General features: G+C 42.0%; 1 long non-coding RNA gene across 1 annotated transcript; it reads right to left on the reverse strand.

Moving 5' to 3' along the window:
• Positions 1-61448: 61448 nt before the first annotated feature.
• Positions 61449-108981, reverse strand: LOC309337104. Its single transcript, XR_014154110.1, has 3 exons — positions 108944-108981; positions 80092-80330; positions 61449-61617 (listed from the first exon to the last, which is right to left on the reverse strand). It is a non-coding gene; the product is annotated as an uncharacterized lncRNA (long non-coding RNA).
• Positions 108982-144179: the final 35198 nt, after the last annotated feature.

Consider the following 144179-nt stretch of genomic DNA (forward strand, 5'->3'; position numbering starts at 1 on the left):
TTTCTTTAAGCAGCCCCAGAGAAGGCATAGGAGGGGTATTTGGTTTTTCAAAGTGCATAACTTGTGCTGAATCAAAATGGGCACAAACTCATTCGCCCCCTTGTAATATGCCCACTTTCATTGTCTTGTAATTCCCACATTCCCGTTGTGAAAGTATGTGGGAGAGTTTACAAAGCAGTGGGTGCCAAGGGAAATTGGTCCTCATTGCTAAGGCAACCAGGCCAAGGCTGTCTCAGCCTGTAAACCACATGTAGTTGACAGAATGGGGATGGGGTTGCACAAATGGATTTGCACTCGAACTTGCATCCCTTTCAATATGATGCCCTGGAGATGGACAGGATCCACATCCAGGTGTGGAGCATGGAAAGACAGGAGATACTGACTTTAACACTCGAAGAGGTGACTCATATCTGCAAACATGCAGCAAAGATGCTCCAGAGAGCCATGAACAAATTATTTAGTGTATCTACAGATATTTGTCTTCCCCTCAAGCCCACTACAGAACACGAAGGCATCTGATGGGCACATTATGAATCTCACTTTTCTGTACCATATGAAGCACTTGATAAAATTATCCCCCCCCCCCAGTGCTATGACAAAAGAAGAGTGCTTGCTAAATTTTTGAAATTTCTAATTGACAACACAAGTGTGTATGTTGTGGTTTTTTAAAAAAAAGAAAAATTCAGCAGAGGAGGCATCCTATTTTTATTTCCTTTTAATGACTTGTTTTGCATAGAACAAGTCCAGAAGTACAAAAAAACATTTTATGCTATTTTGAATAATTCTACTTTTGCATTCTGTTTCTTTTGAGTTTAAAGTTTGGGGAAAATAACTTCTTTCTAAGATGTGTGCTGAATGGAGAAATCAGTGGCTCACTAACATCCATACCTATTTAGACAAACATGCTTAAGTACTTCTCAATAATCAGATGTTCAGATAATCAGATGCCATTTGTATAGAATGGGTATGATGGGAGTCTTTCTCAATCACTTAATGGCAAAAGATTAATAGTTTGAAAATTCCAACATTTCAGAAAGTGGGATTCGATTGTTTACTGTATAAGTACAGTAAATTGTTCTTGTTGTGTGTGTATGTGAATCTCTCTGTATACACCCACAGATATGTACAAACATAATCTATATAGGTTAGTCTATAAATATGTGCTTGAAATTACCATTTTGTTGCCAGTGAATTTTAATTTAGGTCCTGTTTTTCACTCCCTCATCTCATTTTCTTATCCACACAGTGTAAAACATAGAATAGTAACTCCAAGCTTGCAGGCTAGATCTAGCACTTGAGGCAATTTTATCTGGCCCCTAGGGGCCCTGTCAAATTTTCCACTCACAATAAAGTTATTCACAATTTCCATCAAGGTATAGCAAAAGGTCTGCCTAAAGTTCTTCTCATAAGAAAGAGAAAAAAGTGTTCAAGTTGTGCCTATATGCAAAGCTACACATGAGTATTTATGTTTCCTACCCAAGAAGCTCTTGGTGCAAGATGGCTTTGGTTTTCCTGTGGAGCCCATTCTTCTGCAAGAGGGTCAGGTGTGCAGTGAAAGAGACAGAAGGGCCCATAAGAATAAAGGGCTTGTACCCAAAATGACATGGAACTTTGTGCAGGGCACCAATTTATAGAAAGTTTGCACCCTTAAATTAAATGTATGGATGCAAATTTAGAAATATATACTACACACCTTACTACAGTGGGGAAAACAAAAGCCATACAAGTCACCTGCCCAGCTGCTCATGAGCAACTTCAAGGCTCCCATTCTTCTTACCTTTAAATCTTACTTGGACTGAACAACCCTCAAAATAGAGGACTGAATTTGGACTGCCTTCCGGTAAAGGTAAGTAAAGGTAAAGGACCCCTGGATGGTTGAATTCGACTATGGGGTGTGGCGCTCATCTCCAGAGCTGGCGTTTGTCTGCAGACAGCTTTTCCAGGTCATGGGACCAGCATGACTAAACCGCTTCTGACTCCTGGAGCACCGTGACGGAAACCAGAGCGCACGGAAATGCCATTTACCTTCCCACCACAGCGGTACCTATTTATCTGCTCACACTGGTATGCTTTCAAACTGCTAGGTTGGCAGGAGCTGGGACAGAGCAGTGGGAGTTCACCCTGTCATGCAGATTCAAACTGCTGACCTTATGATCAGCAAGCCCAAGAGGCTTGGTGGGTTAGAGACCACAGCACCCCCCGTGTCACTGTTTTCAGCTGATTCTTTTGTAGCTGAGCAAAAAGAGTGTCCCCACGTTCCTCACCCAATTTGCAGGGTACTGTCAGGGACTGACTGGACAAGGAGGAGTGCTGGGAGGCACCAGCTGCGGAACCCCTCATCGAAGGAAGACTCAGAGCCCAAGGATTGGTGGTGGGACATCAAAGAGTGGTCAGAGGGAGAAGATTGGGAGGAGGTGCCTGATGCTGAAGGGGTAGCAGAGTTTAGTGAGCAGGAAGAGCTTGTGACATGGAGTGGTTCAGACTCTGAGGCTGAAGCAGAGGAGCGGGGTCAGGGGACTGCTGCAGAATTTCAGGAGTCTCCCTCTCCTACTTTGACAAGCTCCCCTCCCCTCTAGTTTCCAAGAACTCAGAGAGTAATGCAAAGAGTTGAACAGAAGCGAGAGGTGCGCAGACACCGTTTTGGCTGCTTGGGAAACATCTGGAAGAGAAGGAGCCTTAGAGAGGGTGGAAGGCAGGGATCTTCAGTCTTGGCAACTGTTTGATAGGGGGGCAAGACCTACTGGGAAGTGTTGCTGAGACCACTAGGCTGAGTTGTATGCTTGTTTACTTGAATAAAGAGTTAACTTTACTGACAATGAAGTTCCTTTTTTGCTGACCTGTATTTGACTCCAGTCCTAACAGGGCCACAATTTCACTGAATATTCTCAGGGGGCAGGAGGGTGGGCTTTGGGGGTGGGGAGTAAGAGCACAAAATATTTTTTTAAAAAATCTCAAAAATTCTTTTCTGGGTCATTTTCGTTCAGTTAATACTGAGGTGACCTATATATCATGAGTTGGGTGATATATAATGATGGATGAAAGATGAAATGAGTTATGAGAGAAGACATGAAAAAAAAAAAGGGTCAAACCCATTCCTTCCTTCAACAATATTAATGTTCAGAAAGACTTGAAATTCCCTGCCTTATTTGCAGGTTGAGAAGCTGGGGAGCCATTTTGCCCAGTATACTCAATGAGGGACAAAGTTCTTGAATAGTTTTGGGGAAGCCTATAAATATTATCTGATAATTCTTTCCTGAGTTTCCACCCCCCACCCCACCCTGCAGCTCTAGATTCTTTGTCATTCACACCAGGAGAACACTTCATTTTTACAGCATTATATGTTGCTTTTTTATCCAGCTTTCCTTCAGACAACTCAGGGTAGCATATGTGAGTTCTCCTCATTTTATCTTTTTATCTTTATAACAAATCTGTTAGGCTAACAGTGCATGACTGTCTCAAAGTCACCCAGTGAGATGATGATGATGAAGAAGAAGAAGAATTGATTTCTAACCACTCTTGAAAATAATACAATATTAAAATAGTTAAAACAGATTACAATCAAAAGAAAACAATGGGTTCTCTCTCGTATTTATATTTATATTTATTTATACACATACACACACTGGGTGTTGAAGTCCAGAATATGGCTGCACATCTCCAGCATCTTACAAAAGGTACATATTGAAGGTGCCATGTGCTCCTCTGTAGGGATGGAATTCCACAGCTTAGCAGCTGCCACAGGTAATACCTTCATCCAGGTTGCTAGTATCATACAAGGTGTGACCGGAAAGTTTGGTGAACGGTCACAGAAATTGGACAGCGAGAAATATTTTAACATACAATGGGCATTGGAAACCCACAAAATACTCACAATGGAGATGAAGCTGTAACTCAAAATACAGTGTATTAGTGGTTTAAGCATTTCCATGAAGGGCAGCAAACCATTGAAGATGATCCTCAGTCTGGCAGACTGTTGAGCAGAACGGTGGCAAATGTTGACAGAGTTTGTGAGTTATTGATGCGGGATAGGCGTTTGTGCGTTCAAACGATGTTGGAAGAATTGCATATTCCACATGCAATCGTTACTTAGGTTACTGAGCTGTCCCACCCTCCATATTCTCCCAGTCTCGCCCCACCAGATTTCTTTCTTTTTCGAAAACTGAAATGTGCACTGAAAGGGCATAGATTTTCCAACATTTCACACGTCCAAGCTGCTGTGACGAGGGAACTGAAAGCAGTATGAAAAGAGGACTTCTCCAGAAGTTTCCAACAGTTCTACAAACGTCAACGGTGCATTGTATCTGAGGGGGCCTACTTTGAAGGCCTGCAAGGTATGTATGTTTGAATATTTCTCGCTGTCCGATTTCTGTGACCATTCACTGAACTTTCCAGTCACACCTTGTATAATACGGAGTGAACATGATTAAGATATATATTGTACATTGCATCCTGTTTGTTCATTTGAGAAAGGCGGGAGTCTTCATTTGGGATCCGCCCCCCAAGGGTTGCACATGAACCGAATACAGTCTGCCATGCCTACCATCACCCCATTTTCTAATGTATTCAGATGTTGCTAGAGATGCTTATACTGTTTGCACAGAGACAGAGAGGGAACCATTTATGTCCTATATCAAAATGACACAAGATGGAGAATGAACTCTGGTTCTGCAAATAAACAGCTGCTGAATTAAGCTGATTTGAGAATGTAGCTCCACTGTGCAATGATAAAATAAGCACCTAAGATGTGCTAACCCTTTGCTGCTGAGGATTTGCATTCTGTTAATGTGCAAGTCAGCTGCCTTCGATGGAGCATGGGCCAGTGACCAAGTGACATGTAGCAAAAGTGCTCTGGATGAAGACATACAATTACATTGTTGGTCTCACCTGGCTAACTTGTTTCCCAGCTCCTGAAGTACAAACCTGCTGTAATCACTGGGGCACAGTTAATGAAAGCAGCTCATTATGGCGGGTGCTGTCCTCTAATGATGCCCCTTGGACTGAAATGTATGCAAATGGCTGTTATTTAATTTAGAGGCCTTTCTGTGTGGACCTTGTAAATTTAAAATTTTAATTACAAAATGCAGTATTTATCGCTAGGTGAGTCACCCGCCAGATCATCAGCAAAAAGAAAGAGGAAAAGCCACTGGCGTGGTAGTTTTTCACCTGAATGGCTTCTTGTACTGCAGTGCCCATGCGGTCTTGTAAAAGTGCAAAAACCTGAATTGGTAGGGCTCCTACAGTTGACCTATTTATTGAACATTCATCCTGGTTCGTTTGTGCAAAGCTTACCAGGAGGTTAGATTATATCTGGTCTTTATTGAGCATTTCTTCTGAAGACTCCAAGTAGGCCCGGGACACTGCTGCTGCCGCTTTGCCGGTGAGTCTTGGGGAGGACCGCTCCCCCTGCAAGCCCATTCTCCACCTTGGGCCTGGGGGCGGGCCCCAGACTCCATCTCAGCATAAAAGACTCCAAGTAGGCCCGGGACACTGCTGCTGCCGCTTTGCCGGTGAGTCTTGGGGAGGACCGCTCCCCCTGCAAGCCCATTCTCCATCTTGGGCTTGGGGACGGGCCCCAGACTCCACCTCAGCATATAAGGCTTCAAGGAGGCCTCGGAACACCACTGCTGCCGCTTTGCCGTGCGTGTGGGGAGGGCTTCCCCCTGCAGGCCCACTCTCCATCAGGCCTTGGGGCGGGGCCTACGCTCATCACTGCCGCACCTTTGGGGACATTGGTGCTGCGGCAGCGGTTGTTTGAAGTGTTTTTATATGTTTTAAACTGTGTGGGTTTTTTGTTTTGTTTTGCTTTGTTGTACCACCATAAGCGGTGATTTTTATCCATGTATTTTTATTTTGTTTTGGTCTATTTTGGGTTGGGGTGGGGTGGTTGTGGAGTGGGGTGGGGATTGGCTTTATTTTCGTATAATTGTTTTTGTTTGTTTGCTTTTATATTCTGTAAATGGAGGTGAGCCTGAGGCTTGGGATTCCTACTGTGGAGGGGCAAGGGAGGTATGGCGGTGGGGGCAGATGTCATAGGCGAAGGGGATCGAGATACGGATATGCTCGTACCCCTTCCAATCTGTGCCCCATCCCGAGAGACGAGGGTAGGGTGAGCAAGGATTACTCACCTCCGTCACTGGTGTTGTGCAATGCCAGGTCTATAGGCAACAAAACCGCCACCCTGCGAGATTTCTTCACCTCGCAGGGGGTTGACCTGGCATGTGTGACTGAGACCTGGGTGCGCGAAGGGGATACTGTTACCTTACGAGAGATGGCGCCCCCGGGTTTCTCCGTCCTCCACCAGTCGCGGACTGTGGGCCGGGGGGGAGGGGTGGCGTTATTAATCCGGGAAGATTGTCCTTTCAGGGCTCTACCATCGCCATCGATCCCCGGCATTGAATGTGTTGGCCTAGTGTGGGGCTCCGAGGTGAGCTTGGCTGTCTGGCTGGTGTACCGGCCACCCAGCGCACCAGCAGCCACCCTGTCAGGCCTGCTGGAGGCGGTGGCCGGCTGGGCCTTGGAGTTCCCTAACCTATTGGTATTGGGGGACTTCAACATCCATGCTGATGCCACTCCCTCCTCGCAGGCTCTGGACCTGGTGTCTTCCATGGCGACACTAGGGCTCTCCCAGTTTGTTTCGGGCCCCACACATCAAGCAGGCCACACGCTGGATCTGATCTTTGGCATCGGTATAGATGTGATCATGTTTCCTTCGATGAAGGTGCCATGGTCTGATCACTATGCCCTGAAAGCCAGGATTGACGTTCCACCCCCACCCTGCTTGGGTGGCGAGCCAATTTGGGCTCGCCCGCAAAGGCTGATGGACCCTGATAGATTCCGTCAAGCCTTGCGGGACCTTTCTCCCCCGGCGACTCATTGACTGAGCTTGTTGAGGCCTGGAATACCCAGCTCCTGGCAGCCATCAATGAGATCGCACCTAAGCGCCCTCTGCGACCCCGCAGAAACCGGGCTCCCTGGTTTACCGAGGAGCTCCGGAAAATGAAGCGGGACCTCAGACGGCTAGAGCGAGTATGGCGGGGTGCCCGTGACGGAGCCTCAAGAACATCTTATAGGGTTTTTATGAAAACCTATGAGATGGCAGTGAAGGCCGCTAAGAAGTCTTACTTCTCGGCCTCCATTGCATCCGCTAGCTCTCGCCCGGCGCAATTATTTAGTATAATTCGGTCTTTAACGTCCCTCGAAGGACAGCCAAATTTAAATAACAATTTGACACACAGCTGTGAGGCATTTGCGAGCTTTTTTGCGGAGAAGGTCTTGTTGCTCCGCCATGACCTCCCTGCCAATTTGGATACAACAAAGGAACTGGAGGCCCCTCGACTGCCCTCGGGTTCAGTATTGGACCACTTTGACCGGATATCCCCAGCCGATGTGGACAGACTCCTCCGAGCTGGAAAGCCCACCACATGTCCTCTCGACCCGTGCCCGTCCTGGCTGATTAGAGCGTGTCCAGACGAGGTGCGGGCCCCCCTGGGGGATATCATCAATCTGTCCCTTGGCACCGGGACATTCCCAGGGGAACTGAAGGAGGCAGTGGTGCGCCCGCTCTTAAAGAAAACATCATTAGATCCCTTAGATCTATCCAATTACCGCCCGGTTTCGAATCTTCCATTCCTGGGTAAGGTGATTGAGAGAGCGGTTGCTGAACAGCTTGGTAGGTTTCTGGATGAAACATCAGCTCTGGATCCATTCCAGTCCGGCTTCCGCGCTGGTCATGGGACTGAGACGGCTCTGGTCGCCCTAACAGATGATCTCCGCAGGCAGCTGGATCGAGGCGGGTCGGGGCTGCTGATTCTTCTAGACCTGTCAGCAGCCTTCGACATGGTCGATCACGAACTCCTGGACCACCGCCTTGCCGACGTGGGGATCCAGGGCACAGTCCTTCAATGGCTGCGCTCGTTTCTCTCCGGTCGGGGACAGAGGGTGGCGCTTGGGGGGGAATTGTCATCCCGCCACTCCTTGGTGTGTGGTGTGCCCCAGGGTGCAATACTCTCCCCAATGCTTTTTAACATCTTTATGCGCCCCCTCGCCCAGCTTGTCCGGAGTTTTGGGCTGGGCTGCCATCAGTATGCTGATGACACCCAACTCTATCTGTTGATGGACGGCCACCCGGACTCTGCCCCAGACACACTGATCAGATGCTTGGAGGCTGTGGCTGGATGGTTACGTGGGAGCCGGCTGAAGTTAAATCCTTCGAAGACAGAGGTCCTCTGGCTGGGACGGGACGACAGGGGGCTGAGGGGGCAACTCCCATCTCTTGCGGGGGTGCAATTAGTGCCAGCACCGTCCGTTAAGAGTTTGGGTGTAATCTTCGATACCTCCCTCTCCATGGAGGCGCAGATTGCAGCTATAACAAAGGCGGCATTCTTTCATCTCCGCCAAGCTAAGCAGTTGGCTCCTTACCTCTCACGCCCTGACCTAGCCACTGTGATCCACGCGACGGTCACCTCCAGACTGGATTATTGTAACTCGCTCTACGTGGGGCTGCCCTTGAGACTGACCCAGAAACTCCAGCGGGTGCAAAATGCTGCAGCGAGACTCCTTACGGGGTCTTCGCTTAGAGATCACATTCATCCGGTGCTATACCAGCTGCACTGGCTCCCGGTGGAGTACAGGATCAGGTTTAAGGTGCTGGTTTTAACCTTCAAAGCCCTATACGGCCTAGGGCCCTCGTACCTACGGGACCGCCTCTCCTGGTATGCCCCACAGAGGAACTTACGATCTTCAAATAAAAACATCTTGAAGGTCCCAAGCCACAGAGAGGTTAGGCTGGCCTCAACTAGAGCCAGGGCTTTTTCGGCTGCGGCTCCAACCTGGTGGAACGCTCTCTCACAAGAGACAAGGGCCCTGCAGGACTTGACATCTTTCCGCAGGGCCTGCAAGACAGAGCTGTTCCACCTGGCCTTTGGTCAGGGCGCAGCCTGACTCCCTCCTCTGGCAATCTTTACAAAACTTTAGTTTATGGTTGCCATCAATTTTGATTTTAATTCATTTTAATCCATTTTTATAATGTTTTATAATGTTGTACTGTTTTAGTGTTGTTAGCCGCCCTGAGCCCGGCTTCGGCTGGGGAGGGCGGGATATAAATAAAATTTATTATTATTATTATTATTATTGTTTGTGGGGAGGTTATACAAGAGCGAGCATTCTGTCCTGATTCATTCATCCTGATTTGCTTGTTGTATAACTCCTTGCAGAGGTGCCAAGTTGCCCCCAAGATTGGTGGCCCCTGTCACATGTCACACGTGACACATGCATGACGGAGGCCAAGGACTCTGGAGGAGCCGGCCATTGGTCCTGAGATGCACATGTGATGCCACATACACTCGATATGTGCAGGGCCACCTCAAGATTGAGGGAGCCTGGTCCCCTTAAAACAAATATTGAGGGGGGTCAAGGTGCCTTCGCCCCCTAGAGTTGGTGTACCTGTCTCCCTGTTAATCATTTGTTCAACCCACACTTTACAATGCACTTCCCTGTACCATGCCTAACTTCAGAAAGTCAGTTTCTTTTTAAAAAGTATAATTGACTGCAATATAATTGACACTCTGGAGCCACCTTTAAGAATTCCTATCCTAGACCTGCTGGGTGTTATTGAAGTGCTTGTTATAATTAATTTTTAAGGGCTGAGTTCAGGGGTAGCCAAAGTTGTGTCCTCCATATGTTGCTGGATTGCAGTTCCTATTTTCCTTGAACACTGGCCATGCTGGCTGGAGCTGGAGTCTAACAAAAAATTAGTCAGTCCCAGAAAGGCAAAAATAGGAATAAAATACCTCCTTACTAAGGATACAGATTGCCCCTAACGAATAAATGCAATAGAGGCAATTGGAGCTTTTCCCAAGCAACATAATTCAGCAACCAAAATGGCTGCTAGCAAAGCTTTAACAAGCCTTTCATTTCTGCTTCCTGCCTGCGTTGGGCAAAAACGGGAGTTTTATTGAAGATTTTACCAGGCCTCCATACATGGCTGGTGATCTGTGGTGGCCAGGTCACAAATTGTGCAGACCTAATCCCTCAAAAGCAGTTCTCATGTGGCAAAACAAAACTCAAAAGCTGGCACTGAAGTGAATGTGCAGTTTAAATTGTTTAAGAGAGTAAGAAGGGCAGTGACGGCATCTCTCTGTAGATCCGACATTCCCACTCCTTTGCATCGTATACTTTTTCCACTGGGAGGGTTAAGCCCTGCAAAAATAAACTCAAAGAATATACAATGTGAGCATCTCATTTTAATGACTCACATTTATCTTATATCTTTAATCCTCAGATGCCCTTTCAGAAAAGTCACAAATGCACAATTCTGTGCTCTGGATTGTCCTTCACTTTGGATTAGAAATGTCAGAAATGATCCTGGTCTTAATCAATCTAATTTACTGCAGTGCTTAATTATTCTTTTGCATCCAACCTCATCACTCATTAATGCCCTGGAAATTTTAAGGGAGGAGAAGTCTGCTGATTCTAGCTGCTCTGGGCTTCTTTTTTTCTTTTTTCTCATTAACCGTGTGCAACCCATATAGAATGAAATACTAAAAAAGTTGGCAGCTGTGCCCAGTTGTCAGTGGTACTGCCAAGTCATCAGCAGACACAGTTTGATTCGCATCTTCTCCCAGTGGGGAAATTCCCTCTGCGACTCCTTGGTCCTTGTCCTAAAAATCAGTTTTAACAATGCCTTTTTAAAAAAGTTTATTTTTTAATGTGCCCTAACACACATGGGATTTAAAGGAGCAGTTGTTTCCATCCTTTGTTCATCGCAATCAGTGCTCTTTCTGTTCTGCTACAGTTCAGCTTCCGCTAAAACCTACATTGTTTGTCTCACCATGTTCTGGGGCCGAAATGAATGTAATTAATATCAGTTGAAGGGGAATGTCAAAAACATTGCAATTATTGACATACAGTTGTACCTCGGGTTACATATCTTTCAGGTTACATACGCTTCAGGTTACAGACTCCGCTAACCCAGAAATAGTGCTTCGGGTTAAGAGCTTTGCTTCAGGATGAGAACAGAAATCGTGCTCCGGCGGTGCGGCAGCAGCAGGAGGCTCCATTAGCTAAAGTGGTGCTTCAGGTTAAGAACAGTTTCAGGTTAAGTACGGACCTCCGGAACGAATTAAGTACTTAACCCGAGGTACCACTGTATTGTCATGTCGAAATATGCCAGTACTTCCTCCTCCTAGCTTCTACTGGTTTAATCACAAGGTACACCAATTTCTTTATCTTTCCATTGTCCTTAACACTTATAGCAACGGCTCCTACATGCACTTTCAGTCCTTCTCTCATAGTTTTCTAGCAAATACAGCCTTCACATTCCAAACTTTGCTTGTTCAACCCTTTTAACACCCATTTCAACTTTATTTAATTCTGTAATTCCTTTATAACTTAATTCCTGTTCTACACAGGCACACAGGTCACCTGGTCACAGCGGGTCATATGTAATCAAGTCCTCCCATTAGTGCCAGGACTTCTGTCGGTGCAACAGGACTTCCTCTCCCTCTCTTCTCCCCATGCATCCCATTTTCTGCTTTGGAGGTTTTGGGTAACTCACAGAACAGATTCAGTCTTTGTCTTGCGAAGCATCCCTATTAGCGGCTTAGCAGATTAGCGCTATTAGCGGCTTAGCAGCTTAGCGGCTATTAGCAGCTTAGCCGCTAAGCGGCTATTAGCGGCTTAGCGGCTTAGAAAAAGGGGGGGAAAGGGAAAAAACTTGCAAGACTCGCAAGACGTTTTCGTCTTGTGAAGCAAGCCCATAGGGAAATTCGTCTTGCGAAGCGCCTCAAAAAACGGAAAACCCTTTCGTCTAGCGGGTTTTTCGTCTTGCAAGGCATTCGTCTTGCGGGACACCACTGTATGTTGCATAGCCTTTGATATGCATTTTGCACGTCTTTTCATGTTGTGTACAGAGTGGGTGTGCTTATTGCCCTGCCTACGTGGGTGGCGCTGTGGGTTAAACCACAGAGCCTAGGACTTGCCGATCAGAAGGTTGGCGGTTCGAATCCCTGTGACGGGGTGAGCTCCCATTGCTCGGTCCCTGCTCCTGCCAACCTAGCAGTTCAAAAGCACGTCAAAGTACAAGTAGATAAATAGGTACCACTCCAGCGGGAAGGTAAACAGCGTTTCCATGCACTGCTCTGGTTCGCCAGAAGCGGCTTAGTCATGCTGGCCACATGACCCGGAAGCTGTACGCCGGCTCCCTCAGCCAATAAAGTGAGATGAGCGCTGCAACCCCAGAGTTGGCCACGACTGGACCTAATGTTCAGGGGTCCCTTTACCTTTACTGCCCATGACAGCTCTGAAAAATACCCCGAATTGTCCTCCCTTGAAGTCTGAGAAAGCCCAGCTGCAGTCTTTTATCAAGCCTCTCTCAAAAATCCTCAGCTACCATCCCATACACCTACTGTGACCAGGCATAGTATCATAGAATTGTAGAGTTGAAAGGGACCCCGCTGGTCATCTAGTTCAACTCCCTGCAATCCCAGCTAAAGCATCCATGACAGATGGCCATCCAACCTCAGTCCTGAAGAAGCTTGTTTCCTAGTTCCCTTGAAATGGCAAATAGTTCCCATATTCAGTGAGTGGCAGAATGTGGCTGGATCTGAAGACTGGAAGAATGTGCCTGTTAATTCAATCAATATACAAAATCCATACACTATCACTTTTTGGGCCCACACTCTTTCAACCTCCAAAAGCACCTTTATTGCTTATGTATAATTTTCCAGTCCCTCTTTTGCTTCATTCTCTCTTTTCCCTTTCCCTCATGTTTCTACCTTCACATTTTTCTTATATTTCTACTTCCTGAGGTGAAAGACCACTGTCTGGGACTCTGGAGAGAGCTGCTGTCAGTCAGAGTAGACAGCAGTGGGCTAGGTAGACTAATGATCTGACTTGATATTAGGCAGCTGCCTATGCTCACATTTTGTTTTGTATTCAATTTGGCATTCAATTTGCGGGTGGCGCTGTGGTCTAAACCACTGAGCCTAGGGCTCACCGATCAGAAGGTCAGTGGTTCAAATCCCCGCGATGGGGTGATCTCCCGTTGTTTGGTCCCAGCTCCTGCCAACCTAGCAGTGTGCAAGCACGTCAAAGTGCAAGCAGATAAATAGGTAGGAAGGTAAATGGCATTTCCGTGCGCTACTCTGGTTTTGCCAGAAGCGGTTTAGTCATGCTGGCCACATGACCTGAAAAAACTGTCTGCAGACAAACATTGGCTCCCTTGGCCAGTAAAGTGAGATGAGCGCCACAAGCCGAGAGTCATTTGCGACTGGACTTAACTGTCAGGGGTCCTTTACCTTTACCTTTTGCTTTCTTTCTTATTGTGTTTGACCTATATTTTGTACATTGTTTTGAAATTCCTTTATACTGTACTGGATTTTTCTATATTGTATATATTTTTTTGTGTTTTTGTTTGTTTCATATCTCATCTCTGTTTTGTACATGGTTATGATAGTCTTTTATATGGTGCTGGACCTCTGCTGTGCACAATGTTACGGAACTTTGTTGTTTTGTATTTAGATTTTCTGTACTGTACATCAACCTGAGATTCTTTTGAATATAAAACAATTAAGGAATTTTCCAAAGGAATATTTATTTATTGCTTTCATCCAAGGAACGCAAGGTGGTGTACACAGTTCCTGTCCTCCAAGGAACTCAAGTGATGTATATTGTTTTCCTCTTCCCCATTTTATCCTCACAAAAACCCTGTGAGGTAGGTTAAGCTGAGAGGCAGTGACTGACCCAAGGCCACCTAGTGGCAGGAATGCTAGCAGGCAAGAGAGTTTCCCCCTCCCTTCAGTAGCTTCCGATAAGAAGCAACGAGCCTTTGGCAGGTTTATAGTCCATTTTATTTACTACTACAACATACTGAGAGCAGCACCAAGCAGCCTTCCCCACGGATGGCAGTTGCTCACTCTGAGTCCCCTCCCCTTCCTCAGCAAGAAGCATGCTACCCCTCTGATTTTGTTGTTCCTGGACCCTTTCAGTCCTCCAAGTTCTAGGGGAGGGAGGGACTTCCCCGCCACTCTCGACTGAAGAATCTCCTAAAGGCTCCCTCCCTCCTGGTTGCCTAGCTACTATGTCAAAACTGTCCAGCTCTTCCCCTGACTGAGCAGCCTCTAAATCTGCTGGTCTCTCTGCTTCTGGAAACGTGTAAGGCAGTGGCGGGGGAAATCCTCCCTCTCCTCCTCTGTCAGAGGCTGCTCTGTCTGTGCCTGCTTCCTTCACCTTCAGAGTCAGACTAGTCTCTGGCATCCAATTCATACCAGCCCCTGACACCCAGTGAGCTTCATGGCTGTCAGGGACAGGCCCAGCAGAGAGGAATCTCAAGAGGAATTGGCTGCACCTGAGTCGCCAAGAAGTAGGAGGTGGAGCAAGCGATTAGGACAGAGACAAGCCAGCAGGAGGAAGGGGAGGACGTGGCGTATATCTGGCCTTGGGAGGGGTCAGAAGCCAGTTGAGTCAACTGACTCTGATGGAGAAGGATGAGTTGTGTAAGCCTGTTGTTGAGAAATAATCCTCAGCTACTTAAACTGCCAACGTTCCATGTCTTGTGTGGGAGAAGCACTAAACCTGACAAATGGCTGACTGGGAATTTGAACCCTGGTCTGACAGTTTCTAGTCTCACACTAGACTACACCAAACTGGCTCCACTATGCATGAGATGCAGAAACTGTGAACTAAAAATAAGTACTGCTATGAGGGCTGCATCTTGAACATATGAAACTGCCTTATATCTATAGAAAACATTGGTCCATTGACTACTATCAGCTCTCTCCAGAGTCCCAGGCTGAGGTCTTTAACCTCTCCTGCTCCCTGATCCTATTAACCAGAGAAATCAGGGATTGACCTGACATCTTCTGCATGGATAGCATGGACTCTCTTGTTGAGTTATGGCCATTTCTTCTGTCTAAGGTTGAACTATTAATATTCCCTTGTGTCATCACAAGTTATTGTGAGGCTGTTCTGCATCATTCCTGGCAAGCAGATGAGCAACTAAGGCTGTGAGAAGGTATTTCACAGAGTGCTTCTTCTGCTGAATCTTTAAATTCAAGTCTCAATTTAGCAATCTGTTTAATAGACCAAACCAGCTCTAGGGCTATGGCAAACAATCACCATGTACATTGTTCACTTTCATCAAACTGATGATGATTTTGCATATGTCTGTTATATCCCCTCCCCGTAGATCAGAGTGTGTGTTTTTCCTAATGGCTAATAAGGTTGGACGCGTCTCTGTTTATCACTTTCTCATGCCTAGTTACTCTTAGTTTTGCTCTTTCCTTCTGCCACGTTTAATTTGTTCCATGCAGGCTCCAGGTGAGACTGATGATGCTGAAAGTCAAGAGGACACTCCTAAAAAAATGTGACTCTGGCAGCCTGTTGTGTATATGACCTTTCTTTTCCAAATCACCTGTATCAATCTAGTTGAGTCAATGAACCTAGATAGATGGCTGTGTTCCCAGGCCTATGAAATTAGGTGAGCAAATTCCAGTTGAAGAGAAAATTGACATGATCGTTTGGCTGAAACAGGTCATTTCTTGCAATTTGTCCGTGCAGACTCACAGACATAACATACTGATGTATCTAGGGTTATCAGACATATCTCCAGATGGGGCTCAAGTACCATAAAGAACTTTCTGTTGCAGACTAACTTATAACCAGTATAATACCTGTCCTTGCTTTCTTCAGTTAACTGTTCGTTTTCCATCTGCTTTACACTAGGCCTCTTCCATCAGCTACATTAAGTTTCAACTGCTAGTCTGGTTGGTCCATTGGTATGCCTCTGACATACACAGATTTCACCATTCTGTCCTTAATTATAAGTAACAGGTCATTAATTGTCAAGACAGCCAGACAGAGAGAACTGATATATTGCAGGATATTGGGGACCCACTAATGAGACTGGGATCTGTGGAGATCAGGGCCTCAGTGCAATGAAACCTTTAAGTGAAATCTTTCTCTTTTTTCTCATAAACTGATTTTTCATGTTAATTTAAATGGGATATTGTAAACAGTTGTAAAGGACAGGATCCAGCTGAACTCTAAACCTACTCTTGGGGTAGCTGGCAGGTTGCAACACAAACAAACACACAGTATTAAAATGTCACCTACTTATTTTGCTCCATTGATTTTGATGGGCCAACAGGAAATCAAGCTTTTCTCAACTGCGCCATCTTCTTATCCCTTTTGCCTCACCACAAATGTTCTTAGTACCTTAACAGCAAGTTTTCTAATTGACACCAACCTCTGCACAGCACCTTTCATGCAGAGTGCAAGAGATGATGTTAGAATTCCAGACCCTCCAAGTGTCCCACTTTTTCAGTCCCGGAGCTACAGAAGTTGCCCCGCTTTCTCATTTGATCCTTGACTGTACCACTTTCCTTTTAGATGTCCCTATTTTCTGCAGAGAAATGTTGGAGGAGATGGAATGGGACGTCCCATTTTTCATCAGAGAAATGTTGCAGGGAGTGGAATCCATTCTAAGCAGATTATATACAGAATTTGGCATCTGAGACCCAATCAGGATTTGCTCATATCAGCCTGCTTATGTCTTGTATGCTGTCAGGTTTCTTGTGAGAATTGTTTATAGTTTTAGATGAAATCTGGAGGCGGGGACTCACTTTTTATTGCAATTCCAACTAAACAGGGGAAAGAACTATGTGACAGTGAGAGCTGTTCAACAGTTGAACAGACTATCTCAGATAGTCCTTCTGGAGGTTTGTAAACAGAGGTTGGATGGCCAGCTGTCAGAAGAAGAAGAAGAAGAAGAAGAAGAAGAAGAAGAAGAAGAAGAAGAAGAATTTGGATTTGATATCCCGCTTTATCACTGCCCTAAGGAGTTTCAAAGTGGCTAACAATCTACTTTCCCTTCCTCCCCCACAACAAACACTCTGTGAGGTGAGTGAGGCTGAGAGACTTCAAAGAAGTGTGACTAGCCCAGCAGCTGCATGTGGAGGAGCGGAGACACGAACCTGGTTCACCAGATTACGAGTCTACCGCTCTTAACCACTACACCACACTGGCTAAGGGATTCCTTAGCTGTGGTTCCTGCATTTCAGGGGGTTTGACTACAGGATCCTTTGGGTCCGCCCCAGCTCTACATTCCTATGAGAGTCTGATCGTCTGCTATTTAAGCTTTTCCTTAATTGTGCTACACCAAACAAAGAAAGAGTCCACATTTTTGTTTCATAAGCATTTCTCTCTGGAACAGCTTGCTTTTTTATTTGAGCCTGTGAAGAAGCTTCATACGGTGTTCCACATTTTGTGCTCTTAGCATTTTTTCTTCAAACACAGTTGAAGTTAAGAGCATCACCGAGTGCCTCAAAGTGTGTGCAGTGTGTAGCAGTACAATCTTGTCAGAGGCATTTGGCTGAAAAGAAGCAAAAGAGCATGGAAGGGAATTAAGCTTTAATTATGCTAGGTTAAACAAAAGAGCTATGTTGTGGATAATGGAAGCCTTAGAAATGCTGATGTATTTGAATACATGGCTCTCTTTCTGTCTCTCTCTCTCTCCACCCTCCCCCCCCCCACTTTCATCCTCATCCTCTGAGATTTGCTGAAAAAATGTGCTCTCCTTCTGTAAGAAGAAAAAGCAAGTTAGAAATGCTGGTCGTGGCTACTTCTCTAAGGATGACACTGGAAGTTTTACAGAGAGGAACAATTACCGTGCCAACAAAATATGAAGAAATAAACAGATACACCAATAGAGCAAATTAGAAGGGGGGGGATTCTTTAAAAAGGCATAGGGGGGGGGATGGATTTTATTTAAATTCACTGAATAACAAAAACAAGCAGTTTTTCCATCTCAATGAGGCTATAAATTTGATCTTCTTAAATTCCACCTCAAGAATGAATTATTAGCCATAGAATTGCCATTCTAGTTAGTCTCCATTCAACCCCAAACTTTAATAGAAATAACCTGTCGCATTTGATTGAGTGTGATATCGCAGGAGGAACCTTGAATTTAAACTCTGGGGTGGGGGGAGGTGGAGGTGGGGGTTGGTAAGGAAAGTGGTGTTGTTTGTGAAGTCGGGTTTTGACTAAAATGGAATTTTCATCGCAGCTCCCATTGCTGCTGTCAAAAAGCAACTCCATAAAGCAATTTGCCTTGAAAGCAAGAGAAAATGCAAAATAAAATGCAGCCACCCAAACAGCTTCTCTTTCCTCCTCCTCCTCCTTCCCCCAGCAGCATTCTGGAAATGCTCTCTTTTTAAACGTTGCTTCTCAAATGACTTAAAAACGATAAAAAAATGAAGGAAATTTGTTTTGATCAGCCATAAAACTGAAGCAACATTATTAAATACATTTGTTTTAGTTACATGGTTAATCTTCAAGAGGGAGGAAAACACCAAAACAAAGGAGTTAATCATAAATTAATGATAAGGCTTAGTAAACGAAAATGAATTCCGCTTTGGGACTGCGAGAAAAAAACTTACAGTGGGAATGAGAAAGCTCTGTTTCATGTATATAGCTATGTAGAATGAGACAGCTCTAGGCGATATTGGAGATACGATCTGAAATAGATAAAAATCTATCCAATATCCCAATTGCGAGGACTGGGTTAGTTTAGAAAGTTGCTGGTGTGATGTAGCACAAGTATATACTGCTTGACTGGAAGCTGTGGGTTGTAACTAAACCGTCTCACTTGCTCAGGATAAGGCTACTGAGAGAGATGCAATTTTTTTTAATGCATAAAGCTGTCTAGACTTGGCGCTTTGGTTCCCTGTATTCAGAGGTGCTCCCTGCAGTTTGAAAAGAATTCATGTGGGTTTCAAATAATTCATCTAATAATACCCCAGATTATTAGATTAGTCAGTGTTTGATACACTTACTCAAGGTGTGGGGAACCTCTGGCCTTCAACTGAACCACAATTCCCATCAGCCCCAACAAGCATGGCCAATGGCCTGTGGAGATGGGAGGTCTAGTTCAGCAACACCACCACACCTGGCATATTCCAGCTGTCCCACCCCAATGGCTAGTAACCGTTGACTGCCTTATCCTCCACAAATTTGTCATCCATGTTGGTGGCTGTCAGTGCCAACTGTGAGATTTGCCCTTATATCCACAACCATCCCAGTTCATTTCTCACCAGGCAAAAGCTCAGCCAAATGTGTCTGCCAGAACCAGCTATAAGCACAAAGTGTTTTGTTATTAGCTCTGTTCCTACAGGAGCTGATGTCCCTACAGGTCAGCTGCCATCAAGCTGACCTGCTCTATAACTGACCCCTACCATGTGCCATATTTTTTCTTTTAAAAAATAAACACTTGGCAAAGAGGAGCATAAGACTACTGCCTTAGTAGGTCAAATAGTTGGAGGCATCCTTACAAAGCCTTGCATGCAGCACATGTGGAGAATGCTGAATACCCTACTTATAGTCTGCAGTAATTAGCTTCAACAATAAGTTTATCTTCACAGAGGAGCCATTGTTAATTTAACAAAGGACATTGTTAATAACAGTATTATTGGGCTGTCATCTCTCTGGTGACTTCTTTCCTTTCACTTGACAGCTGACATCGTTTGCAAGAAACATGACTTCCAGAGAAACAATTTTCCGTCTTCTTCAGAGTGTTTCACCACAACTGCTGTGTGTGACAAGCAAGTTGCCATCCATCCGCCTCAGGATGTGATGCTTCTCAAATCTCCCCCCCCCAAAAAAAAAAAATCTACATGGTCTTCAAACATCTTTGTGGAAACTCAGGAGGAAAAAAATATGGCTCACATCCCAGTACTACAAACGGCAATGAAAAAAGGCATGCTGGACAGTTATTCCATATGAACAGCAGGAGAAGAGTGGGGGAAGCAACAGGAGGAAGTATTGTTATCAAGGTGGGATAGTTGGTTTGCTGAGTTATTTAAGTTTCAGAGAAGTCAAGGAAGTCCCAATTATATTGCAGACAGCTGGACATTTCCTTTGATGAGCCAACAGTCAGAAGGGTAGCAAAGGAGATACTGAAATTTGAAACAGGCTGAGAGTTTTATTGCTGCTGACTCAGGTCATCCTTCTGAAGGGGCTGATTGAGCCAAGAAAGCCTTGGTTCAGTCCCTAGCATCTCCAAGAAATGTTAAGAAAGACCCTGGAAAGTCACTACCTAAAGCTCTGGAGAGTCACTGCTGAGCTAGATCGACCAATGATCTTTTTCACTATAAGACAGCTTCTCAAGTCTTTGCTAAAATCCTGCTTTTTATGTGAGGGGAATGGTTTGGCGGCTTCCTGTGTTGAGTGTACAGACTTAGATGGGCTTAATAATCATTGCCTTCCCAGGAAATCCCAGGGACTGTGGCTTTGAAAGGAGGCAAAGGATCCCAAGGTCACTAGTTACCCACACCAGGTCTCAGGGCATGTCCTGAAGCAAGGCCAGCACAATGTATTATGCCGCCTGAGGTGAGCAGTTCTGCCATCACAGCCTGCTGCCACCTCCAACCCACTCCTTCTCTCCTCAGCCCCTCCTGCTCACTTTAATAAAAACTGTATTGGTGTTGCAGTGGGGGCAGCAGCACATTTTGGTCTCTCTGTTTCACTCTAAGGGATTCGTCCTTGGAGCAAGGCATTTTGGGAGAGCTGCTCTAGAAGAGTGCTTGCACTGTTGTGGCTAGAAAGGCTACTTCAAATTAAGTTTTAGGTTCTTTTTAAGTAACAGTCTGAGGCACTTTCTTGGTCACCTCACAGTAAGGAAGTATTTCCTTGTTCAGAATAGGTGGTGGTGTTCTGGAGAGCAACTGACCAAGTTGCAGTGTTACTAGGGCAACAGGGACAGCAGTGTACAGCAGGGAGGCAAGTGGGTAGGGGTGTGAGTTTGGTACCTCAGGCCCCACCCAGTGCACCACTGATGCCTCAGGTTGCCTCATGAAAAGGCCCAGCTTGAAGGGGCATAACAGAGCAAACTTGGCTGAAACTAAGTAGCTGTGAGTCTAGGCAATGTCTTTATGGGAGACTGCCTGGGAATCCCATCTATGGCACCTTGAAGGAAGAAATGGGGACACCTGTCTAAACAGAATTTTCAACAATCTTTCTGGGTTTAAATTCCCAGATGGATCTGTGTGAAAAGCCATGACAGTTAAAATGGTATAAAACCAATATCAGTTTATGATACAGATCAGGGGTCACCAACTTGCACAGGTGGGTGCTCATGTGCCTACAGAGCCCTCCCTGATGCCATCAGTTGTAACCAAGCTTTGCACTATGGTTTACAAACCATGGCTTTCCAGGAAAGCGAAACCACAAGCCTGGGTTCAGGTGATATGGTTAGCCTATCTCAGCATGACACCGCAGCAAGAACACTGGGGAGGAGCAAAGCAGCTGTGATATCCTCTCCTGAATTTTGTTTGCTTGTGTGTTCATGCTAAGTCTTGATTGGGCCCAGTGTGATGTGCAAACCAGGCTACTGTGAATTCACAAAGTTTGGGGAGCATGTTTGGTTAGTCTCTACAAGCACTTCATCATACTCACGCCCTGTGTTTCAGTCACTGAATATTTATATTACCTTTGCTGCTATGAGACTAGTGAGTTTACAAATCAGCTTTTCATATTACTTTTAAAAAGAGAGTTCGGTTCTTTTTTTAAAAAAGAAATTGTGTAACTTTTCGTCTGCTAAATTTTCTCTGAGGAGAGATTAGCTTTCCTTATAACTGTATGTGGTCACATTAAAAAGAAAATATGGATGGTTTCCAAATTGTTTTGGCAACATAATGTGAGGGGAGGGATTAAACCGGAATAAATGAGCAGCATTATGTTCTCCAGGCATAATGATAAATTCAGTGAGTTCCATGAGGCTTATGCCTCCAACATGTCTCACAAACACACACTGGATTTCTCTGAGCATTTTCAGTCACAGGGAAGGACCACCAGAAGCAATGGAAGACAGGGAATAATTGGGAATTTCTACAGCTTTCAGCTTTCTTCCCACTGCATTACAAGTTACACCTGTTAACATTCTCCCCTTTTCTAAACAACAAAGTTATAGGCAGGCCTGGCATCACCACCTGGCATCCTCGGACAGCTGCCAGAACTCACTGATGCCAGTGATGCCTGATGAGGCATAATTGTGGCCACAATTTCAGTTTCCCCAAAACGCAGTGCCCTAGAAGAAGTTCTGTCTCTCTGGGGCTACTATAGGTTTAAAAAAACCCAACGGCCTGCATGCTGGAGGCCATACTTTTTTGGGTGGTGGCCAATTTTGACCCACAATGTCCAGGAATGATAGAACTTCAATACTTTGCATTATGGGAAAAGTAAGATATAGCTGCAACTGTGACCAATAGGAACACCCTGCCAAAAACCTCCCCTCATCCCTGGAGCCGGACCTGTATCAGACAGAGAAGTCCTGGAAGGTTCTGTATCCCAGAAAGCTGAGCCCAAAGGAGAGAATTGCCTTTCTGAAAGGAAAATATAGGCCTCAATATTCCTCACATGTAAGAAGAGCCTTGCTGGATCAGACCAAAGCCCTTTCTAGTTCAGCATCCTGTTTCTCACACTGATCAACTAAGGTTACATCCACACAATCCATTTAAAACACTTATGCCATTTTATCAGTCAAGGCTCTATACACACACACCACTATTCCTGGAAACGTTAGCTTTCTAAGGGCTCTGGGAATTGTATGAATGAGGGGTAAACTACAGTTCCCAGGATTCTTAGAGGAAAGACATGACTATTGCAGTGCCATCAATGTGCTTTAAATGTATTGTATGAATTTGACTGAGATGACTCTGGGAAGAAAACATGATGGTAATACAGTGGTACCTTGGGTTACAGACACTTCAGGTTACAGACGCTTCAGGTTACAGACTCCGCTAACCCAGAAATAGTACCTCGGGTTAAGAACTTTGCTTCAGGATGAGAACAGAAATCATGCTGTGGCGGCACGGCAGCAGCGAGAGGCCCCATTAGCTAAAGTGGTACCTCAGGTTAAGAACAGTTTCAGGTTAAGAACGGACCTCCAGAACTAATTAAGTTCTTAACCCGAGGTACCACTGTAGTTTGCTTCAGTGGTTATCCAGCCCTGTTTTCCACTGACATGGGCTCTCAGCTGTCCTGGTAGGCAAAGGAACACAGAAAAAAGAATCATCATGGTCTGTCACTCTTCCTGCTGTGGGCCTGTGAGGTGGAGAGAGTTCCAGTGGTTTGTGCTGTCTGCTAGAGGAGTCCCTGCTGCTGAAAAGGACAGTGACAATTTGATGATGTTGACAGAATGGCCTGGATTATGCCACATCAGAAATGAGATGAAGATTCTGAAGGAGTGGGGGGAAAGGGCATCCGGTTACTCTTTATTGCTTAAAAAAGTGGGTATTTTTATGGATTTAAAACTGCCTAATGCCTTTTTCCTCTCCAGAATTTATCACCTGCTCAATCATTTGCACTCTGGTTAATGGCATTGCAGTATCATCTAAATGCTATAAAAATGGCCCTAGTTTAGCACAGCCCAGAGCTCTTGATTTATTTTGGCAAGTCTCTCCTTGCAGGTGTACTTTCTCCTCGCAGTGAGAAAGTGAGGTCCAGCCACTCTGTGAGTTGTTCTCAGACACTAAATCACTTGATGCTGGGATGTTTGGGGAAACGGGCAAAAAAGACTGTCATATTTAAATTATAAAGATTTCAGTGTTGGTAGAAATGAGTGACTGGCAGGGATGATGGATGGGGCTGTTTGGTGATACAAAGATGAGGAATGGAGCAATCAGATGAAGCAGGACTGAGGTTACAAAGTGGAAAGGGAAACTGAACTGTATTTCTCACATTGAGGGGAGCGAAAGGACAGAGGGGTAGGCGACTTGGTACTAGGAATTGTTTCTGGATCCACACTGACTCATGAGAAATACTTTCCAACTTCAGTGATTTAAAATGCCCATTAGACACATGAAGTAGTGGAAATTTGGATTATGATTGAATAACAAACCTGAATCAAGGATTAGCCATGAGAATATTTGAACCTATCTTTCTAGATTTTATTTTTATTTTTAAATCAGAGGGTCTATGAAGACCTCTGCTCCTCATATACTCCATTCATCCCCAGAACACATTTGTGAACAGGGCTCAAGCTTCAGTCCGATGAGCTAGTTTCAGTGCAATGAGCTCATTCCAATGACCAGCAGAGCTCGATGGTTCTATCCCACAATCTCTTGGAGGAAAGGTGGAATACAAATGTAATTAAAAGGCTAGAAGGCCATACTACATATTAAGAAGGTGCAGAATGTAGAAGCTAACAGTTTCAGGCAATGATTTATTGCCACAGTCCTTCTGACACATTTTTCCCAGGATGAAAATCAGATTGAATCTGGAAGCTTGCTTTTAATTTTATTTGCACTCTCTCTCGCTCTCTCTCTTCATACAAAAACAGATGGATCTGATCTATAAGAGATCAAGTACGAGAACAGTGTTCTGCTTTGATTTGCTATTCACAGGTTTGGTTGTATCAATTCTTTCATTGAAACCAATATGCCTATTTGATGACAGCAATACATTAGCCACTGAGAGTATTTCTCTCTTTGCACTCATAACTCTTACTCTTCCATAGCTAATGGATGCTTACCACCAGCTAGGGGAGAGAGGCAGTTGCAGTCTACTGGGGCTGCAGTGGCTGGGTGGTCTTCCAGCTTTGGTGTGGTTTGAGAAGAACATCACTTCCTTCTCCACCACCCATGCTGGCTGCTGGGACTTGTCCATGGTTGCAGCCAATCAAGGACAAGCCAGTGGGCACAGCTAGGGAGCAGACCAGAAGGAACCTCTTCCTACTGGTCCACTCCCTGCCTATAAAAGCTAGCTGCACCCAGGTCTCAATATAAATATTGAAAACTTTTGAGATATCATTTTTGGGGGGGGGGGGCGGGGAAAACCCTGCTTGCTACTACTGCCCATCTGGGTGCTAATCCCATTCTGGTTGAACCTTTTGTTCCATCTGCTATATAATCCCTTAGTGTTTTATCCCTCCACTGCTCCACTGCATTTGGTATTTTATCTCTCCAATGCTGGTTACATTTGGTACAAAGTGTTGCCCTTTGTAAGTACATTGTAATGGGCTGCTCTTCTTCCAGCTAAAGTAGGGTGACCCTGTGCCTTGCTTTAAAGACAGATCTTCATTAGAAGAACCCTCTGTTTGAAGGATTGGCCAGTCCAGTTAAAGAACCCTAAGAATGAAGACCAATGGTGGGGGACACCTGAAGTTGCCCAATAACATCTGGGCAGCAGACACAGATCATCAGATCAAAGTTTTCTCCACTGTGGTGAGATGTATTGTATGCCTATTCAAATAACTATTTCTAAATTGGCATATTTACATATAAGTTAGCATATGCAAATTTGCTGCATATTTGTGTCCTTTTTTGGAGTGATGCATTCCGTTGTTTGTTTGTTGTTTCAGTGCTGTGTAAGCAGCTACCACTTAAGCTAAAGACCTGCAGGCACTGAAAATGAATGCCTCTAACCTCTTCCGGTAGATGCCTCATGCTTCTGTTAGTAGTAAGCATGTGGCTGGTTTTGAAACTGTGTAAGCAAGCTTAAAGTTCAGTAGAAGGTCACTGGGCCACCTCCTGCTGGCTCCAACTTTGGCATATCCATCCTCTCCCTTTTATTTATTCAAGACTCCATGGATATACTCTTTTAAAATAGTCTGTCCCTTCAATTTTCTGCTGCTGTTTCCAAAAGTGCTCGTCTTGCTAACTTACTAGTAATGTTTTCCTGCCCTTTCTGAATTTTGTGTGTGTGTATATAACTCTGCCTTTGCAGTCCATCATTTGGGACTGTTAAAACAAGGATGCATTGCTTCTTATAATCCACTGTGGGAGCCATGCAGTCACTGTAGTAGCTTGTAACGCTACGCAATCCCTCACAGAGCTCAATGAGGCAGCAGTATAACCATATATGGAGTTGTGTTTCCTCTGGGCAGTGATTACCTTATATGGTGATGGGAGTGTTAAACCATTACCAGGCGATGTAACATGAGACATTGCCAGATGACCATGCTGTTTGTGAGGACAAAGGATAATAAAAAAGTTACCGGACAAGAGGGAAGTCGAAGGAGCTGCCCCTCCATCCTGAAAATACTTGCTGCCTCTTTGTGTCTTTTTTCTACGCTATGCAAAGCACCATTTTAATGACGGCTGGTCTTCCGTCAATCCACTTTATAATCACTTCTTGTTTTGTTTCTTGTTGTCCATCATGATTAATGTCAAGAATGCACTTTGCTATTTCTAAACCATTTCATTTCAAATATTCTTTTTTTATATTCTTAATGAAGTCGGAATACCTTTGCAGAAGGCATTTGCAGAAGCATCCCATCAGTAAAGTTGTCAAACTGTAAGCTAGTGCTCAACCTTAAAACCTTCATCTGTTGGAACATAAGCATATTTCCCCAAAATCTCATATATTCTAATTGTGCATTTTGCTGACCTTTTAGCAGACAATTAGCATTACTTATTTGAAATATTAATTCATCTCTTTTAAGACCATAGATAAAGCTTTATAGAGGAATTTGCACTATTTTTAACTGCATCCTAAGTTGCATGACATTTATTTCTTAACAATTCCATGAAATCTGGGACCAACAAATTAGCTTCTTGTCTCCCCAGCCTAGCTGGTGTGTCTGGACAGTATGAGTGGATGGTGCAGCCCACATCTGGAATAGTGTGTACTGTTCTAGTCACTATAACTAACTAACTAATCTGGGATAAAGTACAGAAAAGTGTGACCAAAGTGATCAAATCACTGGGTTACCTTTCTCAGGGATGGAAGTATCAGGATGTTTCAGTTCTCCCAGATCCTTAATTTCCCCCAGTCTTATATCCAGTTGTCAATATTGTGAAAATTCATCAGGATTTTGGTGCAAATTTGTCCTAAGAAATACATTTGTATGAAGTTTTTACTATTGTACACATTTCTGCAAGCATTTTCCCTTTATAAGCATTGTTTGGGTGGCAAACCACATAATAAAAACTAGATACATGCAGATTTTGAAGGATAGTTGTGCTTTAGTTGGATGCAGCCCTGCCACCCTATAGAGCTGAAAGGCTGAGCTTTGGCACAATTATAATGACTCGCTTCCACTGAGGAACTTTGGGAACGGTAGCTTTGCAGGAGTGTTGAGATTTATCTGTTACTGATCACTTGACACAACAAATTTTAGGGTTCTTGAATAACACCGTGACAGTTTAACAGGGTTCTCTGGCTTTACTGCTTAAATGCTGAAGGTAAAGTAGGATGTTCTCTGGAAATGCATTGCGAATATGTAGTGGTGATGGTGGCAGTGGCGATGATGATGATAGTATTCACAATGATTGAAAGCAGCATAACTTTAATTTTTACAGCTAGGACACCCCTGTAGAGGAGATGCACCTGGACATTTGGCAAATATTTGGGGCAGGGGAGATAAGTCCAAGCTCAATAACAATTTGTTAACGAAGCCTCAATTAGGGGAGAATTAATACTTTAATAAAAAAAGAGGCTCAATGATTCATTAGGCCTTGGTATGCTAATTCTGCAAGGTCATATGCTGATATCATGCCAGCATCCATCAACATTCATTTGAGTATTCATACAGGCAAAAAAAAAAGAAAAAAGGTAGCTTCCTCAAAGCATTGCACCCGCTAAACATTTACATAATGTGGCACTTTAATATGATTTAGTATTTGGAGACCATTATTATCTCAATCCTCCACTGAATCCAGGTCTCGGCTAGGCGATGTCACTATCTGTGACTATTGTGCATTGATATAACTTATCAGCCCCACAGCACAAATGGAGGGATTAATTTATGTCCCTATATAAATTAACATCACCGCCAGATCATGGACTTTTTGCTGTATGCAAATATAACAGGACGTTGGATTTGCTTTTTTTAAACGTGATATATTTATTGATTTGGGGACTGCACCTTCAGGTGTGATTGATGGGTGGCAATTTGTTTTGAAATTTTATATAGTTCTGTGACTGAGCGGTTTCATTGCCTCCTCATTTTCTGCATTACATAATTGAGTGATTGGGTGGATGGCGTGTTTGTGTGCATTCGTGGAGGTGTGGGATTATGGGTAGAAGTCGGAATAGTGAGTAGTTGGGGAATATGATTGGAAGGGAGAGACAGCATAGCTTTGGATCATGCATCCCTTCTCTCTTCATTCCACCTTACAGGTACTTGGTAGCCACTGCCATTATGACCTTATCCTGCATGAATCTGCCTAACTCCCCTTTTAATAAAAAGATGGCCATTACCATGCCTTTTGGTATTGAATTGCATACTTTACCTATGTGCTGTGTGAAAAACTGCTTCCTTTTGGAGAACTTCTGGGTTGGCGCCATCGCCGAATGGCGGACTCCCTCCGAGCTCCGGAGGGAGCCTGCTTGGCAGGGGCTGGGTTCTACCGCGCCGGCGACGCGGGGACCCTCAAAAACCATGGGCGCTGAAACCCATGGGCATGGTGACTCGGCGGGCACCGTTTGCGCCCCCCCGACCACGCGAAGGAGCCTTTTTAAAGGCTGCGGAGCGGGTGACCGGGGGGGGGGGGTGCTGTGAGTCCTCCGCTTCCCCTGCCGAGTGAAGCCGCATGCCATTTGGCGGAGAGCGCTGACTTCTTCCATTGAAAATCTGGACTTAAAAGAATAACCCGTGAGTAATTGGAACTTGGATTAAAAAGGGGAACAAATTTTTTCTTAAATTCGGAGCGAGCGGGGGAGGTGCAAAAAGTAAGTCAGCCTCCCCCCTGTTGTAGAGGAGCTAAAGCAAAGGATCTGACAACTAAGATCGAGTGCAACCTTTTTTTGATAAAGTTATTAATTTCGCGATGGAAAATTATAAGCTGGGCTGGAGGAGAAAAGTGGAATGTGAATTAAAATACAACCCCCCCCCCCGAAAAACCCCGGGAGCGATCCGTGAGAGCGCCGGGAGAGGAGAAATAGAGGTTTTGACAGCTGTCAAAGGAGCTGCCAAAACTGAAGAACAAAAAGAGAACTTTGTTACGAGGACTTTGCTGGTTACATTTGTTATAAATTGGATATAAACTGTTTAAAACAAGGAATAATAAGTTACTTTGACTGGTGGGTGTGATCGGGAAGGAAACTGAGTTACTATAACCCCTCTAGAGGAGCTGTGGGTCATTACAAGTATTGCTGGCATGGAATTTGAATCGGACTTTTTATCTCCTGGGAAACTGCAGAAATGGAACACTATTTTGTCTACAGAGGTCTACACACTAAAGGAGACAATAGATTTATCTATTGAAGAATGGAAGGGACTTGACGTAAATGTTTTGTTCCTGAATAACAAAGCCTCTGTAGAGGAATTACAAGCTTTTTGGAATTAGAACATTTGTGCAGGAGAGCAGGGGGAAAAAAAAAGAGGAGAAGAGAGAACAACAAGAACAACAAGAATAACAAGAACTGGACAAAGTTGGAAGATAGACCCTTTCCAAGATTGGACATTCGAAATCAAAGATGACCAAAAGACGGCAAAGACTATTAAAAAGACGGCAAAGCGGACTGGTGAAGGATTATGGCTCAGATGTGGGAGCTCCAGGACGACAGTAGACATTGACGGACATTGGGAACGCAACCGGGAAAGGGGGGAGGGAAATTTGGAATCCAAAGGGTGTTAAATTACATTTTATTCTTTTTTCCATTTTTTTTATGTTAATCTGTATTGTATACTAAAGAGGGGAACTCGTGGAAGGGAACAGGTCGATTTTAGGGGATGGGAAAATATTTTTTAAATTGGGTTAATGATAATGATTTTAAAATTTGGGGTAAGAATTTGCTGAATCTATTTGAAAGAATTGGAATACAAGAGGGGGAGGGGAGGGGAAGTCCTGGAAAGATGATATTGAAAATAAGGTCTTAAAATTGGGATGTTTTTCTTTTCTGTTATATTTGAAGATTTTTAATAAATATTATTAAAAAAAGAAAAAAAGAAAAACTGCTTCCTTTTGTTTTTGTAATGACTAGTGATTTTTCACATATACATTTGACTGATTTCTTTTCATTTGTCCTGAATCTTCCCACATTGAGGGTGGTATTCAACTACAAATGTGCATTAGCACAAGGATCTGTACCAGCACAAAGGCATTCTCCCTCTCCTCCCTCTGCACCATTCCCAAATCTGCTCTGGAGGGTTGGAGAAACCCACCCCCACACCCCGCAAACAGATTTAGGGAACACGCTGGAGGAGCAGAGGGAGAGATTGCTTCATTGTGGTGGAGAAATCCTTGTGCTGTTCAAATGATCTGCTTAGTGCTTCCTTGACTACAAACCTCAGCAACCCTCAGCTTCACTAGATGGGCCTGACCTCTAGAGCTACATTACAATTAAAGAGAAGCAACAGAGAAGGCGGGTTTGATAAGGATGGGTGTTATGGCTCCAATGCAGCACAAATTTCAATGTGACTTGTGTGCACAATTCTGGATTGACCTGTGGCAAATTCTCCTATACAGTCAGCTATTCTGGAATCCTACAGAGTTCTAAATAGATTCTCTGGCTTATTCTCCTACCCCCCCCCCCCAGTGCGTTCAGCAAATCCTCTTTTGAGGATAAGCAAAAACCCGTGGAAAAAATGTGACATTATTGTGCTGTTCATCATTTTGTTTTCATATTTTCAATCACTACCACATCAGTCTTAATCATGGTTGTAGTTAAGACGTTAATAATACAGCATTAATTATACTACTTCAAGGCCACTTAAAGCTTTATTGTTTAATTAGGAATCTTCATGAGTCGCCTTATCCCTCTTGCTGGAAGGCTAACAACCGGCCTGGCTGTTCCTTTAAATGTTAATATATGCATAAGAGTGCAATCAGACATGTGGTGTTCATAGCGCTTGAGAGTCAACCTCATATCAGCAGCATTTCTCAGGGAGAGAGACTTCAAAGTCAAATTGGCATTTGCATAGCCCTGGGACAATTACCATGAAAACCCAGAATTAAATATCTGTGATACAGGTAACACTTTAAACAGAAGCATTGTTCCAGGATAATAAATAGGAAATAATCAAGTTCCTAATATAGTAAGGTAAAATTGTAGGCTATTGTAAAGGTACCATTTCTTGCAAATCTAGCAAGATACTGCCTTGTACTTGATGCTGGAAGTATCAAAACATATTTCCTTGCTGAATGAATGGGTCTCTACTTTGGATTGGTGTGTTCTGTGTTTGTGTGTTCGTTTAAATATATCCTTGGTTTTCTCCGTTGCTTTTAACTCCCATTAGTTGCTTTCATTTTACCTTGCCTAAAGACATATGTGTGTAAGACAACAGATAGATAGATAATAGATAACACTGGGCAACAATTTTTTACTTTTTGAATGTTGTCTAGATTTCTACAACTGATTTAGGGTATTTTTGCACTGCTGAATCAGGAAATGGCATCCGTTTCTCTCCATCAGGTCAGGTTTACTGTAAACTGAATGGTGGGCATTGATAAAGGTCTCTATCTCTTACATGTCCTGATGGAATCTCTCCCCCTGCTCGTCACTCATTGAACCCAGGTTCTCAGGAAACTGGTCCAGATGTGAAAATAGGTAGTGCATCTTGACGCTCATGTTGCAGCCCAGGTTTCTGAAAGCAGTCAGCATGTTGTTGACAAGTTCTGCGTAGTTTCTGGCCTTATTGTTGCCAAGAAAGTTCTTCACTACCAGAACAAATGCCTTCCACGTTTCCAGTTCTACTTCGTTCATTGAGTTTCCGAACTCTGGATCTCTGATGAGCTGACGGATCTGAGGACCATCAAAAATGCCAGCTTTCAACTTCTCCATGGTCAATCCTGGAAAAGCCTGGCACAAGTAAGTGAAGCAGTCACCATCTTTGTCCAGAGCCTTGGTGAACTGCTTGATTAAGCTGAGCTTGATGTGCAGCGGAGGGAAGAGTATTCTGTCTCTGTCCACCAGAGGGTCGTTGATGACGTTCCTTTTTTTTTTGCAAGGCACCAATTCCTCCCACACAGGCCAGTCCTTCTTTGTGTAATGCTGAGCACAGTTCCTACTATCCCACATGCACAGAAAACATGGGTACTTGGTGAAGCCAGACTGTTGTCCCAACAAAAAGTTCACCATCTTCAGGTCAACACAAATAAAGCACTTATGCTGATCATAACCAATTTTCTCCAGCACATACTTCACCGCTTCATAGTTCTCCTTCAGTGTACTCAAGTGAGCCAGGGGTATAGAGGCAAACTGGTTGCCGTTGTGTAGCAGAACACATTTCAGTGATCGCTTGCTGCTATCAATGAACAGTCTCCAATCTTTCGGTTCGTACTGTGGCACTCCAAGCTTGAGCAGAAGCTTTGCAATATCTGCACAGTACACCAAGTCCTTCTCTTCCAAGAAAAAACGGAGGTACTCTTGATGCCTGCTGCGGAATAAGCTGATGCGAGCATTGTCAGAGAGGAGGTTTTTTTCCTTCAATCTGGATGCCAACAGTTTGGCAAAGTCCTTTGACAAGCTGAGGTCGCGAACTAGATCATTCAACTCCTTTTGGGAAAATGGATGTGGGGCATCATCTTCAAGAACCACTTCTTCTTCTTCTTCTTCATGTCCTTCAACACTGGAGGCATCTTCATCACTAATGTCAGGAAGTTCTCCGAAGATAGGCACTGGAATTTCATCACAATGAGCTACAGGACGACGTGCTGATTGAAGATCAGGATACTTAAGGCTGCTCCGGTTCTTTCTTCGTGGGGCGGCTGCCCCATTAACTTAGTTTTGATCCCCCAACTTTATGCTTTGCCGCACCAATTTATGGAAGATTTTGAGGTTTTATGACTTCAAACTGATCCCTTTTCGACATAATCACCCAGAACTATTGGACCTGAATACTTCTTGTCATTAAAATAATCATTTCCAGTGAAAACAATTATTCAACATGGCATTTTACCCCCACCAACTTCTTCTAAAATGCTCCACACAAGCGTACATGTGAACAAAAATGTAAAAAAAATGACATGTGGCCATAGCTCAAAAACTTGACCTGATTGAGCAAAACCAATGTGATTTTTGGATTCAGCGCATCAGATTCGTCCTAAAAAAACTAAAAACGCAGACAACAAATTTGTTGTTGACCAGTGTAATAGATATAGATAGATAGATAGATAGATAGATAGATAGATAGATGATAGATAGAATTTAAAGTGGCAGTGAATCTGCAAAAAAATACATTTTGACTTGCAAGGCTTCATTGTGATGTTTGCTTTATCATAATATTTGGTTTCAAAGGCTAAACAAAGATGCTAATTGAATAGCTTCAAATGCACATTTTAAATGACTGCAAAAAATAATGTCATAATGAGGCCAGACTTTCCTACCATAAGGTTTCACAGCTGTGGGAATGGCCTTTTAAGCCATCTCTAAGGCATGGTGTGAACAGTTCATTATTTGAAAAATTATTTGAAATTTATTTGAAAAAGGCTTATGAAGGACATCCTAAATTTGTCTTAATTTCCCTAAAACTTGTCTGTTTTATGTTGTTGCCAGCTAATATTTCTCAGGACTCTAGCCTGATAAATACTTGGACACCACCAGACCTTATGCAGTGTGAGACACAAAACCAAATTTAAACCAAGGCTCCACTGAGGTGTCTGTGAAATGCAGTATCAATGCATTTGCATAAGCCCTGTTCCGTGCCCAATAAGCATGGGGCACCTTTGCCCGACAGCGCTGTGGCCCATAGATTGCAGCAAAATACTGGGCAAGGTTAGGCTCATGGGAAAAAGCTGTCCCATGAGCCCTTGCTGAAGAGGGGAGGGGAAAGCCTATAAAAGGCTGCTTGAGAGCTTCCTACCTGCCCGTCCTTGGGTTAGAGCCGTCACTGAACTATTTTGGGTCACTGGTTGACAGGGCTGGAAAGGATTCCCACCCACCCCTCTCAATCTGATTGGCACTTGGATGGGTCAGGTTTGGAGTGATCCAAACCCAGTAGATCCATTCCATCAACATGGGGCTTGTGGAATGCTGAACTGATCCTGGGACCCAATGCCATGCCAGCCCTTGCCCTGCCTGCTGCTGTCAATAAAGAATTGGCTTGATTTTACCCCATCCCTGTTGTGCAGACTGGTTATTTTGCTGCTCTCGTGGGTCACATAATGGGCCTGCTGGGCAATCTGCCAAAGGAGGACAGTCTCCAGTTCCTACCTAGCACCCTTTCCAATGCATCAATTCTCCTGTTCTACAGCAATATACAAAAATGATCTATATCTGATCCTATATCCAGGATGAAAATAAGATATTTGCCAGTGTATGTTGCTAGTCCTGGACATATTCGTGAAGCAGAGAATTGGTGGTCAACCACCAAAGGCAAAGCAGATTTATTGTAGGAAGAGTTGCAAACAAGCCCTCTGTGTTTGAACAGACTGCACAGTCTCATCAGGTTTCCACCCCCCAGCACCATTGGTAGACAGGAACAACAGCAGCAGCAACAACAACAACACATTTGTATACCACCCTTCATACAAAGATCTCAAGGCGATTGCTAGATTCCAACCTTTGAAAAGTGCTGTTTAAAAACAATAGCAAGCAAAGCTTTACATCATAGGCGAACAGCTAGCTGCCTTCCCTCCTAGTACCCATAAAAATGTCTGGGCTGCAATCCTGAAATCCCCCCCAAAAAAAAAACACTAACTAAAGGGGTCTACCCCCCTCCCCATCAACCCTACTCTGAATCCCACCTCCAGACCCAGAGAGCTATCCTTGCAGGCGTGTCTAGGAATTTTTCATTTCAAAAGATGATTAGGTTATTTCCACCAAGTGCTTGTTACTTGGCCTGCTTCAGGTAATTTCAGTGAGATTCCTTTGTGGGCATACGAATTATTTGCACAGCTGGTGTTTATAGCATAAATCCTGAACTAATGAATGGCTTCACTGGGGCAAGGCCCATAATTTATGTTGAGGCTGAGGTGGTAATTTCTGTAATTCTGAGCTTGTTGAGGAACAGATTATTTCTGAACATGCACAGAGTGCTTTCCTCTCACCCCTTAGCTCCACCCCATGGCTATTTACAAAAACATGTACACAAGACTCAAACCTTCAGACCTAACCAAATTCCATGATGCTGTAGACAGGGAACAGAGCAGAGATTTATCTGCCTTTCAGACGCACTTCAAATTTACTCATTTTACGAACTGGCACTTTCAGGTAGAAATGATGTCAGTTTCCAAAGCGAAATCTCAGTTTTGAAATTTCGTATTCCAAGATGCCAGTGGTTTGGTTCCATATGCAAAAAATGAATCCCAAAGTTCTATTTAGCAAGATTTTTTTTTGGGGGGGGGAGAGACTACAGAATTATGAAACTTGAACTATGAAACCCCCAAACAGATGGGGTTCTGCACAAATTAGTTGTTTAACCTAAATTTAGAATAATCCATTAATTCATTAGAAAATGGGTTCTGGTCAATAAAACATACTGTTTTTATTTAATGGCCATTTTAAATTAGATCCAACCTTTTCTTTCTTTCTTATACTGATAGGGACTGAACATGTTTTCCCTGTGAAACAACCCCATTATTTTCTAAGCAAAGGCAAAGCTGTCAACAATGATCTCTCCTTTCCAATTAAGGCAAATCGAACAGGCTATAAATCACCGTCAGGCTCCTCTGAGGATAAAGGCCACCAAGGATCTGAGGGTACAGATGCACAGAAAAAGGGGCAAATGTTACATCTTCTCCATTCAGTCCCACGAGCCACATTTTTCTCCATATAAAAACATGGAGCAGAGACTGTTCTCTGTGACTCACTCTACTATTTCTTTCTTGGAACTTGTATGGGATATTTTCTAACACATGTGTACAAGATGGTGGTAACTGAATATCAGCTTGGAGCCTAACACTGAAAAAGGACAATATTCTTAATAATTTGGTGGGGTGGGATGATGCCAAGGAATCCACAAAAAGGCATGAGATAAGTAGCATGACTCTTTGCACATAGAATTATAGAGTTGGAAAGAACCACTAGGGTCATCTAGTCCAACTCCCTGCAATGCATTTTCTTGCTACATTTTTCTTGCTACATATGTTCCAATCCAATGCCTGCTTTAATGTCATTTTGGCACCAGGCAAATGCATTTTTAACTCACACAGGCCTTTAAAAATGACCCTTTGACTCTTGTTTTACTTGTGGAATATATTCTCTCTGTGCTATATGGGCTGTTTTAGTGCTGTTTCTTTTAAAACAAACAAACAAAAATCAAGCTTCATTTGGGGCTTTATGGTATGATTCTGTTTGTTTATATTATGCGGGATTATCAAATGATATATTCCTTTTGGTATGAAGTTCTTCTGCACATCGATTTTGTCTTGGCAAAATCCTTGATATTTGCAGATGTTTGTTTACTTTTAAACTAGATCCCTGTAGTATGGGGATTCATGGATGGACAACAAAAGTGGATTTTGTGAGCTCTTAGGTGGCTAAGAGACTTGTACTTCAAGTCTTGAAGGATAAATATACCCCCATCTATTACACAGAAGTCTAAGAGCCTTACTGCCCTAGCTACATTTAAAAATACTTCGCATAGGCATTCGTTCGGTGCAGATACATATTTTGACATCCAGAGGGCTTAATATATGTTTAAGATTTGTGTACTTAAAATGTTTACTCTAAAATTTTGTGTACTGATGTTGACTGTGTATCCACAGTATGAAGTAATGGTGGTCTACTGTTGCTGTTGGTATGCTTTTCTCCCCTCCCCCACCTTTAATTTATTTTTATCTTTATTTTCCTTATTAAATTTGTCCCCCCCCCCCCAAAAAAGGACTTGTTCTGACACAAATTGTCTAGAATCCTGGAAACTAATTTATTAATGGTGCTGAACTCACAGAGCTACAATTCCAAGCACCCTTCACAAACTGCTGCCCTCATGGTCTGAGAGTGCTATAAATGTATGGTGCCAGTATGACCTAAGACCTGTAGATCACACCACTGTTCTGTAAACATGGTTTAGGAAGAAGCAGGGTAACATATTTATTTTTTTTAAGTAGGACAACAGTAAGCAAAATTGCCAGTGTTGTTTAAGTGAGATAGTAGAGCAAATAAGACAGGCTGCAAAGATGTGCACTTTAGCTGCCTTATGACATAAAAGATCTCTAATGGGAGTCATATCACTTCCTTTATTTAGCTGCCTTTGGTGTCAAGAGATGCTGAATTATGCATAAGGGCACTGATACGGATTTAGTGACTTTATTAAAAATGGAGGGGAAATCAATATGAATGGAAATACTAAAAAAGTGCTGGACAGCTTGACGACCTGAGGACACAGCCAAAGGCACGCCAGTGAGGCGATGAGGGTGAACCTTCCATATCAATTTCATTTTTCAAGTTTAAGGGGCCTCGTGCTTCAGGAAGCTGTATTCTCTCCAAGTGTTGTGATAAAAAATAAAAGTTAAACAAGGACTTTTGAGAAGCCAGCCTATTTCTATTCCCCCCCCCCCCGACAGCTCATTTCTCACCTTCTGGCTGTGAATCTTGACAGATGCTGAAAGATGATGTCATATTAATGCAGTGTAAGGTTATACTGAGGGAAAGAGGGTCAAATTAGCATCATATATGGCAACACCCAACTATAGATTAGATAGATGATAGATAGATAGATAGATAGATAGATAGATAGATAGATAGATAGATAGATGATAGATAGATGATAGATGATAGATGATAGATAGATAGATGATAGATAGATAGATAGATGATAGATAGATAGATAGATAGATAGATAGATAGATGATAGGTGTTGCCATATATGCTGCTAATTTGACCCTCTTCGATCAGTGTAAGCCAGAACCTTTGTTGCTTGAAGTCAATGGTTCAGTGATACAAAGGAGCTGTTTATACATTTGCGAAGGAACTGCACATCTATCTGGGTCTTTCCTATTGAGTGTTTGCTCCCACAGCTGATAAGGAAAGTCACTATTTTATTTTTATTTTTTAAAAAAGCTGCTTGCCTTCGTAGCTGTGGGAACTGCAGCAGCAATAATTCCAAAGTCTCAACTACTGTATGTGCTCAGCACCTCCAAGGACTGGTCCACACAGGGCTGTGGTCATCCAGAGGTTGCCGCAATACAACTCTCTTGATCCTTCACTATTGTCCAGGCTGTCCGAGGATGATGGGAGTTAGAGCCCAACAACACCTGGAGGGCCTCAGATCCCCTTTTCTTCATATAATCTAAGAAATATATTTATTGAATTGAATTGAATATCACCTTTGAGAAGTAGGGTGTGGGTTCAGGAATGGTTCCCTACACAAACGAAACAAGAAAGCAAGCAGCTGAATTTGCTCTTCTTACCAGATCGTGGAGCAGGCAGCAGGAAGGACTTTTTAAAAATAGAAAAGGCATATTTGGATAAGTGAATCCAAGCTGCACAGAAATGTGTTTTATGAATAAAAAAACCCACTACTTGTTTCATCTGTTGTATAGACCAAAGCTCTGATCTCCTACTGAATTTTAAAATGACTGTCCTTTTGTCTTTCTCTTACTTCCCGTCGTAACTAAGACTCCTTAGGTGTTGCTTAGATGACTGACTTGCTTGTCTGCTCACTTACTAAAGAGTTCTGACACCAGAATATTGAAGCCTTTATAATTACACCAGTTCATGGGTTACTGAAGAGCAAAATATAATTATTTTGATTTAGCCTTCTGCTTTGCACAGCAGTGATGCCTCTGGTATTCTCCTGATGTGATAGCACCGACCTTCTGTTCATTTGTTCCTATCAAAATCAATATAACATCTTGCATAGTTTTTCCCCATTGAGCTATACCTTCTCTTCATCAGTTCCCCACACATCTCCTAAATAAATATGACAGAATAAACTGATGGACTTAGACCAAACTCTTTTTATTAAACAGAAACCACTGTGTTAAGATCCAGGCTCTGTAGAAATGATTAATGAAGAGGCTCACAGTCGAAAGGGGTTTAAGGAGGTGTTTATCAGAAACAGTTGATAAAACATCTCTGGTACTAATTGGAATTGTTCCCATTAACATCACTGGGGTGTGAATAAGGCACTAATAATGTTGACCTTCCTGCTGTATTTAATCAACCACCACCATTTCTACCTTAACTGACTTTGGCCTCTTTTTCTTTTTTTAAACTCTAAATCTCAGATATTATAGATTGCCATCTATGGGGGATATCAGAGAAAAGTGAAATAAGGCAAGCATACATAGCTTTCGGAGTTGAAGTGAGTTAACAGGTTCTGTTTGGGATGTGGGTGGCGCTGTGGTCTAAACTGAGCCTCTTGGGCTCGCCATTTGGAAGGTCGGTGGTTCAAATCCTCGCAATGGGGTGAGCTCCCATTGCTCTGTCCCAGCTCCTGCCAACCGCACAGTTCAAAACACACCAGTGCAGGTAGATACATAGGTACCACTGCAACAGGAAGGTAAATGGTGTTTCCGTGCACTCTGGCTTCCGTCACAGTATTCCGTTGTGCCAGAAGCGGTTTAGTCATGCTGGCCGCATGACCCGGAAAGCTGTCTGTGGACAATAGGGCAGTTCATAAAAAACTTTTTTTTAAAAAAAATAATGCCTGCTCCAAAGGCCTTATCTTACTACACTAAGGATTATATAGCAATATCTGAAATTTCATGCATATCAGTTAATATCTTGACCCTGCTCCACTGAATTGAAATTTCAGCCTTCACGACATAAGAAAACGGCCAAGTAAACAGCTATTTTCTTGGAGGAGGGTCAAGACATTAACTGATATGCATGAAATTTCAGATATTGCTATACAATACCTAGTGTACTAAGATAAGACCTCTGGTGCAGGCATTTTTTTTTTTAAAAAAAGTTTTTAATGAACCACCCTAGTGGACAAATGCCAACTCCCTTTGTCTGAAGTGAGATGAGCGCCTCTCCCCATAATCACCTTTGACTGGTCCTTTACCTTTTTGTTTTTTTACCTAACAGGTCCTGTCACCCCAGCACAGCAAATCCACTTCAAAAAAGAATTTTGATTCTGTCTTTCTTTTTTCTTTTCTGTTTTACAATTTGAGAAAATGATGGGGAAATACACTGAAAAGTGTGGGGTGAATGAATGACTAACAGGAAGACATATAAACATCTCACAGCAAGTTACAGGTAGGTAGCCGTGTTGGTCTGCTGTAGTCGAAACAAAATAAAAAAATTCCTTCCAGTAGCACCTTAGAGACCAACTATGTTTGTTATTGGTATGAGCTCCAATAACAAATTTAGTTGGTCTCTAAGGTGCTACTAAGAAGATCAAACCTATCCATTCTTAAGGAAATCAGCCCTGAGTGCTCACTGGAAGGACAGATCCTGAAGCTGAGGATCCAATACTTTGGCCACCTCATGAGAAGAGAAGACTCCCTGGAAAAGCCCCTGATGTTGGGAAAGATGGAGGGCACAAGAAGGGGACGACAGAGGACGAGATGGTTGGACAGTGTTCTTGAAGCTACCAGCATGAATTTGACCAAAATACGGGAGGCAGTGGAAGACAGGAGTGCCTGGTGTGCTCTGGTCTATGGGGTCACGAAGAGTCGGACATGACTAAACGACTAAACAACAACAAGGTCTACTGGAAGGATTTTTTTTTAATCTCATAGCAAGTCAGCATGAATGTTCATTGTTGTATAACTGCCCCTCAAACAAATCAGAATGAATGATCAATAAAGACCAGATATAATTTAACCTCCAGATATGCTTTGTGCAAGCAAATCAGGATAAAAGTGCTATAAATACAGGTAAACAGGATAGCTCTTGATTAATAGACATTCCTCCATGCTGAGTTTCAATGACCGCTGTACAGCTTACTTCTGGGAAGCTGTATAGTACTCAGTGAATAAACCAGTTAAGCCACCAACCCCTGTGTGGCTCCTGGATTCCATAGTTCAACAGACAACACAAACTAGAATGTTATGCAGCCTGGTCATTCCTAGAGGAAATGACATTTGGGATGACTTGTGGTTTGGGGACAAGGCTGGCCCAAGGCTATATGGTTTTTATCGTTTGACTCCACATTTCTGAGATTTTGAACTGAAGGCATAGATGTAAAATCCAGCGAGTATACAATGTGCTTATGACTGAATTGTTACTTCAGCAGAACAATGTGAGATTCAGGTTTTCAGCATTCAATCTTGTACCAGGGGTTTTATTCTTATCTTACAGGTTATTATCGAAGACTCACTCCAGTCAACAAGCCAGACCAAAGTAGAAAATAATAGAAAAACTTGTGTTCACCGTGCATATCATGAGAGCACTGATCCATGTAATGTGTTAATGAACAAGAATAGCACTTACCTTGGCATTCTCAAGTGTGTTAGGTACTGCATGAATAAACAGAAGAAATAAACATAACTGTAAGCATAGCATCGGAAGTGAAGCGTGACGTTTTAATTTTTCTTCTCTGATTCTATGTTAATTTGCATCTGTGACACATCATAGCCTCTGGGATTTTGCTCTCTCCCTTCCTCTCTTTTAATGCAAATCAGAACTCAGCAAGAATTCCCCCTGCTCCTTCTAAAGTTGGAAATTGCTGACTTTGGCAAGAAGGCATTCTGCAAATCATTGATCACATACCATAAGTGGCAATTGGCAACTGACAACTTCCACTGAAAGTTCAAAATGGGTTATTTCAGAAGTCAGTGGTAATGTTTTAAAAAGTAGCATTCAAAATCTCACATAGATGATGGTGATGATATGTTCCAAGTCACTCACTAAACCATCAAAATCCCCTAAGTCCTCTTTGCACTTATCTGCCTTATCCTACCCAGGCTTCCTGTTATATTAGAGCATGCCGGGGATGGATGAAGGCAGCCAAAGGGACTATGACACATTCTGAGTTCCACTGAGCTAGCAGAGCAGATTTTATTTCTTTAAAAGAGGATTTATATTCTGCTTTCCCACTATATAATCCCCATGGCAGGAAAAAAATAAAAAAAGGGACAGCAAAATAGTCCCCTAACTAAGGGTGCTTCTCTATTGGAGCTTATTATGTGACTGGGTTTTTGGCAAGCAGCCTTTAAATGTTGTTGTTGTTGCTGCTGCTGCATTCTCCTCAGAAATGGCAGATCTGGGTTAAATGTCAAGGAAGAGAATGTATTTTCTCCAGGAAGGCCAAATCCAGATTAAATGGCGGAAGGGGTGGCATTTTGATGGCAATGACGTCATGTAGATGAGATTGTGTAGTTGGTGCAAAAAACCTTGTGTGCATAAGGAAGACATTAATGACTGATCCCACAATAAACTTCACCTGCAAGTACCTTAAGTTAGGTACTTGCAGGTGAAGTTTATGGTGGGATCAGTGGCATTAATATGTCTTATTAAAATCACACAACAGACTTCCAAAGAGGATCTACTGCTACCACCATTGCCCCTGCAGCACTCACTTGTGAGTCCTAGGTCCCATTCCAATTAACATACAGAAATCTAGTTTTTGTTGTTGTTGCTAAGGTTGGTATTTCTAAACAGGTATTCTTCCCCTTGTAATGTCTGCTGTGGTCATTTGGATAAATATTTCAAAATGCCTTCATTTCCTGTCATTGTGTTGCTCCTCTTCCTTGAATATTTGAAGGTGAAATATAAAAGTTGTAGTATCATCATCATCATCATCATCATCATCATCATGAGATTAATGACAACAACAACAACAACAACAATATTGTTATCATTCCCCCTCCTCTCCTCTCCTCTCCTGCCGTTGCTGGAAGTCCTTCTCTTTTGATTTTGTCATTGCTTGTCTGTGTCCATCAATATGCTTTGGGGTGAGGCAGGTAGAAGCAATACCTCTTTTCAGTCCCCAATATCTGCACCTAGATGTCTCATATGAAAGGAAGCTGGACAAGACTTCATTGTCTGAGATCTTGGACAGCTACTGCCTGCCAGAATAGACAAGACAAGACTAGATGGGGGTTTTGCAACCCTCTCTGAATTTTCATAGTTCTGCTAATATCAGGGACATCTTCCCTTTTTGCTTTCACAGTGTTGTAAAGGCTGATAGCTTCTCATGAAGCACAACTCTTTGTGTGCATCTGCCATTGGGGAGGTTGTTTTTCTGTCCTAGTATGGCTGTTCTTATATCCACCCTGCTAACAGAAACCTTTAAGCACATATAGCAGAACTTGAAGCTGAACACTGCCCCATCAGCTATGAATGGCAGCCTATATGGAGCCTGCTAACTTCCTGGTTTTTTAAAATATATTATTTTTACTTCCTGGAAATGTAGGGGTAGGATTGTGAGGATTGTGAGGATCGTGACCAAGGACCTGGCAGGTTGCATCACGTGGCTGATGGGCTGCCTTTGTCTTCGTGAAAGCTAGCTATATTTATTTAAATGTTAACAATATTTCTCTGTCTTCAATATAATCTATAGAAACTGCAGGAATACACCCCTCTGCTCCCCTGAGATTTCTTATTAAGTGCAGCACTTGTGCATAAATCCATCTTTCAGTGGCACAGTTTTGCTAATGTTCCAAAACCAATTTCCATTCCTTGCATTCCAGGTTTATTGATTATGCCTCACGATTCTTGGATCATCTGTCAGGCTTATTAAATTAATCTGTAACTAATAACTTAATTGTCTTGAGAAACAGATGTGCTACTTCCACTGAGCACTTAAATTGGGTTATAGACAGCTAAGGAAATGACAGCTTTTTTTTTTAGTGCACCGTTCTTTTAAATCATTTAATTAACCATATTTTAAAATCCAAACCGCTGTAGAAATAGGGCAAGTAGTTCAAAGGCAGCAAGGAGGAGGAGGGAGCCGAGATAAGGCCTGACTCCAAATTTATTTTAAACCCAAAAACTGAGTTCTTTTCATTCAGTCTAGCAAAAAATGAACATGTGTGGAGGGGACTCCTCGGACTACCTGCATGTGCTCAGTAGAACATGTGTAGAACCTTGACAAGGTTCCTGATCATGTCCAGAGAGCTACTGTGGATGCACTGGAAGGGAGGGAGCTCTGTACATATATTTGAGTAATTCTATATCAATTTAGAAGTGAGGGGGAAATTTGATTGAGTTCACATTGAAAGGAATATCTATCAAATTCACACTTTCTAAAGCACAACCATCCTTTGAAATTCACACATCTGAACTTTTATCTGCGCTTACCTAGAAATTTGTCAAATCCTGCTTTATTTTTTTTTATATAATATATTTATTAGCAATTTTTTAATTTAGTTGCAATTCCAAAAAACAATACAATATAACATATCTTTTAACACAGTCTTCTTAACTTCTTTGGACTTCCTCACATCTCCCGCTCCTGCGTTCCTAACCAAAAAACAAATTTTCCAACAAATTTATTCCCTTATTTCCATTCTTATTATCTAATTTTCCAATATTATATCTCTAATTTTTGATATCCTTTATTCAAATCTTAAAAAAAATATAACTTAAAATTTTTCCAAAAATTTATCTTTTCTTAAATTTAACTTATCTTCATATATCCCTCCCTCTATCTTAATGGTGCCCAGTTGTTTATATTCTAGCATCCTTCTTAACATTCATATAGTTTACAATATTTTTGTAGATAAATCTTAAATTTCTTCCAGTCTTCTTCCAACGTCTCTTCTCCCAGGTCTCGGATTCTGCCAGTCATTTCAGCCAATTCCATATAATCTGTCAGTTGCATCTGCCATTCTTCCAGTGTGGGTAGATCTTGGGTTTTCCAGTACTTAGCGACGAGTATCCTTGCTGCTGTTGTTGCGTACATTAAAAATGTTCGGTCCTTCTTTAACACCTTCTGGCCGACAATACCCAAAAGGAAGGCCTCTGGTTTCTTAGGGAAGGTATACTTAAATACCTTTTTCAACTCATTATATATCATTTCCCAGAAAGCCTTCACTCTGGGGCAAGTCCACCAGAGGTGAAAGAATGTTCCTTCACTTTCCCTACACTTCCAACATTTGTTATCAGACAAGTGGTATATTTTTGCAAGTTTGACTGGGGTCATATACCATCTATATATCATTTTCATAACATTTTCTCTCAGAGCATTACATGCAGTGAAATTCAGCCCAGTAGTCCACAACCTCTCCCAGTCCTCAAACATAATATTATAACCAATGTCCTGTGCCCACTTTATCATAGCCGATTTGACCGTTTCATCTTGTGTGTTCCATTTTAACAGCAAGTTATACATTCTAGAAAGTACCTTCGTTTTGGGCTCTAGAAGTTCAGTTTCTAACTTTGATTCAGTTTCTAACTTCAAATCCTGCTTTAAAGCCATATAATCTAGCAGATATCATTGCTTCTTTTTTTTAAAAAAAAGATATTTATTACTTTTAAACCTTACAAAATAGGAAAAAAAGAGGGAGGGGAAAAAAACACAAAGAAGAAAAAAAAACAAAGGGGAAAAAGCAATACAATACACAACCTAACTAAACACATTAAACTAAACAGAACCTTATCCCTAACCCTAACCCTAAACAAAATAAAAAACAAAAACAATTTAAAAACATACATCACACCTTTCCCATACTCTATTTTTCATTCCCTTGTTTCATCGACCTCCTCTCACCTCCCTTTTTGTGTTCCACTTCTATTAATTATTTCAGCAAATCCTTTTCATCTTTCTCTATTTTCTGTCATACTATAAATATCTTAACATATTTTTAACCTTATTTTCCATTAAGACTAGAATGCTTATATATGCTTAACTCCTTATAACATTATTGCTAAGGCCATAAAATTTCATTCCAACATTTTTCTATCACTCATTAATCTTACAGTGTTTCTATAAATAAACTTTAAATTTTCCAATCTTCTTCCACCATCTCTTCTCCCTGGTCTCGGATTCTGCCATTCCTTTCCGTCAATTCCATATAGTCCATCAACCTGGAGATCTTATGTCCGAGGCTCTTAACTCTTTCCCAAGTCCCTTCTGCAGGTCTTCTTCATATTCTTTAATGCTAAAGAGCAGGTCTCGGGGAGACTCCAACCCAACTCAATGCTTTTGTTCCTTCTCGACAGGTCATCCAAATTTCCATAATTAAAGTTAAGATCCATAAGGCATTTCAAAACATGTTTCAAGCTTCCTCCAAATCCAAAGGCCCCCAGAACTTCAATCTCCTCCTGACCCAAGTCCATATCCCAAAAGTCCATTAATCCCTGCATAGAGGGATCTTTCCAACTTTCCTTCTCCAGTCCAAGCCAGTCTCTGATCCTCAAAATCTGACTTTTTCTAGATTCAATCATAAAAGGCCTCAACTTATAGTCCTCAATTTGCTTCTGTAGGGCTAAGGATCCCACTTGTATTACTTTAGGTTCGACAACAACAGCTTTCTCCTTCTCCTCCACAGTTTGCCCTGCCACAGATATCATTGCTTCTTGTGCTAATGAATTCTCTAAGTTAATGTTTGCAAATAGGCAGGTGAAGAAGTGTTTTCTTTTCTCCATCTTGAATATACTACTGCCAAGAAAGGACAATGACCGTCTAGTGCTGGCAATTTATGAAGGAGACACAGGAACAGTACACTAGGAACAGTCACACGAACACCCTCATAGGTTGGAATATAGTGGAATTATATTCTCTTTCCTCTCCCTGCACACCGTTCTGAAGGTTCTCTTTAGCCCTTGAGACAATTTTCAGGTGGGCACATGGACAGAAGAGAGGTGGGAAAGCTCCATTATTTTACTGGGAATCCTTGTGCAGGCTTCTGCTAGTGGGACCAGTTAGTTGAATCCACTCCTTAATTTTGTTGCTAAATTGTTTGGTTGAGACAGTGATAGCCTTAAGAGTCTCTAGCTAAGTGGACTTGTAAGAGGACACACACACACACACACACACACACACACACACACAAGAAAGATCTCTTCCCCAAAGAAAAAGGTTGCGGCTGCAAGCATTTAGTCACCCTGTTCAATAATTCACAAATCAATTATAATATCATTATTATTCTCCCTTTGCTACTTAGCCTTTGTGATATTTAAAGGTCACCCAGCATCTGTTTGGAAAGAGGAGGGCAATTAGCTGTGCAGCTACAAGCTTCTCTGTGATAACTGTGTCAGTGTAATGAGAGACCCTGCTTAGCAGAAATCCAAACTTGGTTAGAGGGTCCAAACTTGGCTTCATTAGTACATATCCACTAAAGAAAACATAGGGAAGGCGCTTTTTAGCTGTTGATCTAAGAGCAGGGCACATGAACCTTGTTGTAAAACAAGCACTGAACTTTCATGCCGCACTGACAAATACAATAAAGTTTGGGACTCGTGTTTTGAACTCTACGGTCACATTATGGCCACTAGGGGAAGGTGAACAGCAGAGACAGGCAATATGGTGTCCCGAGATGTTGCTTAACTACAACTCCCATGGTCCCTAACCACTGGCTATGCTGGCTGGGGGATGATGGGACTAGGAGTCTTATAACATCTGCAGGGTACCTTGGCTACCCCTGCCTTGTAGCATGGGAGCTGCTGTAAGTTTGTCTCATGCACCCACTCCCCATAATTCCTTGACCCTCCAGGTTGCTCAGGCAGCAGCGCTACAAGGAATGACCACTTCAGATACTCTTACCATGTGACTTTATCAAGTTCCTGTCAGGACTGGAGCAGCACAATGAGATACCCTGCAGAGTCTCTTGTGTTAAGAAGATCCCTGCTGGGTCAGACCACAGGCCCTGATGCCTATGGGAAGCCTACAAGCAGGACTTGACTGTAACAACACTCTGCCCACTTGTAGTTCACAACAACTGGTATTCGGAGTCATACTGTCTCTGACAGAGGAAATAAAACTTGGGTACTGCAAAAGTAGAATAATATAGTGTTACTGACCTAATATTAAATGGGATATTCACACGGATAGGGTGATTTTGACCATACTACCACAAATTCTGCTCCCATGTCTTGTTTTGCATCTGGCACCCCCAACTGGGATCTTTGAGCGTTCAAGTCAAATGCTGACAAACTCATCAATGCTTTTGTTTCTTTCTTTCTTTGTTTGTTTTAGTGTTTGACTTGAGCAGCCCAACTGATTTCTATCTATCTTTCAGAAAGATATCATGTGTGGACTATATATTCAGGCCCCTTTTTCACAGAGGTATTTGGGTGGACGATGTCAGATTGCATGTGGGAGGTTCACACATGACTGAATGCTCCTGTACTTTAAAAACAACTCCTCCCTACACATAAAAAACCCACACCAGATGGCAACAGAAAGTCTTCTGATATGCTAGTTTTCTATGTTTGGAAATGCAGATTCGATATTTTTAATAGAGGTGTATTCAGTTATGTGATTTCCAACCTGCAATCCAACATTTACTTTCCATGCACCAGTTTAGTGCTTCAGAGAGAAGTCAGTATAAGCATCTTCCTGATTGTGTACAAAAATATGTGGTATTAGCTGAAATAGCTGCTCTCTGCTATACTGGCTGCTTTTGTGGTCTGGCTATCCATTTAGATAGCCTTGGTCCTCCAGCTGTTTTGGGACTTCAATTCCCATCATCCCTAGCTAACAGGACCAGTGGTCAGGGATGGGAATTGTAGTCCCAAAACAGCTGGAGGGCCAAATTCGGCCATGTCTGATTTAGTTGAGCGAATTACACTAAATGTGCATATAGATCAGACCACTTTAGATCCTTGAAAACAGGTCTACACAATTAGTGACCTACCCACACCAAGACACTCCACTGATCACATGTTGCAGCCTGTCATGTGCTCACCCCTCCTGCCTGGAAAATGCACATTTTGTGAGCTAGTCTACAGAATCTGACAATAATTTTACATACCTGGAAGTAATAAATATGCTGGAAGATCAGGTGGAGGGGGATCTATTTTAGGATGGTGAGGGGGATGAACAGATCCCTTTTGTTGATTTTTTTTTTTTTTTTTTGCTTCCTGCATTGGCAGTTTTAATGAACATTTAAGTGTTTCTGTCATTCTCATGTGAGTATATGAAGTGTGAAAATTAATTATACTTGCTAATTGAAAAATAATTGGTTTGAAGGTAGGAACTGTCATTCAGTCAGGCAGTATTAAAAATATCCTTAGTTTTATATAGCAGAACTACAAGAGTTTTCATTCAGCTTGCTTGGAAAGAAAGAACTGTGAATTAGGTGCACAGGAAACTGTAAGATAAATATTCATACATTTAGAAAGTTGTACTGAATATACAGTAGGGTGAAGGAATACATGCAAAGTAGTCAGAGCAGACCCACTGAAATTAATTAACCTTAGTCATGTTCATTAATTTCAGTGGGTCTCTCTGAGTAAAATCACACTATAAGCACAGGCATTTCTATATTTTCTGTTTATTTTCACTATTTTCTTCTTACTTAAAAAAAGCCCCGCGTTATAATTTTTAGCACTGTTCTGAGTAGTGGTTAGTATGGGACACTGAAACCCCCTGCAGTGAGCTTTTGGATGGGATTGGTATTGTATCTTCAGATAATGAGGAATTTGCCAAAACCAGAGTTATAGTTGAGAAGCATTAATGTGTTTTAATTATTTGTTATGTTAGTATTATTTGCTGTGTTAGTATTCTTTCTTCAAGATGTATTTGTGGTTATCCTTTTTTCACACCTGTAAGATAGGGATAAGCAAATCTGCTAATTGTGGTTTCTCTCCGTTTCTCATTTTTTCCCAATCTTAAATTCAGTTTTGCAGATTCCCAAATTAATTTGCATTTTTTAAAGGTCCTCATGAAAATTCACCAGCAGTTTAGTGCAAACTTTTTCTAATATTTGTATGTTTGTATGCAATTTTTTCCTAACATATAGATTTTTGCATAGCAATTTCCGCTAACATAGTGCACTTTTGCATGTTATTTTCACTATACATTTGTATGCACACCGTACTCTAGTATTTGCAGTTCTGAGCACATTTCTTGTGTTGCAAAATTTGAAGAAGTGCAAATTTCAAAAAATGGCTGCTTCCAGTCTTGTCTTCCACTCTTGTAGTTGAAAAGGGAAAAAAATCAGGTAGGTTTGCCTTTAAACATGAACTGATTGAATTTCGCCTAATGAGCTTCAAAGAGGATTATGGATTTGAATCTCAACTCTTACTGCCCAAGACAACAGTTTAGCTACTACATTGCGATGGTACTTAACAGTTGTGATTAAGCAGATACAGTGTTACCTCGGGTTACATATGCTTCAGGTTACAGACTCTGCTACCCCAGAAATTGTACCTCGGGTTAAGAACTTTGCTTCAGGATGAGAACAGAAATTGTGCTCCAGCGTTTCAGGTTAAGAACGGCCCGTCAGAACGAATTAAGTACTTAACCCAAGGTACCACTGCATTGCACTAGTTGTACAACATATAGGATGTTTTCTAGACTAATCAGACTTCATAGAGCATATATCCTGTTAGTTCCTGAACAGTTAATTGTCCTACAGCAGAGACTGACAATCCTTTCCTATAGCATCACATTCCTCTACAAAGCTGTAGTAGGGTACTGAAACCTTTTCTAGGCTGAGGTTCTATAATCCTTAAAAACACCCAGCCTGAAAGGTCAGTTTTCTGCTTTCACTCATGGTAGTTCCGGGTCTTAGGCCCCTGACCTACTTTAGTGTGGTGTGTTCATTATCTTTCTGTCTACAGCAGAAAGACAGTAGGAAAACAGATTAAGTCCTGCATCAGGAGATTACTAATATCAGAGCATGTGAGCCAACCTACAGTGTGCATATGAGAAATAGCATGGAGGCTGGAGTTTGTGGCACACCTTATGAGTTGCAAGGCGGCTTCAAGACTGGCTATGACCTAAGGCAGGGACAGGGAACCTGTGGCCTTCCAGCTGTTGTTGGGACTACAACTCCCATAACCTATGACCTTTGGCTATGCTAGGTATACCTGATGGGAATTGGAGTCCAGCAACATCTGGAGAACAACCTGTTCACCAACCCTGGCTGATGGTTAGGAGCTTGCTACTATCTGCCTCTCCAGCATTGTACTATTACTTGCTACCTGGCTCAGTAGACTAGATGCAAAATCACACAAGTCACATCTATGTGAATATTGACTTTGTTGTTTAGTCATTTAGTCGTGACCAACTCTTTGTGACCCCATAGACCAGAGCACGCCACTGCCTCCCGCAGTTTGGTCAAACTCATGCTGGTAGCTTTGAGAACACTATCCAAACATCTCGTCCTCTGTTGTCCCCTTCTCCTTGTGCCCTCCATCTTTCCCAACATCAGGGTCTTTTCCAGGGAGTCTTCTCTTCTCATGAGGTGGCCAAAGTATTGGAGCCTCAGCTTCAGGATCTGTCCTTCCAGTGAGCACTCAGGGCTGATTTCCTTCAGAATGGACAGGTTTGATCTTCTTGCAGTCCACGGGACTCTCGAGAGTCCCTTGGGTGCAGAGACATCAAGAGTCTCCTCCAGCACCATAATATATCGACTAGTGTGATATTATCTCATACTTTGGACTTGGCTTGCAGCATTTTTGCTTCAAAGACTGGCCCCTGTATCTGATCTTCATTCAATGATCTAACCTGACTTTCCCAATATCATCACATCCTACTGGGTTAATTTCTTTTAGTGCAACTGTCTTCGTGCAGTAAATTACTACATATACTCACTTTCATCAGATGTTTTCCTTAACAAAGGCTCATCTCATTGGTTTGAAGAACTGATGCAGAAAAATATTTGTCTGCCTTTTTCAGTACCAAGGAAAATATGCACCGGCTAAAGAACAACACAATGCCAGGAAATCAGGTTGTGATTAAATAAAATAACCTGAATGTTATTCACATTATATCATTATTGGTTCTTAAAATATGGCCGGTCATAAAAGGCAAGGCGAAATGCCACCATGTAAAATGAAAACATGTTCGAGCCAGGAAGCAAGGGATATTTTCTTTAATGCTTACAGCTAGTGAAGCGAGTGGGGAAAAGTGCTGAAAATCAATTTGTTTGGCGAAGAACATAGTGGGCTGATTATGCGTCCCTTGGTTCCACCAACAATGTTTTTGGATGCAGTATTGATTTCAGTGCATATGCACTTCATCTGTTCCAGGAGGGAAATGTAGTGTTTGCAAAAGGAAAATATTACTTCAAGTGCCAAGAACCCTGTAGCCAATCATGAAGAGTGTATCTTGCATTTGTGAATTTTCCTCCTTATGTAACACCCCCCGTGAAATCCCTTGATAGTCATGCTATCACCGCTAGATCACCGTTATTATCTATATCGTTACATCTCTAAAACTGTGCATGACTTGACCTCTGAGAAGGACTCATTCTGAGGCTAAAATAAAATACACTTACCTGAGAGGAAAGCTGCAATCCAACCCCCTGCACCATCAGGGCTGTACAGAGTGACAGCACCACTGCCACATCTACATCCCTGCTGCACATGGCAGCCAGTGAGGAAGGTGGGGAGGGGGAGATAAGAATGCTCAGACCTGGATTGTGAGAGATTGCAATGAAATCTACTTGGAATCCCATTCAAACCTTCCATACCCTCCCTTCTGCATATTTGGAAGCCACTGAGAGGCCATCTTAGCCAGGAGAGGGGGGTGCAGAGACATTTCTGGATATTCCTGTTGAGAATTCCATTCCTCCCGTGCTGCAGATGTGTGCGATTGTTACAAGCCACATGTCTGTTTACATTCCAGCACTGATTATTGGATTCTTGTGAGTGGAAAGGGAGATACATTGTTCCGCTCTGTATAGCTATTGCTTTTGCCGTTCTCTCTCCAAGGAAGACAGAGAGAGAAGCCATGTTTTTCTTTGTTCTGTTACGTTTGATTTAATTTGCAATTAAACCACAGAGCCTAGGGCTTGCGGATCAGAAGGTCGGCGGTTCGAATCCCCATGACAGGGTGAGCTCCCGTTGCTCGGTCCCAGCTCCTGCCAACCTAGCAGTTCGAAGCACATCAAAGTGCAAGTAGATAAATAGGTACTGCTCTGGCGGGAAGGCAAACGGTGTTTCTGTGCACTGCTTTGGTTTGCCAGAAGCGGCTTAGTCATGCTGGCCACATGACCCGGAAGCTGCACGCCGGTTCCCTTGGCCAGTAAAGCGAGAGGAGCGCCGCAACCCCAGAGTTGTCTGCGACTGGACCTAATGGTCAGGGGTCCCTTTACCTTTAGGCTTAGATGTTACTCCTCAAGGCTGAGCTTCTGTTTGGATTCTGGTAGTCGTGTGCTCATGTCCTTGGATATGGGTCACATCAGAGTGATGGGAGACTGGAGTGAGGAATCCCGGGTGACGCTGTGTTGTGGGGGAGGCACCGGCCTCGGTGTTATCACCCAACAATTCCACCCCCACTACAGCTTGGTGTAAGTTTGGTAGTTTGCTTTAGAAGTCCAGTAGCACTTAGGACTTTCTTCGGAATGGACACACGTAAGATATTTTATATAATTAGAAGTGGCTCTTCAGTAAACACATTTTACCTATGTGGTGTGCAAAAAGCATAATAAAAATAAGGTCTGTCAACATTAAAAATGCAAAACATACCAGAACAATAACTTTTTAAAAGCAGCAAAAGAACAATCAAGTTGTTTCAAATTAGCCAGTCAAGTGAGCATAAAAACTAAACACGGGTGAGAAACCCTGGATTTAGGATTGTATCCAAAATGTCAACAGCATAGAGATGTATTATGCGCACACACATGGAATACAAATTCCCTTTCAGATGATTTACAATTTTAAAGTGATAACACTTTGGAGGAAGAGAGATTGGGCAATATGGGTGCCAGAGTGGAGAGTAACATGATTGCTCTTAAGAGGAAAGTCTGGGAAACAGAACATGGCTTTATATAGTAGCCTTAAGATAGCCACAAATCATTTTGCATCATTTATTACTAGCCCTTACAACCAAAATAAAGTTCTGCTAAATTTTGACATTCAAGTTTGGCTCATGAAATTCTGCTTTAAAAAAATGTTATTCTGTTTTCATTATAAAGAGTTGTTATCTGAGGGAATATTTAAATATATGATCATTGCCCCCACTTGCAGTCCAGAATTCTAGAACCACAGCCTACCATGCTTTGAGCATCATGTAAATATTATCTTTCAAAGGGTGGCTGGGGAGCTTGTAAGGCAAGGCTCCTTTCTGCTACCTGCTCTTAGGGACTCTCTTCCATGTCTGTACACCAAAGAAACAGACTCACTTTGCTTCATCTTGTGAAAAAAATTACTCAATCAATAATGGATCCAGAAATAAATGTGACTTTGAATATCTTTTCTGTGGAGGTTTCAAGGTAGATTACCCCATAAAATGTTACTGCTGTTGCACAGCAAGTTCCTAGCACATTTGGAAATCTCCAGATGAAGCTCATTGCTGCAGAGGTTTGTTTGAGGACACTGGAAATAAACTAATCACGTATTTCAAATATAATTAAGATTTTAGAGGTGGGTCTCTTCCTCATTCATTACTATCCTCGGGTAGTAGCACGTTGAGTCTACTACACATCGCATTAGCAAAAGGTCAATTAGCAACATTGAGAAGGCATTTAAATGCTTTCATTCATTCTTTCATTCTTGTTATTCATTTGCATTTTGAAGATTTATATATTCTTGAACACAAAGGTGGATAAGGCTGTGAAAGTTTGGCCCCAAATTTGCTGACCTTGTAAAGTGGTACAGCGGGGTGATATCAGCCATCTGTCTTGACTTTGTGCTACAGCTGTGAGAAACAGATGCTAGGATGCTGGTTTATCAAATAATGTGGGGTAGAGCTGTTTTCCATTTTGCCTAAGGCTGAAGCAAAGTGGGGGGGGGGGAGAGATGACAAAAGGGTGTGCGCTATGGAACCAAGAGCTCACTGTCGCATTTCCCTCTACACACTCAAGGACATATCTATACTGCAGACTTAATCTGCTTTCATAGCCAGTCCCTCTGTCCAGGGAACCATGGGAATTGTCTACCTGTATGGGTTTTGCATGCATAACCTTCCAGGTTCAATCTCCCAGGCATCTTCCGGTAGGGTTGGAAGAGACCTCTGCCTGATAACCCAGAGAGCTGCTGCCAGCCAGTGCATCATAGATGGATCAATGGCCTGACTCAGTATAAGACAACATTCTACTTTCCCATAAGGGCCACCATCACACCAAACCAATTGCCAGGTTTATTCCAGAAAACTATGCTACTTAACATAGTTGGAAAACAATTTAATTGTGTGGCATAGCTATAGTCTGAGAAGCATACCAGGTGTGGGTGAATCAGTCTATTTCCGGTCTCTACAACTTTTGCAATCGTTTTGTAATTCCTTCCCCTTTCTGCATTGACAGATCCCACATATGTATATAAATACATATCTCTAAGCACATTTCTTCTCAAATTACACATGTATTATCTCTCAAAATACACACTTACTGATGCATTTGTTCTCTCAAAATACAAAGCGTTTCAAAATGTATTTCATTATTTCATTTTAACAGAGAATGGTGTGGGAAGTGTGAAAGCAGGAGAAGAACTGGGGTGGCCTTTGGGTTGTGGTACCCTGCTGGTGGAACTCTTTCCCTACAGAAGCCAGCCTGCATTTACATTTGTTAGGAACCAGACAAAGACCTTTTCCTTTGTTTCCCCCATATTTTTAACCTTGGATGTATTTCTGCTATGATCAATTTTAATTCTGTATTTTACTATTTTAACTGTTTCACATCCCTTGCCATAAACTAATGTTTGTCTGCGATATGTTATACCTTTAATTGTTTTATACTTATTTAACAAAACTTATATATCACTTGGTTGTAGTAAAACCTTAAAATGGTTTACAAGAAATATTAAAATTGCCCATCAAAATATTTTAAAATAAATACTGCTTACTTTTTAAGGGAAGCAACGGTTGCAACCCAGCAAACTCCTCGGGGTGGGGCTGCCCCCACCTCCCTTGTGGCCAGCTATTTTGCTTTGACTCCAGCCAGCTGCAGGGAACGATGGAATAGGCCACCAAAAGTTTACATTTATATCAGCCAATGAAGGCCTTTCTGCAGGGCTGGGCTTTGGTGGTGAACAGGAAGAAGCAAGGCTTCACTCTGGTTCACTACTGGGATATTTAAGCTAGCTGTGCTGGGTGCCAGCAACACTGTCAACAGAGCATGGTGATATCTCAGTCAAGGGGTCTGGTTGTAAAATTCTGTCCAGCAGCACAACTAGAGAGCTGACAGGCCATAAAACTCTCAGATGGTGGACTTGGGGTCAGTTCAGTTGACCCACATCTTGAGGAGACCTTAACCCAAGCATGACTCTGTTCAACATCAGCCTTTGGACAGGAGGCTAATTTAGGATACATACACAACGCCTGAGCCTACATACATACCCTACCAACATTTGTAGTCAATAAAGTGTGTCACGGTCCAGGTTACAGGCAGTCAGAGTCCTGGCTTGGTACGTCGGAAGGAGTCAGGAAGCCAAAGCACAGCTAGGTGGCTAGCACGTTGCTGTGGCAAAGAGCCAGGGGGAAATGCTGGTCTTATATGCCCCTCCTGGCCCTTGCCACCAGGTGCTACGAGTCTTCTGTTAGGCCTCACCTGTGCGGCTGCACCTTGCCTTTCCAGGCCAAACTCAGGAAGGCCCCAGTCCTGCAAGGCCCTACCAGTTACAGGGCCCGGCTCCTGCATGCACTCCTGACAAAGTGGCGGTCATTTTTCAGTTCCAAAACATTGTTGTATGATTTTTCGTCCCTGTTTGCTGCGGCCACACCCCTCTCCAGGACACAAGGGTCATGGGCCCACAACTAACATTATCCATAAAGGAGATTAAAACATGTTGACACCTATATGTCTGGATAGGCTAGCTGAAACAAAAAGTTTTAAGAAGTAGCCCCAAAAGAATACATTAAAGGTGCCTGCCTGGTGCCTGCCAGTTTACAGCATAGCTGTCAACTTTTCCCTTTTCTTGCGAGGAATCCTATTAAGAATAAGGGAATTTCCCTTTTAAAAAAGGAAAACATTGACAGCTATGGTTTAGAGTCAATGTAATTATATTATTTTGACCCACCTCCAGCTCCATTTGGGAAGAAAGAGTGGATTATACATTTGAAAACACACAAACTCAAATAAATTTATATTAATTATTTGTACTTGTAGCCTGCCCTTCATGGCAATATAGGAGGAGGGAAGACGACCACTCAACCGAAGTTATTTTAAAGCACCGTGGAAATTTTGAACTGAAGGCTGGTATAAAAGTATCATATGGGATGTTGATAACAACAACAGCTAGAAACTAGAATGGAAGCATGAGATTTTACCACTAATAATTTGAGTGACTTCACTGAACATATACAAGGGCCATCATTTCTTTAAAGCTGATAATTAAAAATATGTGATTGCTAGCATGGATGCAACCAGCATGAACCATTCTGGGAAATGTTTGGCTTCAACCCCAAGTAAACTTGGTTATCATTCCCTTTGTGGAGCTCCCGCTTGCTATGAGTTGCATTGAATTTTACAGGCTCATTATCAGTTCACGGTGCAAAAAATCTATATGTACGCTGGCAGATGGAAGGAGGGTGAGGTCGTTTGCTGCTTATTAGAGAGCAAATGTAGTCTGTGTCCTACGGGATTCCATATGAGATACCTCAATTGAAGTGCAACATTAAAATAGCAGGCTTGGAAGCGGATCACATTACATTCTTGCCTTTTATAGCAACACCTTCCTCGTGTTATTATTGTAGAAATGCTATGCTGTCTTGGTCTGTTTCACTTCCATTTCTCATTAAGCCTCTTGAGAAGCATGGGCCTCTTGCATTTGAGAAGCCTTCAACAAGCATTATTGTTTCTGCAGAGCAATCACAAAGCACCCTGAGAGTCCATTAGATCTATGTCTGAGACATGACAGACCAGAGAGTTCCAAAGCCCTAGAAACAACTTTCATGGCTATGGATGATCTAGATGCATGCCTGATGCTTTCTCACAGTGGAGGAAGTTTGCATCCCATCAAACTCAGTGGCAAACTGTCTAATTTGAGGAAAGCTAGAATACACTCATGGTTTTCACAGAGACACAACAATGTCCATTCTGTTTCTGCAAATGACACAATATCAGGAGTCGCTTAAAAAATTGCCTTCCGGCTTCCACACTTTTCCTTGGGTTTTCAGCCCCAATCCTTGTTCTCTTCAGGTTGAGGGAAACTCAGTATTTAATTGGACATATACTTCTAAATGTCAAATATTTATATTCAAATCTATTAATAAGGCAACTCAATACAGGTTGTAGCTAAATAGAAACATATGAACATAAAATATACATAAGAATTATAAATAAGAATAAAAAGCAAACAAATGTAAAAAACAAAACCCAAAATCTTAACTCTCAAGGGAGGCCACATGGCAATGTCTAAGTTCAGCAGTCTTCAATGTGAATTTAGCTGGCTGTATTAGACATTACACACGTGTCCAAACCACACAACAGATCCTATCCATATCACTATATGCTTCTAAATTCTAAACTCTTAATCAAGATAACCAACCTCTTGCAAAGTCTATCTTTTTGAAGCATTTTTATTATTTTCTGCTGCAACAGGTTTTGCATGATTACAATTTTTACAGTAGACCACCCAGAGAACCTTAATTATTTAGTGGTTTGTAAATACTGGGTGGTATTCAGTGCTAGTTTTACTCACAGAAGATCAGGTGAAGTTCATAGTTGCGACTCAGGTTCATTAATATCAATTTGTCTACTTAGCTGAAGCCAATTCAACAACAAACTTTTTGCACACCTACAAATACTGAACATTAATACATTAACCCACAGAACCACACTCAAGAACAAATAACACAATCCTTCTTTCCTCAACCTACTGATTTCAGCACCAGCAAATCTCCTTGTGTCAGGGGTGCAGGATTGGGACTTTTACTCAGGGAAGTCAATCTGGCCCCGGAATGCAAGTTCTCCTGCTAGGCAGTCTAGAAGGGGTAGAGTCTACCTAATGTCTAAATCTTACATTTGTTGTCAATAAAGTTGTGGCCTGATTTCACCTAAATATTGGTTGTCATGTCTCTTAATCTTGGTATTGGGGATGACTGAAGGGTAGGGGCAACACTTTGCCATGCAATTCACCCTTGCCTAAGATTTTTTAAACATGGTTCTCCAGAGGTGATCATTTCACTCCAAATGGAAGTCTTTAAACAGTATTTCAGCCATTTCTAATTACAGCACATGCCATTCAATTCATTTCTTGATAAAATTTGGCTGAATGGGGCAGAGAAGCCCTATTTGGGTGCTTTGTTCATGTGTGAAACCCACATGAGAGTAGGGACAGCAGGGCAGTGAACATGTTACACTCTGCCCCTTGTTGCCATTGCCATCACCCACCAGCTCATAAAGGGCATAGGTCTGAATGGCAGCTCCCTGTGCAATTTATAACCATGGTTATGCAGCATTCTAAATTGCACTGGAAGCCTCCACTTCAGACCTTCATAAATTGGAATGTGACAGGCACAGTGACAGGGGACAGAGTTTAGCATGCTCATTCCCATTCCTTCTGCTCACAGATAGGTTTTAACCCTTGACAAGGTTATAGTCTTGATTTGACACTGATTAGCAAGTTCAGGGGCTATAATTGAACACTGTTGAACCTTTCTGCCTTATATTTACAGGAATTCTTGACTATGTGTGCAATGGGAGGAGACTGTGTATATGTATTTATTTTGATCACTCCAGTCTAAGTATATGTATTTATTTTGACAAAGCGTGTTCTCATTAAAGGAGAGCACATGTTGCGGATGGGGCCGAACAAAGCACCCCATGGTTGCCAGGCAGGATAGATTGAAGGGGCTTGGATCGGATTGGTGGTTGGTGTTACTGGGGTAAATTTGATGTTGCCAATTTAGGGGTGGGAACAGAGGTTATTTAAACAAGGCTCACAGCATGTTCCTTTCTCTTTTGCTGTGGGCACCGGATCACCCGCCCGCCCTCCCTTGATTGGGCTTGTGCTTTGACCTTGCTATGCCTGTCATGGGGTCATCCGCATTGGTGCGGGGGCCTGGTAGGAATTTTTCCTTTTGGCTGATTGGTGTGTGCCAATTGGTTTTTGCCTACTGTGTAGCAAATCGTCACAACTTGTAAGGTTGGCGGTTAGGCATTGGTTTAAATTGGTTGGTGGAGGGGTATGGATTGGCTGTGCCTGCCCCTCCAATGCTGCTGCTGCACGGGAATTCCATTAAAGGAATTCAGGGGCTTACCATCCTTTCGTCCAAACCCCTGGAATCGGGTTTGGGCCGTGTAAGCCCCTGGGAGCATGCGGGGAGAAGCTGAGGGTCTGTGTCGCAGCTCCAGTTATCCCTGATCTTGTTCCTCCACACTGGCTCTCGCTAGAATCCGGGAGTCAGTGCTGTCCCCCAAGGCGGGGGGGGGGGGACAGCTAGTCATAACCAGTGCCTAAGCAACCACTCACAATTTGTATTTTAATAAAGTTGTGGCCAAAATTATGCCAAAAACCTTAAACAAAAATTTATGAGTGATGTGTGAGTTATTGGGGTAGGGGTGTTTTGGGGACCTCAGCACGCAATCGTGATCCACCTAAACCTAAGTGGATTTATTTATTCCAGTGGGAGATTTATAGTGGAATCCTATGCACACTAATCTTGGAGTTAGCTCCATTGCACATAATGAGACTTACTCCCAGGTCAGCATGCAAAAGATTTACTGGAAATCCATTTTAAGCTGAAATGCTATACCTGGGAGCTAGCCCCATTGAGCTCAACATGGCTTATTTCATGTTTACAGACTAGAAAGTATTACAGTAGTCTTGTCTGTTATACCCTTGGTGTGTATCACTAAAACTGGGTGTTCTTTCTTCAGATACAGTCACAGCGGCTGAACTAGTTTAAAAACACTCCTGGATTTGCAAGCCTTCTGTATGCCAACAGAGAGCATTGGATCCAGGAGAACATCCAGACTATGTACCAGTTATTTCAGGGGAAGTACAAACTCATTCCAAACTGCTTGCACATTCCATCTTATTTAGAGGTGCTCACTAGTGCTCTGATCCCCATTGAAGTGATATCTGGGAGCTATCCAAGGTCCTGAAGAGTTTGACCTCTCCTGCTATCTAGCTCTGTCTGTCTAGATATTTATGTGACTTGATACACAATACTAATGGATGAGTCTAGCCAAGTCCCAGTCAAGTCAGTCAATTTTATTGTATGTAGCCAAAGGCCTTTGCAACTGATGACAGAGAATAAAAGGAAAACTTTAATCTAAAATCATACAACGTAACCTGCAAGAGTCTACAACATAAAATAAATTTACAACATTTAAATTTAAGATTGGGGTGCATTCACTTAGCTGGAATGGAGTCTTGTTAGCAGCCTTATGGGCTCTCAGCTTACTCAACAGGATGCCTGTGCATCTTGTAATATTATATATTGACACTACTCTTTTAAAACAACCAACCAAAAAACTTAAGCATTGACTGCTTATGTAGATTTACATCAATCATAATTGCCGAATGTTGCAATTCTGTATACACACTTGTCTGAGAGCTTGTCTCATTAAACTCATTAGCACTTACTCCTGAGTTGACTGCCCTAGGATTGCAATATATATGTTCATACATTTTTTAAAAACCATTTCAGCAGAACTCTACTTTTCTTCAAAGAATTCAAAACCCATGAAAAGAACTTTATATGTTGATTTGCAAAAAAATTAAAAGTTCCCACCAGCTGTATTTCACAATTATAGTTTATTTTAATTAAGGGGGAGAGAAAAATATCTTGTTGTTTCAATTAGAAAAGTAGGCCATCTATAATGAATTCAGTCAGGAAGACCGTTCTAGTCAAAGTCGGTTTAGGCTCAGAGAAGGGTGAGTTGGAACTCTTTCGAAGGGCTGCTCCTGAGAAAAGAGGAAATAAATTACACAGCATAAGAGAGAGGGCTGTGCAGATGGTGAGGGACTGCTGTTATATTAGCTGTTGAGACCTGAACTTGGCAAGAAGCTGAAATAGGCAGTAAAATTGGAGCTGGGGCTTGGTTAGCAGGTAGAAAGAGATGGTGTTTGCATTAAGTTTAAGCACAGAGAGTTTGCTACAAATGCAAAATGGGACAAGATGGAAAATGGGATCCCAATAAGTAGTTGTACAGCAATCCTACAATAGTGGTAGTAGTGGAAGATTCTGTGACAGAGCAACTGTGGCCTGTCTAATAGGATGTAGAGGTGCATCTCTTTCTCTTTTTGTAGGGGAGGAGAGAGAGAAATGACACTCCCTAAACAATCTATATGTGCCCACAGACCTTAAAAAAGGGTGGTGACCTTATCTACGTTCAATTACAGAATTTTCACATTCAAATTAACATAAAAAATCCCAGCAAACGTAATGTCATGCTCTGGCAAAAATTTGAAATTTCAGCATTTGACTTTATTATTCATATATTCAATATTTACTATTCATCATTATTGTTTCCTGATAAGGCTATAATCTCTTGGGGGAAAAAAGGAATTTGTGTTCTTTTAAATGGAGTCCTTTAGAGAAGGGGGTGGGGGAAAAACCCTCTCAACCTGTTGGTAGATCTCAGGAGGAGATCGGCAAGGATTTCTGACTCTCAGTTCTTTAACAATAAAATCAAAAGTACAATGGAAGCAACTCCAATTGGTGTTCTTGAGGTTCTAGTGAGAACCAGCACAGAGGTCACAAATCTGAAGTCTGCCCACCCCTGATATACAGGTTGGAAAACACTGGAAATGATTTGGTTAGATTCAAACAGAATTATTGAGATGGCTGAAGGAAGAGATAGACAGTAAATATTTCAAATAATGCTAGTGTATAAAATTAGCACGCAGATGGAATGCAAGAGGAACCCAAATTGTGTTTTCTTATGTGGAGAAGGTATTATCTTAAGCAGAGATATTTCACAGTGGAAATATTACTGTAATATTACAACACCCACTCCTTCCGTACCATTGTAACAATGAATTTACTAGATAATATTCATAATTCATAGAACAGAGAAGAGGACCCCATAAAAGCTTCTCCTAGTGCAAAGCTGCCCAAGAATGTGCTGGCTCACTGTGGCCAACAGAGTGGATTATCATGTACAGAAGTCTTCTTCAGTGGCCTTTGTGTGGTATAACATTTTCACTGGCCCTAGCACATGGCTTGTTCTGAAGAACATCAAAGAGATATGAAGCACTTTACACACTTAATATTCACTGTGAAAATAAGAATCCTTCACCATACAGAACCAGCTGTTGCCTTTTTGCAATTTAATCTTTATTGATTTTAAATATTGAATTCATTCATCACAAAAACAAACAAACAAATCACATCAAATACAAAGAAAATGTTACATATAAAATAAAGTTATTTCATACGTTGAGTCTTCCATCCTCCTCAGTATGGGTCCTTTGTTTCCTTGTTGACTGCATATTGTATGACCGCTAACTTATCATAAATTGTCTATAATCTTTGTAGCATATAACATTGCAGAAGTTAATCAAAGCATGCCAAAGGTTTCATATGTGGACAATGGTCTTTCCACCCCAATTCATTCTTTATTAGTTTATAAACAATACACACACAAAAAATTAAAACATAACTTGAAAAAGAAAGAAAGACAACACTGAAACACAAAAATATTACAAACAGACTACTTTCTCCACTGACAATGTTCTCTTAAGTACAATCTGTATATATCCCATTCTTTGTAAAACTTTTGGTTTGTCTAGTTCCTAATTTTTCCTGTCATCTTTGCCAATTCTACATATTCAAATAATTTTGCTTGCCACTCCATTTTAGTTGGTATTTTATCTCTCTTCCACCATTTGGCTATCAGCATTCTCGCAGTAGAGGTTGCATAAACGAATATCTTCCTCAGTTAGCTGTTGCCTTTTTGAACCTGTTGTCAGATAAGTTGCTGTCTGGAATGTTCCAGCTGAGACATCAGCAGTTCCTCATCTGACCTCAAGGTGGCATAATTCAGGGGTCCTCCACCATCATCTACAAAGCCATGTGGTGCCGTGAGTCTGAGGTATCCATTGCTTTTTTCTTGCAGTATTGCTGTGATTCTTTAGCAAACCTCCAGAGATTTTAAAAGAATACAAATCATAAATACAACCCTCTGAAAACAGAGTCACAACTGCTTACAAGAAAAAGAGATTTTCCCCTCTAATGACAGCAATGACAAATGTTCAGTCAGAACTCAGGGCATGATTTAATGATTCCTCTGCATTTTATCTAATTAATTTTTTTTTTGAGGGGTGGGTAGGAAACATTCTAGAATTCAGTTTAAGACACTTAATATGCTTCCAGTAAAAAATGTTGAAAATTATTGAAAAAGAATGAAACTGCATTGCCTCTGTCAAAATATTGAAGCCGAAAGAAGTAATTGGAAGAGGCATTTGAAAGTGGGTGTATAAAAGAATGTCAGAAATACTCCTCCACCTTTTATGCCATTTGGTTAAATATAGTTCAGATCTATAGCCATTTGCTTAATTAAAGTGGAAGCAAAAAGCTAGAGGCTCCAAGTGATGAAAATAGAATAAATCACCAGAAGTTGGAAAGGACTTCAATTCAGAGAGAATGTGACTGCACGAAACATTTTTTGATAAGTCATTTGGTTGTATGTGACTTAAAAAAAAAAGTTTTCAAGCAAAAATCCAATGGATTGTAATTCCTTTCCAAAACAGGCTCATTAAAGTGCCTCTACAAGCCCCACAAAAAGCATAGGGCCCTTCCCTTTTCTCTTTCCTATGGGAAGTTTAAAGAAGGGAGTAGCATTGATTTGGGGAGCAAATCCCAGTGCTTCTCCTTAGCAGCTGCCCTAAAAAGAACCCCCTCTCTCATCAGTCACTGGACTTTCCTTTCCTGCATGCTGCTTTTCAGCATAGTGATGGATAAGGAGGAAAAGTGGGAGCGAATTAAGTGCATTAAAACCAGTATTTATTGACAAGACAGGGAGGAATGAGCAATGCAAAACATTTTATCCAATTGATCATCTTTAAGCCTTGCTAGTGGGTTTTCACTCAAGTAGAGTTGCAGCTTTGCTCTGTGTAACACATGTCAGGAAAATGTGGTCTCATAGATTCGGAAAGATTAATGGTACTCCTTCTGCAGAAAATGCTGTTAAAACAGTTATGTTGAACACCTTCACTTTGGGTACCACTGATATTTAATTAATATGGTGAAGTTACAAGAATCCAGAAGATTCATGAGCCACAGGAATGAATCTAGCTGTAGTTGATCTCTTTATGAACTAGAAGGTTCATTGGCTGTGTGGAAAGGATTTCTCTCCATCACTAGATTGCTGGGCCGATGTGGCTTACCCAGTTTAGGTGCATTTGTCATGACCGCAACATTTACCACTATGGAATATATTTGCAGAAAAAGAAGCAATGCTTCCTGAGGCTGCAGTTTAGCATGCCACTAATATATCCTAAATTGTTTTTCCTGCTCACAAAAATGATTATTCAAGGTCCGATTCAATTAAATCTGTTTTTATTTGCTTTCTCATAAATAACAATTCCTGCCTTCCTCTGAGAGTTGAATGATCTCCATAGATGAGAACTGTTTGCTTTGAACATATAAAGGGAGACCTGGTTCAAATCCCCACTCATCCATGAGTGTACTGGGTGACCTTGTGCCAGTTACTATTTCTCAGCATGGTGTATCTCATTGTTGCTGTGATGATGAAATGGAGGCGGGTGACACAAACCACCCTGAGGTCATTGGAGGAAGCACCGGACAACAATAGCATCAACATTCTGCAGGCCAGGAAGGATATGAGAAGATATTTTCCCATTTATTCGTCTACTATCAGAACTCTTGGGTTACTTGCTATTATTGGCAACCATTTTCACAACTGCTCATGGAGCAATAAAGAAAAGAAACCCAAGAAAAACCATAATCATGAGCCAATCTGCCCACTTGAAGATGGTTTCTAAGCATCTGCAGAGAACCTTTAGACTCAACTTCTAGATTATTGCAGCCAGACTTCATCTTCCTACTGACATTACTGAAGTATAACAACCAGGATTTCACCAAACTGTTGTACAAGCTATTGCAGAAGGGAGCCTTTTTGCCCAAGAAACAGTAGCTCTGTGTTTGACAGTGCAACAGAATAGCACGAGCACTTCAGCTAACAGATTTTGGATGGCACTCAAGATCTGCAAATTGTCCATTATATAACTTATTAGTATGTATGTGCACATGTGCCACAAGGGAGCACAATTTGTATATGCCGTCTCAGACACCAAGATGCCATGGTTTGGTCCTGCCCAGTGATCTCCTTTGTCAATCCGTACAGACAGTTCTTTGGACAGTAGCCTGCAAAAGAAACAGGCAGGAATTGAAAGGCATCATAGGGTGCTGCTGTCACTTCAATCCTGCTGGAGAGTGAGGAGTCATTATCAGATTTGCTTTGTCCAGGCTTGTCGAGTATTGGCAAATCCTCCTTGATTAAAAACTTGAAAGGGCATGACTGCCAGCTGTGCCTTGTGAGCAACATCTGTATTAGAATTAAACAGCATGGGGAAGGGACAGTAATAGATTTAATGGAGGGGTAGCACACCAACTCCTTCCAGATTTAAGAGCAAGCCTGGCAAATATATTCTATTTTCTCTTATTGCTTTTTGACAAATTTTTAGAACCAAATGTGTGGAGAGCCTGATCCTCATCTCTTGAAATATATATATATATATCTTTTAAAAAATGTATTTGCCCATCCAATGAGTGGTGGGGATAGGGAAGAGAATGCTTGGCTTTTCCTATGAAAAGCCATCAGACCCTGGGATGTTGTGGATTGTAAAGGATAATCTGATACCTGCCTGAAAAGGCCTTTGCCGTTTGTTGGCTTTCAGCAAGATCACCTGAACGACAGGCACCCACACTGCTTTTTGTCAAAGCAGACTGAAGATTTGGAGGACAATGACAAAAAAGGAAGGTCAGTCAAGTTCAAATGAATTCTGAGTAGGTATTGTAACTTTAGTCCCTGCTGTCACCTCATTGAAGGTAATGAATAAAAGGCTGCTGGCCATTATAAGGGATGGGGTGGCTGAACCTGGCATGGGGGAAAATGGTTTAGTTTTTCTGGTTTAGTTGTTCCTGAGTCACTCATGTGGTGTGAGAGGGGCTGACGTGTGGCATGAAAAGTTCACCCACCATCCTGAGGTTGGAACACCTGCTGACAATTGCATTTGAGGACTTCAATAGCTACATAAAAACAGTCTTATCAGGGTCAGATCAGTGTTTCATGGTCTCCATGGCAACCCAAAAGACCGTCTCAATAGATATTTGGGCCAAGACTTATTATAAGTCATACCCTGTTTTTTTGCCAGAGTGGCCCTGTAGTTGAGGATGCTCTTATATCTTTGTCATGGATGGGCAATTTCCTGGTGAGGGTTGATTTGATGATAGCAGTCCTCCTCTGTCCTTCTCCTCCTCAATTGTTCATCCCCAGAGACTTAGGAAATCTTAAGAATTCAGTGATGCTCTCGCATGGCTGGTGCTCTTATTGAGGCTCTGGTATACAATGGCAAGATAGAAAGTTCCATCAACTGAATTGCCCCTAGCTACTTTCTTTGATGCTGTAGAGCTTGGAGTGCTGCAAGCTTCAGACAACAGAACAGTTCAGACAATGGATGGGATGCAAGTGATGTAAATTGAACTTAGCAAATATAGTCATGCCAATCATGTGGTGGTGATGGCAGTTAAGAAAAATTACTTCTCTACCACCATTGCATCCATATATAGTCCTCTAGCAGAGCTCTTCATAGTGGTTAGGGGGACTAAGGAACTCTTGTTCACTGACCTGTAAACACCTGAACCATCTGTAGCCTGCTGTGACATACCTGCTAGGCAGCTTAAGGGACAGACTACTCATCTCCACTCCAACCTTGACACTGCTATAAGTACAGTGGTACCTTGGGTTACATACACTTCAGGTTACATACGCTTCAGGTTACAGACTCTGCTAACCCAGAAATAGTACCTCAGGTTAAGAACTTTGCTTGAGGATGAGAACAGAAATCGTGCGGTGGCGGCCCAGCAGCAGCGGGAGGCCCCAATAGCTAAAGTGGTCTTCAGGTTAAGAACAGTTTCAGGTTAAGAACGGACCTCTGGAATGAATTAAGTATGTAACGAGGAGTACCACTGTACAGGCATCCAAGTAACTGTCTAATCTTGTTATTTGGGATCAGATTCTATTAATGAGGTCTGAGTACGTGGACAAGATGCTTGAAGGAATGTGAGCAACTACTTGCTCTCTCAACACCTGCCTGTCATAGCTTAATACAGCTAGCCACTATCTAATGCTCTTAAACACTTGGGACTTAGGTATCTGTTGGAGCATCTCTACCCTTACCAGCATGCCCAGACCTTGAAGTTGGCAGAAGGATCCCAGAAATGGTTGTGCATTGTGTAGGGATTTGGGGAGAGTGTTCTCAGCAGTAATACCCCAGCTACATAAATTCATTTACCTGGAGGCATGGATGGCTCCCTCCACAATGAGCTCCTGTTGCCTAATAAAAGCATATCCATTCACCCAGGTTCTTGGTGATTAAGTTCTTAAGTACGTCCACACTAGATCATGGGAGAGTATTGTGACGTAGTTCTGAAACCACAGTATTCTTGTCACGTTGATTTTATGACATTTTATTTGCTTTACTGTTTAAATGTGATGCTGTTTTAACTGGCTGGGTTTACTGCATTGCCAAAAAATCCAGTGTGGCAAAAAGCAGCAGACAGTATATAAATGTTGAAAACAAACAAGTTGGGCGGGCAGCAAGGTGACCAAGTAAGTAAATCAATATACCCAGAAAATGGCTTCACTTTAATGGAACTGTGTCTTAACTGAGATTTTTGAAATATTAAATTGTAATGTACAAACATACTGTATTAGATGGCTTGAATACCATTCCTGTTCAGGGGAAAGGCTTCAGTAGTCCTCTAATGATATAGTTTCCACAAGGCATCTAATTTGGGCATAGAACAATCAAAGCACCCTATAGATGTGAGCTATTTCAGCCTGTTCTCAAAGTAATTAATATCTGAGCATGACTGGAAAGTGCATCATATTTATCTCTCCATCAGTGGAAGAATTTTTTTAGATATGCCTTTTATCAACTATCAGTCACAGTCATCAGACACAGAAAGGAGGAGGAGGAGGAGAAGAAAAAGAAGAAGAAGAAGAAGAATAGATGGTTTATGCAGAAATGTCAACATTTTTATATGCTTTGAGGCTTTGAGAAATATTGAAAAATGTTTGAAACCTTTCTGTTTGTTTGAACATTAACCTGAAATGTCAAGTCATGAAATGATGAAAGTCAAAAGTGAAACAAATCGACAATGTTCCAGTGAAATCTGTAAGTTCAAATGGGGGAACCATATTTGAGTCTAACTTCCCATTACACTCGAATATGTTTAAAGAGAGCCCCTGTTCCCAGGCAAAAGCAGCACCAGAAAGAGGTGCCTTGCAATGGAGTGGGGTGGGTCTTAACCCTTCTCCATCTGCTGCTTCTGGGCTCTTAGTTGTCCTTCCCAAAGGCATTTTTTGATCACAAATACTGGCATTTAACATGTAGTAATGACCTCAACAACATCTTTTCACCTTGTTTGAATTGAAGGTGGATAGTAAGACACTTCCCTAAAGGCAAGAAACACACCTTTTTCTGGTGGTTCACAGTGTCCAGTGTCCATCATCCTGGAACAATGCAGATTCTCAGTGCTTGTGGTGACATCCTCTGGCTGGTGAGGTGTTATATTTTCCTTAATATTTTTTTTAGAAATGTTTAGAATCAAGAGGAACAAACAAGATGCATTGCATCCAATAATCAGCCTAAGGTTGGTCAGATTCTCTGCCCTGCTTCAGGGTCAGAGAAAGGGTGGGGACCCTCCTTGGAGAGTTTTACACAAGATGACTTTCTGCATCCCAAAGCATCTCTGCAACTCAGCACAACAGGGACAAATTCCCTCCCTTTTCAGCATGCAGGAGGAAAGTATAGGGCTTGCCCCCACATTTGTGTTTGCATTTAGAGGTGACTGGAGGGCCTTTAAAGCCTGGGATGACAAGACAATCAAGACCACATCTTCTCCCTTAGGGAAAGGCGGGGTCAATGTCAAGCACACAGTTTGTGGACCCCTAATGCCCAATCTGTGCCTGCTTCTTTGGAGCTTAATTCATATATTTGTATTTCTAACCCATTGCCAGCATTCTTCTCTGCAATATCACTGGAAGAATGCCATTTAGCTCTGTCTAGAAAATTGCTTCCTTTTCACATATGGATCAACAGAATAATAAAATTAGATCATCCCTCGGCATTTTTATAATCAAAATGTAGAAATCATATAATTGTTCTTTTAGTATAATTACTTCTATGTTATGTAACGAATACGTGCATAATGAGATCTGTCTTTTAATGAATTAAATTTGAATGGAATATATTGAAATATTTAACAGGAGCATCCTGGAGCATTAAAATAAGCATAGCAAATTAGGTACACATCAAAATACAGCTCTTCTTGCCGCTTCGGAAGATATAGCTTTTTTTGCATGTGTATTTTTACTGCAGACCTACAACCTAACATAAGGCCAGTTAATTCAAGTCTACATTTAAAAATCAACACTTCCTTCCCTCCCAGTTACCCCCAAACCTTAAGCTTTAAAAGGCTAAAATATGTTTTAAAATGATACAAGAGAAGTAGGTGATGGCTTAGAAAGGAGTACCAAATAACTCTCTGTAAAGTTGGTACTCACTTAGTGATGTGCAAACTGTTTCATATATGCTTAGGGTTGCCATATTTCATACCCAACAAACAGGAAGTCATCTGAAGAAGTGTGCATGCACACGAAAGCTTATACGCAGAACAAACTTAGTTGGTCTCTAAGGTGCTACTGGACAATTTTTTAATTTTTATTTATTTATTTCGACCACGTCAGACCAACACGGCTACCTACCTGAAGGAAGTCATACCTTAGTGATACATCAATACCATTTTATGGGGCTGTTTCATGCACCACACAAGGCTTCTCATATAGAGATCTTGGGTAGTATCCAGCAAAGCAGTTCTGCTAATGCAATGGAACTTCCCCTGCCTTTCCTAGCACTGCATGCCCCTATGCGCTCCTCTGAGGCTTTAGACCATACCCAGAACAGATTTAGGAGGCATGTGGGGAACTTGCAAATAGAGGAGAGGCAGTGGAAGTTTTACTGAGCTTAAAAGCTGCTACACATTAGAAGAACATTGCAAATGAGACTTTGGATCCTGGGGTTTTGAGCAAGATCCACCAAAATTAAGCACATTTAAATGCCATTGATTTTAATGGGAAAGTTGATGATGTGCTTACTTTTCCCCATTTGAAATCAATGGGACTTAATAGTGCTGAACTATGGAAGGATTGGACCCTTCATCTTACATACATTGATGTTTCATATATTATTATACAACCTTTTAAACTCCCATTCCTCCTACTGTTCTTTCCTTTCTTTTGCATGCCCACATTTCCTTTCTTAGCATATTAGGGAAGAAGAAGAAAACATAAAAGAATTTCCTTACAGCCATTAAAAGAAACCCTAATGATCAGTAGAAAAAAAGAGCTATTTGGGGAAATTACAAATAAATGAAACAGTGTTTTGAAATGTTAAATTCTTGATTAATCATAAAACTCTATGAACACAGTCTGAATTTCTTCAAAGTACTTGGCATTCTCTGTTATAAAGAAAAGGTCTGATAGGTTTTCTGGATCATACATAACTTAGGATGTAATTGGGTTTTCCGTTCTTCCACCCAATAATTAATTTACCAGCTCCAGCTTATACCAAGTTTTCTTACAAAAAAACCCACTTGTATATTCTAATAATTTAAGAGGTTTTTTTTTAAAGTGGAGTCTCATTTTGTAAGGAACCAGAATTAACTTTTTAAATATATATATGGAAATGTTTGAAACTCAGATTGTCAATGACATTGTCAAATGTAATTGAATGCTGAATCTATGTGAAATCTCTCTTCGGTTCTAATTTAGATGAGTTCATCATGTAATGATAACTGAAATGGCATGTTATGACTTGGTTTTATGGAATGGCTCCCACAGATCTGTTATTGTATGTTTCACTTTTTATTATTTGACTTGAGAAATCACCCCCTTAATTCTTTATGTCAGTTGGTCCTGTAACTATTTAAAGGCTGCAGTTTAAAGCGTACAGTTAATAGAAAGTGTTGAAAAGCATGGGATACATTATATATGGAAAAGCTAATGTACAAATGGAAAAAGCTCTGTGGTTTTCACTCAAAATTTTCTTTTCAGTAGTTGCCAGTGCAGTAGAACACAGCCACCCTCCTCTCATCAGCAGCATCTTTTCAGCTTATTTGAACAGGACAGGCCTGGGTGGAGGCAAGGCAGCAGTGAGGTCATGACTTTACAGATGTACTGGCAGGAGCACTGGACTGGCTCCACTAGTTTGTCTGTGCAGGCTTGTCATTGGCACTGTCCTACCCTTCCAGCTATGTGATGCCTGTGATGTGAGGGTGGCTATGCCCCACCACAATATGCACTTTGCATGGTAGAACATTGCTGTGTGATGGACAAGAAGCCCCTTCCCCCTAAAGCTGACTCCCTAAATCCAGAATGCCTCTGATGAAGAAAACACTCAGTGCTCCTAAGAACACAGGATGTTTCACTGAGAAGAGCATGGAGGATAGAGGCAGAAGGTGGTACCCAATCCATTCCTTCTCTCCCCCTCAAGCGAGTCCTACATCATTGCCAAATCTGCTCTGGAACCCCTAGAGCATTTGGGGTGTGCGCGATGGGAGAAGAGGGGGGAAATGTTCCATTGAATAAGAAGAAATGCTCATGGTGGTGGAATGTTCATGTTAGCACTACTTTGGACGCAACCCAGAATTAATGATTAGACCTTTGCATCCTTTTTCAGCTTATGACAACATGGGTGGGACCTGTCAGTAAATGCTGCAATGTATCCTCAACTTCTAGTAAGTGTAAACACCTGTTCAGGGTTTCTGCCAGCCAGGAAGACCCTCCTGCAGATAGTATAAGCTGTAGGAACATAAGGAAGGCATTCCAGCCTCTTGTTTTCACTTTCCCCACTGATATTTAATATCCCATAGCTACTGCTCATTCCTCAGTGGACTGTTTTGGAGGAAGTTCATCCCCTTAGGTCCCCTCACCCACTTAAGATTGCTTGTACTTCTGCATAACTCAGGTTTCAGTATGCTATTACCTCCCTCTTGTTTCTCAGCGTTTCCCTTTGGGCTCTGCTTCTCTCAGCACTCACCCTCTGAGTTCACTATTAGAGCATATGACAGCATGTGCCTCCAACTGAGTTCAGACAAGCAAGAAACCAATTGCTGCTCATATAAAATTGTCTTGTACTTGGTCCCCTTACAGCTTTATTGTTGAAACAGGGACATCATCTGAAATAGTTCACCAGTTTCATTGAACCCAAATAACATGTGCTTGTTACAGAACAGTTTCGATGGGCAAGTATATGCCTCCATATGAAATTCAATTCTCTCCCCCCACACCCTGCATCTTCTGGCTACTCTTTGAAAGTTAAATAAGTCATTGCACTTTATAAATAACTATTGATATTTCACATAAGACACTCTAAACATACTTCAGGGCACAGGCCCTATCGATTTAGTCATTACTTTCAGCATTTTCTTATTTACCTCATCCAAGATTTGCTGCATGCTGCGTTTTGAGATAATTCAACAGCTGAATTTTAAATAGAAGAACCAGTCATATAAGCTACCCAGTGAAATGAGCACATTAAGTATTTTTATACCTAATGTTACTGTGATTTTTTGCAGAGTCACAGCTAAGCAAATGTGTATCTTTACTGGACCTCTGTACAGTAGTCCAGTAGCAGATGGAGAAGAAAACTTAATTTATATTTTAGTTTTTATGGGTTACTTTTACTGCTATCTCAGCTGCTTTCAAAAATCACAATTACCTTCTGTCAACATGATCACAAATCACTTTTTTATATACTAATGAAATCATATTTTTATTAATGTAAGCATATATTCAAAGCCAGACCATTGTGTATCTATCTAGTGCAGCAGGGGTTGCTAACCTCTGGCCCAGATGTCACGGGAATCCAACTCCCATCAGTTCCAACCAGCTTGAAAAATGCTCAGGGATGATGCAAATATAGTCCATGCCATCTGACCCCAGGCACATGGTTTAGCTCTCTTCCAGACTAACCACGAACTGTAGCCAACATTTGTTTCAATATGTTTTAACCAATTTTAAATCTGAATTTTAAATTGTTATCTGCCCTGGGAAATGCTGGTGAAAGGGGGTGTAATAAATTTAACTAGCAACAAATAATCCTATGGTTTGCAGTTTGCGGTTAGTCCAGGAAGTTAAACCAAGAGCCCAAGTTCCGGTGACATGGTATGCCACACCATAGCTTGGCTTAGCACAGTGCAGCAACAGAACAAGCAAGGAGGAGCCAGGTGGTCGCACTAAGCTATGGTTGCATGTGAAGCTTGGTGGCTAGGAGTGCCTTTTTCATCTCCAGCTGGTTTGCCAGCTACTCGCTGTTTGCACCCAAATGACTTAGCCACTATGTTCCATGCTCTGGTAACTTTCAGACTGGATTGCTGCAATGTGCTCTGCATGAAGCTGCCCTTGAAGAAGACTCAGAAACTTCATCTGGTTCTGTCAGGGAACTGCCATCGGAGAGACAGGTGGTGGACAGGCTCCAGGAGAATAGGAGAGAATCTGCAGCAGAAGAGGGAACCAGCAGGGGGAGTGCAGGAGTCACAGCGGAGGGGAGGCTCTGGGATGCTTCCAGTGAGAGTAGTGGAGAGGTAACGGGACCCCCGTTGGGAACGCCCACCCTTCGCCGGAAACTGTCACGCAGAGAGTCTCGAAAGCGCATGTCTGTCAAAGAGCTTTTATGTTGGCGTAAATTCCGTAGACGCCCACTGTCAGATTCTACCAGCGACTGACGGAGTCATGCTTTGGGGGCTCCGTTAGTGCATCGGTTTGGATGACCAGCCAAACCCCAGAGGGATCAAGCTTTTACGCACAAGCAGCTCACTATCCCATCACAGCAATCTGACAGTCTTTGAAAGCAGCTTGTGCAAGCAGAAGGCATCATGAGCGAACCATCCGGAACCGGAGGAGCAGGAGCGGGAGCTGGCGCAGATCCAAGCCTGGAACAAAGGTACAGGGCGTTGGAGGTCCAGCTGGCACTGCAAACGGCGAGGCTCAAGGAGAGGAGGGCTCAAGATGCAGATAAGGGGAAGACCACCCCACTTGCCAGACGGGTGCCTGGACTGGTGCAGAAATTTGGGGGGGATCCCCGGAACTATCAAGCCTTTAGGACAGAGATGCAATATGCTCTCAATCTACTGTTTGATGACTTCCCCGACGAGAACTCTAGAGTGGCGTACGTGATTGGCCATCTAGAGGGAGGGGCGAGGGACTGGGTTCGGCCCCTGATGGCAGCCAATAATGAAATCTTAAAGGACACAATGAAGTTTTTCCGCGCCATGGACTTGATGTTTTCCAGCGAGATCGAGCAGGGAGTGGTGCGCAGGCAGTTAATGGCGTGTAAACAGGGGAGCCGATCTGTACGTGAGTACTGGACTGAGTTCACCATGCTGATTCATAGACTTGGGTGGGACCTTGCTAGTGAACCTATTCAAATGCTGTTTGAAGAAGGTCTCTCTCCGGCAGTGAAAGATGAACTTTCCCGGGCGCCTAGGGCGGAGTCTATGGATCAGCTGACTAAATCAGCGCTGTCCATTGGGGCACGCCAGGAAGCTAGAGCTATGGAAAAGCGGGAAGGAAAGGGGGAACGTTGGAAGGACTTCCGCATTCCAGAGATTCCGGAGCAGCCTTTCCCGCCAGCAGAGCCGATGGAACTTGGAACAGCGCGCGCGCGCGCAGTTTCAAACACCAGTGAAGGGCGGAAGAAGGAGGGAAAGAGCGGCAAGAGATGCTATCTCTGCCAACAGCCAGGTCACTTTGCCAGAGTCTGTCCGCAAAGGAAGGAATGGCAAGGGATGGCGGGAACTGTTGGGGGGAAGGAGGAAGAAGAAATCACGGAGCCAGTAAAAGCCAACGCCTGGTTGCCAACATCAGGGCACAGCAGCCAGGCCAGGGAGTAATGAATGTGCCCACGCCGGAACCTCCAAGACCAGCGCTTGTGATAGAGGTGTTGCTGGAACTGGCAAACGGACACCCACTGAAGATAAAGGCGCTATTGGATTCAGGTAGCTCATGTAATTTCATGAGCAAAGAGTTTGCAGCTGCACACCAAATACAGACTATCCCATTGAGTAAGCCTTTGCAGGTTACCACGATTGATGGGAGGGAGCTGTTGGGAGGAGAAGTGAGCCAACAGACTGTACCAATGATAATGAGGGTGGCACGACACACCGAACTGATAGCGTTTAACGTAGCCACCTTGGGAGGAGCTCCTATTATCTTGGGTATGAGCTGGCTGGCGCTACACGATCCGCTAGTAGGCTGGCATCAGAGAGTGGTTTCCTTTGGATCAGCACATTGCCTAGAACACTGCAAGGAGGGAGCGCCTGAGGCAAGGCATGTAATCCCTGAAGACCGCTGGGTGTGTGGGGCGGCATTGGTGGGGCAGAGGGAACTGATAGAGGGTACGGAGAATGATGAATACGCCCAAGAGAAACTCAGAGAGCTCCGGAGGACAGAGGAGAACACAGGGGGGTTCGAAGAAAAGAACGGGGCGTTGTATTACAAAGGGGCACTGTACATACCCGACGGGGAACTGAGGGGCAGAGTACTCAAGCAGTTGCATGACAGCCCCACAGCGGGACATTTTGGACAGCACAAAACCATGTGGTTGGTTACCAGGGAGTTTTGGTGGCCCAAGGTGAGGGAGGACGTACGGGAATATGTCAGGGGTTGCGACAGGTGCCAGCGAGCGAAAGGAGAGAGGGTGGCGCCAGCGGGGCTATTACAACCCTTACCCACGCCCGAAAGGCCATGGGAGGCAGTATCCATAGATTTTATGACGGACCTGCCAAAATCCAAAGGCAAAACAGCTGTCATGGTGGTGGTAGATCAATTAACCAAGATGTGTCATTTTATAGCTTGTTCACATGCAGTCACAGCGGAGGAAACCGCCAAGTTGTTTGTAGAACATATTTTCAAGTTGCATGGCGCCCCCTTGAGGGTGGTCAGCGATAGAGGGAAACAATTTACTTCCAGGTTCTGGAGGAAACTTATGAGCTTACTGCACGTAGAACTCAATTTCTCAACTGCCCGGCACCCAGAAACCAATGGGCAAGCGGAAAGGGCAAATGGGGTTTTACAACAATACCTGAGGTGTTATGTAAAAGACAGAGAAAATGATTGGGTGGATAAGTTACCTCTAGCAGAATTTGCCTACAACAACGCGGAGAACGTGTCCACAGGGATGAGTCCCTTCCTGGCAAATTATGGGTGTCACCCCCGGGCATTCCCAGGAGAGGGAGGGGAGAGGTGGAGCGTGCCGGCGGCGGAATATTTTTTTGAAGAGATGGAGGCGATCCACCGTCAGCTTCAACTTAACTTAGAGAAAGCCAAGGAAGAATATAAGAAGCAAGCAGACAGAAATAGGAGGGAAGGTGAAACTATAAGGGTGGGGGACCGGGTGTGGTTGTCCACCCAAGGGCTACCGTTCAAGGGCGGGAGTAAGAAATTGAGGCCCAAAAGATTGGGACCCTTTGAGGTCATACAGCAGGTCAACCCAGTGGCATTCAAACTCAGGCTGCCCAGTCACATGAAATTACACCCAGTATTTCACAGGTCATTACTGTCGCCGTACCGAGAGGGACGCGAGTGGGGGGAGCGTGAGAGAGAGGCCACCCAAACGCCCGTGATAGAAGAGAGAGAGCGCGACATGAACGTGGCAGGAATCATTGATTCCAGGTGGAAGGGGAATCAGGTGGAATATCTGGTAGAATGGGAGGGGGAAGCAGAGTCGGAAAACACTTGGGTACCAGCAGAGGTAGTCAATGACGAGGTTTTAATAGAAACATTTCATCAGCGTTTCCCAAGAAAACCGCAACCCGTGGCTCGATTTAGAAGGGAACACTTTGGGACCACCGATGAGGAAGGAGAGTTTGAAGGGTTCCCAGAGTCAGGGGTGGGTGAAGAAGCCGACTCCGACGAAGAAGAGGAAGACGGGGAGAGAGACGGTACGCCGTGGCTGGAAGTGTTAGAATCCTCGGACGACGAGGAGAGTTCCTTCAGGGGCTTTCCGCCCTCACCGCCAGTGGGAGAGGAGGCGGGAGGGGGTGAAGGGGGCCCTGGGGGGGGGAGGTGGATGTCAGGGAACTGCCATCGGAGAGACAGGTGGTGGACAGGCTCCAGGAGAATAGGAGAGAATCTGTAGCAGAAGAGGGAACCAGCAGGGGGAGTGCAGGAGTCACAGCGGAGGGGAGGCTCTGGGATGCTTCCAGTGAGAGTAGTGGAGAGGTAACGGGACCCCCGTTGGGAACGCCCACCCTTCGCCGGAAACTGTCACGCAGAGAGTCTCGAAAGCGCATGTCTGTCAAAGAGCTTTTATGTTGGCGTAAATTCCGTAGACGCCCACTGTCAGATTCTACCAGCGACTGACGGAGTCATGCTTTGGGGGCTCCGTTAGTGCATCGGTTTGGATGACCAGCCAAACCCCAGAGGGATCAAGCTTTTACGCACAAGCAGCTCACTATCCCATCACAGGTTCAAAATGAATCAGCTAGATTACTGGCTGGGACTCTATCACATATATCAACTGTGTTTTTTTTTTTTTTTTAAAAAACCCACTTCATTTGTTGCCAGTTCATTTCTGGGCCCAATTCAATATGCTCACATTTGTGTTTAATGCCCTAAAATGCTTAGGTCCCAAATATCTGAAAAACCATTTCCTTCCCTACAGACTTTCTCCAGTGCTAAGATTGGCAGAAGAGACTTCTAAGTTATTCTGCTGCCCTCAGAAGCTCAGGTGGCAGTGGCCCAGGAGAGGACATTCTCTGTCGTGAAACTCCCTCCCCACAAATGTGCATATGGAAATGTTATTATACAGTTTTTGGTGAAGGCTAGAGACAGACCTCTTTACCCTGGCCTTTGACACCCCACTTTCAGGACCCATCCTATTCTTTGTAATTGTGTTTTTCAATTGTAAGTTCTTAAACTGTATTTTAAAATTGTTGTAACCCACCCTGGGACATTAGAGGTTGGGGAAATCCTTCTCCTAATCATCACCATCACCACCACCATCAGGCCATTAAATACCATCTTCAAATATTTGATGGGCTGTCACATAGACTGATGGAAGCCAAACCAATGTCTGCAAATAAGATAAAACGGATTTCTGCTAAACATTAAGGGAGCTGTGAAGTGGGCTACTATGGAAGGTGATAGACTTTCCTTCCTAAGAGCTTTGTAAGCAGAATCTGGAAGGCCACCTAACCAAAATGCCTTTGTGCTCCCTTCCAACTCAGGTTCTGTAATATGCTTGCTGGTATTTTAGTCTATGAAAACATTGTGGTTGTGCCCAGTGTAGCTCCCTCAGAAAGAGCATTTCCAGGAGAACATGCTTTTTAAAACTTCTAGTGACTCCTGAGAGGTTCTTCTGATGCCAAAGAGTAGACAATTTTGACTTTATAAACATCCCATTTCAAATCTCAACCCGGCCTTCAATATCTATCACCCATGGTCCACATGAACCCATGGCACGTCCCTAGAGCTATCAGCTTGCAAACTGCTTCTGTAGTGACTCAAATAAATATGTGAGTTTACAAAAAACAACAACACCCCACCAAAAATATATGAGCAGAACTAGCTCATTTTTTTCAGTCCTTTCCTCCCCGCAAAGAGAGGTCAGCAGCACCTTTGCTTTCTTGCTTCTTTTTCTCACCAGTGATGCATTTTCAGCCTGCTTTGAGTGCAAGAAGCATGAGATTAGACAAATGTGTAATTACTTCTTGACCTGCTCTCCTCTGTTATACATTTTCATGAGATGCCATGATTCATTATTTGCATTGATATGTACAGAAGGCTGGGGCTGCTTCGTTGATATTCATTTATTCAACAGTCTGTAATCTATATTTAATGGAGTACCAGACTGTGGCATAATAAACCGTTTAAAAAAGATAGCTGCTGCTTACACGGAGGTTATTGCTTGCATAACCTGTACTTATTTTTCATTACAAACCTAAAAGAGGGGAGCATAATTCATACAAGAAAATGAAGTTAACATTTAATGGTTTAAAAATGATAGTGTGCTATAACACCGTGCAATACGCTGAGTGCTTATAAAACAAAGCAGAAAAAGACCAAAAAGGAGAGATAGAATAAATACAAATAAAAGGAGCATTTATACAGTATCATGGATGCTTACCCTGAGCAATATGTTGCATTTTGTGGATAGCTTTTCCTTGGAAACAGGTAGGTCCACAAGTTCTTTGCTTGCTTCTCTCATTGTTCAGACCACGCGATTCCCCTCCTTCATTTCTTACAATGACTTCCATGGCTTTTCAGGATCCTGGAGGGATGAGGAGGACTTGATTCCCTTCAAATCTCTCCATGCCTGTGTCTCCCTACTTATCTCTCAGCTGTCATTAGGGATGGCAAAGAATTCTGACAAACCAGAATATGAAATGGCCAATGTTTGCTTATTTATCCAATGTCAGAATGGAAATCAATCCAGTGAATATGTTTGTTATTTGCTGTTGTTGCTGCTTCCAGTCCTCAAATGATTTGTAATTGATTGTGTGTGTCCCCCTTGCCCTTTGTGTTGTGTTTCCTTTGCATTGGAATAACACAATGACAATGTCATATGTATAAAGAAATTAATTACATAAATTATGTAATTTGCCCCCAACAGACAGTTCAATGAATAACATAGTTTTTTTAGTATAACAAACTGCAGTGGAAAGAAGACAGTGCTGCAAGCAATGGAAAATGATGCCTTGGAAAATGATGCCTTCTTACACCCCCAGCTCTGTTCATGACCTTTGGTCATCCTTCTCCACCACTCTCAAGTATCCAAAGTCTCTTTCTCTTTTAAAAGGCTCCTCGCTGTCTGCCGTGCCAATTACCCTCACCTATGACCTCTCTCCCCTTCATGGATCACTGCCTTGCCATGGCGAAGGGGCTTGAATAACACAGAGAAGCTATGAACTATGCCAAGCAGGGCACTCAAGATGGACAGGTCATAATGGAGAGTTTGGACCAAACGTGATCCACCTGGAGGAGGAACCGGCAAGCCACTCCAGTATCCCTGCCAAGAAAACTCCATGGACAAAGACAACTTTGACCAAACTGCGGGAGGCAGTGGAAGACAGGAGTGCTTGGCGTGCTCTGGTCCATGGGGTCACGAAGAGTCGGACACGACTAAATGACTAAACAACAACAACAACATGACCTCTCTTCATATACCACAAAAGGCCTTGGAGGATCTGGCTAATGGCCCATCTAGTTTAGCATCCTGTTCTCAAAGTTGACAACCAGATGCCCATAGAAAGCCAGCAAGCAGGACCTGAGCAAAACAACTTTCCCCTCCTGCGGTTTCAAGTAACTGGCATTCAGAAACATATCACCTCTGACCATGGAGGCAGAGTATAGCCATTCTGTCCATCCTTGCTAGTAGTCATTGATAGCCTTGATGTTAGATGGATTGCTTGAATGCAATCAACATGCAACAATATGGCTTCAAGGTACATTCGGTCCTGGGGAAGCAGACTCATCTCATATGCAGCCATCAGGTAGAAGGAGTAAGGAGAGGGAGAGGGAGAGAAGGGGATGAGGGAGAGGGAGAGAAAGTGGAAGCAAGGTAGTTGAGGCCTGGCTCTCCAACCTCATATTTTTTTTAATCTAACTCAGGTTTATCATTCCAAAGTCTCCAGTCTGCCTTGTCCCTCTTTGATTTCACTTTCAAGCAGAAACACTTGCCATCAATACAAATGACAGGGCAGTATTGATGCTCCAAGGGCCTTTCAATGATTAGCTGCCAGGTTTGTCCAATTCAAAGAGCTTTGCTGAATGGAACGATGAAGAGTGAAGATGAAATCACCAGCCACGTCCAGTATCATCAATCTCCTGGGATTGACAGCCACAAATAGCAATAGATGTCATGGACAGGTATTGTTGTTCAGGGTCCCCCTTTAAAAGACAAAGCACATTGGGATTAAGGCAGCCTTTCCCCCTTTGCCTTCCTCACTGTTCCATCCCAGACCAGGGCATTTTCCTCTTGACTGGCTTTTTTAAAAAATCTCACTCGCTGAACCTATGTATTATTCATGAACATTGCAATGAACCTAACCAGATTTTTTTGCAACATACTGAGCATCTGCATAAATATCCCTGAAAGCACAGATCAGATCACAACTGTTTATTAACAATCACTTTTGTCATAGTAAGAGAAATTAGGCTTTATGGGTCATGTTATTTATGGATAAATGAACTCCATAGACTTCCCATGTTCTCTTGTTAATGTGATAAAACCTCAGATTTATGGGCAGAAATGTTCAAGAAAGCAATTCATTTTACAGAGCTATTGTCTAGGCAAGATTTCTGGAGGCAGTGAAACTACAATTCACAATGGTGATGTGTTTGGCCACCTTGATCACTATGAATGGGCAACAAATGTGTTGTTCACAACCACAGAGTTGTTTTTTCTGGATTGTTGGGAAGCCCTTTTTCACTTTTGGAATTCAATACTTATTTACTGTACTTTAGGAAAGGTGACACTCCACAGAGCTAACCACTTCGAATAACATGGGATTGCAGGGGCTCTTTCTAAGGTGAGCATATTGCCTGCCTGCTGTAGGAGTGTCTGTTTCCAATATGCCTTGCTTGTATATTTCTAAATAGAACTAATATTCTGTTTATTAGTTAGCACCTTCAACCCCCAATGAGTAAAGGAATTTGAAACCTTGACCATTGCTCATAGACTTCTCATAGACCAGGCAGAGGGCCTTCTCTGTAGTGGCGCCCGCCCTGTGGAATGCCCTCCCATCAGATTTCAAGGAAATAAACAACTATCTGACTTTTAGTAGACAACTGAAGGCAGCCCTATTTAGGGAAGCTTTTAATGTTTGATGTTTTATCAAATTATTAATTATTATTATTATTATTATTATTATTATTATTATTATTATTATTGCTGTTGTGAGCCGCCCAGAGTTGCTGAGGAAACCCAGCCAGATGGGCGGGGTACAAATTATTATTATTATTATTATTATTATTATTATTATTATTATTATTATTATTACACTGCTCTGGAAAGTGGGGTGCACATGGGCAAACTGTCTTCCAGGGATACTCATCTGCCATTATATCTTATCATGGATGGAAAGGATGCCTTATAAAGTGCTGAATAATTCCAGGATTTTGGAGCTTGAAAACTACTGAAATGGGGAATTGCAGGAGAGAACCAGAAATATGCAGCACATAATTGGTATCTTAAGATAGCATGAGCACAAGATGTAGAGATATCACCCATCCTCTCTGAATGAGTACACAAGAAGAGCCCCTATGGATCAGCCCCAAGCCCCATATGGTCCAGCATCCTGTGGGCAATCAGATGGGAAGCCCACAAGCAAGACCTGAATGCAGCAGCATTTTCCTAACTTGTGATTCACAGCAACTGGTATTCAGAGGCCTCCTGCCTTTCTTAGGGGGTGCCTAAGAGAACTTTTAAGAAGTGCCACACAGGACCTTTCTTTGGATTGAGGCTATGGACTTTCATACACACTGTGGTCAGAATGCAGATTGAGGGCCCTGCATGGCAGTTACAATTAGAAAACGTCCCTGTTGGTGCTATTCATTCACATCATTTCCCACCAAGGATTGCCAGACACATGTGTGCTGCCTCCCCTCCCCTCCAGGGCTACTTGATGTCAGCATGCTGTGTGTGCATGCCTTCCACCAAGTACACATGATGTAATCACGTCCCATGGTGTGCTTGTGCCATGTGCACATGCTTCAGGGCATGCTGATGTTACTCGCACATGCTGCAGGGCATGCTGGGATGTTGTGCATATACCCTGTAGCTTGCACAGATGATGGAAGCACACCTCACAGCATGCGTGCACGGCCGCCACAGAACTTTGAGTGGGCCCAGACCCTTCACTGAATTTTTTCAGGTGGTCCTTCCCCTAGGTCCTTGCCCTAGTTGGTGCACCTGCCCGTATACCTTCCTGGCAAGGAAAAAATGCTCTGTCAGGGCTATGAGAGCACCTACTTCCACCTCTTCCACCTTCCTCTTCTCTATCTCCATAGCTCTTGGACTTTCAGGTGAGGGAAGTGGGTGAAGGTGTCTCACAAAAAGATCTATCCTTTGGGGATCAAACAATGAGATGCTCATGAAATCCATGGTAGTAGCAAGATTGTAGAAGCTGTGCCATTAATGAAAAAAAGGATTCTGAAACTGAAGAGTAACTGTCAAGGAATAAGTTCTGTTTTCAGTGAAAGGTTTTCTTTTAGCAGAAGCGCCATGACAAAGAAATCATGGTTGGCGAGAATGTCATCCTTTTCCATATGCCACCTTCCAGATTATCTGCAGACCTACAACACCGAGGACAGCTATTGCTTGCAAATAGTTATTTGGCTTTATCATAAGTGAAGAATGGAGATGGACCAACACATGCTATTTTTGTGTTAGTTGGTGACAGGACTGTTTGCAAAGTGACAGGCCCAGAGCGCCGGGAGCAGTATACACAAGACAGCAACTGTCACACAGGCTTTGCTCTGAGTAAACATACTGGGACTTCAAAGGCTTATGTCCTCCAAAGGCTCCTCCAGTTCTTTGCTTTGAGTCCTTCTTTCCTTCCTTGCTGCTTTTGACTCTCACTTTCTTCTGATACTCGCCTTTGATTCTTCCCTTCATTTCTCTGTCTTTCCATCACATATTACTGAAGTTAATGGCACCTCTTAGATCGGCAGCCATTAATCTAAGTGCATTGTTTCTCACCATTTTTTAAAAAAAAAATCAGTTTCATCACCATTATTTTGTTATACCTCTGGATTGCATTGTAGGAGTAAAAACTTTTTTTGCCACTGCCTGAATTCCTTTCCTACCGAATTGCCTTCCATTCTTCATTTCCTTATCTCGGTGTTCATTTTTCTCCCATCCCTATGACCTCTGTCTTCTTTCCTTATTCCTTTCATTTCTTCTTCTCTTAAAATTAAAATGAAAGAACTCTGTTTATATTGAGGCTGGAAATTCTACCAGTATCTTTAAAGGCAGAAATGACAGGCAAATTTCAGTACTGAAAGGTACATATCTCAGCCAATGCCTGCTCCAATTGAGGCCAGAGCTGTGTGTTCTGAACCCTTAAAAAATTAAAAACAAATTATTCTCCAAAGGTGATTATATTCTATGTCAACAAAAGCCACATTCTTTAATTTAAATTATGCATCTTTAGCATATTTACATATATAGGCTCATTCTGCATAATTTATGCTGCTTCTGCTAGTCAAGGGGAAGAGGGAAAAGAACTGAACTAAAAAGTACTGGAAGTTTTGCTTAGTCCAAACGTAACTTCATGGATTTTGTGATATTATTGTGATATTAGCCTAAATAATATGAAGCTTATATTAGCTGGAAACATGCTCACTTGGGATGGAGGGATGAATAGGAGATTTTTTAAAACCCCTGAGGTATCAGATTCTCATGTATCTGATTTCCTGGGAATATGGAGAAAGAAGCCCTGACTGTGATTATGAGACCAAAACATGTATTTTAGAGTTTTATACTGAGGCAAACCATAGGTTCATCTAGCTCAGTACTGGCAACACTGACTGGCAACGGCTCTCAGATTTTCAGATGAGATTCTATTCTAGCCCTATCTGGAAATGCTGGGGTTTGGACTGGGATCTTCTACATGCATGCAAGCAAGTGCTCTACCAGTGAACTACAGGACTTCCTCTTACAAGGCCTTTCCAGCAAATTAAATGCAAGAAGTTTCTTCCTTAGTGTGACATTCATACCAGCAGCATGCTTGTCATGCACACTTTAATGGAGGGTTGGTTATTTTTATGGTGTATCTGGCCATTTAGCCTTGCTGAAGGAGGCTAATATGTGTTTTCTATAGCAGGGAAGTAACCTTGCACAGGAGTCTGGAGTAGGAACAAAATACACTTCAAAGAACTAGATAAGAGTGCTTAATGACAGGCAGATTTGGGGAAACACATGGGGACAAAGTGCTTAGATCAGCTGCTAGGGTGACCACATGAGCTCTGAACCCTTGCGCCTCTTGGCTGATGAAAACTAACAGGAAGGGGACAGCTGGCTAGGCTAGGGAGATGAGTAATGCTTCCTTGCAAGAGGGGATGGTCCCTGCCTACTTGAAGCAGGCAGTGGTAAGGCCACTCCTCCAGAAACCTTCACTAGATTCAGAAAATCTAAGTAATTACTGAACGGTTTCTGATCTTCCCTTCTTGGGCAAGGTTTTTGAGTGGGTAGTCACTGACCAGATCCAGATGCTTTTGGAGAAAACTCATTTTCTAGATCCATTTCAATCGGGGTTTAGGCCTGGTTTGGGCACAGAAACTGCTTTGGTCACCTCGTATGATGACCTCTGTTGATAGATGTGACATTTTTTAATTCTTCTTGACCTCTCAGGGGCTTTCAATTCTATTTGGGTGTCTTTTCCAGAGGGTGATGTTTGGGGAGTGCTCTTCGGTCCTGTGGAGCCTTCAGCGTTGGGTTCCTCAGGGTTCAATTTTATCCCCTATTCTGTTTAGCTGTAGATGCTGTTTAGCATCTACATGAAACCACTGATTGGGGACCATCTGGAGCCTTGGAATACACTGCCTGCTATATAATGATGACACACAGCTCTATTTCTCCTTCACATCTGTAGATGTGGCAATGAATGTGCTGGGCCTCAGTAGCGGACTAGATGAGAGCCAATAAACTGAAGTTCAGTCCAGATAAGACCCACTGTTAGTGGGTGGTTCCCTAGATCAGATGGATGGGAGGTTGCCTGTTCTTGATGGATTTACACTCCCTTTGAAAGAGTGGGTACTCAGCTTGGGGGTACTTCTGGAGCCACTGCTGTTGCTTGAGGCTTAGGTGGTCTCATTGGTGCAGAGTGCCTTCAGCTAGTAGTCCAGCTGTGCCATCATCTGGACAGGACTAGCCTAACTTCTGCCACCTAGGCACAGGTAACCTCTAGGAATAGGCAACTATTCCAAAGCAACTACTCTATTCCAAACTTAAAAATGGAAAGCTTCATGCTGGTGGTCAACAGAAGAGGTTCAAAGACTCTCTCAAGGCAAATCTTTAAAAAATGTAGTATAAACACCGACAACTGGGAAACACAGGCCTGCGAACGCTCCAATTGGAGAACAGTCTTTACCAAAGGTGTCATGGGCTTTGAAGACACTTGAACTCAGGACGAAAGGGAGAAACGTGCTAGGAGGAAGACATGCTTGGCAAACCCTCACTGTGATCAACTCCTGCCTGGAAACCCATGTCCCCACTGTAGAAGAATGTGTGAATTCAGAATTGGTCTCTGCAGTCGCAGTTGTTGTTTGTTACCATCATATGCATTTTTTGTTTTTATATTGTAAGCCACCCTGTGATTGTCAGATGAATTTAATAGAATTTAACCAATCAACCAATCAATTACAACAAACACAACGGCTATTCAAGAGGTCCTGGTGACATTCCTGTACCTAATAGTTTATTGCAATGGACCAGTCAGCTGTGTGGTGTTTCTTTCTCTGTATATTGGTACTGCTCTGAAAGCTGATCCCCTGAAAGGTGCTGAGAGCCAGAAGAGGTTCTGCTCAACTGTTCAACTCCCTTAGGGGTGCCCTGGTTTTGTCGTGAATCAGAATGTGTCCAAATAAGGGAATGAATGACTATTTATTCAGACTAGTCATGCAAGAGTCTTCATGTTTTGAAAGGAGGGCGACTAAGCGGAGAGGGGACAAATTCTCAACAAACCAAGGGGGGGGGGAACAGGTGTGTGACTGCAGCTAAGTTATCAAGATACCCTCTATATGCTCCTGTTTCCATTTCTTAAATTACATTTCTCCTGACAAATCCATTTTCAGTCATGGTAATGAGCAGATAAACAAGGGATAGTGCAGGAGAGGTTCAGAAAGGAACCTTTCCCCATCCTCCTTCCTTTGGGAATATTTCAGTTGTTAAAAATGTATGCCTTTAGCCTTGAGATACGCAAGCCATATGCATAAATAAATAAGTGCCTGACTTGAATGTGTGGCACAGAGCTCTGCAGTGCTGAAGAGATTGGGGGGAGGGGGGCAGAGGAAATCAATTGCTCCTGACTATTGAAGATGTGCAATTATTGGGTGTTGTAATTAGATAATGAAAGACCTGCTCCTAATAAATCTGTCTTATAGGTTTCATGGCCATGCCTAACCAAGTGTGTGAGTGTTTCTCTAAGCACAGGGCAAATAAATAAATAAATAAATAAATAAATAAATAAAGTTATTTGGCTGTTTTATTTTTGCAAATGGAGACCTCTGTTCTTGCTATTAAATAACCTTACAAAATGCAAGCTTGGATTTGTGTAAGAATCCCACTTCTCACTGACCTAGAATTAGGGCTTTTTTTCCAGCTGGAACTTGCCAAAACTCAGTTCTGGCACCTCTCAGGTGGGTGCCATTGCCATTATAAGAGAACAAGGAAGGTGTTCATGAAGTGTTCCAGCACCTCTTTTTCTAGAAAAATAGCACTACCTAGAATCCTTAGCTATTGAAATGCAGGCAAGCTGGGGAGGTGAAGGACAGACCCAAAAGCTATTAGGGAGGCATAGGAGTGGAGGGTCCAGATAAATGTATTATTTCTATATAGGCTCTTTTGGTACAGAATTCCAATGGAACGGCAACCACAGTGCTACAAACCTCTTGTGGGAAACACACATCATGCATCAGAACACCAGAGTTTTCTAGAAAGATAGTAAACAACAGTCCCATTGTTGATTACGTTGCTATTTTTGAAAATCATGTTGTCAGAAACTCACTGGCCAATCCTAATTGCCAAGCTCAGTTGCCTCTCCAGTTGCACTGATCTTAGGCAACTCACTACACTGAGGCTCTGGTGCCGTTGAGTCCTTTCTGTGACATTAATGGTCTAATTCCATCCATTTCCTTTTCCCTGGGGACTTGCTCTGACAGTGAGCTGGAAGAAGTTGCAAAACTGCCACCAGTGCCAGATTTATGTATATGTAAGCAGGCTGAAGCCTAGGCCTCTAAATCTAGGGGGCCTCGCCGGCCAGCCCATTACCCAGCAGGCAATCTCCCCTCTCCCAAAATTGCAAACCCAAGGCTTCATGAGAGGGCAGGACAACTCGGGCCTCTAAATCTAGGGGGCCTCAGCAGCCTGCCCTCTCCCCAGTGCCACAGTCTCCCCTCTCCCAAAATTGCAAACCCAATACTTCATGTGAGGGCAGGACAACTTGGGCCTCTAAATCTAGGGGGCCTCGCCAGCCTGCCCGCTCCCCAGTGCCGCAGTATCCCCTATCCCAAAATTGCAAACTCAAGACTTCATGCAAGGGCAGGGCAACTCAGGCCCAGCAACAATGAGACTCAGGGCTAGTCAGTGGGGCCCAATTTGAAGCAGTGGGGCACAACTTGAATATTCTTTTTGTAGGGGCCCAATTCACAGCCAAAGTCTGCAAAATCTTATAGATATAAATAAAATCCATCTAGATTGCCCTGGAGCGGCGGGGGGGGGGGGGTCCCAATTTGGCCAAATTCCTCCAATTGCCTTACGATCAGCCCTGATGAGACTGTGCAGGGGTTGGACTGACAAGCCCTGCACCTTCTAGGTCCCTGGTGTCACTATTCCAGAGCACAGACTCAAGGACTTGTTATGGAAATAAAGGGGGCACTTATTGGAAATCAGTTTTGTCACCTCTGCCCCCCCCAAACCCCGAGACAATGAGCCCAGCCACCTTTTATTCACAGCCACATAAGCACTACAGCATGGCCATAAACCTGTATGTTCAACCGCTGAAATACACACTCAGTATGTAGCAATGGAGATTTATGTTACTGCTTTATGAATGAACGCTGTGTTTTATGAATGGACTCTGTATTTTGTGAATTACCTAAGAGCCATCAATAGGGAGTTCTAGAATCTGACTGCTAACCAATTGGGTACTACCAAACAGCAATCCCTATTCTGAAAGCAGGGAATGCTTCAGCTCAGCCTGAAGCATTCCAAAATACAGGCCAAAAGAGAACAGGTCTGGAAAGAGCGAGGGATACAATGGGCACCACCAGTGAAAAGGCCCTGTTCCATGTAGCTCCTGCCCTGTCATTTGATTGGGTGCCCACTTGCCCTCCCTCTTGATATGGAATGCTCTCTATTGAAGTCTCCAGGTCCAGTACAAAGACCATAAGAAGGGAAAGCAGGGACCTTGAAGGTCCCAACAGCTGTTAATCAAGCAAGCACACAGGTCACCTTCGTCACAGTCAGGACGCCTATGTCCTGGCCAGGCCTGCATCCAATCTTGTTTTTGTACAATCTTGTTTGTCCTCAGTAACCAAAATTATATTATCAACACATATGAGCAGAAAAGTTGTTTTCCTTCATTTGCAAGGAATCGTACAAAACAAAGTAGTACTAATAAAGAAAAGTTCAGGGTGGCAACAGAAAGAAAACTAAAAATGCTTTTGCAGTTCATCAAAACTATCCAGCAATCTCAAGTTATAGGAAAACTGGTGCTATTAACAGGAATCCTTCTAGTTGGTTAATTGGTTCTGCAACTTCCATGCACATGACGTGTGATGCTAATTATTTTCCCCAAGAGTTAAATGATAAGTAATCAGAGGCAGTTACAGTTGCAAATGGCAACAAAATAGCTGGGAAAGGAAGAGGAGCAGGTTTGTTCAAGTGGGTTGCAGGTAGAAATACTGTTTGTAATGAAGTTAGAGCAGTAGTTTACTTGCTCAAATTAACAAATAAGAAAGTTTTGAGAATTTAAATTCTAGATTAAAATTGATTACTTAATTGAGAAGGGAATTGTAACAAAAACACTGGGGCCTAATTAGAATAGTAGAGTGCCTGGTATCTGGTGGGCAGACCAAAGCACTCGTCAGGAGAGCTATGAGATTCAAGTGAGGGTCAGATGCCTTGTCAATCCCAGCAGGTATATAACAGGAAGACCCGACCTGCCCAGGCCTGCAGCTGGGGAGGGGCCTCACAAGTGGAGTAGCCTAGGGGCTCTCTTCATCTAAATCCAGCCCTGACTGCTGCTGAACATTTCAATTCTATCCCTTCCTTCTTGGTGGTGGCCAAGAAGCTGCAGCTCCTTTTTGGAGGTCCTCCTCGTGGTCGTGTAGGAACTTCTGCTGATCCTCAGGTGTTTTGATTCTTACTTTCCTTCCTTTATAGGTAAATGATAGTCCTTGTGGAAACTCCCACCTATAAGGAATTGCGTTGTGTCTTAACAATTTGGTCAGGTCTGTGTAAGTGGTCCTAAGATCCAATAGATGTTTGGGTATATCTCTGTAGATTTCAGCCTTTTTACCTTCTATCTCCAAAGATTTTTTAAAATGTAGGCCTAATATCTTATCTCTTTCCTCTCTTGATCTCAAAATAACCAAACAATCTCTGGACTTATCTTTCTTTACCAATCTTCCCAGTCTAAAGGCCGTCACGATTTTGAAATCTTTGTCTTCCTCAATTCCCCAGAATTTGGAAAATAGAAGTGTCAGAAATCCCTCTAAATTACCTACCTCCAATTCTGGGATGGCCCTTAACCTGAGATTATTTTCCTTACTTTTCAGTTCAACCAATGACAGGTAGGCTTGTTGTTCCCCTACCTGTCTTTTCAGAGGCCTTACTTCCCCCTTAATCTCATCAACTTTTTTGTTTGCCTGCTCTGCTTTTTGATTGGCTTCCACAGCTAATTTATAATTTTCAGCCGTAGCTCCTTGCAAATTCTCAATTGCCTGAGTATGCTGGGAAACCTGATCAGATAATTTACTAATAGAGGATATAGCTTGGTCAATTTTTGATGATTGATTGTCCACCTTTTGGTTTAAAATTGCCAGTTGCTCCAAAATTTGTTTCAGGACTGTTTCAGATCCTCCAGTTGCCATGTCTTCTGTAGCAGGCTGCTCAACTTCCACCTCCTGTGCTGTCAGCACAGTTGGGACAGATGATCTACGTTGATGAGTTAAAGTTGTTTGAACAAGTTGCGCAGATTTCTTTTCTTTTTCTTTTTCTTTAGCTTTGGCTGCTCTTGTTTTCCCTGAGCCGCTCATTCCACACCTGCCTCAGTTCAAGGTCAAATTGTCTTTTATTCCATGAGAGAGACAAGTCCAAAATATAAACAATTAAACCACAAAAAATCTCAATAAAGTACAGTTCCCAGGCCTCTATGTCTCCACAATCCTCTAGGGGGAGTATTTCAGAGTTTCAAGGAAGGAGAAAACTCTTTTCCGCCATTGAAGTTCCTATATTCCCCGTATTAAATCTTTGTAATTCCGGAGTACAAAAGGAAGGTTCCCAAGGCTTTCTATTTCTTGAATGAAGGCCACAAGATGTCAAGAATGGTCCCAGCAATAATGTTTAAGCGTTAGTATCTCAGTCTATGTAACAGTTTAAACTTCAGCAACAGTATCAGCAGTTTGACAGTTCTCTATTGCGTTCTGACAGCCCGACGACTAGGTTGTCCCTTTTAACTCCGCATAGCTCGAAAATAGGAAGAAAGTTCCGAAAATAGAATCCACAGGTTTAACAAAGATTTCCCTTTTGTCTTCTAAAAACAAAGTCTATCAATGCACCTTTGTTCTGCTTTTACGATCCCTTTTGAACGCTACAGCACTCTTCAGAGCCCTTGCTTTGATCTAGTTAGCAGGATCAGGAGACGGACTTCCTATTACTCGCCTCCCGTTTTCAGCCTAAATCCACAAATTTAGTCCAAAATTTAGTGCCCCTTACTCACGGGTATGTAGCTGCCAATTTCGGTGTTTTCAAGAAGAAAGGTCAGCGCTCATCGGCAGCAGCGCGGCTTTGCTTCCACGAAAAGAGCGATGAACTCACAGCGCTGCTCCCCCTTTCACGTTCCGGAGCCCCTTACGAGGTTCCTTCTTCGTTTCTGGGGGGGCTTTTGGCGCCCGCCGAGTCCCACGGCCACAGGCTCGCTCTGCCTGTGGTTTTTCTTGGTGGGTCTCCGCTTTGCCGCAGCGGACGACCCTTTTTCGCGGAGCCCCTCTTCACAGAGTAAAGAGGACCGCCATTGCCGTTTTGCGCCGCCTCCGGAAGTGCAAATGGCAACAAAATAGCTGGGAAAGGAAGAGGAGCAGGTTTGTTCAAGTGGGTTGCAGGTAGAAATACTGTTTGTAATGAAGTTAGAGCAGTAGTTTACTTGCTCAAATTAACAAATAAGAAAGTTTTGAGAATTTAAATTCTAGATTAAAATTGATTACTTAATTGAGAAGGGAATTGTAACAAAAATACTGGGGCCTAATTAGAATAGTAGAGTGCCTGGTATCTGGTGGGCAGACCAAAGCACTCGTCAGGAGAGCTATGAGATTCAAGTGAGGGTCAGATGCCTTGTCAATCCCAGCAGGTATATAACAGGAAGACCCGACCTGCCCAGGCCTGCAGCTGGGGAGGGGCCTCACAAGTGGAGTAGCCTAGGGGCTCTCTTCATCTAAATCCAGCCCTGACTGCTGCTGAACATTTCAATTCTATCCCTTCCTTCTCAACAGTCTAATTCACTCCTTGATGTTTGCTTTAGTAATTTTGAAGTTACCCGTTTATGCATTTGCGTCCTAATCCTTTGTTTCTCATCAGTATGGCTGATGGCTGATTTGAATGTTATGACCTACTCCCTGCGGAGAAAGCCACAATGCACTTATCCGTGTTTGCACTTCTCACAGTCAGCATAACTTTTAAATCCCACTTACCCTGTATGTTGTCCCATACTCATGCAGTGTCTGTATACCCCTAGGAGTGCCTGCACTGATAAGCACAGGCATCTATGGACCAATATACAAGCAGCAAGTATTTTTCATTAAACAACAACAACAACAAATGCTCTAATGTATAGAATGCCAACAAAGACATACATTTTTTTAAAAAAAACAGCATCTGCATGAAAGCATAAGATGGGCCTTAGATAATGTTAGCAATAAGCAAATGAGAATATTTTTCATTTGTAAAGGAATAAGAAAGAGGGGTGCTACCATTAGGCAGACTGAGACAGCTCCTAGCTGGTAGATGCCGGGGGTGCTGAGGTGTTGGAGGACAGAGCAATGTGTGCCATTCAACCTACCCTGCAAGTCCTTAGCTAGGTTGCATAATAATAATAATAATAATAATAATATTTATACCCTGCCACTCTGGGCAGCTCCCAACAGAATATTAAAATTGCGATAAAACATAAAACATTAAACACTTCCCTAAACAGGGCTGTCTTCTAAATGTCAGATTGTTGTTTATTTCCTTGACATCTGATGGGAGGGCGTTCCACAGGGCGGGCGCCACTACCGAGAAGGCCCTCTGCCTGGTTCCCTGTAACCTCACTTCTCGCTATGAGGGAACTGCCAGAAGGCCCTCAGCGCTCGACTTCCGAGCTTTACTCGCAGCAGAGCATTGAAGGAGCCTTTATTTAGAAGGGGATTCTTTTCTCCAGTAACTTCTGGAAGGACATTGCTGAAATAGGTTCTCCCAAAATCCAGGGGATTTGGACCATAAAAGAAATGCTTGCCCTTTAATGGAAGGGGGGGAAAAGAGAGGAAATCTCACATTCTCACTTCTGCTAAATACCAGGGAGCAAAAGGCATATAAACTTTTAAATGTTAAAAGTCAGGATTTTAAAATCAATGGGGTATTTAATAGAATCCAGCTCAACACATACAAAAGCAGGGGGACGTGACTGCTGAATTTAGAATAAAAGAGTATAAAAGGCTAGACATAGACCTAATTAAAAAGAGGCCAGCAAAAGGGGAATTAAAATAATGTGGCTGATGATGGCTCCCATAATTATGGATCAAGTCTCAGTGTCGGAGAAATTCATGGATGAAAATGCAAGCAATTTTCTAAGTATACCATACAGATCTTTAAACACACACACAAACACACACAAATGTGGGCTCAACATTGGTAATTAGACCAGCTGTGGAAATGTTAATGGAGGGAAATTGGAAGAGGGTCAAAGTAAACAAACAAACAGCTTCATAACCAAGTCCTACACACATTTACTTAGAAGTAAGTGACAGATTAGTTTTTGTTATGTCTTATAAATTTCTGGTAATATTTTGCTTTTATATTTTGAAGAAGTTTATCATTTCTACAAGACATCTGTTTTTGAAAACTGAAATTAGCTATTTAGGGTGTGGGTGTGCAAGTAGTTAGACTTGCCTAGGGCACCAAGTAGCCTGGCACCAGCACTGAATCTGCCTATGTACGGATCACAGCAGAAGCAGACTATTGGTACTGTTTCCAACCATGCTTTGTGTGTTTGTGTGGAGAGGGGGGTGGGAAGCCATCAGTTTTACTATGTGATCTTGGGCCAGTCACCAGCTCTCAGGGAAGGCCAAACAACAGTGGTTGCAACACAGCTGAAGTTCCTCTTCTGAAGCTATCAGAGAACAGGGACCCAAATATTAAAATAAAAAAGTGACATTGGCAAGCCTATGCTTTGAAAAATACAAGATCAAAATATATTTTCTTACATAAATTACATTATTCAGCTTCACAACAACCATAAATGCCTTCGTAGGGGAACCCTTCTTTTGCCCATGATCTCCAAAGCCTTAGTGTTCTGGATGTTGTGGCTATGTCATTTACCAGAATCAGAGAGGAAGGGACAGATGTATTTAAGTGCCTGCCATGAGTTAGCGACATTTGCTCTGTAAAAGAAATAAAATGAAAAGGGGTCCTTTCTGCGCCAAAGTAGACTATGCATGAGTGTAGATAAAGATTTCAAAGAAATAAATGTTGGAAATGGGAAAAAGGAGGTACATATTATTATTTAGGCAAATATTGAGGCAAATTATATCTGTGGGTAAATGGATATAAATGTAGAGTTAGTTGGTAGGGCCCATGCGGATCGTCTAGTCCAAGCCACTAAATCAACGGAAGCTTTCACCCAATGTGGGGCTTGAACCCACAACCCTGGGATTAAGAGTCTCATGCTCTGCTGACTGAGCTATCCAGCCACTGATGTTGACATTTAGGAGGGGAACAAACCTCTATCTCTTTTGTCAGGGGTAAACTTACACTCTTACATTTTCCACTTCTTAAAATGGAGTCTGCAGGAGACAGCTTAAAATGGAAGTTAAAATATGCTTAACAGAACTGTCATAAATAGGTGAGAACACCACAGTCTGTCCAGAAGGAAATTTTGACAGCCTGTGTGTTTCCTAGAGCTGTCATCTATCTGTCAGCATCCCCTACCTGTTGGAGAACATCTGGTAGGGATAGCACATAGCTATCTACCAGTACCACTCCTGAGTTTCCTCGGAAGGCCCTCCTCTGTCTTATTTGATCAAAAGTGTATTACCTGATAGCAATGAAAATAAAATTCACAGATATAATGTGCTGCTGTACAATAGGTTTGATTTCCCTAACATTTGACAGTTTTGCGGGACAGATTCACAAAGTTTTCATATTGTACAAATGAATCTCAAGAGCATCAGACTGTAACTCAGATATGGGAAAGGATTGTTTTGTTTTGTTTCCTGCAGTGAGAAGCAAATATGCTAGGGATTAGACTTAGTGGTCAGGCCCAGCCATCCTTCTAAATGCAGAAGGCTTTGCAGAATAGCATCTCTAGGTAGTGGGTGAAGTGAGAGACTTTTGCCTAAGAACCTTGATACTCTGCAGACTGATGTAACAGTGAGTCAAAAAAAAAAGAAAAGAAAAGTTTTACACACACACACACACACACACACACACACGGGTGCCACACAAAACTGACCAAGAATCAGCCACTCTGTTTTCCAGAGTTGGTTACCACCCAATTCCATATATCATAACACTAGTGAATGCTCCATAGGCATAGTAGCAATTTTAAAAATAAACTTTAACTGAGCACAGTACGCTCTTTGTTGGCCACCTGGATTCAGTACAAAGAATTGCCGCTGGCATTCCTGATGGTACAAAGTATAGCTTCTGCACTTAAATGGAGTTTGAATCAGGGCCCCAAATTTCAATGCCATAGAATATTTGGGTAAGCATTTTGCTACCAAATATCTTCAGTGCCTTTCTTATTGTAATAGAACACGATCAATGCCCCTATGGTTTTCTGTGCTTTGACTTTCATTGCCTCCATATGACACTTCCAAGCGAGGGTTCATTAAAGAGTACACCCAGATATCTAAATAAATGAGTTTGTTCTATAGCAGGCATAGGCAAACTCGGCCCTCCAGAGGTTTTGGGACTACAACTACCATGATCCCTAGCTAACAGGACCAGTGGTCAGGGATGATGGGAATTGTAGTCTCAAAACATCTGGAGGGCAGAGTTTGCCTATGCCTGTTCTATAGCTTGCTGATCCAAGCACCATCCATACCTAGGAATGTATCTGCCAAAAATCACAATATTGATTCTTAGAGTAATTTATAGATAGGCTTTCCTGTTTACAGTATGCTGAACACCTCCAAGAGATTAGTGAGGCCCAATCCAGAAAGAGAGACGAGCACTAAATCATCTGCATACATTAAGATTAGTATCTTTCTGTACCTAATTACTGGAAGTGTGAGTTTGTATTGGCTAAATATGGCATTCTATCATTAATATACAAGCTTAAAATTTTCTGTGTCCTTGTACAGTTCTTGGACCAATAGCAGAAGTCTTCAGTTGATGTTGGCAATCTGAATTTTCTTCCACAGCCTATTTCAAATAATAGAGTCAAATGCAGCAGAAAGGTCAATAAAGGCTATATAAAGACTTATTGTTCTTAGTATGGTTCAGAGTAAAAAAACTGTTCAATGTCCTCCTCTGAACCCCACTTGTTCTTCATGAACAATGTGGAAGGAGATACCATGAATATAGCTTTGAGGAGATATTTAGCATGTTAATTGGCTGGCAGTTTTGTGGATCATTCTTATATATTTTCTTATAAATCAGGAAAATGATAGCCATTTTCCATCCAGAGGGCATTTGGCGCTTGTTGTTTATGGTGTTAAATAAGCCAGCCAGGATAGGCATCCATCATTCTATGTATTCATTATAGAGTACAGGTGGGAGTATATCTTCTCCAGGAGCTTTATTTGATTTCAGGCAAGAAATAAGGGCCTTTGTGTCATTACAGGAGAATGGTTGCCATTCACTTAGGTTTCAGAAATCCTTATACACTGCTGGGACATGTGATTGCTCAGTTTGACCACCAAATATATTGGAGAAAGATTTAACCCAATCAGAGGCAGGAACTGAGGCTTCCTGTGATGACCTCACATCATTAAAACCCTGGGCCACCAGTTCCCAGAATTTGCCTTCGCTCTGTTCCATTACTCCTAGTCCCAATTCCTGCCCCTGTGTTTTTGTATATTCAGTTTCTTAGTTTACAAGAACTTTGCCAAATGTATTCCTACCTTCTGTTGTCAATGCTATAGAAAGTTGGATAAATTCAGCTTGCTTCTTCATGTTTCCTTGGTGAAAAATGTTCTACAGTATTGGGCTGGACAAGGCAGTCTCGCCTCGTGCCCAAGCTCATCTCAACCCCTGTTAATCAGTAATTAATGTTCCTTGCTTGCGTACACATGCAGAAAGAATCAGACTTTTAATTACAGCCCCTGTCTTAAGCAACCAGTTGCTGGCTTTCACTGTTTATTTCTAATGGTTCACAGCTGATTCATAACATTAAGTGCACACATTTCACCTTGCTTCCACTGCCTTAGGTTTGCAACACAGAAAGAGAAGACATTTCCATTGGGTTCTCATCATGCTTCTTTGACATCTACTAAAATGTTTAGGATTTTAAGATTCAGAGTATAAGAAGAAGAAGAAGAGTTTGGATTTGATATCCCGCCTTTCACTCCCATTAAGGAGTCTCAAAGTGGCTAACATTCTCCTTTCCCTTCCTCCCCCACAACAAACACTCTGTGAGGTGAGTGGGGCTGAGAGACTTCAGAGAAGTGTGACTGGCCCAAGGTCACCCAGCAGCTGCATGTGGAGGACCGGAGACGCGAACCCAGTTCCCCAGATTACGAGTCCACCACTCTTAACCACTACACCACACTGAGTATAGAGTATATTAATAACTCTAGAATCTGGTACCAAAGTAAGACAGCTGGCACTGCAAGTAACTGGAATCTAGGTCAAATTTAGCAAATTAGGATGGGGCCCCAATTTATTTAGGTCACTCCTGTTGTATTTTAAGCTAACTTGCTGGGAATCCTATCAGAGTCAGGGACGACTCAAATTTCTATTCCTTTTCAACATACTAACATTGTGATTCTTTTTAAAAGCATAATGTGTACCCTTGATTTGTCACTGAAGAAGTAACATCATCCCCAGCTACATGTTTTTAAACTAAATATTATCCTACTTTAAAACTGTAGGCCATTAGATAGACTAACAATGTAGTTGTTTATCCACTTACCTAGGAGTAAATGCCAAACAAATCAATGAGATTTACTTCCAAGTAGACAGTCCTTGAAAAACCATGACAGTTACTTCTAACAAACATACTTAGTAATGGGCTTTAAAATACATATGAGTCTGAGTTCATTTTTCATGTGTTGATCATGGTCAAGGTCTTGTGAATTATAGTCCTTTTTTTACTGGAAAACAGCTCTTGCTGCAAAATGCCAAACAATAGGGCCCAAGGACAGCTCCAGAAGCCCCATATAATTGAAAGCTTAGTCATTCAATTTGCACAAACATAAGATCAATTTTACTAAATGGTGTTAGTCTATTTAATTTAACCTGATTCCGTCTTCATAACACTTTTAGACAATCCACTTCCTTATTGGCACTATCACAAAAGCATTTGTACAATTTTACATTTGTTGCCCACTTAGCATTGCTATTGAAAATATTGAAACAGCATGAGTTTCAAAGTTCTGGGGACCCAGTGGTTTATTTTCTACCAAGTGAAAGTTGTCTTTCAGTTCAACTCTTTATCCTGTTTCCTTTAAATTTCTCCTTATCTATTTTGTGATACCTGTATGGATGCTTACTGATGTAATAGGTGCTAGTCTAGACTTTTAACATAGTTTATTTCTATGGATCATGGCATTAGAATAGCTGATAGTTAATATAAAATATACCCCTTAGCTGCTGTGCTAATTAGGCCTAATACTCAACCAAGTCTGTGAAGATTATGTTTATGATAATGAAGAATTAAGTCCAACTTTGAATGGTGTGATTTACTGCCAGCTGGGATGACAGAGGATGAGATGGTTGGACAGTGTTCTCGAAGCTACCAGCATGAGTTTGACCAAACTGCGGGAGGCAGTGGAAGACAGGAGTGCCTGATGTGCTCTGGTCCATGGGGTCATGAAGAGTCGGACATGACTAAATGACTAACAACAACAACAACAGTTGCAATCCTATGCACACTAACTTGGGAGTAAGTCCCATTTAATCCAATGATACTTAATTTTAACATGAGCATGCATTAGATTAGGCCATAAATTCAAAAGGAAGGAGCAGTATTCTTTGGGTTCCAGGTCCTGTAGCCAAATAAATGTTCACCAGCCCACTCTGCTTAGCAAGTAAAGCACTTTGCCCTTCATTTTGCTGCCTGCCATCCAAGGGCAGAACCCATTTGCAGAGGAAGATCACAAATTGGTGTTCTTGTCCATTTTACTGAGAATATTGCTACATTTCCTGGATGACAATTTGCATAATATAGCTCATCATGCCACCTCATACTTATAAATAAACATTGCTCATTATTCTCTTTATGAATAAACATTATTTCCGAAGTGGAGTCACTGGGTTAAGGGCTTCACTTGAAGCGATAATCTTTCTGACAAGTGTTCTGAATAGAAATGGGAACAATTTCTAAAGGATTCCAAGAAAAGAGTTCAGGAACCAACATATGAAGGGTAATGCAGATGGAGTTCCCTTCCTCCATTGATTATGGCAATCACCATGCTACATAGCCACGCAAAATTAGATTGTGTGGCTATGTAGCAGAAGACATTATTTTCTCAACAATGCAATTATAACATGTTTTTGATTGTGGATGGGAAACCAGTTTGAACTCCAATGAATCCTGATCATTGGCCATGCTGGCTGGGGATGATAGGACTTGGAGTCCAACGATATTTGGAGAGCCACAGATTATGCATTGCTGTTTTAGATGCATTCTGTAATATAATTTATTGGTAAGGTGCACTCTCTCTCTTGTAATTTAAAGGCAAAAGCTGGTATTCTGGGACAAGGTCATCTTTAATAACTAACTAAAGCCCTGTTTAATAATACTGGTAATGAATACTGAATTTTTTAATTATGGTGCTGGAGGTGACTCTTGAGAGTCCCATGGACTGCAAGAAGATCAAACCTATCCATTCTTGAGAAAATCAGCCCTGAGTGCTCACTGGAAGGACAGATCGTGAAGCTGAGACTCCAATACTTTGGCCACCTCATGAGAAGAGAAGACTCCCTGGAAAAGACCCTGATGTTGGGAAAGATGGAGGGCACAAGGAGAAGGGGACGACAGAGGACGAGATGGTTGGATAGTGTTCTCGAAGCTACCAGCATGAGTTTGACCAAACTGCGGGAAGCGGTGGAAGACAGGAGTGCCTGACGTGCTCTGGTCCATGGGGTCACGAAGAGTCAGACACGACTAAATGACTAAACAACAACAATGAATACTGATAATCATTGTGCATGGTGCTTTAAAATATAGGTGGATAGGACTTCCGATCGGAAGGAACTTGCTCCGTGGAAAGTTGGGTCTGAACCGCCACAGCGAAGGCGGAGACCCATTGAAATCACAGGCGGAAGAAGCTTGTGAACCTGGGATTCGGCTGGCACCTTTTGTGCCTCCCCTACTCGCGGGGAAACCCTGTTTTGGGGATCTGGAGCGACGTGGGGTGAGCGGCGCGGTGCTTTGAATCGACCGCTTCTTTCATGGAGTGATGCCGCATTGCTGTTGCCGGAGAGCGCTGACTTTTTCTTGTGGACAATTGGATTTTAAACAACAACCCGTGAGTAAAAAGGAAAATTGGATCTTTAAATAATTTGGCATCGAACGGGGAAGGTTCAAAACAGGAAGTCCACCTTCCCCTTTTGTAAATAGACTGAAGCAAAGAGCTTACAAGTTAAGGTCTCGGAAAGTCTTATGTAAAGGATTAAACTTCCATCGATTGAAATTATTAGACCCCCATTGGAAGCAGGAGAAGAGGGGGGAAATTTTGGACTGTGTATCCTGCAGGAGAGAGTGATTGAAATTAAATTACCACTGCTCTGAACCTGGGAATGGGCTCCCAGTGATTGACGTTTCGGGAGAGTTCATTGACAGCGAAGAGAACGGATGTTGACAGTCAGTTAAATAAGAGAAATATATTGTTTCCATTGTCCGCTTCTGCGTTTAAAAGGGAGGGAAAGTATCTGAAAATTGGAACTATCTTTACTTTTTGATCTGTGTTGGAAAAGATTGATACAAGTGGAGACTGTTCCCCTCTAGAGGGAACTTTTGAAACTGTTACAAGAGTGGAGCTGGGAAATCTCCAGCTGCTTGATAAGAACTGTGAGAACTAGAGATTGACCTTGGATACTCAAGAATGTCGACAGGAGAAGCCTTATGGACTGCATTTTCTAAGATAAGCCACCTGTTGAAACAGCTTCATAAAAAGATGGATGCTATGACTACTAAAATTGACATTTTGGAACCAAAAGTGAGCACCAATACAGAAATTATTCAGGATTTGGCACAGGAATCTATTTCAATAGGACAAATGGCTGAAAAGGAGAAGGAGAAAGTTGCTGTTGTCGAACCTAAAGTAACACAAGGGGGAACTTTAGCCATACAGAGGCAAATTGAGGACTACAAGTTGAGGCCCTTTATGATTGAGACTACAAAAAGTCAGATTTTGAAGATCGGAGCCTGGCCTGGACTAGAAAAGGAAAGTTGGAAAGATTCCTCTATGCAGGGATTAATTGACTTTTGGAATATGGACTTGGGTCAGGAGGAGATTGGAGTTCTGGGGGCCTTTGGATTTGGAGGAATTTTGAAACATGCTCTGAAATACTTCATGGATCCTAGCTTTAATTATGGAAATCTGGCTGACCTGTCGAGAAGGAATAAAAGTATCGTTGGATTGGAGTTTCCCCGAGATCTGCTCTTTAGCATCAAAGAATATGAAGAAGACTGGCAGAAGGGACGTGGAAAAGAGTTAAGAGCCTCAGACATAAGATCTCCAGGTTGATGGACTGTATGGAGTTGACCGAAGTGGCTGGCAGAGTCCGAGACTGGGGAGAGGAGATGGTGGAAGAAGATTGGAAATTTAAAGTTTATATATAGAAATATTGTAAAATTAATGAGTAATAGAAAAATGCTGGAAGGAAATTTTATGGCTTTAGCTGAAATACTATAAGGAGTTAAGCTTAAATAAGTATACTAATTTTAATGGAAATAAGATTAAAAATATGTTAAGACATTTATATGATAGAAAATAGAGAAAGATGGAAAGGAATTGCTGAAACAATTAATGGAAGTGGAATACAAAGAGGGAGGTGAGAGGAGGTCAATGATACAAGGGAATGAAAGATAGAATATGGGAAAGGTATGATGTAAAACATTAACTTTGAATGTGACGAATTGAAATTTGTTAAGCCCCCAAAACACCTAAAAATGTGATTTGTCAATGGGGGAAATATACTGTGAATGATATGGATACTTAGCAGAAAGCCAGGATTGAGTGTAGCTCTCTGTCAGGTATACACTCAGTTGCAAACTGGGGTTATCTGCCATGTAATATGTATAGAATAGCTGTGGTCCAATGACTTCAGGCTCCACTTCTGTCCTAGAGTCATTGCAAAGAATTCAGCAAGTGACTGTGTCTCAGTTCCCCATCTAATTGAAATAACACTGTCCTATTATCAAGGGCCATTTAGAAGATGAATTTAGAAGATGTAGTTGTAAAACACATTGCTGCTATATATGAAAAAAAAAATCAATGGTACCACAGCCCTTTGTTTCACCATGACCAAGAAGAGATGAAATTATGAACTTGGAAGCACCACCTTGTTATGCAAAAAAGCCCACAGTGTGGAGATAATATTGACCATAACTATGTGAAATAATCTGGAGGATAAAGTAAAGTCCTACAGAAATGCTGGATAGCAGTAAGAGATGTCAGAAAATGTATCTCTCTACTACTGTGATTTTTAGAAGCTGAGCCTAATGTACACAGTGTAGTAGTGTACAAGACCAGGCAAAAGGCAATAGATATGTACCAGCACATCAGATCTTCAGTTCCGGTATGAATGTCAGTTGCTCAAATTTACATTAAGATCTCATTATATATCACATCTTGCTTCTTCAGCCAAGTAGGATTATTTCATGCAACTAGGCATGGTATTCATGACAGTGAGCTATCCACATTAAGAAGCTCTTAATCCCTTATCTTGTCAGCATGAGAAATGAAAATTGTTAAAGCTCAAGCATCATCCCCAATTTTAGACTGACTGCCCTATGTTGCTAATTGTACTGTAATGAAATGGGCTGCCATCAGACTGAATTAATCAAGTCCCAAGGGAGCAACTTTAAAAAGAGATCAGTCCATGAGAATAAATTTTACATTCTACTCAGTAAATAGGAAATGTGTATTTTTGGCTAAAGACTAGAGGCCAAGGCCATTTAACCAATCTGCATTTAACCAAAAGTGTAAATCAGGGATGGGGAACCTGTGACCCTCCAGATGCTTCTGGATTCCAACTTCTATCAGTACCAGCCAGGGAACGGGAATGATGGGACCTGTAATCCAGCAATTTACGGAGGGATACACAGGCTCCTCTTCCATAATTTAAATAAACTACAGCTCTGTGTTAGTGCAAAGTTCCCTGACTTCAGAATTCAGAATCCAAACTTATAAACCAACAGCCCTACTCAAAGATTCCAAAATCCTGACAGATAGGCTGTAGGCAGTATTGTGATACTTGGTGCCTACATTAGGTTCTCCAGTGCCATACTTATATAAAGGATTAATTTGTTGAAAGAAGTGGACCCCGATTCTGTGACATCAGAGGAAAACAGCCCATACAATCAAAGCAGAGAAATAAAAGTTAAGTAAGGGTAAATTGAACTCCAGGCCCTTTGGACTGAAGGTTATCTTGTATCAGTATTTAATACAAATGAGAAAGTCTTCTCAGAGTTTCTAGCGGAAGGAGTAAACCCTCAACATAAGGGACTAGAACTGAGGGGAGGAACTATTTTACCTTTGGATTATTAAATAATCTATGGCCTTTTAAACTGTGGGGAGTGGTTATTTTGTTTGACGGTATGTATTTTGTTGTGATTTTATATTGTAAACCAGCCTGTGATCTTCAGATGAAGGGCAGTATAGAAATTTAATAAATAAAAATAAAATTGTGTTTGTGTTTTATCCCACTCTGATTCCAACTTGGGGCACCAGGCTTGGCCCAATCCATCTTCTTCCCCCACCAAGCTCTATTATGCTCTACCTGTTGCTCTGAGCCCACAGTGAGACCATTCAAATGTAAATACGTATCATGCGCAATCATGCCAATAGAGAATATTTTGGTCCAGCTGTCACTGACAAGCATCCCACCCGAAAGAGCTGAGGGTGGGGGCAAGCTCTGTTCTGAAAAATATATTTCAGGTATCCAGGGACCAGACCCTGGTATCCAGCTACCCATCCCTCTTCAAGAGAAATGGCACCTCAAGAGTCATAAGAATGTTTTCTTTTAAAAAAAGTAATATTTATTACTTTTCCAACAATTTAAACACTACAAAAAGAAGAACAATACAATACAATACAATACAAAATACATAAATACAATACATAACACTAACACATTAAACTAACAAAACAAAACAAAAACAGTTTAAAACACATCAAATAATTTCAGTATCTTATCTTTCATTCACTTATTTCCGCGACCTCCTCACACCTCCCTTTTTGTATTCCACTTGTTAATTGTTTCAGCAATTCCTTTCCATCTTCCTCTGTTTTCTATCCTATAATTATCATAGCACATTCTAACCTTATTTTTTCCTATAATACTCTATTAATCTATTAATCTATTTATACTTAATTCCTTATAACATTTCTACTAAAGCCATATAACTTCATTCCAACATTTTTCTAGCATTCATTAATTTTACAGTATTTCCATAAATAATCTTTAAACTTTTTCCAGTCTTCTTCCACCGACTCTTCTCCCTGGTCTCGGATTCTGCCAGTCATTTCCGCCAGTTCCATATGAAGTTCCATCAACTTCATCTGCCATTCTTCCCGGGTGGGTAAATCTTGTGTCTTCCAATACTTCGCGATGAGTATTCTTGCTGCTGTTGTTGCATACATAAAAAAATGTTCTATCCTTCTTTGGCACCAATTGGCCGACCATGCCCAGGAGAAAGGCCTCTGGTTTCTTCAGGAAGGTATATTTGAATACCTTTTTCATTTCATTATAAATCATCTCCCAGAATGCCTTAATCCTTGGGCATGTCCACCAAAGGTGAAAAAATGTACCTTCTATCTCATTACATTTCCAACATTTATTATCGATCGGGCAAATGGTAAATTTTTGCAAGCTTGACTGGTGTCATGTTGGACTCATGAAAAGAGTCATAAGAATGTTTTCATTGCCACCAGAGTATCTATAAAGTTTTGGGCTCTCCTACTTTTGCCTCATGCACCTCTGCCTATGACGCCGTGCTGTGAAATGCCATCTCCCATATACAGAGCAGAATAGCAGCAGGAGTCCGAAAAGGGATGGCTTCCAGGGTGACCATAAAGAAGGAGCCAAAAATAGGTGCACAACAAATAAAGTCCACAGGCAAGGAGGTAAGGAAAATAAATAGGTTGACAGGAAAATAGGTTTCGCAGGGATGACAGAGCTGTCCCTATTAAAAATGAAAATGGACCATTGTGAGTGGAATGGATTGCTACATTAATATTGCATTGAGAGCACCGCTAGAGCCCTGTTAATGCTGTCTGAAGAGACAGAGGCCAGGTATCTGAATGAGGTCCACAAATCTATATTTGAGCAGTCTTGACCCCAGTGTGTCAAAGCACAATGGGAACACTGAAGCTATGGGTCTCTCAGCAACAAACATAGATGTGATGCATCTGTTTTTGTGCATATGTCTCTCTCTCTCTCTCTCTCTCTCTCTCTCTCTCACACACACACACACACACACACAAAACTTCCCAGATTCATTGTTCCTTTATAACCTCTATTCTGTACTGTTATTGCACATAATATTCCCCTCATCAGCAGTAACTGCACACATCTAGAAGTAATTTACAAGAGAAGTAGGGGAAACGATATGCTTTGTTTCCACACTTAACAAATAAATAGCTGTGAGGGAAATAACAAACCTGTTAGCAATGTACCACCTGTATTGTGCATTTAATAGCTTGCCTGTTGAGTAGTCAAGTGTGAGTCACAGGAGGAATTCTATGACCAGTTGTTTTCCTGGCTTTAGGTAGAGAAAACTCACTGTTTTCAATGTGTCCACTCTCCCTCTGCAGACACATTTGTCTCCCACCTTTTCATTCTGTGGCTATTCCTGCCCCCTCCCACAGAATGGAATAAATAAAGACACAGGACACAAGAATTTAAGTTAATGGGCGAAAAATGGCCACAACTTTATTGATTACAGGTAAGAGCGGTATTGGCTTTAGGCATTGGCCCTATCAGACTAACCGGTATAACTGGGAAGGGTTAAGCACCAACAGGGGGAGCCCCCGAGATGCACATCCCTAGGCGCTCCCCAAGGGGTTACCGCTCGGGAGTGCGCTTTAGGCCCTAGCCTCCATAGGTTTCGGACGAGGCGACGCCCCCCAGAGTCCTTTAACGAACTACCCTTCAACATTTGGGGGAGGTGATGGCGTTCCTCCCCCCCATCTCATTTGCATAATAATACCCCTGCCAATGCCTAACCGCCAAAACCAAGGTGTTGTGACGTTTTGCTATGAGTGCCAAGTGGCTTCCAAAATATAGCCAATTAGCCAAATGGAAAAACTCCTACCAGGCCCCTTGCGGCGACCAGCCGAAGCCCATAGCAAAGTCCAGATGAGAACCTACAGGGCGGGAGGGTGGGAAACCGCAGCTGCTGAAAGGAAAAGAAAGGGGCGAGCATGGGCTGCCCCGAGCTTAAATGCCCCTTACAAGTCCCGCCTCCACCGCCAGCTGATTGGCTGGCGCGGTGAATAATGAATACTAATGATCCCGGGATTCCCTAGGTCCCGCGGGGCTGCAGCCAGCCCCGCGAGGGTGTGAATGGGGCATGAGCCCGCAACCCCCCCCCCGGATGTCGGGAGTGGCATTGTAACCAGGGCTGAAGCTCGTTATGCTGCTTGGGGGGGGATCATGGTCAAATTGCATCATGGATGATGCATGTGGTCCTTCCCTCCTCAATCTATATTTTATCAAATATTGCATTGTATCATAGTGATGTTCAGCTGGGCAACTACCGAGCCACTCTCAGGCAAGTTTATGTTCCTTTGACACTAAGGACAATATAGTAGGATTGGATGATGTAGAAGAGATGGCTTAGCACAGGGTTAGATAAACATTTACAGGGATACAGTCCAGGTCAATGAAACTGTGAGGAAAGGCTCGGGGAGATTTCCAAGAACCAGTTAAAAAAGCCTGGGGGGCACATTTTGACATGTGTCATGAGAATCCAGATGGTTTGTTGCAAAGAGGTATCACAAGAATTTGTGAGAACACATAATGCTGGGGAGGGCATGGGGCATGCACAGAGAGAGGTTCCATTGCATAAACAGAAATCCTTGCAACCCAAAGCTACAACACTATACAACTCTTATTCCCATTGAGCTAAGTGGGGCTTATCTATGAGTAGAGACAGATAAATAGACAGGATTGCATTGTGAAGCTGCAATAATAGAATCATAGTATTGTCCAGTTGGAAGGGACCCTGAGGTTCATGTAGTCCAACCCCCTACAATGCAGGAATATGCAACCGTCTCATACGGGGAGCTAAACTGCAACCTTGGTGTTATCAGCACCACACTTTAACCAACTGAGCTATCCATATTAAGGGGGTCAAAGGCCCTTTAACCTCTATAGTTGGCACCCATGGCTATCCTTAAACATGCTTACTAGGAAGAAATTAGGAAGAAACAATGGAACTTACGTCCGAAGCTTCCTGCTCTATAACTTTGCCCTGCAGCTTGTGGACAGATGGCAAAAAGGAGATGGGGACATGCTGGAAAGGGAGGAGCTTAGAAGAGCCCTCCCACTCTCCCTTATACAATTGTCATCATGGATAGACACTGAACATTCTAGTAGGGCTACAATTATAGAACAAATAATGTGTGACCATGTAGAATCTTAGTGTAGGAAAGGCAATTATTATGACTCCCTGATTCACAGTTTTTATGTGCAAATTTGCCAGGAGGCTGGCAGATTTCTGTACAGCCATTCAGAATGTGTAGGAGCTCATATCTGGGAGCAATTATTACTAGCACATTCATCTGTGAGTGTTTACTATAAATTTGTTACTTAAAAGATGCTTAACCTCTAGTAGTAGCTAGGTATAGAATTCCATTATCACCTAGCCATTTGTCTATGATTTGTGTCAAACCAAGTACGCCAGTGTTCAACCTTCCCCGTTGCTCTTATAATGAAAGTTAGCAAGAAGCGCCTATTACAGTTCATTAACTCCTTTAGTATTTGTTGCTTGTATTGTTTGCTCTTTAGTTCACTGTTACAATTAATATTTAACTTTCATTACGCAAAGGCCACTTATCTGTGTTAAAATTCTATTTGCAGGGTTTCTGTGTCAGAGCTCTTGCCTTGCTGGTTTCATCAGGCACTACTGGCATCTGAAACCCAATTTCCTTTGCTTATCATGTTAATATCACAGGCAAATTTCTGAAAGGTGGCTTGTTATTCTTTCATCTATGTAATTGATAGAGATAGAAAACCAAGAAACCCCACTATTTGCCTCTATAAGCCATTACCCATTGCAATTTTATTTCCAATTTCCAGCCAATTTTCCACTCAGCTTGCTGTTTCTCTTTGGTGCTTTTTTATTTATTTACTTTTAATCTGATTCAGCCTTGCCTGTAACTATTTGAAATTAAAGTACAGTGAACACAGTGTGAATAATATTATTTCCATTGGCATTTCTAAGGCACTTGGGTAATGTTATCTGCTCACAAATATCCACATGACAAAATATAACATGGAGCTGGCATTCTGACATCGTTTACTCCCAGTTAACTAATTCGTAAAATTATTGAACTAACTCCTGTTCTTCTGTCTAGCATGCCATGCTTGTGAATAGGACCCCTGCATAACATCAAGGCAGATGGTTACTATAAGGATATTTCAAGGGTTTGGATCAGATATATTTTAGATGTTAGCAACAATGTAGAATGCTTCCTCCTTTTTACTCAAACATTTCTTCTTATACGTTCTTCTTCACTATCACAAAACACAGTATTCTTAAGGAAGCACACTCATCTTGGTCCTTCTGCCTAGGCACAAATGGGGACATTTTGTTCCAGAAAGCCGACATTCCAAGTGTCCCTGTTTTCCAAGGACAGTCCCAGAGGCCATCCTGGTTTCTGATTTGATTCAAGAATGCCGTGCTTTTCCTTAGGAAGTCCCTATTTTCATTGAAGAAATGTTGGAAGGTATGGAATGGGACGTCCCTGTTTTCATCAGAGAAATGTTTGAGGATATGAGAAAGCAGACTAAGCTGAGAGTTAATCACCCAGGGCAAGAAAGCAGCCAAGTTTCCCCTGGCCTCATTTCATGGGGTCAGTATCTCAGGTAAAATCCAGAACTCAACAATGCAAAATGGGCTGGGGTGCATTGGATTTTACACATCAAGACCCTCTTTGAATATGGCATCCCTAAGTAGGCATTTGGGGTTGCCAAAGGCAGGACAGGTGGGATGTGTCTGATACAGCTGCTGATACAGCTCAGAGTATCACAGCTGAAGCAAGCAGAACATAGTTAAAAAAATGGGGGGGGGGGTGTCCAGTAGCACCTTAGAGACCAACTAAGTTTGTTCTTGGCATGCACACAAAAGCTTATACCAAGAACAAAGTTAGTTGGTCTCTAAGGTGCTACTGGACAATTTTTTTAAAAAAAATTAAAATATATTTCGACTGCTTCAGACCAACACGGCTACCTACCTGAATAGTTAAATTTGTAAAGTCATCCCTTGCCTGGTACCCTACTGCAGACCATATGCTTCTGGGCTTCCCATGGACATTTGATTGGCTGTCGTGAGAACATGATGCTGGACTATATGGGCCTTTTTTCTGATCCAGCAGGGCTCTTTCTATGTTCTTAGGATCCTCTGCTGGAGGTATTCATTCATTGCGAATTCCATTATGAACTGACCTGATTCACACTATCTGGGTTAATGTGTGAATCGTAATATTGTTATGCGCTGGGTGTTCATACTTCCTTATTCATTTCAAAATCTATATTCTAGGGATAATATGTACATTTAGAATGTGATTGTAAGAGAAAATGTTTAAATATGCATGTGAATGCATTATTTTTTTTTGCATGGGTTTATAAATTTAAAAAGCACATTGCAGATTAATGCAGAAATGGGCTAGAGTGAACTGATGGATAAATACCTGCAGAAGGGTAGAAACTGACTGATGCCCCTCACATAAATAAGCCACACCACCATCAACTGAACACAACCAACCAAGCTCGGGAACCCCTAACCTCTCGCAACATCAACATCAATAAAAATAAATAAATAAATATGCAAACAAAGGACCTACCCATGTGATGCTGACACAAACCCCCACACTAAAAATAGGCAATAAAATGAAAGAAGATCCCCATTTCTCTCCCCATTCCTTTGCTCCAACTGCAAGATGTCTATGACAGAAGTGTCTTTCACCAAATGTAAATGAACTGTGAAAAAGAATATGAATTGAAAATTGAGACAATAGATGTACCGCTTCCTGTTTATCTGTTTGCTTTGTAACACAAAAAGCCTTTAAAAACTATTTTTTAAAGAAAGAAAGAAAGAAAGAAAGAAAGAAAGAAAGAGAGAGAGAGAGAGAGAAAGAGACTGATGCACTTGTCCCTAGGATAAAGTCACATTTGGAAGTAATTGATATGGGAATGCTGATGATGTGGGTTGTATTTGGCATGGAAGAATCTCATTGTCATCCACGTGCAGAACTATATTTCCCCATGAGATGCTATGTGGTTTATATCTCAGACTCCCAAGAATGAGATATCTATGTCACTGTTCATCGAATCATTGAATTGAATGGGACCCGGCGGTCTCCCAAGTCCAAGTGTACACTGAGATGAGATATCTTGTACAAAAATGCAGTCCTCCTAACAAACATCTGCCCAGCCTTTGAAGGAAATTTCTACAACCATCAACAATATAAATATGTGAGGCAGGGTTGTACTGTCATTTTGGCTCTTGTTGTTGCTATTAAGAAACATATTTTATGGATATGGTAACCATTCAGAGCCATTTTGTTTTCTCTCAGGCACACTGTGGACTGTGGGAAATGTGTTAATTTAACCAGACCATCTGTTCTTGGCCGCCATCCAGGCATGCCCAGATATAGGACCCAAGAGGAGATCCAAGCTAATCTTTCCTTTTAAAAAAGATATAATACAAATACAGGAGCAATACAGGCTGAGCATTCTTATATCTGCTTTAGAGATCTGTCTGGTGATTTCCTGTTGCAGGTGGAATGCAAAACCCAAAGCCCTCTGTCACCTACACACTATTGCAATTAGCCATTACATATACCACAGTTCATGGACACCTTCTATTTATAATTTGTGGAACATGTCTTTCTTATTCTTATTTCATTTCTCTTAATAAGAAACCTGTGAGGCAAGTCTTCATTATTCCATTAAAGGTAAGAGACAGCAATATGCTGAAGACCTTCCAAGAAGAAGCAAATTGCTCTGCTTTAGGTCTCTTACAGTCAAAGGTTTATAGTTTAACTAAAAGATTTTTATCGCTGCCATTTTCTAAATGAATATCTTGCTCAGTCCAGCAAACTGCCCCAAAGTACCACCCTACAATCCATTCTACCATGCTAGCATATAGGTTCCTTGGAGGACCATCTATCTGTCCAACCATCCATTCATTCATCCACCCACCCATCCACCCCATATTTTAAACTTTTGTCACACTTCCAGAAGCTATGTAGATAGGGGCTGTCTTGGTTCTCAGTGGCTACCTTTTAGGTCTATGGACAGAAGAAAACAGCTGTAGTCTGTAATACCATTGAGATTGGTCATTGAGTCAAGAGCTTACTAGATAGGCAAATTTTGCTTCCACACAGTGTTGGTCCCATTTTCTTTTCCCCCATATAAACAAATGACTGCTATTTATTCATTTTAGACACAGTAAACCTCAATAGGAAGGCCACTGTGTGCATGTGGATGCATTGAGGCATTGGATTAATGGGATGCTACTGAGTCAGATCATTGTTCCATTGATCTCAGTTATTGTCTACTACACCAACTGGTCACAGCTTCCAGGGTTTCAGGCAGGGATCTTTCTCAGTCCTGCCTGCAGATGACAGGTGGTGGGAATGGGGGGGGCGGGGTCTGCATGCAGCACATATGCTCTGCCACTGCAACTCTTTCTCACCTTCTCTGCAGCAGAGGCTGTTACACTCAGGACTTGCTTAAGGGATTCTTATAGGCATCTGGTTGGCTACTGTAAAAACAGGATGTTGAACTAGATGGGTTTTGGCCTGATCTAGCAGAGGTTTCCCTATGTTCTTAAGATACGAGCCCTCCTTCCATTTTTTATTTCCTTCCATCTGTTTACAACCAGAAATGCCACAAGTTGTGTGACATGCTAATATAAGCAAAGGTGCATTAATTACACCATTAGTCCATCAAGACCAGTTCTTAGTCATCTGACTGGCAGCAGCTCCCTGAGCCCTCTTGACTTGCCCAGCCTTGCTGCCTGGAATCTTCCAACTGAGAAGAACCAAACCATTTTGGAACTTTCTGCATCGGAATATGTGCTCTGCCACTGTGCTATAGCCCCATCCGTGCAGATTGTGCGTGTTCACCTGCAATCCATCTCTGGCAAATGGCTGCCAGATTCAAGTGTGCATGACAGCATTCTGAGTTTCTTCTTCCTAATCGCCTGTGGAAAGTGGCATGCTGATTCAGCAGCTGTCCTAATAGGAGATCCTACGCTGCCACTTTTCTCTTCTTAAAAGCATCCTTGAGAGCAAAAACTGAGCCCTAAATTAACAAGAGGCTGCCAGATGTCTTGCAGGCGGCACTCACAGAAACTGTGGGGAGGCTGCATCAACTTAGGTTATGCCTAGTTGCTCCTGCCCTAGAGAGGGACTGTGATGGGGGTGAGGCAATACTGCATTCACAGACCCATCAGACCTTCTTTGCTGGTGATATCTCTCTGCAGGACCCTATTGCTGCACATTGAAAATTCATCCTATGGGAACTGCTGCCATCCTTACCTTAATTGACTCCTTTGGCTCAAATCCTCCAGTCCTGTCTTACCTTGCTGTGCAGGAAAGGTTTTCCTTTCACTGCATTATTTAGTAACAAAGTAGCAGGCTTTGAGATTTGAGATGCTCTGAAGTCTTTGAGCTAGATTATTTTGTACCTTGGCTTATTTAAAAGGAGACGACAATTTCTGCAAGGAGACAGTGATTTCTATGAAGTCCAAGGCAGCAGGAGCACAAGGAGCTATACTTTTTATATATAAAGAAAACTTATCTTGTGTTCATAAAAAGGTGCCAAGCTGACAACAGTTGGAGACTGAAATCCTTTGCTTGTGCTCAAGGCAGGCAGAGAATATCTAATACTTAACTCCCCACAGGGGAATTCTTAGCTCCTGTATTTACCCACTGGAACAATGCAATTCAAATTTCACTGGAAGCCTATGGAAAGAAAGCGGGAGAGGTTTTTGAACAGCATGTGCTGCCTGCATTGGTGTCATCCCAAAGTGAAAATGAGTATTTGTTTTCAACGTGATCTATTTGTGTGAAATCAAACCACAAAGATATATCACCTCAGGCTTATCTCTTGCATTCATTTACTGATGTTCTTACATCCATTTGTTTTCTTATATTTATGTCCCACTTTTCTTGGAATCCGAAGCCACATACATGTGATTTACAGGCAGTCACCCATCCGGAATCTGACCAGACTCAGACCTGCTTAGCTTCAGCAAGAAGGCACAGGTTGTGTGTGCCTTCTGACCAGGGCTTCTCAAACAACCTCCCATTCCACAGACCACTTGAAAATAGCCGAGGGTCTTGGTGGGCTGTTTAATGATATTTTTGCCTCTTCTTTATCTATTGTAGTGCACTGTGCTAGACAATAAACTGTTTTTTTTAAAAAAATGGAATCCCAATTTTAACACAGTAAAATACAATAAGAAATAAAAGAAACAATTAAAATACGATTAAAATCAATATGATTTGGCAACACATTTAAGTACAATATGCAAAGACTACTTCAATCAAGCACTTTGTTATCTTACAATGAAAAGCGCTGTCTGAATTTATTGTTTTTGTATTTCATTAACCACAATACAGAATTCTGATAGGAACTGTTTTCTTTTGTAACTTTATTTATACAGGGGCAGACTTTGGTGTTTCAAATTTCAGTGGCACCCTTTGTGAGGTCAATTCCACCCCACCCATCCCCACACTCACCTCCCCGTTGTGTTCAATGAATTACGTTATAGTTGTGGCACCCTGCGGCACCCCCTAGGATCAGCTCCCAGTGTGGCAGAACCGTTCATACTGCCCAAAATATACCTCTGCATTTAAAATAGATTGATTAGAAGATATGGAGAGAAATGCAGACAGAGACACAAATATCTCCAGCAAAGGAGAGCCCAACCCATCATGAGGCAGGTTATTCCACAGTCAAAGAGCTCTTCCCTTCATCTGAAATTGTGATAAAGTCTCAAGCGTGCTGTGTCGCACACTTTTTCTCAGTCAACCACCAGCTACAATGAAATAGCCTGCCTGCCAGCTGTTGGAATTTAGCTACTGTTATTTTCAGCTTGAGGAAGGGTTGCAGGAAAAGAAGACACCCCCACTTTTTTGAGTCCATATATGTTTCCCAGTACTGATACTGAATACTATTACCAGCTATCTTGTTTCCTATTGCCCATCCTTCAGGGCAGATTTTTTTTTAAAAAAAAAAATCAAATTTTTTGCTGCATGCCTTGCAGGTTTAATTTAGTGGATGGACAGCAATCCAAGTGAAATGTCTTATCACTAGTCACATCATAATAGATACCCAGGGGCAGGAGTTAGAACGAAACAGGAAGTGAATGTATTCTGACAAGGTCTTGTTAATGCTGGAGACTTGCATTTGAATATGTTAACGGGAATCAATAAGTGGCAATGGATATACTGGGAAGACAAAAGGATAAAATCAATTAAAGATGTCATCTCTTTGTAAATTAGAAACACCAGCCATATCCAATGGCTTAAAAATGGAAGACAACAAGAATATTAACAAGCAGCAAGCATCTTGACATGACTTCTAAAAGCTTTCTCTTTGCCTTTTTTAAGGCAGACTTTTGTGTAGTGGGAAAATGAAGTACAAAGGCATGACTGGCTGAGCATCAGGCTCCATGGGAATCTGGCAAAGGGTCAGGTGGGGCCTTAAGCCATTTCACTGATCCTAATGAAGTGCTCCAAAAATATTAAAACAAAAGAAATAATAAGGCAAAAGGAAGTACGGCTTAGGTCAATCAATGCCTATAGGTCATAATGGCTTCATGTCAGTTCTGGCAGTGGCACCATCATACCAGGCAACTGTCCCAATATTCCCAGGACATTCCAGAATTACAGAAGGCACCCAGGTTTCTGACTGGATCCCGGAATTTCCCATTTTCTCCTTCCAGCATGCCACTGATCTTGGGGGAGGATGAGCTTGCAGCCAGCACTGGTGCCTGCAGTGCCGCTGCACTCTCACGCAAGTCAGCTGGCTCCCACAAGAGCTCAGCACTAAAAGATGCGCCATCTGACTCGCACGAGTACACAGCACTAAAAGACATGTGTCCCAATTTTCTTCAGCAGAATGTTGGAGGGTATGCACCATCAGGGCAGGACTCTGGGGCAGACATCTAAGGGCCTCATCTAGAAGAATGAGCAGAGGGGCCTCCAATTGCAACAGGGCTGGCTTGCCACACTTTGAAGAAGGGCACATTAACTCCAGAGTCTAAAATCTAACTCTCTAGAAAGCATGCAGCTAAACATTTTTTGTTGGAGACCAACAAGAGCAGAAGGCTTCCCTTCTTATGGGTTTCCTGGAAACAGGAAACCCACCATGGGAAGCAGGAATATGGAATAGATTGGCCTTAGAGTCTCCATATAGTATTAATTCATCCATCACTGGGCCAGCATTTCAAAAACAGTAGCAAAACTACAGCTGTAGACTTGTTGATTTGTAGACTTCTGTCCAACTGTTACGATCTAAAATTGGGACATTCATCCCATTCAGTGGAACTGCAATATTCTTGAGTAAAGGTTAGACACAAGAGCAGGGAAATTCAGGCCTGGATGTACCCCAGGCCTCTCTATTTATCCCTTGGGACAATCCTCAAGTGAAACTTTCTCCTCAGATACAAACCCATCTTCCCATACCACACTTCTCCCCTGCCCTGCTTTGCCTACTCCTCAAATGTTTTTACATGACTGGACTTTGTTCTTTAACTCTGATAATGCCTCTTGCTGAAAAGGGATCTGTGAGTGTTTGTAGAAACTAGCCTACCATAAAAGGATAGAATTTACATTCATTGCCTCCCTTTACCTAATGGCAGAGCCAGAACTGAGTCCCATTCACAGCATTGTGACAATAATCCACCTGCTGTATCTCTTTTGCTCCCAAACAGACAAATTTTCATCTTTTCAGAGCTACTTTTAACAGTCACTCTGCTTCCTTTCTAATGCATCTGTAGCTTGACAGCATGACATGCATAAACTTGCTGAATCCTGATTCATTTTGACAGGATGTGTAGGGCGGTTGTCTGGGGAAAAAGCCTGGGAATATCTGAACTCGAGAGCCTAGTGGCAGCCTCAAAATTGATGTGTCCTTTTCTCAGGAGTGATTTGAAAATGCTTTGCTCCTGTGGGTTACATCTTTCCTATGTCTGTAAAATAAATTATACAAGTATCTCTGGCACACTTCTGGCATGTGTTTTCAGCCTTATGCAAACGCAACCATTCCCTGACCCTCCAAAGTATACCAATAGTTTGTTTTACGCTTCCTGTATTTTATTCAGTATACTTGGAGGAGGGTGTTGGCATATAGATAGATAGATAGAGTGTGTAAGCCCTCCACGGCTGAGTCTCAGATGGCTTTCAGTAACACTTAATATTTGCTAAGGCCCTTTGGAAGAAGGGGCTTTGCATCACTAGCAGGTGGGGATACTTGAAGAACTCAAGTGGGAAATATCAGGCCTGGGGGCCACCTCCAGGTCTCTCTATCTGGTCCTCAGGACTCTGCTACACTTCCCACTCAGCCACACCCTCTTTCCTGAGGCCACACCCCTCCCTGGCTGCACTCTGTGCCTTCTTTAAGTGTTATTGCCTGGCTCCAGTGTGTCACTGAACTCTGATGAAGCCTCTTGCTTGCCTGGAAGGAGCATAGAAAGGGTGCTCTTTGCCCTTTTCCCCATGAAAACCAACTCTTTGAAGCTCACTCAGAGCAAATATCAATCTGTGAAAAAACTGAATCGATGTTTGCTCTAAATAATAATTAAAAAATGCTTGGACACTGAGCTTTTAAGCGGGAATCTGTGCCTGAAAAGAGTGGGGCAAAAGGTAAGTGTGGATAACAGAGAGACTAGTTAGGGTGTAAAGTATCCCATTGTCTCTGCATTTCTGTAATGGTGATCGTCAAGCACGGCAGATGCAAGTGGGAGCATTAAATGGGGATGCCTTTCAAGAAATAATCAGTCTTCCACTTAAGACTCAGAGAGAAATGTGCAGCTAGCTCAGTCTTCTTGATTGTATTAGTCTCAGTGCAAAATGAAATCCCACTAGGTAATAATAACTTTTTACTCTGGGAGACAGCAATCCTAAGCAAAGTATGTCAAGTGCTGGCAAAACTAATATGGCTTGACACCAATAATAAATTGTGCAAATTCAGGCAAACTTCATCATTCTTATTTTGTATTAAATGTCATCTTATTAGATGATGCATGAATAAATGGAGCAACAGGATAGTTGTGAATTATTGTCCACTAATAGATGGTGTTCCAGCATGTCTCCTGTCTTTCAGTTAGTCCTTGACAAATAAGCCCAGAAATATGTCTGGTCTGCTCTATTGCCAAATGGTTAAGGACATTTTTTATTCTATAGTCCAGGGGTGGGAAGTATGATGCAGGATGCTGTTGGACTCCAGTTCCCATCAGCCCAAGCCAGCATGGCCAGTGGTAAGGGATGATAGGAGCTGTAGTCTAGCAACATGTGCAGGGTACCCTACCATTTCTATAAGCTCACTGAATTTCTATTGGACTTTTTCACTTAGGTGGCACACAAGGACATATTAGCCAGGATATACCTTATGTTGGTTTTGGCAGAGTCTGATCTGTTGTCTTGCTAGGGATGTCAGAGAATTCTGACAAAAACAGAAGCAAAAATGCAGAGGTTATTTATTTGTCCCATGTCCAGAACACAATTGTAATACTGATTTCACATTTTTTTCCATTCCGAAAACGATGTGTAATTGATTAATCCCCTCCCCCAACAATTTAAATTGTATTTCCTTTGCACTGAAATGAACAATGTGGAGTAATTACATCATTAAGTTAAATGTGTAACTTGCATAAATTATGTAAATTATGACATACTTTTTTGTAGCTCACTGTCTACTTCCTCAGATGCATGAAGTATTATCCTGAGTTACAGGAATATTCACACATGATTGGTGAAATGGGGATTGTAAATAAGGAGATCAAAGGGAAATGAAATACAGAGAGTGTGGAGTCAGTGATAATTACGTTATGGAAAACAGTGGTAATTCACAGAACAGTTATTGTTGATAACACAGGCATCTAAACATTGGTAAGGGGCTACCCCTTGGGAAAATGGTAGAATATTAAACTTTCTGAATGGTTTTGCAGCTCACTAATAATCTGTGAACCAACGATTTGGAAAACAGTGCTGCCCCATTTTATAAAATATGAAGATGGTACATTGACAAACTGTCACCAGTCTAGCGTGACGTTTATTAATACAGTGAATATTTCCATATTATCTTCAGGATGCATTGGATAATTATTGTTAAAGGCCCTGCAATTTACAGGCCTGTAAGTAACACTGGTGTCACTAGGGTTTACAGGCTTATAAATGGTTTCACAATTACAGTCTTCAAGTGCCTCATAAAATCATACATTGGTTTGGGTGGTTGAAACATCAGGCATTTTCTATAGTTCATTGGTTTTCATCCATCTGCTGGTTCATGGATCAGAGTCAACTGGAGACCAATGGTCTCCTGCTCTGCAGCAAAGATACCACTCAACACCATATTGTACTATAAAAGCATCAATATTCACTTTCCTGCTGATATACAGATGGCAGGAGAGCAGTGCAGTTAGACCTCCAAAAGTGATTTGATGGTTTGGAATCATGATGTGGTCCAGGTCTCATGGGATGGTAATGAAGCAATGCTAATGCTCAGTCTCCCAGCACCACACACACACACACACACACACACACACAGAGAGAGAGAGAGAGAGAGAGAGAGAGAGAGGCCAAGATGAAGTGACAGTGTGTGTAAGTTCTTGAAAATATGTAGATTGACAGGAGAATGCTGTTGCTCTAAATAGAGCTACAATAGGAGAAACCCCAAGCATTATAGAACTGCTTGCCTATAATTACAAATGTAACCCCCCTGTGGTTATAGACATGCATGAAGCAAATATCCACATATTCCACATGCACTTAAAACATGCCTTTCTGAAAGGATTTTGGCTCTTTAAGCATTTGATCTAAAACTCCTTATTTTGTCTGAGAGAGGTGAAACTGATACTCTCAGTCTCTCTCACTTTTGGCCATGGACTATTTCTCATGCAGGTACCCTGAATGTTTGCAATCTATTTTTCCTTCATTATGTCAACACTGATTACAGATTAAAAATTTAAATATTAAGTAGAATCAAATCAGAGAACGGTGCTGTCGTTCCACTTGGTGCAAGCTGCCTCTACCAATTTTGGTGATTTCTGCCTTCACACCACAGACCCCTGCATCATATCCCAGGTCTTTCTTGAGAATCCCTGGTTTTCCAGGTGTGATTTTTTTTCAAGACTCAGGTATGGATTATTCAATATGTATGCCCTGGATATGGATACACTGCACTGGATATACAAAAATCGGAAGGCATGCATAGCTTACCTGAAATGTGCAAACATGTTTGGGATAAACCATACAAGCCTTCAGACTTTCTCCCTTCCAACTCTACAATTCTATGATTCTAATGCTTCCCCTAATTACTTTATGGCAGAAAACAGAAGCTTTTAGGGGTGAAATCAGGGATGGAAGCTGAAAGCTTTCTGCATGGGAGCTAATGACCATATAGTTCCTTTGAGAATGGAAAATAGATTCCTGAAGTTTTGGATTCACTCGAAACAATTACTTTTCCATTTTGGGGGAGGGGGCTTGGATAAATAATGAGTCAATTCAAGAAGAGCTTTGGAAAACTGCCCCATTTCTCTGTTCTTCATCAAAGAATTAAAAATTCCACTGAAAATTCTCCTCCAATTTGGTGTTTCAGTACAAAATAAAAATATTTTGAGTCATTATGGCACCCCCTCTGGAAAATAATTATCAGAGTGTATAACTCTTAAGAAGTTATGTGAGATGTGTTACAACATGCCTCTGTTCTTAATACCACAACCTGTTTATACCAACTTTGCATAACCATTGTGGATGTTTTCCAGCTAGTTATAAAAATCTTTGCATTGGGCAAAAGGAAAGGAAAGGAAAGGAAAGGAAAGGAAAGGGTACTAGCTAGTGAAGCCCATTACTCATACCAGGTCTGTGAACCACCACAGAGCTGAATAGCTGCTTTAATGTTAATTCATAACAAATAAAGTGCTCCCTGACATTTTGTAGAAATTTAGGATTATTTAGCCTCAGAAGAAGTGACTCAACTGAGGTGCTGAATCTCTCGAAAGCCACAGTAAAAAATAAAATAAAATAAAAAAACCCAGCCAGCCTTTGCATTTTACAGTCTCCTCCTAATTAGAGAACAAGAGGTCACTCCAAGTTAATGGCAGGCAAATTTAAAACAAATGAAATGAAATACTTCTTCATTGAGCATTTATTCACACTGCAGAGGAGGTCAAGGTGTCAAATACCATACCTGCATTTTAAAGGTGCTGGGTAATTTTATGATCATCCGTAACATTTATAGCTTTACCCACAGAGACACTGAGTTACTGCATTTTCATGCCTCTGGGCATTATCTGATCATTGAAAAGGACAAGAGGATTTTTCTTCTTCTTTCCATTATGAGCCAGTGTTCAACTGGACAAGTGCAGCTCTTCCTCTTATGGGCTGCAGACTTGTCATACGGGCATTTTCCATATAGCTTTTTCTCATTTCTGCTTGAACATAAGATGTACCCTCCTGTTAATACCCAACTCCCCAGTTGCCTTGATGCTCTAACCTGATTGTGATGCAATCCCACCACAACCTTCGTACAGTGTTGTATTTCCTAATTAAAGAACAAACGAACAAAACAATTTTTAGACTAAAGCTCAAAGAACGTCTGATATGGTTGTGAAGTGATGGGACAGAATAGGGACAAGGCAGCTACCAGGACAGATGACAGCCCTCAGTCTCTGCACTAGACACCTTAGTCAGAAAACACAGGGCACTGTGGGCAATGAACCATCTGGGTTCCTCCACATGTCCTGGAGAAATTGTGAATATTGTGGGTAGGGATGGATAAATATGTCAGTTTGGGTTTCTCTCCCTTTCTCATCTTTCCAGTCCTAAGTTAGGGCTGACCCATTCCCCACCCCCCATTGATTTGATTAAATAATGATAAAAAATACACTCTCATGAATAGATTTTGATATGCAATTTTGCCTGCTCAGCAGTTGCATTTTTGCAAGCAATTTTCCCAGAAACTCACATTAAAATGTGAAGAAAATTGATTTCTATCATTCCTAAGTGTGGGCAATTATGTTGATGGGAATCTCCCATAGTCACCTTGTGCAGGTGCCTTCCTGCCTGCCTGCCTGAAAGCTGTTGCTGCTGCCTTCCTGCCTGCCTGCAAGCAAATCCATGAGATTAGAATTGATGTAGAAGGGGGCACAACTGACAGCACCATTTCAAAGCTGGAGCAAGATCTGCAGGGTAGGGCTTTGTGGGTGGAACCTCTGCATCAAGAATGGGTGGAGACTCTGCACCAGGCATGGGGAGCCAATGGTTCTCCAGATGCTATCAACTTTCACCAGTGACCATGCTGGCTGCCAGGGGCTGATGGGATTTGCAACCCCACAGCATATGGAGGACCACAGATTCCGCATTCCTGCTCTACACACTCTTGTTTCCATAGTCAATTATCACTTCAGATGTGACATCAAGACAAAATGAAGGAATAATGATACAAATGACAGCGTGTATAATGGGAAAAAAAATATTTAAAATTTAAAAAATGGAAAAGAAATCAAGTGATCCAGAAGGAGAACAGGGAAATATCTCTTCAAAATGGAATCTTATTTATTGATAGTGTTTACCTTCTTTGCCCACCTAAAAATGAACTGAGTAAATTCTTTGTTATTATTATGCAAATTGTTCTTTGAACACCCACAGAGGCCCAGAACATTTGCATCTCTACTTTCTCATTGAGACAAAGAATAAAAATAAAACAGCAACAAAAGTGATGGTAACAATCTATATATAAAGTCTAGTGCTTTCCTTAATGGGCACATTTGTTTGGTCTTGCAGTAGCCTTGAGATCATTAGCCCACAAATTGCTTTCCCTCTCCTGATGCTTCTATCTTTGCTCTGGAAAACAAGATGCAGTTTTTATTTTGCAATTTTACCTTGTAAATTAAATTCTCATACACTGCCTCATGTTCACGCCTGCCATTTCATTGTTGAGACATTTCTTGATCACCTCTCTTCCTTTTTCATAAATAGGAAAGCAGAAACAAAATGTACAGAAGTACCACATAAGTATTCATAGTAACAACTTTCCACCACAGCCCTATAAATCTGTATGGAAACTTTCCCTGTGAGCAGGGGGGCTGCATTGCATTAATTGCTGCAATATTTTAAATTGCAGAGAGTGAGGGGGCATTTCCCCATTACCAAAGGAATAATAGATACCTATTTCAACGTAAGATTATCAGTAGCTAATCCTAACAAGCACCCTTACTACAAAAACAAACTGTAGTACATCAAGAATATGTAAGTAGATAAAATAGTCTTGTGGCACCTTCATGTCAGACCCAGTCAGATGGATGGCATATAAACAAATCATCATCATCATCATCATTATTATTATCATTATTATTTCTAACAAATTTAGTAATTACAGCACAAGCTTCTGTGGACTCAATGAGACTTCATCCTGGGCACAATGCTTCAACAGATAAATTGGACCAGAGATAGGAATCCTCCAGAGGTGATCAACTCCATCCACCCTGCTAGCATGACCAAAGGTCAGGGATGATGGAAGTTAGAGTCCAACGACCACAGGTTCTCCATCCCAGTGTTATACTTTGATATGGGAAGACTGTATTTACAGTATATCCCAATGGTCAAGTCACCTTATGGAAAACAATGATACAACTGCAAAAAAGAGGCTGTACTGAATGCACTGCCATTCCTGATATGTGGCATGAGTGCTTATTTTTTTAAGTGAAGGCTGGTTCCCAGTCTATGTATTTCTGGAAAATCAAATGTGACTGTATATATATTTTTCTCATGAACTGAAGTTATCTCAGTGTAGAAAAAAAACAGTTATGAAGAAGAAATATCTGGAATCTGGCAGCAAATTCTAGGGTTCACCCCCTGGGGCCTAACAGATATGTCCAAACATGAATATATAAACAAAACAGAACAATGTGAAGCTCATTTTAACACTTCCCACAGGGGAAGAGTCCCAATGATTCTTTCAAACATGACTGCTGGGTTCAAGCTTTTGAACACGGCAGGAGGTGGATGGGGAAAACTAGGGCTTGGTTTGTTCTGACATCAGGACTTTATGCAAGCAAGAAGCTCAGACAGCAATCCAAAGACTTGCTGAAGACATAAGGCAAATATAATATACTTCATAAATGTCCAACCAATGGCCCAAGTGGGAGGGTAGGATGATGCAATGGAAAAGGAGGACTCAGGGAAAGGAGCAGCATTACATAGACAGCCCTATGCCCTGAGCCCCATTGGCCAATCATGTCACATTGTGGGAAGAAAATGCCTCCTCCTTCAGATGAAAGCCATGCGAAGCTTCACTTTCAATGGCATTGATCCAACTCCCCAACATAAGACTGGGAGCAAAATATGCCTCATAACATCAACCCTTGATACCACCATCTGAACATGCATTGCTTAAACAAAGCCCCATTGGAGTCACTCTTTTAGAAGAGTAGAGAACCAGGCTGGCCCCACCATTAGGCAGATGTAGTAACAGTCTCAGCCAGAAACAGATACTGAACAAGAGTGGCAGTTGTCTTCCAGCTGTTCCTGCTCAGCTGTCTAGCCATTCCTGTCTGTTTGAGGACAGAGCTATGTGTGAGACACAGTCTGTCTCATGCCCCTAAGCTCAAGTGTGGTAGAGGTTGCTATTCTGAAGCAGTATTTTGTATGTGCAAGAGAGGAGGATGCCATATTGTCCTTTGCCTCAAGCAGCAAAACACCTGAGGCTGGGCCAGCTACCCAGTGCCTTCAATTTTATCCTCATAATACCCATTGCAAGTGAAACGTATTTCCAAGCAGATATGTATTCAAAAGGAGAGCTCTGCAATTTGATCACCATATTTGTTAACTTGCCACAATCCATTTTTGCACGCAATCCATTGTATGATTGTAGCAGAAGCTCATTTAATGTCTTGGCTCAACGTTCACTGCTCCTTTTTAAGACAGAAATGCACAGTGCTCTCCCTCCCTCTTTCATTCTCTTCCGCATCTGGCAATAAAGCTGCTGATACACTCATAAGCTTGCAATGGAACAAGTCTTTGCATACTTTATGCAATGTTTCATCTTGCACTTTGAGCGTGGAGAAAGCAAAGGCACTCTTGCAGTGCCTGATTTGCATAATCATTTCCAAATTGGAGATGTCCACAAAGAAAAATCATCTGTCTTCCTAATGACTTCCCCCTCTCTCTCACTCTCTTTTCTTTGCATATTTTCTGAATTGGTTTACTTTCCTGTTCATCAAGTGTGTTGGTGCATACCAAATGCGGACATCAGATCACTCTATCAAAAGGAATACAAGAGTTGAGTAGAGAGGCAACCAAGCTGTGGTCCAGTCTATGGTGTTCTGTTGCCCACAGATAGCACCACTTGCAGTCTTTGCTTATTTAACTTCAAACCCACTGGGAAAGATGATGACTTGTCTCCTACTTGGGTTGCTGTTGGTGCAGTGGAGCAGTGTGACCATCCTAACCCTGGTGTTGCTGCAACTAATGTAGATGGAGCAGGGCAGAGCAGAAGCAAGGTCAGGACTGCACAGATTCACCAGCAGAGCCAATCCAGTGTGTCCAGCTCTGCCCCACCACACTGACCACTACCACACTTAGGTCTAGGTGCAAGAATTATTATTATTATTATTATTATTATTATTATTATTATTATTATTATTAGACAAGCCAAGTTAAAAAACAAAACTGTAGGTAATACTTTAAAAAGAGGAAGTATTATTGCAGAAACTTGGCTGTCATATTGCTACTGAAAAACAGGATCTCCAGCAGTTTTTTCACCTCGATGTTTTCTGTGTAAAGGGCAAAGTAGTGGAAATGACAGGCTGGGTGTTCTCAAATGAGAAGTGCTTCATAGCTGAGGAGTGTTAGGACTCCATACTTTTTTTCTTTTTCTTTTTGAAAAAAGAGCTATCAGTGACATGTTTTTAAGGTCAATATGCAATATCTCTTCCACGTGGTCCTGAGAAGTCAGATTAGTCCTTTCAGTGGTAACCTTTCCTGCAATGAATATGTTTGCTTCCCTGTCATTAAAATTCACCCCCTCTGTTTGTGATCCTGACAGCTTGTAAGATTAAATTTCCCATATATTGATTTGGATGTTCTACCTCTGTCAGGTTTTGATCACTAGAAACACAATTTTCCTTGTGTTGAGATAATGTATGGTGGATGTGGAACTAAACTCAAGTAACATTTTTTTTTTCAGAGAGAGCCTTTCTTCTGACTGGCAAGTGTTTGTTCACCTACAACAAGTGAATTGCAATGCAGAGTTTACCCGCTCTGTGTTATCCACATTTGCACATGTATATATATTGGTGAAAATCAAATGGGATTAGGGCTCTAGTACCTTTAGTGCAGATGTAGGGAAGCTCTGGCTCTCCAAAAATGAGAAAAGGGGAATGAGTCAAAATTCTCTCATCTACACTACTATTAAATGTGTAGAAGCTATGCCATCATTTGCACATTGCAATTTTTGTTTTGTTTTAATACATCTCTCTTTTGAGATTAGTTTTAGAAAATTCCAGCTCAGTGCTTTTCTTTACCTTCACCCCCAAAGACCCTGAACTATATCAGGGACCACTTTACAAAATTTGGGATGCGATTTTCCTGAGGGCTTTTTAAAAAAATGAAAACGTACACATACATGTGGCAACCTGCATTGCAGATTGGAGAAATGAAAAACTGGGTGAAACAGAAATTGACAGATTCACCCATCCCTAACACCAGGTCGTTTCAACGACTGGTTTGCTCCCTAAGATAAGCCCAACAGTTCTGTGAATTAGGTGAAGAGGAGGAGGCGGAAAGGCAGCTCTTAAGCATTTGTTTGCCATTCACATTTTTACTGCAGCACCTCTTGAGCAGCTGTGAAGATGTAGTTAAACAAAGCTCTTCTCACACTAAAGTGTAAACAGAGCCCAGTCATGCTAATATCTCCCTTGTGTACATTTTAGGAGAGGAGCCTAGACACACAAAATAAGCATTAGCACATTCTCACTTATTATGATCCACAATTAAGAGTGAAGTACATAGCAGCTTTTGTTACAAAGGATTCCAAATGGCTACCAAATAATGTGCCTTAAAAATGTGCCTGTGCACATTAAAAATGTGCCTGTGCGCGTTTGCACAAGCATGACTATTTAAGAACATTATGCTAAAAAAGTGAACAGCTATATAATGTGTGTTTAATACCGTCTAGTCCCCTTTCATTCTTACATACTTCTTCGTTGAAAACACCCATGCATGCTATCTACAGGAATTACTCCCATATACCATACTTACACCATCCCTTGCATTCACACACCATGCTGACAAATATAAACAATATCATTTCATGCATTATGCAGACATAAAGGCAAATTGGTCAAGTGGTACACATGGAACTTTATCATGCCATGGTTCCAAAACAAGTGCAACTTCAGCAGGTCCTTGCCTTGTAAGGTAAGGTAAAGGACCCCTGGATGGTTAAGTCCACTCAAAGGTGACTATGGGGTTGCGGCGCTCATCTTGCTTTCAGGCGGAGGGAGCTGGCATTTGTCCACAGACAGCTTTCAGGTCATGTGACTAAACCGCTTCTGGTGCAACGGAACACCGTGACAGAAACCAGAGCATACAGAGACACTGTTCACCTTCCCACCACAGCAGTATGTATTTATCTACTTGCACTGGTGTGCTTTCAAACTGCTAGGTTGTTAGGAGCAGGGACAGAGCAACAGGAGCTCACCCTGTCACGGGGATTTGAACCGCCAACCTTCTGATCAGCAAGCCCAGAGGCTCAGTGGTTTAGACCATAGCGTCACCTGTGTGAATCTGAAGCACTATTAGGAAAACAAATGCTCGGGTCCTCCTATTGATGTGGATCAAAAAGCCAAAACAGCCATAACTCACACAACCCTATTTTTCCTCCATTAAAAATAAATAAATCTGTTGTTGATTTGATGTGAAATCCACTCCCAAATTTTAGCCAATAATGTCTCTCCTGCAGCCTTTTAGTTCAATAACCACAAAAAGCAAGAGGATCAACTCACCTATAAGTAAGTCACTGGAACATAAGAAACCTTATACCAGGTCAGACTGTTGATCCATTTGGATCAATATTGTCTACTCTGTCCCAGTACAAAGTTGCCCATTCTTTTATTATTTAGGCTTTAAATTAGGTATGGTGAACCTTTGGCCTTCCAGTTTCTCCCATCAGCCTTAGCTAGCACAGCCAATTGTCAGTGGTGATGGGAGTTGGAATCCAACAATAGCTGGAGGATCATGTCTCTGTCGATGTAACAGATTCTATCTATAGCAAGAAAATCCAGGGGATGAGTAGCTTCATGTCTCCTTCTGAACATCATCACCCACTTTTGGGGGGGCTATTGAAACCCAGTTGTCAAGCTACAGGATGCAAAGGGGTTCAAAGGTAACAACCAAGCTGTTAGCAGGTGCTTAGAGCAGCTGGAATAATGCAACCACCTGCTACAGCATTAGCTATAATTAACGAGCTTATCATTAATTGCCTTACATGATCGTCCAGATCAGCACATGGGGAGCCTTTGCTCACATCTTGACAGTCTTCCCCAGCTGAGAACATGTAAAGTGGGGAAAATTCACCGATATATTTCTTGCTTCATTCACACCTGGCAGAATCTCTACAACAAAGTTAACCAAGTGTTCTCAATACAACGTGGCCATGACATTCAACAGGCTTGTCACATGGAGTGCACACCATCCTTCCAACATAGGGACTGCACCTTGATCAAAGGACTCAGCTAAACTTAAAGGTGCCACAAAATTATTGGTTTTCCTGTAACAGAATATGGATGCAATTCTTCCTGCTGCGTCAACATCCCTGCAGCAACAGAAAGGTGGGGCAGGATGATCAGGCCCAGATTGGGCCCAATGCTCTTGCATGATGGATTCTGAGCCAGTTCAGCCTCACCCCTTCCTGCCCTCACTAACACCCCACTCACAGAGAAAAAAATCAGTTCTCACTACAGCCAACCAAAGACACCAACCACACCCTAAGCCACACCCAACCTCTCTCATCACCAAGGAAACACAACAAGTGAATAGTAAGAAAACCCATACGAGTAACGCTGACACAACCCCTCACACACTAAGTAGAATAATAGAAGCATAACCACCTGATCCCACCCCACTTGCCACTCTTCTCTTCTTCTTCTTCTTCTTCTTCTTCTTCTTCTTCTTCTTCCTAATTGTTTGAACCAATTCATAAACCAATAACCTATACATTGACCACTAATAATGAAACTTACCTTGTAGATATTTTCCCACATTTATTATACTATTTTTGTGATATACAAATGACATGAGAAAACTTGATATACTAATTTGTATAACATTATTCCTGTTTATAAAACCCAATTACATACATACATACATACATACATACATACATACATAATTGCCTGTATTTGACAGCCAGTGGGAAACCAGCCTAGCCAGCAGAGCTGGACAGAAAACATCTTCACATATTTTAGCACCCCACCCAAAAAAGCCTGACATAAGAGGGGGGTGGTTGGAATATTCTGCTGCCCACAGGTGTCAAATTGGGGATCACAGCTCTCGTGAACACTTCCATGAGATAAAAAAAATCATAGGGGTGGTGAAAAATTACGGGGGTTGATGCATTTGACTGGAGAAAAGACAATAGGTTGTGTTTTTTTAACAGAGTTGTAAAAGTGGTTTGAAATATATCCCCCCCCCCCAGAACATACATTTCTTTTAAGCTACTGTCTCCTCTGGCCAAACAGATTTTTCAGGTTTGAGAAAGAAGACAAAGTACCATAACTTGGAGCAACCATTTGCTGCCTGTATAGTTCAAAGAAACCAGAGATATTTCCTCCTCTGAGGCAAATAGCTGCTTGATTGAAATGTGAATACTTCTCCTAACATCCCATATATATTTTCCCCTTCAATATTAGGGCTAAAAATTCTTATCTAATGCAAAACGCACTAGAGATAAACCTGGTGTTACCTCTGACTACAAGATTAATAAAGCTGAATTTAAGAAAAAAGTTACAGCATCCTGAATTAAGTAAAACTCTTCACATGGACAGCTTCCTATGCACTCAATGCCACAGTATTGGGGGGGGGGGGAATCTATTTCGTCCTACCCTGCAAAGGTGGGTTAGGGGACAGGCATGAATGGTGGTAGTATATGCTCATTTTTCAGGAACTAATGTCATAAAGAAAGCTGAATATTTGGGTGGAAGCTTTAACTGGCCACCTGTGCCCCAGCATGGTGTAGTGGCTATAGTGTTGTGATTAGGTCTTAGGAGGTTCAAAATCCCCACAGCCACAAAAATCATGATGTTCCCTTAAGCTTAAAGAACTGCTCCAAACTAAACCTGATCCATCTTGTATAAAGGGGGAAGGGATCATTATTAGCAATGTTGTCGCCCACACCAGAAAACAGGATTCTGTATAGCTTTTGTTTCCATTTACATGGAGGGTGAGTGCACTGGTTTCTCTTCTGTGATTAAAAGATTTTATGTGTGTTTCCCCCCAACATTCCCCCATCAATTGATGAAAAAAGAAATTACACTGGGAAATTATCAAAGGGGAGAGAACTTTTCAGTGAAATTCCCATGAATGCGATGCCAGATTGTTGCTATTGTTCTTTTACTTCTGGGATAGCTGAAGAGCGTTCATATGTATCCTTTCTTTCAGTCTATAACTATTGCTCCAGCATTCTGCACTCTGCAGCCTTCCAAGGTTCCTAAAGTCAAGGGGAAGCAACCCCTTCAACGGTGCTTTTAAAGATCAGGAAGCACAAAAAGCTTGGAGAGGTTTCAGAACACTGAAGAAAGGAAGTCATACACCCCACTCTTGACGGCCTTCACAATAATAAAGTAACCTCAAAAACCCATTGGAATTCTAAAGAGCCCTGAGCATGATACAGAAAAAAATGGAGGCTTCTTTTGCATGGGAAGTAAACCTTGGATAAATTGAAGGGCAGGTTTCAGTATGGCACTAGTCTATGTACTTCAGGGATATCCCAAAAGCTGTGCTGCGATCATGTGCACTTGGAGACTTTGAACAAGTGGGGAACTTTGTGGCTGGCACATTACTGATTAAGAAGCTAGGGGAGGAAAAAACAGATTCGGGTTCTGATTCACTTCATTTTTTTTAAGCAGAATGTTAAAACGCAATCTTTAGGAAAATCAGTGATTGGTGCCAGTCACTGAACTCTTGCCATCTGCATGCTGGGGATTTGAGCAGTGATTAATGTGCACAGGGCATGCAGGCTGGCGCCTACTAAAACTAAAAAACATGTTTAGTTTTATAATTTGGAGATGGTAGATGATGACCATCCTTCAAAAAAGCCATAAGAGATTAGGATTATAGATAAACTCCTCATTAGTTCCAGCCATGTCAGAAGCTGATGAATGACACAGAGCCAAAGCAAATGGCCAGAGATTAAAAGTTCAGTCAGTGGCAAATGTAGCCAAAATGCAGGACTGATGGAGAAGAGCAGCTAATTTCAGGACCTTGGATAAGATGTTCTTGCAAAGTTCAACAGTTCTGGCTGCCTTTTTTTTGTGCCCCAATGTTTTCTTCTACCAGGATTTATAAAACTCCCACTGACACTCTGCTAATGCACTCCTGCAGTACACCTACTTTACCACCGATGAAAATCTGTAATTACTAGAGACTTTGCCCACGGGATATAATTGATTTGTCCCCATGAATGAGTGATAAACATCTATGTCGATGCCATAATTAATGTTGGGCATTTGATTTTAAAAAATTAACTGTTGGCATTACAGACAAACCGATAGTACCCAAGAGATATTTATTTGAATAATATATAAACGGATCTCTCCAAAAGCACTTGGAAAGAGTGTAACAAGCTTAAGGGGCTAATAATGAAATGGGAAAATTGGAATAAGGGTATGGTTTGTCTACCACCAATTAATAGGCAACAAAAAATTTACAACAGTCCTTGCACAGAACCTACCGTATTTTTCGCTCTATAAGACGCACCAGACCACAAGACGCACCTAGTTTTTGGAGGAGGAAAACAAGAAAAAATATATTCTGAATCTCAGAAGCCAGAACAGCAAGAGGGATCGCTGCGCAGTGAAAGCAGCAATCCCTCTTGCTGATTCTGGCTTCTGGGATAGCTGTGCAGCCTGCATTCGCTCCATAAGATGCACACATATTTCTCCTTACTTTTTAGGAGGGAAAAAGTGACTCTTATAGAGCAAAAAATACGGTAATTCATTTATATGCAACTACACTAAGGGGCAAACTACACAGTATATGGAGTTCAGTGCAACTTTCCATTTTTCTTCTCAAAGTTGCTCTTCCATATGCCTTTCTTCCTGCAGGAGAAAAGATGTGTGTGTGAGAGAGAGAGAGAGAGAGATCGAGAGAGAGATCGAGAGAGAGAGATCTGAGTGCATCTAATAGCATGTGAAGTCTCTGTGTAGCTACTTAAGCTGCATGTGCATATTGCCACTCTCCCTCTACACACACACATACCTCACAAGGTGGGGCAGAGCTGCTACATTTGTTTCCCGCTTCTGTATACATGCCATAATGATATTATAATATCGGCTACAGTATAAACATAAACTGAGTCTTTTGTCTGTGTGTTGTCTGTGCAATGGAGACCTGTATATTTTCAGCTTAGTTTTCCATGTAGAAACCACTGTTTAAGATTTAGTAGAATGAAGAGGCTACCAAAGGCAAACCAATGAATATGCCTGAAGCTCCTTTCCAATGTTTGCAAATGCAGGTGTTTAATTATACAGAATAGTAACTACTGGAAAATTCAATGTAATGGTTGAAAACATGAGGACAATACAGAAAAGGCAAAGTGTGATGTACACTGGTATTGTCTTTCCCCCTCTGTACTAGAAATCATAATAAGATGTCATCCTGTGGGTTGGATCTATGGCCAAAATTTGAGCTCCATTTTTTGATGGACAAGGTTAAGGAACACTATTTGTTTGCTGTTGGTATGATACACCAATAAAGATTCCCGAGTGGCATAATCATCATCATCATCATCAATTATTTATATCCCGCCCATCTGGATGGTTTCCTCAGCCACTCTGGGCGGCTTCCAACAAAGTATTAAAATACAGTGGTCTGTTAAACATTAAAAGCTTCCCTAAACAGGTTTGCCTTCAGATGTCTTCTAAAAGTATGGTAGTTGTTCTTCTCTTTGACATCTGATGGGAGGGCGTTCCACAGGGTGGGCACCACTACCAAGAAGGCCCTCTGCCTGGTTCCCTGTATCTTGGCTTCTCGCAGTGAGGGAACCACCAGAAGGCCCTCGGCGCTGGACCTCAGTATCCGGGATCACATAGTGAACATGACCACATCAGAATGCTATGCAGTAAGTCAGAACTGCTGTGCGATGACATCATTCAATGAAATAATTGTGATGCAGAGCAAGAAAGGGCAGTTTAAAGGAATCGTTAAATGTTTTCATAAGGAGCACTGAAAAACTATCAAGAAAAGGAGACATTTTTGACACTTTTGAAAATTGTTGTGAGAAATTATGTACAGTGTTTGTTCCACCCTAGTCAAAATCAAGCCCCTCATTTCTGCTGGGATACAGCCTCTTTTATTGTAGACTTTATATGAATCAGAAACATAACAAATGGTGCTCGGACCTAACTCACTTGTGATCTATCTGCAAGCAAAAGTGTTTTCAAGCCACTCAGCAGTCTACGTAGCAGTCACAAATCACTGGCTTTACTTATTACAGACTCAGCACTCTTAATCTTTTTTTTTTTCTTCCAGTCAACAAATTAACAGAAACTTTATGCATTAGCTTGAGGTAGCAAAGGGAGCTGAAGCTTGAAGCATGTAGATCATGTCTTGCCTTTCACAAGATGCTTGTCTATTACCTTTTAGTTGCTAACCTTTGTAATTTTACTTTATTGTCATGGAGGAACAGAATGAGTAAGTATATTGCCCATCAGGATTTTGTAATGGGAGTCAGTTAGACAATAGAGATGACTTGAAAGCCTTTACTGATTTATTTTGAAATTCTGTGGTTTCCAAGTAAGTTAACAGGAGGAAAGTAACAGAACAAAAAGGATTTTTCAAATCTAAGCCAAAGTTAGTTTGCAGAGTTTTCCTTTCATTTTCTTTTCTAAAGTTATTGCTGGCACCTGATCAGACTTTATCATTGCACATCTAATTGTGAAAGTATCTGATAGTTCACCAAAGACTGACATTTCCTTCATGCCTCTGCTTCCATCTCCTGAGAATTCTGAGCATCACAGAAATGTCAGTGCAAATTCCCTCTGAAACTATCATGTTGTAAGGATTTGAGGTAAATACAGATCCCATGAAATAGAGATCTTAGTGGCATCCACATCCTGGGCTTATCAGCAAGTTATTCTACAATCCCAGTCTCTTGCAGCTTTATCTTTTGAGAGTCTATGGATTTTTTGTTAGGACGTTCTCACCCAAAGAAACGTTCAGATCTAGAGAAGAACCTAAGAAACTTGTAGGGCTGAGCCTGCATGAAGTAATTTTGATGTTTTTGTTATCCTGCCATCTTTATTACCTGACCAGCCTTATTAATTGTTTTTATTTTGTTTAGTTTCTTTCTTTCTTTCTTTCTTTCTTTCTTTCTTTCTTTCTTTCTTTCTTTCTTTCTTGTTTATCTGGCCCTTCACCCTAACGCCGCTTAGCAAGATACAACATCAGAACAGAATATAATCACAAACAATTAAATTAACTCAAAACTCTAAGACTAGCATCTCAGGTTTTTTTTTTTTTTAATGCTTTAATGAGATGGCTTTATTTTGTATAAACCTAAAATTGGATGTGGGTCTGGGACAGTGCTGACAAGTACCCAACCATAGTACTTACTGCCCTCCCCTTCTGTTTCAAAGTTACAAATAAAAATGCATTAAATGGGAAACTGGTATGGACCATAAAGGTGGAAGATGAACCTTGGCCCTGAAGTCCTCAAATTCCTTAAGGCTCTGCTAGTAAGTACGCCTGGTGTTAACTACCAAGGCAGAAAAGATGGCACTATGAGTGATCATCTGCCAATGTTCCACAAGCTCTCAGGCACACTAGAATTAAATTAGCTTCCTTAGTTGCCACATTGCAGTGCTTAGATCCTTTTCACATGTGCTTCTGTCATCCTATATTTGGCTACCCAAGACTTCCTGTCTAACTATCTCTATTATTTACCTACTATCTCTTCCTGCTTTTACTAACTCTAGTAAAAGTATTTTTGTTAGTTTTTGGTCCAGTTCTGCACTATGTTTAAATCCTATTGGAGCCTGCTGCTGTCTTCTAACATTTAAGTGACTCATTCAGTTTGATGCACCTGCAAATTTGATTAGCATCTCCCCCACTCCTTCACGCAAGCCATTTACATGCATAATTATGCTAAACAACACTGGGTCATAACAGAATCCTGTGGCACCCCCTTGCCCCTTCTTTCCAGGTTAATGAAGATCCATGTTAAATTTTATTTAGTTAGCTATTAATTGTTTCACAACATAGTTCTCTGCCCTAAATGAAAAAGCCAAACAGCAGGAAGGAGCAGAGGAGCACCTGGATCGATACAAAAGCAGCGGGTCTTGCTTTATGTTTTAAAAGGTTATTTATGAGCATGGAAACCAGTTATTTATCTCCCACTCATTCTCTTCACAGCACAGCACAGCCCTACACTTTTTGGAAGATAGATTATTTTCCAATGACATATCGTGATGGAGGTATTGATTGCCTAATCTCTCTGTTACAGCACAGGACATAAGCAATGACATTTCCCCGAGAACTGTTGGGGAAGAAACAAAGGCAGTGCAAAACCACCCTCTGTCTCAACTTGATTGAGGTTCACAGCTCACCTATTCTGTTTTTGGTTTTTTTATGCTCACATATCTGCTTGGCATTGTCAGCTGCTACCAAACTTTTTAGAATGCTAATTGGAAAACCTGGCTGAAAATTTATTGTGGGCAAGTGTCTAGGCTTCTGTCATCATCTGGAAGATGAGTAAAGGATATGTGATTCTCATTAGCAAGATAAACATTTCTGGAGTAGTTTGGACCACATTCCTAAGTCCTTGTAGCATTTTTTTCCTCCTAAAGGAAGAAAAAAAAAGAGCACATCCCTGAGCATGCTTTGGTCCCAGTGAGGTTTAGTCTCACTGAATTTAATGGAATTTATATTTGAGGAAACATCTACAGTGTTCAATGTACAGGCTTAGAGGTAGAGATGTGCTAGAAGAAGAAATTCTAGAACTCTCTTCTATGAACTGCTACAAAATAACTAATGTAAGAGTTTGTGTAAAGCTTTGTCTTAGGATACATCTTAAGATAAAGATGTGCACACACAAGAACTCTGCTATGTGAACTTGCGTCAGTGCTTTGGACAGTAAGACATTTCATCTCATACCATTTCAGGTAAGGCCAACTTTAGCTTGGATCTGAAGGAGAACCCTGCAGCAGAACATTTGAAACTTTTATTTTGTTTTTTACCATTGGCTATCATGGAGAAATAAACAAAAAACTATAACTAAAAAAAATGTTTTGGTAGAAGTGGATAACATTTACTGTCCTGGTGCTGTGGGTTAAACCACAGAGCCTAGGGCTTGCCGATCAGAAGGTTGGCGGTTCGAATCCCCGTGATGGGGTGAGTTCCCGTTGCTCGGTCCCTGTTCCTGCCAACCTAGCAGTTCGAAAGCACATCAAAGTACAAGTAGATAAATAGGTACTGCTCTGGCAGGAAGGTAAATGGCATTTCTGTGTGCTGCTCTGGTTCGCCAGAAGCGGCTTAGTCATGCTGGCCACATGATCTGGAAACTGTATGCCGGCTCCCTCGACCAATAAAGCAAGATGAGCGCCGCAACCCCAGAGTCGTCCACGACTGGACCTAATGGCCAGGGGTCCCTTTACCTTTACTAGTCCCTCCTGATGGGATGAAGATCACTAAATTTAAGACAGACAGGCTCAGAATTTTGGGTGTAAAGTACATTTAAAGTTATCTAGGAAGGACTTTCGGGAGAGGAAATGATGGATTGATTATCTTTCTGTCAGTTCTCTGCTGACAGAAGATAATTTCAGACCAAAGGTCTGGCTACCAAAGGAGTGATCACAGGAGTAACCTCAGATGCTCTGATCAAAGCTGTTTTCTGCTTTCTGTTCAGATGGGGGCTAAAACAACCCATACTTAGGGCCTTTACAAAGAAGCTGGCCTGGCTACTTCGACAATGGAATCCTCCATTAGATCATACTGCAATCCTTTATGGATCTAGAAATTAGAAGGTACTCAGACATCATACAGCCTTACACACACATCCCTCCCTCCCCCCCCAAAAAGCACCCCTCACAACATTACTTAACAACTAAAACTGAGGACAGGCACAAACAACAAATGTAGTAAATAAAAATTAGGGTGTATGGCACTGGACTTTTAGGAAAGGATTGGCCTGGATCAGAACAAGAAGGTTACCCAAGCAAAACACAACCACCATGGTATATGCAACTCTTTTAGAGCTGCTGCTCCTAGGAGAACTATTTTGCAAAAGAACACTGAAAACAACTGAATAATTTATTGGTGTGTTATTTCAATAGCTTTCCCAAGAGTGCTGTGATTGTGGAGGGCACCTTCAATTTATGGAAATCCTGTGGGGAAAATGTATCTCATTTCAGCTGTCTGCTCCCTGTATTCTTCTGAATCTCTGATGCATCTCTGAAGACTGGTGAGTTCTGGAACAGTCAAAAGTTGATGTACACCTCTAGTTGTTTAAAACATTATAGGAAAGTGACTGTACAAGGCCTTGTACCACTGGAAGCCCAATTCTAGAACTCATGCAAGGACCTTGCACAACTCTGGTCCTTAAAGCAAAGTAATAGGATAAGATCACAGAAAACAATACACCTTGTATTCAACCCTTTTGTCTTATTTATGTCATTTTTTTTTACTCCTCAGTACACTTTTTAAAGGGAAATATCAATTGGAAGGATTTTGTTTTGGGCATTTTAAAGTCCCAGTATTCTGGCAATTCAAATGACAAGTAATTTAATTTGCCTGCATGTGCACAGAAGCAATTTTGGGCCCTCATTATTATGCATTTATCTGGAATGCTTTGTGTATCCCTCAATTGGTACTCATCATTCACATTTTAATTTGTGTCTTCTCCCCCCCCCCATGAAACTATACAATAATAAGCCTGCTCTGCAATAAAAACAAATTACATGTGATAATCACAGAAGCTGTAAATTTAAAAAGGGGGGGACCCTCTGAATTAATCATTCCCATAAAATTATTCACTATTGCTGGAATTCTGGCATCTGAAATACATCCTACCACTTTCAACAAGTTTTTTGTGATTATCTATCTATCTATCTGTGGGCCTTTCCACGTGTAATGTTTATAATGGCATGGTTGCTGTTTGATTCAACATTTTAAGGAATGAATTTATTGTCTGATTGTCTACACCTTTGCTCATATGCCATTGTGAGAGAGTGAGTGTGGGGGGCCTTATTTCCACCAATGGTGCTGCCTCAATTGTTCCAAAAAGTTAAACACTGTTAACTGATGAACTTATCTTTATGAAATTTGGTAGGGTTCATCACTTCAAAAAAGGGAGTCCATGCCTACAGTTTACCTCCAGTAGTGACAGGATATGAAAGTAGTAACTAACTAACTACTTTTTTATTTTTATTTTTTAAAAAACAACAACAAAAACTTGCATGAAAATCCCTGGATGGACATTCCTGAAATTTTGGGAGCTTCGTGAACTGGTGGGGGTGGGTCATTTGCCTTCAAATTTCACATACTTATGTGTCAAGGGAAAAAGTTATAGCCATTTTTTAGATTTCTCACTATAATAAATGGGTAGCTGGTGAAAGAGAGCTTCAGATTTAGCAGATCAGATTTAGAGCTGCATAATAAATAAAACTGAAGTGTATCCAAAATAGGGCTGCTTCCAAATCCTACAAATACAAGGTAAATCTTGTAGTTGCTGCATATGCAGATCCTAGCTTAATTACTTGCCAGTAAGCCCATGGAAACATGGTGCTCTGAAGTCCTCAACCGCACATCTAGTCAACACACTTCCCATCTGTACTTAAAGAGCTTGAATTAGCACAATTTGCCATCACTCCAATGCTTTAGACATCAAGTTCTGCAGATTCTTATTCAATCTAATGTCTAGGCCTTTGAGGATTGACTTGACCTGGGAGAGCATCTGACACATCCAAAAAGATTGAAAAACCTTGTGTAGTTTACCCATCACTAGGACAAATCCATAGTTGGAGGACATGACCATTTGGCAGCTTGCTGAAGAGTTATTTCAACAAAGGCATTTTGAACTAAGGCATTGCCATCTGTTCTTGCTTCTAATTACAAATGGAGGGAAAAGAGAGAGCCAGATCGTAATTCACCATTGTATCATAAAGTAAAAAAAACAGCAAGGAGTAAGAAGCGATACAAGAGTGCAGCTGTCTTAAGGCAGTCTGTTTCCGTTATGCTACATTCATGTTTCCTATACAAATCAAGGATGAAACTGCTCTCTTGAGAGGCAGCCAATTCCCTTTGATGGTGATTTGTTACAAGGTTATCAGAAATTGAATACAAATAGGTTTCGCAGCCAGCATGCTGGCGACACTTCTCTCTGGTGTTTGTCAGCCTTGTTCAAGATCCTTGCCTAAGGTGAGCTCTATGGACAGGAATAAATGTGAAAAATCTATTTTTGGTGCCACAACTATGGCCTGAATGCACATGATGCATCAATCTTGCTGAATAAAAGCTGGTATGGGTCTGTTCAGTGGGTGGCTCTCCTAAGAACCCTCTGCAGGCTTCCCTGGGTTCTACGATTAAGGTTCATTCATTTGTATTGAGTGACTGGACCATTAGAAAACTAAGCTTGAAAAGAATCAAAGTAGCGTGAAATGCCGTCAACAGGCGTTTAACTCAGATCCAAATAAACCAACTTAAAATTAACCTATGCCACCTGAACCTTACCTTCCCTAAACCTTCACCATCTCATTAAGTGACAGTGCCCTGATGGTGGAAAATTGATTACATGGGACTGTCTCATCCCATTCACTGGCTACTGGTGAATTTCTGGACACAATTCAAACTGCTATATGTCTAGGCCACAGGCTACCTGAAATATGGTATTTCCCTATACAAACCTGCCTGGGTGCTAAGTCCCTTCTCTTGGTCCCATCAACATCAGAAGCACAGTAGATGGGAACAGGATAGAGAGCCTTTTCTGTGGCTGCTCCCATATTGTAGAATCTACAATATTCTACAGTAACAGAGAGGTTAGATTGGCTCCTTCTTTGTTACCCGTCTTCCAGGAGGCGAAGACATTCCTATTCAGACAGGTCTTGGAAAACTAAGGTACAGATGATGCTGATCAATCTTAATCGAGGAGAAAGGTGGGATATAAATACACTGAATAATAAGAAGTAATAGTAATAAAAATAAGATGGTTTGCTTTTTTAAAAAAATTACGAGTTCAATCTTTAATCAGATGTACCCAGATGCCATAGAGAGTCACTTACTGGATAATATATTGCCTTATTGTAAGACATAGTATGCAAATCATATAATGCAATTTTTATGTTTGTTTTTTCTTGTCATAGCAGTCACAGGCTTCACAATTTTTATGATATCAATCTAATGCTGTGAAAATATATATTTATGGGAAAGAATATGTGAAAGTAATATGTAAATGTTCAGTATTCATTTATAACAGTAAACACTTCCTGTACTTGCTGTCTCTGTCATAGACTGGATAGAAAGAACTCTTCTATCACTCTAATTTTAGGACATGACATATTTTGTCTCCTATGATTAACACAGTGAAGGGGTGAGATCCTACTCTGGATGCACTTTTAATTCCAAAATGCACACAAAAATAGACCTACACTGCAGTTATTCTACAATATTGCCTCCTGCTTACACTGTGTTGACATCCCTGCTGCCTCATTCCTCCCCTTCTACCTCCTGGCAAGCAGCAGTGACCCACCATAGCAGCTTTGCATCCCCTGGTGAGTCACTTCTGCTGCAGCAATATCATTCTTTATTACATACATGGACTTGTCTCAAACAGCTTGTTGGTTCACTTTCATGGGTTACAATTCAGGCATGGTCAAATGTGGCCCTCCAGCTGTTTTGGGACTACAGTTCCCATCATCCCTGACCACTGGTCCTGTCAGCTAGGGATTATGGGAGTTGTAGCCCCAAAACAGCTGGAGGACCAAGTTTGGCCTTGCCTGGGTTACATAATACAAGTTTTCGGCTATGCATCTAGCATGGTAAATAAAGTGGTATTATGTTTTCTACCTCCTTAGAAGGGAGTGTTGGAAACCTGAAGTGGGGAACAAAATGGAGGGGATTGTGGGGTTGTCTTGACCTTGGAAACTCTTCTAGATGGTTGACATCTTATTTTATTCAAACATTTTAGAAATCCCTTGCTTGCACCCAGTGTCATGGGGCTCTCCGCAGGCAATATCCCATTTTGGCAGGACTTCCTGGAAATATCAGATGTTCATGCAACATCATCTATTTTCTGTCACTGGGACAACACTTATTAGATTTAGATGGTTCAGATCTATATATTTGACTACATATTCACAATTTTCATAATATGTACTGGCAGGCAGGCTAGAAGGATGGATCAACCAATATACATAGTGGAGGGAAATGATGTTGTACACATTAGTACTTCAGATCAGAATGTTCATTTTGGCAAGAAGAATCCTCCCTCTTTTGACTATTGCCTATTTGCAACCTACTTCCCTTTGGCTACAGTTCTGCACAAATGGCCTCTCCAAATTTGCCATCCTGTTTTTGGGCAAAGAAACTGGGAAACCATTTCATAATAAAATAAAATAAAATAAAAAATTAGGGGAGAGGGGGAGAGAAATCCTCCAACAGTTTCATCCCATTATACAGTTCTCTCCTTCATATTAGATTTATCCTGCCGCTTGTAGCTATGTCTTAGTTCAGAATCTCCCAGCTCAGGTTTGAAAATAAGGGTGTAATATGTTGAGGTCACCAACTTTTCTGGGCAAGTGGACACATCTGGGATTTTGAGGAGATGACAATCACAAAATGGCTGCTGTGGGGTGTGGCATAGCACAAAATGGCTGCCACAACTAAAGGAGCAGAATAAGAGCTAGAACCATAACATTGTACAGGCATGTTGCCTATCAGGCCCCTTATCAATAGAAAATGGGCACCTACATCAGCCACAACCACACTGCATCGCTCATCAGAACACAGGATGGGTGTTGAATCCTGGCATCCATCAAAATGTGGGTATGATTAAAATGATGTGCTCAAGGTAAGGTAAAGGTAAAGGGACCCCTGACCATTAGGTCCAGTCGTGGCCAACTCTGGGGTTGTGGCGCTCATCTCGCTTTATTGGCCGAGGGAGCCGGCGTACAGCTTCTGGGTCATGTGGCCAGCAGGACTAAGCCACTTCTGGCGAACCAGAGCAGCGCACAGAAACGCCGTTTACCTTCCCACTGGAGCGGTACCTATTTATCTACTTGCACTTTGAGGTGCTTTCGAACTGCTAGGTTGGCAGGAGCAGGGACCGAGCAACGGGAGCTCACCCCGTCGCGGGGATTCGAACCTCCAACGTTCTGATTGGCAAGTCCTAGGCTCTGTGGTTTAACCCACAGCGCCACCCGCATCCCTGTGCTCAAGGTAGGACAGACCAAATGAGTGCAAACAGGCAACCTATCCAGCCATGCAGATGTTGATGTGTTTTAAACTGTTTTTGCTGTTAATTTTAATTATATGTTTTTAATAATAATAATATCTTTATTGTTATTGCCCCCTCTCAGGGACAATGAAATTTACTTGGCTGCTCCATCCACCCAGGTAGGGCACTCCACACAAAATCAGAACAGCTATAAAAACACTAATTAAAACAATACAATATAATACAGCAAGGAAGATTAGATGACTTTTAATGATAATTTTAACATTGAGGCACCTAACCATAAGCCTGCATTTTTATCAAAGCTTCTATATATTTCAATCAAGGCTTGTATTTAAAAATGAGCTTAAAACGGATTTTCAAATGTTTCATGCCAGGCAGAAGAAACCTTGGCCATTCTCCTAAGACAAGAGGGCCCCATTGATTTATAGTAGAAAAACAATTCTCAAAGTCATAAAAAGGGAGAATTACATATGCTGCCCCAAGGCTGAGAAAACACCATTAGGAATGGGGAAAGATAATACTAATGTGCCTCCCAGTAAAATGAGCCAGATCTT

The sequence above is a fragment of the Podarcis erhardii genome (assembly GCF_964252035.2).
Source record: "Podarcis erhardii genome assembly, chromosome: 1".
Lineage (NCBI taxonomy): Eukaryota > Metazoa > Chordata > Lepidosauria > Squamata > Lacertidae > Podarcis > Podarcis erhardii.